General features: G+C 44.8%; 4 protein-coding genes across 6 annotated transcripts; 2 read left to right on the top strand and 2 right to left on the bottom strand.

The window, feature by feature from the left end:
- Positions 1 to 60486: 60486 nt before the first annotated feature.
- On the top strand, positions 60487 to 87789 carry LOC123407844. 3 transcript variants are annotated; one of them, XM_045101071.1, is made up of 12 exons: positions 60491 to 60875; positions 68129 to 68193; positions 68550 to 68628; positions 68783 to 68801; positions 68896 to 69015; positions 75775 to 75844; positions 75938 to 75981; positions 76575 to 76616; positions 76704 to 76763; positions 76873 to 76940; positions 87433 to 87490; positions 87575 to 87789. In XM_045101071.1, exons 1-12 carry the CDS (start codon positions 60586 to 60588, stop codon positions 87662 to 87664), a joined length of 1005 nt encoding a protein of 334 aa, XP_044957006.1. In that variant the 5' UTR covers positions 60491 to 60585; the 3' UTR covers positions 87665 to 87789. The 3 variants fall into 3 exon arrangements, with proteins under 3 accessions (XP_044957008.1, XP_044957006.1, XP_044957007.1); XM_045101072.1 differs by lacking the exon at positions 75938 to 75981 and adding an exon at positions 76316 to 76359 and having other exon boundaries at positions 60492 to 60875; XM_045101073.1 differs by lacking the exons at positions 75938 to 75981; positions 87433 to 87490; positions 87575 to 87789 and adding exons at positions 76316 to 76359; positions 77729 to 78015 and having other exon boundaries at positions 60487 to 60875.
- LOC123407845 lies at positions 60884 to 66686 on the bottom strand. The gene is made up of 2 exons (XM_045101074.1): positions 65694 to 66686; positions 60884 to 61710 (listed from the first exon to the last, which is right to left on the bottom strand). Exons 1-2 carry the CDS (start codon positions 66253 to 66255, stop codon positions 61562 to 61564), a joined length of 711 nt encoding a protein of 236 aa, XP_044957009.1. The 5' UTR covers positions 66256 to 66686; the 3' UTR covers positions 60884 to 61561.
- Positions 87790 to 87882: 93 nt separating the features above from the next.
- LOC123407846 lies at positions 87883 to 89355 on the top strand. Its single transcript, XM_045101075.1, has one exon. The coding sequence runs from the start codon at positions 88624 to 88626 to the stop codon at positions 89230 to 89232; it is 609 nt and encodes a 202-aa protein (XP_044957010.1). The 5' UTR covers positions 87883 to 88623; the 3' UTR covers positions 89233 to 89355.
- Positions 89356 to 89396: 41 nt separating this feature from the next.
- On the bottom strand, positions 89397 to 95324 carry LOC123407843 (kinesin-like protein KIN-5C). Its single transcript, XM_045101070.1, has 22 exons — positions 95102 to 95324; positions 94871 to 95000; positions 94398 to 94556; positions 93957 to 94306; positions 93738 to 93876; positions 93535 to 93632; positions 93303 to 93459; positions 93084 to 93153; positions 92930 to 93006; positions 92645 to 92698; positions 92481 to 92561; positions 92298 to 92409; positions 91950 to 92212; positions 91712 to 91873; positions 91499 to 91606; positions 91251 to 91409; positions 91092 to 91175; positions 90789 to 90994; positions 90591 to 90692; positions 90262 to 90371; positions 90019 to 90170; positions 89397 to 89912 (listed from the first exon to the last, which is right to left on the bottom strand). Exons 1-22 carry the CDS (start codon positions 95155 to 95157, stop codon positions 89721 to 89723), a joined length of 3021 nt encoding a protein of 1006 aa, XP_044957005.1. The 5' UTR covers positions 95158 to 95324; the 3' UTR covers positions 89397 to 89720.
- Positions 95325 to 116960: the final 21636 nt, after the last annotated feature.

Consider the following 116960-nt stretch of genomic DNA (forward strand, 5'->3'; position numbering starts at 1 on the left):
TTATGTGATATTCTTGGTTTTCATGAGATTGAAGAGTGTTCTCTTAATTTGCATCTTGCGGATTCTACTGTCAAGAAACCCATGGGAAGGATCTATGATGTTCTTATTGTTGCAAATAAGAACTATGTACCCGTGGATTTCATTGTACTTGACATAGATTGCAATCCTTCATGTCCCATTATTCTTGGTAGACCTTTCCTAAGGACTATTGGTGCTATCATCGATATGAAGGAAGGGAATATTAGATTTCAATTTCCTCTAAAAATGGCATGGAGCACTTTCCTAGAAAGAAAATAAGATTGCCTTATGAATCTATGATGAGGGCTACTTATGGTTTGAGCACCAAAGATGACTATACGTGATTCCATCACCTTTTGCCTAGCTAAGGGCGTTAAACAATAGCGCTTGTTGGGAGGCAACCCAACGAATCTATCCTTTTTCTTTCTGTTTTGTGTTTTCCACACTTTCATAATTCTGCTATGATTGTGTTTTTTGTGTTTCTTTTCGCGTTTGTGCCAAGCAAAACCGTTATGTTTAGTCTTGGGGATGATCGTTTGGTCATGCTGGAAAAGACAGAAACTTTCTGCTCACGGAACGAATTTTCATGTTTTTTCTGTAAGAGATTTTGAGTTGATTCGTTTTGATCCTGATTGCTACGCAAATTCTCCAGACTGTCGTAATTTTTCAGAATTTTTGAAGTACCAGAAGTCTACGAAGTATACAGATTGCTACAGACTGGTCTGCTGTTAACAGATTCTGTTTTTGTTGAGTTGGTTGCTTATTTTGATGAAACTATGGATAGTATCGGGGGGTATTAGCCATGGAAGATTGAAAATACAGTAACCCAACATCAACATAAGTAGAATTTAAGTTTGCTACAGTACCTACTGAAGTGGTGGTTTGCTTTCTTATACTAATGTTATCACGAGTTTCTGTTTAAGTTTCGTGTTGTGAAGTTTCCAAGTTTTGGGTGAAGTTATTATGGACAAAGAGATAAAGAGTGGCAAGAGCTCAAGCTTGGTGATTCCCAAGGAACCCCAAGATGATTCAAGGATGCCGTAAAAGCCTAAGCTTGGGGATGCCCCGGGAAGGCATCCCCTCTTTCGTCTTCAATCCATCGGTAACGTTACTTGGGGCTATATTTTTATTGACCACGTGTTATGTGTTTTGCTTGGAGCGTCTTCTATCGTAGGAGTCTTTTTTTTGTGTCACAATCATCCTTTCTGCACACCTAGATAGAGACACATGCACTCACCATGATTTTGTCGAGCTTCACTTATATCCTTTGGTAGACAATTCAGCTCATATGTGCTTCACTTATATCTTTTGAGCTAGTTGATTTTGCTCTATGTTCTTCACTTATATCTTTTAGAGCACGGCGGCGCGTGGCTTGGTATTTGATCTATGCTTTGAAATTAGTCTCAAAAAGGGGTAGTTATCCAAAGGGATATGAAAACTTCCACCTTCATGTGCATTGAATAGTTAGAGAAGTTTGATTCATCTCAATTAGTTTTGAGTTGTGGTTGTGGTAATATTGAAGTTATGCTAGTAAGGTGTTGTGGATCCAGAAATACTTGTGTTGAAGTTAGTGATGCACGTATGGTGAACCGCTATGCGATGAAGTCTGAGCATGATTAGTCTATTGATTGTCATCCTTTGTGTGGCGGTCGGGATCGCGCGATGGTTTATACCTACCAACCCTTCCCCTAGGAGTATGCGTTGAATGCTTTGTTTCGATTACTAATAAAACTTTTGCAACAATTATATGAGTTCTGCATGACTAATGTTGATTCCATGGTTTAGATGCACTTTCACCTTCCACCTTCACTATCTTCTTAGTGTCCTGCAACTTTCGCCGGTGCACAAAACCCACCATAAGCCTCCCTCAAAACAACCACCATACCTACCTACTATGGCTTTTTCAAAGTCATTCCGATATATATTGCCATGCAACTACCACCATGACATGTGCCACCGCTTCTACATTGACATTGCATGATATTTCCGTTAATGTCCATGCCATGCTAGATCATTGTCACGGTACACTACCGAAGGCATTTCCATATAGAGTCATCATTGTTCTAAGTTTTAAGGTGTAAGTGTGATGATCATCATTGATGGAGCATTGTCCCATGTGAGGAAATAAAAGAGGCCAGCAAAGCCCATATACAAAAAGAGGCCAAAGATGACCACCAAAAAAAAGAGGCCAAAGAGCCCACCAAAAAAATGAGAGAAAAATAGAGAAGGGACAATGCTACTATCCTTCGACACTTGTGCTTATTAAGCACCATGATCTTCATGATTGAGAGTCTCTCGTTTTGTCACCACCATATAGCTAGTGGGAAATTTTCATTATATAACTTGGCTTGTATATTCCAATGATAGGCTTCCTCAAATTTGCCTTAGGTCTTCGTGAGCAAGCAAGTTGGATGCACACCCACTAGTTTTCTTTAAGAGCTTTCACATACTCTTAACTCCAGTGCATCATTTGTATGGCAATCCCTACTCATTCACATTGATATCTATTGATGAGCATCTCCATAGCTCATTGATATGCCTTGTTTGTCTTGCAACCTCCACTACACTTCACACCACTTATAGTGCTAAAACCATGGCTCACGCTCATGTATTGCATGAGAGTTGAAAAGGTTTGAGAAAGTAAAGTTGTGAAAACAATTACTTGGCCAATACCGGGGTTGTGCATGATTTAAATTCGTTGTGCAATGATGATAGAGCATAGCCAGACTATATGCTTTTGTAGGGATAACTTTCTTATGGCCTTGTTATTTTGAAAGTTCGTGATTACCTTGTTAGTTTGCTTGAAGTATTATTGTTTCCACATCAATAGAAAACTATTGTTTTGAATCTACTGGATCTGAACATTCACATCACATAAGAGGAGTTACAAAGGACATCTATGCTAGGTAGCATGAAAGCATCAAAAATTCATTCTTTATCACTTCCCTACTCGAGGACGAGCAGGAGTTAAGCTTGGGGATGCTTGATACGTCTCAAACGTATCTATAATTTTTTATGGTTTCATGTTGTTATCTTGTCAACTTTGGATGTTTTATGTACCTTTTATATCTTTTTCGGACAAACTTATTAATTCAGTGCCAAGAGCCAGTTCCTGTTTTTTCTGTGTTTTTGACTCTTTTCAGATCTGATTTTGGAACGGAGTCCAAACGGAATAAAATCCCCGAAATAAATTTTTCCCGAACAGAAGAAGATCAGGGGACTTGAGGGCCAAGGCAGGAGAGCCACAGGGGGCCCACAAGCCCTGTAGCCACCACCAGGGGGCGGCGGCTACCAGGCTTGTGGCCTCCCTGGCGCCCCCCTGACCTAGCTCCTTCGCCTATATATTCCCTAAAATACAGGAAAAAAATAGGGGAATCCACGAAAACACTTTTCCGCCGCCGCAAGCTTCCGTTTCCGCGAGATCTCATCTGGAGACCCTTCCCGGTGCCCTGTCGGAGGGGACTTTGGAGTTGGAGGGCTTCTACATCAACATCATCGCCCCTCCAATGACTCGTGAGTAGTTCACTTCAGACCTACAGGTCCGTAGTTAGTAGCTAGATGGCTTCTTCTCTCTCTTGGATCTTCAATACAAAGTTCTCCATGATCTTCATGGAGATCTATCCGATGTAATACTCTTTGGCGGTGTGTTTGTCGAGATCTGCTGAATTGTGGATTTGTGATCAGATTATCTATGATATATATTTGAGTCTTTGCTGATTTCTTATATGCATGATTTGATATCCTTGTAAGTCTCTCCGAGTCTTGGGTTTTGTTTGGCCAACTAGATCTATGATTCTTGCAATGGGAGAAGTGCTTGGTTTTGGGTTCATACCGTGTGGTGACCTTTCCCAGTGACAAAAGGGGCAGCAAGGCACGCATCATGTTGTTGCCATCAAGGGTAACAAGATGGGATTTTATTGTAGATATGAGATTGTCCATCTACATCATGTCATCTTGCTTAAGGCGTTACTCTGTTCTCACGAACTTAATACACTAGATGCATGCTGGATAGCGGTCGACGTGTGGAGTAATAGTAGTAAATGCAGAAAGTATCGGTCTACTTGTTTTGGACGTGATGCCTATAGATATAATCATTGCCATAGATAACGTCACGACTTTGCGTGGTTCTATCAATTTCTCGACAGTAATTCGTTCACCCACCGTCTACTTGCTTTCATGAGAGAAGCCACTAGTGAATACTATGGCCCCCGGGTCTATTCACACCTATCGTTTCCACTTTTGCTTTTACTTTGCTTTGTTTCTTTTGCTTTCAGTTCTCACTTGGCAAACAATCTATAAGGGTTTGACAACCCCTTCATAGCGTTGGGTGCAAGCTCTTTGTGTTTGTGCAGGTACTTGTGATAATCCTTCACTGGATCAATACCTTGGTTCTCAAAACTGAGGGAAATACTTACCACCATTGTGCTACATCACCCTTTCCGCTTCGAGGGAACACCAATGCAAGGCTCCAAGGCCACGGGGGAATCCTTTGCATATTTGCCAAGGAAGTCCCTAAAGGCGTAGCCGTAGCAGAAGGATTCCTGGTGCCGTTGCTGAGGAGTAACAAGACAAGAATAGTCTCCCGTCAGCACGCTTGTTTCTGGCGCCGTTGGAAGGTCTTTTGTTGCAGTAGGAGGGTCCGGAAAGTCCCTATGCAATTTTATTAGGTTATTAGGCAAATGTAAAACCAAAGTTGGGCCTTGCCAGACCAGCTTTAAGCTAAAACGAATTATCAAGGGGGTCCCCATAACAACCCCGATCGTGTTAGGAGCGCTCAATTATGGAACATAACACCGGTAGCCGAAAACAAAGGGGGGCAAAGGTGGAACAAAACACCAGGCTAGAAAGGCCGAGCCTTCCACCTTTTACCAAGTATATAGGTGCATTAAATTAAATAGCATTAATATGGTGATATAACAAGAAACCCATGTATTTACATGGAAGCAACTGCACGAGGAACTAGCAATGCTAACACATGGTTAAGCAAGCGGTAACATAGCCAATCAGTGGTTTGCTAGGTTGTGAACAGGTTGAAGGTTTTCATGGCAATGTTGAGAGGCTGATATTTAACATGTGGTAGGCAACGAGACATAATTACAGAAACGATAATACTAGCATGGCAATGATAGTAATGGTATCCGAGGAAATGGTCATCTTGCCTGAGATCCCGCTTGGAAGAAGAACGACTCCGTGAAGCAGACGAACCGATGTAGTCGAACGGGTCCTCACTTTCCAACACGCTTGTGGAACTCTATCGAGACAAAGAAAACCGGAAACAAGCATCAACACACGATTCACCTCACGATACACAACATATGATGCATGATCTATTGAATATATGCAAGACATGACATGTCAATTCACAACAATCAAACACTACACATTAAGTGAAGTTCAATATGCAACGAGTTGCATATTGACGAAACTCCACATACGAATCATTTAGTTCTATCCCGATTAGGTACGCGGCAATATTTAATGTGGTTACACATGGCAAGAGGTGAAGCGTAATTAAGCTACTTATCTAGGCATTTTAAATGAGGTAGGAAATGACATATAGCATCTCCGAGACGACCTCACATGTTAATTTACGATTCTGTCCAGATCTGCACTAACACGTTTAAATGTCTTATAAACATAAAAATAAATAGGTTCACATGATTCTACATGTCATTTCAATCAATTTAACATAGAGAACATCTCCAACGGAGCTACGGTTCAAAAGATACGAAGACCGCAAGATATGATGGCATGAATGCAATATGTGTGCAACGATAGTCACAGGCCTTTCAAAACAGACAACCAACAAGATAAAATGAAACTACACGATATTCTAAGCAAGTTTCATATAGGACATGATCAAACGGAGCAACGGTTCAATAACTACGAGCTAAACAAGAAATAGACATAATCTGCCAAAATCTGCCACATAGCATTTTCTACACCCCACAACTACGAGCTACAACAATCTAAAATGCACAACCAAGGCATGAGACGATAGAGGGCAAGATGCACTATAACATACAACCAATAACATTTAGCATGGAAGCATGGATCACAAGGAAAAGAACTCACAAAATGGCATCTCACACACAGTTTCAGAGTTAGTGAAAATAACAGTTTATGACACTGCAGTTTTCGATCTGAAGGCATATTGACAGCAGCAAAACCATAAGCTACAGGACTCCAAATGGCATGACAATTCACAGCATGCTAGAGAATCTTAAAGTCTACAACTAACTACATTGCCCTAACCTCAAAAGAGATATTGATCACCAAATAAACTCATGACAAGACAGCAACAAAATATAACAGATTTCAGACTTCGAAATATTTCAGCATCTCTAAAACAACACTATTTTCTAGCAAGTTGAGATCAAGCAAACCACACCTAAACATGGATTTCTATTGCAACCAAAATTACCAGGGGCTAGCATACATATCCAAGGGCATATCTCTAGTTGACAACTTAATCATATCATGCACGGATTAAATCCCACAAAAATAAACAAAAGGGCAACATGGCAAAATATCACGCGCACTAACTTGCTCAAAAGCTAAAACTAAAAGCATAGTTAAATTCTACGGATTTTTCTACCCCGAAAACATAGATAACATGTGGGGTTGCAAAAACAAAAATAACGCCACACGAATATGCGAGAATATGTCCTAAACGTGGTATATCAAACTAGCGACGGAATCCTACATGCTAAAATACAAACAACTACTCTAAAATACATGGCAAAATGTCCCTAAAAACATGAGCATTTTATCTACGGAGTTTGAGCAATCCGGACGCGCACGGAAATAAATACGGGACAACTCCCTATTGGGACATCATGCAAAACTAGGCATACGGTGGGTCAAACTATTTCAAACATGCATGCTAGATGCAAATTACGGATCTACGCAAAAAACTACACAAGTTCCATATATAATTCGTTCTGATCCAATGCACGGTTAAATATCTATGGGCATTCTAAAATACGGCCTATTGCTGAAATAATTAAATCGCGGATAAAGTCCTAAATACTAAATGGTCCGAATCCTCCTGACTAAACGACGCACATGGCGGCAAACAGGGCGGTGGGGCAGCTCACCTAGTGGGCTCGGCCCAGAACTGGAGAAGTAGGGGCAACCTGGGCCGGCTGGAGCGGAGTGGGCCGACATGGTAGCTCGTGGGCCTGGGCGAGGCAGGCTGGCCTGCCGGGCCACGTGAGGGGGGCAAGGCAAGCCGGCCTGGCGGGATGCCGACTGGGCCTTGGCATGCTGGAGGCCCACGCGGGCGCGTGCGAGCGCGACCTCCTGATCCCGATCGGATCGAGGGAGCTCACCTGACAGCGCTCTCAAAGGCGACGGCGGCTGGCGGAGTAGCACGGGGGCCTTGGGCGGCGCGGATCTGGCCAGGGCCTCCAGATATGGGCGTGGAGGGTCCGTCCCCGGCGACGGGAGGCTCGATAGTGCCACCGGCGGAGCTCCTCATCACAGCGGCCATGGCCTCCCTACGAAGAAGAGAACGAGGGGAGGTTAGAGGGAATAGAGAAGGAGGAAAGATGGAGAGGGACGTCGGCGGTGGGGCTGGCCTCGTCGGGGTCCGGCGCGGCGAGATCCTCCGGCGACCGACCGACGAGGAGAAAGGGCACGGGAGCTGCGGGGCGATCCGAGGCGTGGCCCGGTTCGGGCCTGGGGCGGGCCTCAGATGGGCTTCGCGGCCGTGGCGCGGGAGGAGGGAGACAGGGGCTACAGCTGGGGATTGGGAGAGCTGGCGGCGACGCGGATTACGAGGAGGGATTAGGGGGAGCCATTTTAGGAAGGGCTAGCCTTCCTTTTATAGCCGGGGTAGCTAGGGTTAGGGGATTTGGGCGTTTTCGGACCCTCCGATTGCGATCGGACACTCCGGAAACGTCCTACGGTTAGGTGGGCTAGGTTTAGGCCGTGTAGATGGGTGTTGGCTAAGATGAGAGGGAAGTGGGCAGCCCGGCAACGCGATTTAAAACATCGAATAAAACGTCCAACGATAGACCGAATACGGTGCCGCTATGGTCGATCGTTCGAGTACTAGACGGACTCCGATTGCGACGAAAACTGGCACGCGGCCTAACTATATCTAAATAAGACCGCACGCCAAGTTTCAACCCAATCAGAGGAAGTTTTACACACACTTTTAAAAACAAGATTAAAACGCTGTCGCGGGCGCGTGCGAGTGTCGTCGGCTGAGAACGGGCAATGACTAACACGAAGAGAACCGACAACTAACAACGGATGCAAGTTTTGAAAACTGGCGGCAACGGGATGCCGATGCAATGCTGATGATGCGCATGATGCGATGATGATGCGACAAATAAAAATAGTCACACGACGAAAACGGAATAAAAGGGGAATCTTCTCGAACGTCGCTCTCAGGCTATCACAACTCTCCTACACTACAAGAAGATCTCGACCCGAGATCCAAGAATGAAAAGGGGAAGAGGAAGAGAAAGCAATAGGTAAAACTTAATTGCTTCTTTGACAAACGAGTGAAACCAACGATGCTTGAAGGTTGCAAAGAGATGAGGAATGATATGAGAAACAAGCAAGAATTCACGAAAAATTTCGGCAGCACTTCGGTAGGAAAAAGGGGACAAAATTCGATAAGATAGGAGAACTAGACAAGATTCACTACAAACAACTAAATTGAACAGGGGAACAACATGATCTTGATAGAACAACGTGATTGACCTAAATGGGCAACATCACAATGCCTCCGGAACAAGAGAATAAAACTAGATCATTGGGATCAAAGAATGAATAAGAGAATGACAACTACTATCACAAGAATCTTGAAGAACACCTTGAGACAAAGAATTGATATCATGAGCCACTTCAGAAGAAGAATTCAGATCACCATGAACAAGAATAAGAATTATGTTATGCTTATCCTTCAACAAGTTTAATTGATGACAAGCAACGGATTTAGCATACCACTTATTCTTCTCGAAAAGATTGAAGAGAGATAGATATAGCACAAACTAGAAGAAGTCTTGAAGGAGACACCGGTAAGAATTGGATTGAATGGGGATATGACAAGAATAAATGGAGACACATGAGAACAAAAAGATCATGAGCCACCTAATAGAAAACTTAAACGAGACACCAAAGTAATTGAGAGACGAACGAAGAGACAACAATTGAGAATGAAAGCTGAAAGCTGAGAACAAAGAAATCTTCTAAAATGATGCACCTTCGGAGGATCGAGAAATGAACACAACATTGAAATGCACCAGATAGATATGGAAGGAATACCCATGATTGACAACAATTCAAGATAATGCCACAAAGCTGAAGTGATGAATCTTCAAGAGAATGGACCAAGATTTAAGAGAAACACTCCTTCAATCTTCAATGGAGAGAATGATGAGAAGAACACCACCAAGAACTACTGAGACACTCCGGAATAATGAAGAATGAAAGGTTGAGCAAAAGACGAAAATAAATTTGAAGCGATCTTCAAGAAGGAATATGACTCATGAAATTCATACTTACGTCACAGTTGAAAAGAATTAGAGAACTCCAGAAAGATTACAAGAGCCAGATGAGATCCTGGGAAAGAACATGTGGGTTATGGGCCCACTCAAAGAAACCACCGTTGAAAAGATTGCTTAGAAAGAAAGATATTGCACCGGTACAAAGAAAACTAGATGAGGTTAGTGATGACCCACAAGTATAGGGGATCTATCGTAGTGCTTTCGATAAGTAAGAGTGTCGAACCCAACGAGGAGCATGAGGATCTGACAAGTGGTTTTCAGCAAGGAAATATCTGTAAGCACCGAAATTATCGGTAACAAGTGATTGTGTGGTGAGATGATTCGTAGCAAGCAACAAGTAACAAAAGTAGAAACGGTGCAGCAAAGTGGACCAATCCCTTTTTTATCAAGGGACAAGCTTGGACAAAGTCTTATAGGAGGAAAAACGCTCCTGAGGACACACGGGAATTTCTGTCATGCTAGTTTTCATCATGTTCATATGATTCGCGTTCGTTACTTTGATAGTTTGATATGGGTGGACCGGCGCTTGGGTACTGCCCTTACTTGGACAAGCATCCCACTTATGATTAACCCCTCTCGCAAGCATCCGCAACTACGAAAGAAGAATTAAGACAAAGTCTAACCATAGCATTAAACTAGTGGATCCAAATCAGCCCCTTACGAAGCAACGCATAAACTAGGGTTTAAGCTTCTGTCACTCTAGCAACCCATCATCTACTTACTACTTCCCAATGCCTTCCTCTAGGCCCAAATAATGGTGAAGTGTTATGTAGTCCACGTTCACATAACACCACTAGAGGAAAAACAAAATACAACACATCAAAATATCAAACGAATACCAAATTCACATGACTACTATTAGCATGACTTATCCCATGTCCTCGAGAACGAAAGTAACTACTCACAAAGCATAATCATATTCATGACCAGAGAGGTAATGAGTAGCATCAAGGATCTGAACATAAACTCTTCCACCAAGTAATCCAACTAGCATCAACTACAAGGAGTAATTAACACTACTAGCAACCTTACAAATACCAATCGGAGTCGCGAGACGGAGATTGGTTACAAGAGATGAACTAGGGTTTGGAGATGAGATGGTGCTAATGAAGATGTTGATGGTGATGAGTCCCCTCCGATGAGAGGAGTGTTGGTGATGACGATGGCGACGATTTCCCCCTCCGGGAGGGAAGTTTCCCCGGCAGGATCATCATGCCGGAGCTCTAAATTGGTTCTGCTCAAGTTCCGCCTTGTGGCGGCAGCGAATCCACGAAAAAGCCTCCTCCTGATTTTTTCCCGGACGAAACCCTTCATATAGCAAAAGAGGGGGGCCAGAGGGCCAGCTGGGTGCCCACAAGCCCCCTAGGCGCGGCCAGGGGGGTGGTCGCGCCTAGCAGGCTTGTGGCCACCTGCTGTCGCCCCTCTGGCACTTCTTTGGCCCAGTATTTTTTACAAATCCCGAAAAAATCATCGTTGATTTTTTCGGCGTTTGGAGTTGCGCAGAATAGGTATCTCAAACTTGCTCCATTTTCAGGCCAGAATTCCAGCTACCGGCATTCTCCCTCTTCAAGTAAACCTTGCAAAATAAGAGAGAAAAGGCATAAGTATTGTACCATGAAGTGAAATAACAGCCCAAGAAGCGATAAATATCAACATGAAAGCATGATGCAAAATGGACGTATCAACTCCCCCAAGCTTAGACCTCGCTTGTCCTCAAGCGAAAGCCGAGCTCAATAAATATGACCACATGTTTAGGGAGAGAGGTGTCGACAAAACAAAAGATGAACATGCATGCATCATGATCATGATTAGAACAGCAATACCAACATATAATCTCTCATGCTAAAGTGACAATTCCTTCACAAGTTAAAGCATGGATCAAGAACCTTACCGAGAAGTAACAACCGATAGCCTTTAGTCATTGAAGCAATTGCAATTTATCACAACATCAGAAAGAGTCAAATAAGAGCTTGTAAAGCAAATCCACATACTCAATCATCTTTTCGTTCTCTACAATTGCTACAACTCACGTAGTACTCATGAGATCAAAGTTTCAGCTGGACAGTGAGAAAGATAGGGGCTTATAGTTTTGCCTCCAACTGCTTACCTCAAGGGTAATGTCAACAATAATAATTCATGAATGCTTACCTCCAAGTTGACATATGAATATAGATCTTTCCCTAGCATATGACGTTAGCCAAGATAAAGGCGAAACAAGGAATTGGTGAAGATCACCATGACTCTTTCAAGGGCAAAAAGTAAAGGTACAAGATAGGCCCTTCGCAGAGGGAAGCAAAGGTTGTCATGCGCTTTTGAGGTTTGGATGTGTGTCCTCTTAGTGTGGAGGAACGTCACTTTATATTGCCTCCTGTGATAAAGAACTTTATTATGCAGTCTGTCGCTTTTATGTCTTCCTCATCACATGTTCGTACAAAGCTTATTTTCCATACACTAATAGATCATACATATTAGGGAGCAATTTTTATTGCTTGCACCGATGACAACTTACTTGAGGGATCTTATTCAATCCATAGGTAGGTATGGTGGACTCTCATGGCAAAACTGGGTTGAAGGTTTATGGATGCACAAGTAGTATCTCTACTTGGTGCGAGAGTTTTGGCTAATATGAGGTGGAAGCAATCGTCACATGCTAAGGGATCTCTAATCATATAACATTTTTCGGAACCAAGCAAACACAATTCATTATGTTGTCTTCCTTGTCCAACATCTACTTCTAGGCATGCAATAGTTTAGTGAGTGTTCACAATCATAGATGGTGTCAAAGATGATGTATTTATATGTGAACCTCTCCTTCCTTATCACTTCCTATTAATTGCAACAATGACCAAGGTCTACGTTTGTCTACCCTCAACAAGTTTCAATCAACATTCTTTTTATATGTGAAGCCATCACTTCCCATAAGATCATTACATGATCTTTCATGCTTTTGTTCTTCTCTCACTCTTTTGATCATGGCAAGAGGCAAAGCCCTTCAACTAAGACACTCTTTATTATATGGCTCACGAGCTCGAATACATCGGGGGTGACACAAAGCAAAACTAAAGACTAAAACACTAAGACTTTTAATCTACTAGAGAAAAAGAAAACTTAAAAGGAACAACTAAAACAAAGGTAAAGGCAAAAGATGTGATGGTGATATGATACCAGGGCAACTCCCCCAAGCTTGGCACAAGCCAAGGGGATTGCCCATACCCATGCTCAGTTGTCTTCCTTTGGTGGTGATGGTGATGGAGTTGTTGCAACATGAGTTTGATCCTCCGTCTTCCAAGGCATAGGTGCTCCATCATGGAAAGATGAACGAGTCTCCGGAATCCTCAAATCTGCAGCCAACCGTATTGATTTAAATCTATACTCATACTCACAGTTTTGGTTCTGCAGGTCATAGATCTGGGCCTGGAGTTGATCAATCCTATCATAGAGCCTGGAGAGGTGCTTCCCAATGTCATTGGCATCGATCCTGTGCTTGTTGGTGAACTCCGTGATCATCATGTGGTTAGCATTGAGTCCACGCTCCACCATCCCTTGGCACTTGAAGACATGTTGCTCCATTGCTTCGAGCCTCGTCTCCACGCTCCGGGTCTTCTTATGCCCCTCAACATCACGGATGTGCAACATCCCCTCACGCATCTCGATAGATTGAGGGTGTTGCAGCACTCCCGTGAGGTAGGGATTGATGACCTTCTCGAAGATCTTGTCCTTCAGAGCTTTTGGGGACGTCATAACGATCTAGATCTGCAACAGAAAGAGGCTCGAAACGAAAACAGAGGAAATTTGCGTGATACAAGGGTCGGACCTTTCAGGAGAATATATAATGATTTTTCCAGACCATAAGGAGTACTCCGCACGAAAACGGAGTCCGGGAGGCACATGAGGTGGCCACAAGCCCCCCAGGCACGGCCAAGGGGTGGGCCCGCACCTGGCAGGCTTGTCGCCTCCTCGCGCACTTTCTAGACTACTTCCATTTTTTCTATTTTTCCAAATATTCCAAAACGGAGAAAAATTCCTACTGGAAAAAGTTTTGGAATCTGTTTTCTTACTGAATCACATACCTCTTCATTTTCGGAGTCTGAAACAGGCTGATAAATATCCCTTAGGTATTCTTCCGGAGTTATGGAATTGATGATATTGCTTTCAACATTTATGGGAGTACCTGAGATATAATGCTTGATTCTCTGCCCATTTACAACTCTCGGACAATTACCTTCCGTGTTGTTGATCTTGATAGCACCGGAACGATATACTTCCTCAACAATATAGGGACCTTCCCATTTAGAGAGAAGCTTGCCTGCAAAGAATCTTAAACGAGAATTATATAGCAAGACATAATCACCTACATTGAACTCACGCTTTTGTATCCTCTTATCATGCCACCTCTTAACCTTCTCTTTGAACAACTTGGCATTTTCGTATGCCTGAGTTCTCCACTCATCAAGCGAGCTAATGTCAAATAACCTCTTGTCACCGGCAAGTTTGAAATCAAAGTTGAGCTCTTTGATTGCCCAATAAGATTTATGCTCTAGCTCAAGAGGTAAATAACATGCTTTACCGTACACCATTTTGTATAGAGACATGCCCATGGGATTCTTATAGGCAGTTCTATAAGCCCACAGTGCATCATCGAGCTTCTTAGACCAATTATTTCTAGACCTGTTGACAGTCTTTTGCAGAATTAGTTTAATCTCTCTATTGCTTAGCTCTACTTGACCACTGGACTGAGGGTGATAGGGAGACGCAATTCTATGGTTGACATCGTACTTAGCAAGCGTTTTACGGAAAGCACCATGAATGAAATGTGAACCACCGTCAGTCATTAGATATCTAGGGACTCCAAATCTAGGGAAGATAACTTCTTTAAGCATCATAATAGATGTGTTGTCATCAGCACTACTAGTGGGGATAGCTTCTACCCACTTAGTGACGTAGTCAAAAGAAACTAGGATGTGAGTATACCCGTTGGATTTTGGAAAAGGTCCCATATAATCAAAGCCCCAACCATCAAATGGTTCAATGACAAGTGAATAGTTCATAGGCATTTCCTGACGTTTACCGATATTACCTACTCTTTGACATTTGTCACAAGACAAGACAAACTTACGGGCATCCTTGAAGAGAGTGGGCCAATAGAAACCTGATTGCAATACCTTGTGTGCAGTTCTATCTCCCGCATGGTGTCGGGACCCCGATCCTGAGTCATAAGAACCTAGCCTGTAACACATCACATCACTTTGCGGCCTCACGCACGGTAAGTTCCACGGCTGCCACCTTACCTTGGCCGGGACCGTTTGCGTCTTTTGGCTCACGTATATGAATATGTTGCTAGCGTTCAAACGACAAAGAACCCGGGCCGACATGACTAGTTATAAACCCCAGCGGTACAACCGTACAGGGACAGGCATACATAACCCAGCAAAGCAGGTGTCGGTCATCAGCGTGTGTAGACGAGTCGTAGCAAGCTACAAGGACTCCATTACACCGCGTGACATTTCCCCGAGGGGACAGACACAACAGCAAAGAAGGATACATGCCGGTCAATCAATGTGTTCCGAGCAGTAGCAAACTACCAAGGCTCGATGGAATCACAAAGAGGCATTTCCCTGTAAAGAGTACTACTAAAGGCAAACAACTAGGTGTCGAATCCCACACATATAATGCATTTCAAACATACACACATTATGCACGATATGTGTAGATACAACATGGCATCACAACATAACTCTATGACTCAAGCATTTATTAAAGACTCATAAGAGTCAACATAGTATGATATTACAAACAGGGGTCTCGTGACCCGACACTCAAGTCATACAAGCAACAAGCGGAAGCAAATCATGTCTGGGTACAGACATCTACTAAAAGTGGCTGGAAGAACCTGAAAAGCTACTACGACCCTACCAAAGGAGCCAGACCTCTGTCTGGGATTCCCAAGCTATTCCGATCAACATCAAACACATCACGTAGAACCTTTAATGAGTCTAAGTCTTCTCTGCAAAAACATAAATAAAGCAACCGTGAGTACAAAGGTACTCAGCAAGTCTTACATCAGAACTATCTACATATGCATCATGTTTCAATGAAAGGATTGTGGGGTTTGATTGCAGCAAGCCAGCTTTGACTCTTGGCTAACCTGTACTACGACTACAAGTTCTTTCTTTGAGGTGGGATAGCGCACACGAGTCCACATATTCACCAATTCAATACACCACTATGGATCCACTCTCGTCTCCCTACGAGAAGTCCTTCCATAGCACTCACACTTATCTTGCATGTTTTAGAGTATCCATTTAAATTGTCTATGTACCACGTAATGTTTCCAAGTAGTCCATACCCGAGGACGTGGCTATTCGAACAGATTGAATCACCCTGCAGGGGTATACTTCTTCACACATGCTCCCACCACCTAGCACCATATGCACGTCATGCATCTCGGCAACCTTCAAGCGGAAGCACTGGCGTGGGTGTCGGCCACAACCGTTAACCACACAAGACCCTAGTCCAGGTTTATCGCCTATTTGAGACTGAACCCGCAAGGAAGTCCGGCCGAGGTTTCCTCTACGGCCCCAAACGATGCGCGCAGGGTTCCCAAGCCCACCATTCGGGTGCCACTTGGTACACCGTGCCACTGTGTATCTACCGTAGTGAAGCCTACCCCGTCAGGCAGAGCTAAACACGGCCGCCAACACTTTTCCTACAAACACCAGAAACTAATTGCAACTCCTGGACAGAGATCTAGGCGATTAATAAGACGAGAGGGTCAATTAAGTATCCCAATGTGTGGTAGTATCTTGTCTTGGATAACACACACAGAACTCAGTTCTTAAGGACGGTCCCAATGAGACAACCCACCATGTACTCCTACATGGCCTCTCATCGCTACCTTTACCAAATTAGATTCACACCTTTACTCTCACACTGTAGGACATGAACACAACCATTCCGATTCATCATCCACACGGATCAGACCCGACACGACTCTAAGCATAGCAGGCATTGTAAACAAGCATGGATGAGTAAGCACATCAAGGCTGAAGCAGTTGCTACTCATGCTAAGAGGTTTCAACTATTTACTGTGACAAAATCAGGTCATGTAGAGGAATGGGTTCAACTACCGATAACATGTACAGTTGAATCGTGTTTGTCCTAATGCAGTAAAGAGAGCAGGAGCGAGGGAGTGGGTTTATTTCAATATGCTCAAGGGGGTTTGCTTGCCTGACACGTCTGAAAATAGCAATGGGTCTTCATCAATGTCAACGATCACATCGTCGGAGACATCGTTTACCGAGGGGGAACAACACCGACAAACAAGGAAGAACAACATTACTTCACGGAAATGCAACACTATGATGCATGCTCAAGACATGAAATGAAAGGTGGCAGGGCTAATGTGGCTATCATTTCTTAAGTCGAAGTTGGTTTGAATTAGGATCCAAGCATCACTTCAGGCCGGGTATCTTTCCAAGTACCCATATAATTGATTCGACCTGATGCTCATAACAAATTGTTCCAACATGCATGGGGTTAGTATTTTGAGGTACTGATTTGCATTGACCAATGTTTGGTCATGACAATTGAAGTGGAATTCAAATAAATATCAAATTCCATCTCCAAACTAATTATGAAATTTATCCTATTCACCATTTTGCCTATTTGGTGATGTTAACTTTTTCAAAGATGCATGAAAATGCCATAATCAGATTCCTTGGATTTTTCTCATACTTTTTCATATATAAATTATTTTCATGCAAGTTATATTTTAATTTCTATGATTTTTACAAGTTTTAGGCATTTTCTGGAATTAATTAAAATCAGAAAGCTTTATTGCGTCACTGTAACGTCAGACTGGCGTCATCAGTCAGCAGCAGCCGTCCGGGGTCAAACCTGACCAGTGGGGTCCACTAGTCAGTGACCCAGGGCTTAATCCCGCGTTGACCCACCCTAATGGTGGTTTAACTCACCCGTGGGGCCCTATGTCAGCGTCTCTGGGGAGGGGGGTTAGTGGTGGCTAATGGCTGGCCACGTCAGGGCTACCGGAGCCTGGCCGGCGGCGACCACGGGCGCGGCGGAGGCTCGCCGGAGATGCTCTAAAACGGCCTATGGGGCTCGGTTAGAAGCGCTGAAGGCACTGGGGTGAAGCCCAGGCTCGACCGCATCGCACAGGGGGCTTGAAGGGGGGGCTAGGTCGCCGGAGTAGCCCCGGCGACGAGCCACGGCGGCTACTGAAGCTCGGCCACGGCGAGGCTAGTGCTAGGAGGCACGGGAGGAAAAGATTGGGACGGCTACGGCTTCAGAAGAGCTCACTGAGCACGCCGGGGTGCTCGGCTGTGGCTCTCGGGGTTGCTAACCACGATGACACCATGGCCGACGGCAGGGGCTTCGGCTCCGGCAGCTAGCATGGTGGGAGGATGGGGAGAACGACAAGGGGAGGGGGAATGCGTCCGGCGGCTCACAAGGATTCGGTTGGAGTAGACGGCGAGCTCGGGGACACCTTGGTTGGCGTGAATCGACGAGGAAGGTCCGGCGGCCGGAGGTGAAGGGGACGACGGCGATGGCGATGCTCCGTGGTTCGGGTGCTCGGGGAGGTTGACGGCGAGGAGCTTCTCGATGAGGCGGAGCTAATGAGCCGGTCAGGAAGGTGAGAGGAAGCTTGAGGCTACGGCTGCGACTGACGGCGGCGACGGCCTCGCTGGAATCCATGGGGGAGGGAGAAGCAGAGAGATAGGGGAGAAAGAAGATGAGGCAGAGGGGGCGGGGGCGGCTCAGCGGCGCGAAGATAAGGGAGAGGAGGCGAGGCAGGCACGCAGGGAGGAGGTGGAAGCAGGAGGTGGCGAGGCACGACGGCGAGCTCGCCACGGCTCTGCCCGTCCTCGTGACAGAGAAGGAAGATGACCTCCTCGCCCCTGGTGGATTGGCCTGGAGGGGCGACAGGTAAGCGTTTCCCTTTTTTTCTTCTATTCTTTTCTGTTTTGTTATTTCTAACATTTGTTTTATTTGTTTTGGCTCCAACTAATTCAAAGAAAATAGGTAAACAACTCTGGGGTGCTATTTGGAATATTTCCAACCCCATGTGAAGTTTTCAACATTTTATAAAACTAGGAAGTATTTGAAATCAATTAATTAATTGATTTCGGTGGCTTTTGAGTTTAAAATAAAATGCCAAAAGTATTTTGAAAATATATATCACCCCTGATATTTTCTTTCCAACATTTATCAAAAATGATGGACTTTTATGAAAACCATTTTGGTTCATTGATTTGTCACCACTTTTGAATTGTTTTGCATATAGAGTTGCTAGGGTTTTGTTTTGAATATAGAGTAGCTAGGATTTTTCTCTTGTTGAACCTACTTGGATGTTGTTTGGTGTTAGGGTTTGGTCATCCCCATTTGTAGATCATCCAAATTTGAATTAAATTGATTTGAATGCATTCATGAATGCTTACTGATGCAACTAACTACAAGATATAATCTAGGGTTGTGACACATGGTGTCCTTCGTAGGCCTCAGAGTGACACTTCTGTAGGATTTGTCCCTGTTCATGTTCAGGTACACAACATCTAATAGCACCATCTACTCCTTCCTTATAAAGGTGAGGATCATCCCATAAGTAATGTCTCAAGTCAAAGAAGAATTTCTTCTTTTGCTGGTATGTGAAACTAGGTGGTATACATTTGGCAACGATATAGTTTGCATAATCAGCATACCACAGTGCACTACGTGAAGTATTGATGACATTCAGTTGCTCATCGGGAAAGCTACCATCAATAGGTTGTGGGTCATCAAGAACGTTCTCTAACCTAGACAAGTTATCTGCTAAGGGGTTATCAGCACCCTTCGTGTCGACAACATGCAAATCAAATTCTTGTAGCAAGAGAACCCATCTGATAAGTCTAGGTTTAGCGTCTTTCTTCTCCATGAGGTACTTAATAGCAGCGTGATCAGTGTGAATAGTGACTTTGGAATCAACTATGTAAGACCTGAACTTTTCACATGCAAACACGACTGCTAAAAATTCCTTCTTCGTAGTAGCATAGTTTCTTTGGGCATTGTCTAGAGTTTTACTAGCATAGTGAATAACATTCAATTTCTTATCAACTATTTGCCCTAGAATAGCACCAACAGCATAATCACTAGCATCACACATGATTTCAAAAAGTAAGTTCCAATCAGGTGGTTGAACAATAGGTGTGGTTATCAAAGCCCTCTTAAGTATTTCGAAGGCTTCCTCACAATCATCGTCAAAGACAAAAGGAATATCCTTTTGGAAGATATTGGTAAGAGGCCTAGAAATCTTAGAGAAGTCTTTAATGAACCTTCTATAGAAACCAGCATGACCAAGGAAACTTCTTATACCTTTGATATCTGCGGTGTATGGCATTTTCTCATTGCATCAACCTTAGCCTTAACGACTTCAATACCTCTTTTAGAAATTTTATGTCCTAAGATGATGCCTTCATTAACCATAAAGTGGCACTTCTCCCAGTTCAAGACAAGATTGGTGTCTTTACATCTCTCCAACACTCGATCAAGGTTGCGGAGGCAATCATCAAAGGAAGACCCGTAAATGGAGAAGTCACACATGAAAACCTCAACAATCTTTTCACAAAAGTCAGAGAATATAGCCATCATACATCTTTGAAAGGTGGCAGGTGCATTACACAAGCCAAAAGGCATACGTCTATAAGCAAAGGTACCGAAAGGACAGCTGAAAGTGGTTTTCTCCTGATCAGCTTGTGTGTGACAGCCCGAGACCGACGCTCCAGAAGATTTCCCTTTAGTTCCATTGTCGCCGTGTGATTATTTGTTTGTCACATTCATCATGTCCAAGTTCTCAATGTATCCTCTTGGTGTTAGTATTTGTTCATATCTTGGTTCTCCCAATCAATCCTTGTTTCTTTTAGTGGTTGGTTGTCACCTCATAGATGTTGAGATGATTTTCATAAGCCCACTACTGTCTTGTTCTTTTCGTTGTTGTTTTTCCAACAACTTCGTTTAATTCTGCTCGCAAGGGTGCTTGTCAAGTTCATTGGAGTTAGTAGTTGTCATTCTCTTCTTCCGTATGAGCTAGTTCATATTCTCTTGTTCCGGAGGCTTTGTGATGTTGCTCTTTTGGGTCTATCATGCTGTTCTATCAAGATAATGGTGTTCCCTTGTTATATTTAGTTGTTGCTTGTGAATATTGTCTATTTCTTCCACCTTGTCGAATTTTTTGTCCCATTTTCCTACCGAAGTGCTGCCGAAATTTTCCATGAATTCTTGCTTCTTTCTCATATCATTCCTCATCTCTTTGCAACCTTCAAGGATCGTCGGTTTCACTCGTTTGTCAAAGAAGCGACTAAGTTCTACCTCTTGTTCTTTCTCATCCTCTCCCCCTTTCATTCTTGGATCTCGGGGCGAGACCCTCTTGTAGTGTAGGAGAGTTGTGACAGCCCGAGACCGACGCTCCAGAAGATTTCCCTTTTGTTCCATTGTCGCCCTGTGATTATTTGTTTGTCACATTCATCATGTCATCGTGCCATCATGTCATTAATTTGTTTCGGCACCCCAAATAAATAAATTGCATAGATCTTGGATCTATTTAAATCAAGGATTCACATGGTGATTTCTCTATATAACATATCCTCCCAATATTATTAGGGGGCTATAATGAAATATTCTAATCATAACACACTTGCAATTTAACTCCATTCTTTCCTATCTTAATTCTTGCCTTTAACTTTGCCCATAATTCTTTTGCTTTATCTCCAGCCACCCTCTCAAATTCACCCCATCCATAGTTCTCAAGTGTTCTATGCGCTTCTATCCCTGACGAGGCCTTCGTGCCATTTTTAGGGTAGGGTCGCATCTTGGGCGTGACAAGTTGGTATCAGAGGAGTACCGACCTAGGAGCCCCCTTGATTGATCGAACTTGGCCAAGTCGAGTCTAGTGAAAAATTGCTTTGAGTCTAGTTATATATCAGAGAGTAGGATTCTTTTTTCTCCTCTTCTATGCTCTCGTGAGGAATCTTGACGTAATAATTTAATTCTACTCCTCTTCTCACTCAAAAAAAATTTAGGATCACGCGGATATTTCTGGAATCTATATGATGCCGATGTGACGGAGTTCTGTCTTGGTGCCTCCTATCTGCTTTAAGTTTCAGGGGAGTTGAGCTCCAGGGGATTCTTGAGCACATCGTTATCATTCATATTTCTTAGTATCTCAGAATGAAGGATGTTCGTAATTGCTTCAATACTAGTAGTGGCGAGATAACCCCGATGTCCCCAGTACTGGTGCAGATTGTTCGGGAGTACTGCCATACTTTGTATTGTTGTGATCACGAGGGTCTGTTGTAGATGAAGGTCCGAGATTCTGGTCGTGTGTTGACGGATGTGATACAGGTGACGGGTTAGTATAGGAGTTGTGTGTTATTACTCCTTGTATCCGTGTACCAGATTGCATGACCATATATTTCGGGAATTCATAGGTGGGAATTCAAGTAGTTGCTTATAGGACAATCTTCCAACAAATACATGATGTTAGGTTGGGGTTCGACATCTAGTGAATTCCTGTCCACGAAAATATCGGACGAAATCTTTCTCATGAGTTTGTTCTGGCTTGTTTCATAAGCCTCATCCTTTGTTTTGTTGAATGTGGTAATTCGAGTTGCTTCGATGTCAGATGGTGATTTCATATCTTTCCAAGAGCGGTTCTCATATTTCTATGAGAGTGATAATCCTTTTGCTTAATCATTTGTCTTATCCATTCTTGTCAACCGGAGTCGTCATGTTAATTCTTTTCCAACCGGTGTGGTTCTCTCCAAGTGGATTCAATCCTCTTCAATTTTTGCAAGATCATTCTCTCATTTTATTCCGGAGTTCATCTCATCTGTACCAATTTGTCTTTGTTTTTCCCGCCCTCCCGCCCTTTTCTTCAATGTTTCAGTCATCATTCTAGTGCCTTCATATTCAGTGATGCTTCCGCTATCTCTTCTCCCTTTTGTACCCGGTGATCCATTGTGATGATTCTCAGGATCTTCATGTTCATCCTTATTCAGTCTTGTTATTTTTCCGGTGAATTCATTTTAGTTGTCCGTGTGATCTTATCCATTCATCCTTGTAATTCTTTCCTATGTTGGGAATTCTTATGAGCCTATCTTGTTATTCATTCTTGTCTTTTCTATCCGGAGCGTTGAAGCTATCTTAGAAGTTCTTGTTTCCAATCTTTTAATTATTTCGAGGTTCTCAACCTTATCTAGTTCTATTCATACCAGTGCAATATCTCTCTTCTAAGCAATATTTTTCTAACGGTGATTTCTTTGAGTGGGCCCATAACCCACAGGTTCTTTCCCAGGATCTTTCCTGGCTCTTTTAATCTTTTCCAGAGACCTCTAAATCTTTTCAACTATGACGTAAGTATGATTTTCATCAGTCATATCCCTTCTTCAAGATCTATTTCAATTAATTCATTCTTTGGCTCAACCTTTCATTCTTCATTATTCCGGAGTATCTCATTAATTCTTGGTGTGGCTCTCGTCATCATTCTCAGCTTGCAATTCGAAGGAGTGTTCCTCTCAAATCTTGGTCCGTTCTTTTGAAGATTCATCATTTCAGCTTTGTGCCATCATCTTATTTGTTTCCAATCATGAGTGATTCATTTCTTGCTATCCGGTGCATTTCTGAGTTGTTTTTATTTCTCGATCCTCCGAAGACCATCATTTCAGAAGACTCTTCGTTCTCAGCTTTCAGCTTTCATCCTCAATTCTTCTCCATTGTTGTCTCTTCGTTCGTCTCTCAATTATTTTGGTGCCTTGATTTAGTTTTCTCTCAGGTGGCTCATGTTCTCTTCTTTCTCATGTATCTCCATTAATTCATGGTGTTCCCATTCATTTGTGAATTCTCACCAGTGCTTCCTTCCATTATGCTTCAAGTGGTGATTATCTCTGTGTCTCTTCAAGATTCTTTCTACAAGAATAAGTGGTATGTTAAATCCGTTGCTTGTCATCAATTAAACTTGATGAAGGATAAGTATAACATAATTCTTATTCTTGTTCATAGCAATCTGAATTCTTCGTTCGGAGTGGCTCATGATATCAATTCTTTTCTCAAGTGTTCTTATCTTTTCTTTTCCAGAGTTCCAAGTTTTATCAAGTATCTCTTCGTGAGGCTTCATCTAAGTCTTCGCTAGGTCATAATCTTATTCTTTTCTGCCTTCATATATTTGCATCGTTCATTTGTATACGGAGGTCCTTCTTGGTGGTTCTTCAAGGATGTGATTCATTCTCAAGTGTTCTTCAACATTCCTGTTGGAGTATCTCAAGCATTCTTTCTCTGCATTTTCAATGCGTTTGTTCTTCCTTTATCCTTTGAGGTGGTATTATAGCATTCTTGTTAGTGTAGGAGCCTCGAAGAGTTTTCCTTTCAAGAATGAGATAATTAAACCCATGAATTCTATGATCTTGAGATATTTTCAACCCATGATTTCTTCATTGAGCTATCTTGGTTTGGATTTCACCTAAAGCTTTTCCTATGGTTTGTTTCTATCATGGTGCTTGTCATTAATCCAAGTTCTCAATGTATCCTCTTGGTGTTAGTATTTGTTCATATCTTGGTTCTCCCAATCAATCATTGTTTCTTTTAGTGGTTGGTTGTCACCTCATAGATGTTGAGATGATTTTCATAAGCCCACTACTGTCTTGTTCTTTTCGTTGTTGTTTTTCCAACAACTTCGTTTAATTCTGCTCGCAAGGGTGCTTGTCAAGTTCATTGGAGTTAGTAGTTGTCATTCTCTCTTCATTCTCTTCTTCCGTATGAGCTAGTTCATATTCTCTTGTTCCGGAGGCTTTGTGATGTTGCTCTTTTGGGTCTATCATGCTGTTCTATCAAGATAATGGTGTTCCCTTGTTATATTTAGTTGTTGCTTGTGAATATTGTCTATTTCTTCCACCTTGTCGAATTTTTTGTCCCATTTTCCTACCGAAGTGCTGCCGAAATTTTCCGTGAATTCTTGCTTCTTTCTCATAACATTCCTCATCTCTTTGCAACCTTCAAGGATCGTCGGTTTCACTCGTTTGTCAAAGAAGCGACTAAGTTTTACCTCTTGTTCTTTCTCATCCTCTCCCCCTTTCATTCTTGGATCTCGGGGCGAGATCCTCTTGTAGTGTAGGAGAGTTGTGACAGCCTCAGACCGACGCTCCAAAAGATTTCCCTTTTGTTCCATGTCGCCATGTGATTATTTGTTTGTCACATTCATCATGTCATTGTGCCATCATGTCATTAATTTGTTTCGGCACCCCAAATAAATAAATTGCATAGATCTTGGATCTATTTAAATCAAGGGATTCACATGGTGATTTCTCTATATAACATATCCTCCCAATATTATTAGGGGGCTATAATGAAATATTCTAATCATAACACACTTGCAATTTAACTCCATTCTTTCCTATCTTAATTCTTGCCTTCAACTTTGCCCATAATTCTTTTGCTTTATCTCCAGCCACCCTCTCAAATTCACCCCATCCATAGTTCGTTTAAAAGGGAGCTTGAATTCAAACATAACGAATTTAATTCATTATGTTTGGTATTTTTTTTACTTCCTTCTTAAATGATCATCTTATTCCCATAAATCATATTAATTATGTAGGGTGACCCTCCAAAATTTCTTCCCATTTGACATTGGTTTGGTTAGGTTTTAAATTCAGGCAAGCATGAGTTTAAATCAAACTTGTTTAAATTTGTTTCCTGTAAAAATCTCCAAACCGATTTTATGAAATAGAGTATATTTTTATGGTTCCACAAAAATATTTCTCTCTCTACCTCTCGTTTTCTTTTTCTCCAAATCTGTTTGTTGAATTTTGGCTAAGGAAGAATATAAACAGAGCAGGCCCAACTCTTACCTGTTTGACCTCAGCCCATCAAGCCCACCACACCTTCTTCTTCCTACGTAACCTCATGTATGAACCAGGGCATCACCCTTCATCGTGTGCAGCTTCGATCAGACGGCTCCACAGCGTTCCCTGGGTTCCATATGAGGGACGGTGCCCTAGCCCTAGCTCCCCTTGCTCCATTTTCTATTTCTCCCCCCCCCTTTCCGCCGCCAGGTGAGGCTTCTCCTCGTAACTCCGTCGCCGTGGCTGAGCTCGGGTAGATTCGCCTGTCGCCGTTCAACTTCTTCTGCTAGAAGCACCACCGCGTCGACATCAGTCTTCCTAGCCTACGCTCGCCGCCACTAGGACACGGGGAGCTTCCTCCGTGGCGCCCCCTCCTCGTGCGCCTGTGCCTGGCGTCTAGCTCTGCTCCGCCTCGTCCACCTCGCCTAGGTCCGGGCCGCCTCGCGTCATGACTGTGCGCAAGGAGAACGAGCGCTCCAGCGTCGTTGGCTGCGTCTGCTTGCACCTCCTCTAGCCTCGCCTCTTCTTCCTGCCCTCTCCATTCTTCCTTCTCTTCTCCATATCTATGTAATCTTCCTGCATCTCTTTGTATCTCAGCAGGGTGCCCGCCATGGATGCCTGAAGGAGCTCCACCGCCCATGGCCTCGTCCCCGGTCGGGAGCCAAAACTGACCGGACCCCACGTCAAGATCCATGCCTCCTCAAGCTCAGCTCGGTTCTCCTCTGCTTCTTCTCGCCATGGACACGACCTCTGATCCCCGATGTGAGCATCTTCCTCGTATCTGAAACTTGTCAAGTCCAAGATCCGTTCTGGGAAGTAAAGTTTGTTTAGTGTAGGCTCTGATTTTCTCCACAAGCACATCAGTAGCCGAGTCGGCTAGCACCGTTGGTTACTTCCCACAGGTCTGGGGTTCGAATCCCAGTTGTGCCAATATAATTTTGCACTTTTTGCGTTAAGCTGCACCAAGTGGAAGTGCTACTACATCTGCTTAGAATCCTCTGATATATCAAAACAGACTGGTAGCAGAGTTGGCTAGCGTAGCTGCTTGGTTTCAAGGGGTCCTGGGTTCAAATCCCAAACAGCCCTATTTTCCTTTTGTTTTATATTTTGGTTTAGATTAGCCCCTTACATAGGTTCTTAGTGAGGGTTTTGTCATAGTCTGTTTGTAGCCAGTTGGTCATTGTGCAGCGCTGGCACCAGGGAGGTCCTGGGTTCGAATCCAGGATGCTCCAATTTTTGCCTGTTTTTGTCCAGGCCACTTGTTGCACACTCAACCCCTCGGGTAATTCGATTCTTGCTTCATTGTATGAGTTGCGTTGTTGCCCGTTTCGTAGATGCCATTAGTTGCACGTACCCCCCCCCTTACTTATGCCCCCGACACATGGGAACCCGATAACCGAGATCACCCCATTCTTTATTTAGCATCCCCGCACACGCTTCCAGATCATGGCACCGATACCTCGTTGAGTATCGGGATAGGAACGTTGACGTGGCATCGTTTCCGTTTGCCGCCATGGTTCCCTTTCGTTCGTCATGGCGACACATGCTTCTTTCTCTTCTTGCCCGTGTTGTTATGAACTTGCATGCATGACGCATTCATGGCATATATGTTGTGTTGCATGTCTCTTGTGCCGTAGCTCCGTTCTACGTCCCGTGTGTTAAGCGACTAGGATGACATGTAGGATCATCGCTTCACCCCTTGCCATGTTAACAACAATTTGATATTGCATGTAAATAATCGGGAGTGAATTAAATAATTAATCGTGGAGTTTCATCGGTATGCAACTCGTTGCATATCGAGCTTCATTTAATGTGTAGTGTTTGCGTGAGGTGAATTTCCATGCCATCCCTTGCATCATTGAACTGATCATGCATCATATTAGGTTTGCATCATGTTGTGCATCGTGTGGTGAATATCTGTGTTGATGTTTGTTTCCGGTTTGCTCCGTCTCGATAGAGTTCCGCAAGCGTGTCGGAATGCGAGAACCCGTTCGACTACGTCGGTTCGACTGCTTCTTGGAGTTATTCTTCTTCCAAGCGGGATCTCAGGCAAGATGACCATTTCCCCAGATACCATTACTATCATTGACATGCTAGTTTTACCGCTGCTATCGATTATGTCTCGTTGCCTACCACATGTTAAATATCACCCTCTCAACAATGCCATGATTACCTTCAACCTGTTCGACCTAGCAAACCACTGATTGGCTATGTTACTGCTTGCTTGACCCTGTTGTTAGCGTTGCTAGTTGCAGGTGCAGATGCTTCCATGTCATAACATGGGTTCCTTGTCTTATCACCATATTTAAATGCTATTTAATTTAATGCACCTATATACTTGGTAAAAGGTGGAAGGCTCGGCCTTTCTAGCCTGGTGTTTTGTTCCACCTTTGCCCCCTTAGTTTTCGGCTACCGGTGTTATGTTCCATAAATGAGCGCTCCTAACACGATCGGGGTTGTTATGGGGACCCCCTTGATAATTCGTATTAGATTAAAGCTGGTCTGGAAAGGCCCAACATTGGTACTATTTGCCCAACATAATAATTTTGACAAACTGAAATGCATAGGGAGTTAGCGCTACCCGAGGAGTAATTCTACATAATACAGGGGGGCCAGTGCTGTTGGTGCTGGTCCAAAACTAGAGCCGTTTGTGGGGCCAACCCGGGGCAACTCGGGAGATTTCTATCATGCCACCGTACACTGTGCTTATCCGTCATGTCCTGAGAACGAGATACGCGGCTCCTATCTGGATCGTCGACACGTCGGGCGGCCTTGCTGGATTAGTTTTACCTCTGACGAGATATCTTGTGCATCGGGATTCCGGTGATGCTTTGGGTAATCTCAGAGTTGAGGTTTTCCACTAGGGAATCCGACGAGATCGTGAGCTTCGTGATTGAGGATTTCTATGCGGCTTGTGGTAATTTGTGATGGACTAGTTGGAGCACCCCTGCAGGGTTAAATCTTTTCGGAAAGCCGTGCCCGCGGTTATGTGGCAACGTGGAAGCTTTGTTTAACACTGGTACTAGATAACTTGAGGTTAACTTAAATAAAACAAGCCAACTGTGTGCGTAACCGTGACTGTCTCTTTCGTGAGTTCTTTCTCCGATCGAGGACACGGTGGGGTTATGTCTGACGTAGGTAGGTGTTCGGGATCATTCATTTGATCATACGTAGTTCACGTTCGCTATGCGTAGATCTCCCCCCCCCCTCTCTTATTTCTTGTACTCGTAAGTTAGCCACCAAATATATGCTTAGCCGCTGCTGCAACCTCACCACTTAACCATACCTCACCCGTTAAGCTTTGCTAGTCTTGATACCTTTGGAAATGAGATTGTTGAGTCCCCTGTGGCTCACAGATTACTACAGCACCAGTTGCAGGTACAGGTAAAGGTTACTTGACGCGAGCGCGTTGATTGTTCATTTGAAGTTGCTTCTTCTTCTTCTTCATCATCGATCTAGGATGGGTTCCAAGCCGGCAGCCTGGGATAGCAAGGATGGACATCGTTCTTCTTTTGTCGTTTGATTTCGTCCATAGTCGGACCCTGCTCTTACTCTTGATGATTATGTAATGTACTGATGTGACTCTGATGTAGCTTGTGGCGAGTGTAAGCCAACTCTATATATATCTCTTCTTTTCAGTACATGTACTTGTAACGACATCCATTCTTGTGACATGACGAGATGCGCTTCTATCCCTGACGAGGCCTTCGTGCCATTTTGAGGATAGGGTCGCATCTTGGGCGTGACATTGTGCAACTGGTATCTGAGAGAAACCAGAATAACCGTCTAGAAAGTAGAAGTGTGAGTGTTTAGACAGTCTTTCTAGCATTTGGTCGATAAAAGGCAAAGAGTAATGATCTTTCCTAGTGGCTTTATTCAATTTCCTAAAATCGATCACCATCCTATAGCCAGTAATAATCCTTTGTGGGATCAATTCATCCTTATCATTAGGGACAACGGTAATGCCTCCCTTCTTAGGGACGCAATGCACCAGACTCACCCAATCGCTATGAGCAACAGGATAGATAATACCCGCTTCCAGGAGCTTTAGTATTTCTTTTCTTACTACCTCTTTCATCTTAGGATTTAATCTCCTTTGATGATCAACAACTGGTTTAGAGTCAGGATCAGTTTTAATCTTGTGCTGGCATAGAGTGGGACTAATGCCCTTAAGATCATCAAGAGTATATCCAATAGCAGCACGGTGCTTTCTCAAAGTTTTTAGTAACTTCTTTTCTTCATGCTCTGAGAGGCTAGCACTAATTATAACAGGATATATCTCTTTTTCATCAAGATAAGCATACTTAAGAGTATCAGGCAACTGTTTAAGCTCGAACACAGGATCACCCTTTGGTGGGGGTGGATCCCCAAGCAGTTCAACAGGCAAGTTATTCTTAAGGATAGGATATTGTTCTAAGACAACCCTATCTATCTCATCCCTTTCATCCATATGCATATCATTTTCATGATCAAGCAAATATTGCTCTAAGCGATCAGTAGGAGACACGGCAATAGAAGCTAAGGCAATAGTTTCATCCTTACTAGGCAACTCCTTTTCATGAGGTTGTCTACCAAACTTGGAGAAACTGAACTCGTGTGACACACCTTCAAAGCCAACAGTGACAGTTTGCTTCTCACAGTCAATATGAGCATTGACGGTATTGAGAAAAGGTCTGCCAAATATGATGGGACAAAAGCTATCTTGTGCGGTAGAAAGAACGAGGAAATCAAGTAGGATACTTCGTTTTACCACATAAGACTTCAACATCCCTAACAATTCCCACAGGGCAGATAGTATCTCTATTGGCAAGCTGAATAGTGACATCAATAGGCTCTATCTCAACAGGTGCAATCTCATCTTTGATTTCATCATATAAGGATTGAGGTATTGCACTAACACTAGCACCCACGTCACATAAACCATGATAACAATAATCTCCTATGTTAACAGAAACAACAAGCGTGCCAACAACAGGCCTATGTTTGTCTCTAGCGTGAGGTTTAGCAATTCTAGCAGCATCTTCACAGAAGTGAATATTATGTCCCTCAACATCGTCGGACAGAAGATCTTTGATAATAGCAATGCTAGGTTTAACTCTAATTTGCTCAGGGGGTGTAGGTGTTTTAATGTAGCCTCTACGTATCATAGTTGAAGCTTTAGAATGATCCTTTATCCTAACAGGGAAAGGTGGTTTCTCAATGTAAGCACTGGGAACAATAGGATCATTATAGGCAATGACTTTCTCTTCAACTGGATTAGGTTTAACTACATTGACTTCTAAAGGAGGAGGATATTTAAACCACTTCTCTTTGGGGAGATCAATATGAGCAGCAAAAGATTCACACAATGAAGCTACTATCTCAGAGTCAAGTCCATACTTAGCGCTAAAATCACTGAAGGTATTTGTTTCAACAAAGGATTTAACGCAATCAAACTTGAAATTCATACCTGACTCCTTACCTTCTTCAATCTCCCAATCTTTAGAGTTGCGTTTAATTCTCTCCAATAAATTCCATTTGAAGTCAATATCTCTCTTCATAAAAGAACCGACACAAGAAGTGTCAAGCATGGTGCGATCATCATGAGAAAGCCGAGCATAGAAGTTCTGAATGATAATTTCTCTCGAGAGCTCATGGTTGGGGCATGAATATAACATTGATTTAAGCCTCCCCCAAGCTTGAGCGATGCTTTCTCTATCATGAGGCCAAAAATTATAAATATAATTCCGATCACGATGTACTAAATGCATTGGATAAAACTTTTGATGAAATTCCAATTTCAACCGATTGTAGTTCCATGATCCAGTATCATCACATAGCCTATACCATGTCAACGCCTTATCCATCAAAGATAAAGGAAATACCTTCTTATTGACCTCATCCTCGGGCAAACCTGCAAGCTTAAATAAACCACAAACTTCATCTACATAGATTAGATGCAAGTCTGGATGTGATGTTCCATCTCCTGTAAAAGGATTAGCTACCAGTTCCTCAAGCATACCCGAAGGAAATTCAAAGCAAATATTTTCAGTAGGTGCAGCAGGTTGAGGAGCAACTATTTGTGCTTCCGTTCGAGGTGAAGATACCCCGAACAAGCCCCTCAAAGGATTAGTATCCATAGTGACAAGTGACAATAAATTTCAGCACACTGTATGAATGTTTCCTTACCAAGTTCCACTTACCAAAGGCGCTTCACTCCACGGCAACGGCGCCAGAAAAGAGTCTTGATGACCCACAAGTATAGGGGATCTATCATAGTCCTTTCAATAAGTAAGAGTGTCGAACCCAACGAGGAGCAGAAGGATCTCACAAGTGGTTTTCAGCAAGGAAATATCTGCAAGCACTGAAATTATCGGTAACAAGTGATTGTGTGGTCAGATGATTCGTAGCAAGCAACAAGTAACAAAAGTAGCAACAGTGCAGCAAAGTGGCCCAATCCCTTTTGTATCAAGGGACAAGCGTGGACACAGTCTTATAGGAGGAAAAACGCTCCCGAGGACACACGGGAATTTCTGTCATGCTAGTTTTCATCATGTTCATATGATTCGCGTTCGTTACTTTGATAGTTTGATATGTGGGTGGACCGGCGCTTGGGTACTGCCCTTACTTGGACAAGCATCCCACTTATGATTAACCCCTCTCGCAAGCATCCGCAACTACGAAAGAAGAATTAGGACAAAGTCTAACCATAGCATTAAACTAGTGGATCCAAATCAGCCCCTTACGAAGCAACGCATAAACTAGGGTTTAAGCTTCTGTCACTCTAGCAACCCATCATCTACTTACTACTTGCCAATGCCTTCCTCTAGTCCCAAATAATGGTGAAGTGTTATGTAGTCGACGTTCACATAACACCACTAGAGGAAAAACAACATACAACACATCAAAATATCGAACGAATACCAAATTCACATGACTACTATTAACATGACTTATCCCATGTCCTCGGGAACAAAAGTAACTACTCACAAAGCATAATCATATTCATGACCAGAGAGGTAATGACTGGCATCAAGGATCTGAATATAAACTCTTCCACCAAGTAATCCAACTAGCATCAACTACAAGGAGTAATTAACACTACTAGCAACCTTACAAGTACCAATCGGAGTCGCGAGACGGAGATTGGTTAGAAGAGATGAACTAGGGTTTGGAGATAAGATGGTGCTGATGAAGATGTTGATGGTGATGAGTCCCCTCCGATGAGAGGACTGTTGGTGATGACGATGGCGACGATTTCCCCCTCCGAGAGGGAAGTTTCCCCGGCAGGACCGTCCTGCCGGAGCTCTAGATTGGTTCTGCTCAAGTTCTGCCTCGTGGCGGCGGTGAATCCACGAAAAAGCCTCCTCCTGATTTTTTCCCGGATGAAACCCTTCATCTAGCAGAAGAGGGGGGGCAGACGGCCAGATGGGTGCCCACAAGCCCCCTAGGCGCGGCTAGGGGGTGGCCGCGCCTAGCAGGCTTGTGGCCACCTGATGGCGCCCCTCTGGCACTTCTTTGGCCCAGTATTTTTTATAAATCCCGAAAAAAATCATCGTTGATTTTTACGGCGTTTGGAGTTGCGCAGAATAGGTATCTCAAACTTGCTCCATTTTCAGGCCAGAATTCCAGCTGCTGGCATTCTCCCTCTTCAAGTAAACCTTGAAAATAAGAGAGAAAAGGCATAAGTATTGTACCGTGAAGTGAAATAACAGCCCAAGAAGCGATAAATATCAACATGAAAGCATGATGCAAAATGGACGTATCAGTTAGCACCTAGAAAAAATTGAAAGGATTCACAACAAGAAACTTCTCGGATATCTTCTGCACTCCTGATAGAAAAGAAATTGATGAATGACAAGAGAGGCTTGAAGATAATTTCCAACACAGAAATCATATAGTATGAAAACGATATGATGAACACCGAGATCTTAAATTGAATCCACCAGGCAAAGGGAACAAGAATGAAAAAAATGATGAACACAAAAATCCTGAGAGTCTTCACAATGAATCACCGAATACGATACGGAAGAGAAGAGAGCGGAAGCATTGATGAAAAGAAAGGCATTGGATTATAAGGAATCATCGAAGAAAATGGCGGGAGGGCGGGAAAAACAAAGACAACTTGGGACAGATGAGATGAACTCCGGAAAGAAAAGAGAGATTGATTCTGCAAATGGAGAGGATAGAATAACTTGAAGAGAAGCACACCGGTTGAAAAGAATTGACACGATGACTCCGGTTGAAAAGGAATTGATATGACAACTTGATTGAGCAAAAGAATTTGCATTCTCATAAGAATATGATAACACGTCTTAGAAAAAGATATGAAATCACCATTTGACATCAAAGCAACTTGAATTACCATATTCCAACAAAACAAAAGGGTGAGGCTTATGAAACAAGCCAGAACAAATTCATGAGAGAAATTTTGTCCGATATTTTCGTGGACAGGATCGCACGGGCTCGATCCTTACAGTAGCCATCAAGTGCAAGGCAGTGCACATGACATACGAAGCGTCTTCGAGTCGTAGCAAGCTACAATGACTCTTTAAGACACAACGAGAACCGTTGTAAGTCGACCGTGAACAAACGAATCCACTAGATGTCGAACCCCAACCTAACATCATGCATTTGTTGGAAGATTGTCCTATAAGCATCTACTTGAATTCCCACCTAAGAACTCCCAAAATTTCTGGTCATGCAATCTGGTCCACGGATACAAGGAGTAATATATCACACAACTCCTATACTAACCCGTCCAGTGTATCACATCCGTCAACACATAACCAGAATCTCGGAACCTCATCTATTTCAGACACTCGTAATCACAATGATACAAAGTATAACGATACATCCGGAACTCTCAGCACCAGTACTGGGGAAGCCGGACTCTTCTCGCCACTACTAGTATTGAAGCAATTTTGAACATCCTCCGTCGTGAGATACTAAGAAATCTAAATGATAACGATGTGCTCAAGAATCCCCTGGAGCTCAACTCCCCGGAAGAAATCAAGTCAGACAGGAGGCACCAAGACAGAACTCCGTCACATCGACATCATATAGATTCCAAGAATATCCGCGTGATCCTAAAAAAATTTGAGTGAGAAGAGGAGTAGAATTAAAATTCCTAAGTCGTGAACCTCACAAGAGCATAGATGAGGAGAAAAAAGAAACCTACTCTCTGATATAACTAAGACTCAAAATAGTTTTTACTAGACTCGAATCGGCCAAGTTCGATCAATCAAGGGGGCTCCTAGGTCGGTACTGCTCTGATACCAACTTGGAACGCCCAAGATGCGATCTATCCTCAATTTGGCACGAGGGCCTCGTCAGGGATAGAAGCGCATCTCGTCGTTTCGCAAGAATGGATATCGTTACAAGTACATGTACTGAAAAGATGAGATATATAGAATTGGCTTACATTCGCCACAAGCTACATCAGAGTCACATCAGTACAATGCATAAATAACACGAAAAAGAGCAGGGTTCGACTACGGACGAAAACAAACAAGAAAAGAAGAACGACGTCCATCCTGGCTATCCCAGGCTGCCGGCATGGAACCCATCCTAGACCGATGAAGAAGAAGAAGAAGCAACTCCAAATGAACAATCAACGTGCTCGCGTCAAGTAACCTTTACCTGTACCTGCAACTGGTGTTGTGGTAATCTGTGAGCCACGGGGGGCTCAGCAATCTCATTTCCAAAGGTATCAATACTAGCAAAGCTTAATGGGTGAGGTATGGTTAAGTGGTGAGGCTGCAGCAAGCGACTAAGCAATATATTAGGTGGCTAACTTATGAGTACAAGGATAAAGAGGGGGATGATCTACGCATAACGGACGTGAACTACTGTTGATCAAAAGAATGATCCTGAACACCTACTTACGTCAAACATAACCCCACAGTGTCCTCGGTCGGAGAAGAACTCGCGAAAGAGACAGTCACAGTTACGCACTCAGTTGGCATATTTTAATTAAGTTAATTTCAAGTTATCTAGAACCAGTGTTAAACAAAGTTTCCACGTTGCCACATAACCGTGGGCACGACTTTCCAAAATATTTAACCCTGCAGGGGTGCTCCAACTAGTCCATCACAAATTACCACAAACCGCATAGAAATCCTCGATCACGAAGCTCGCGATCTCATCGGATTCCTTAGTGGAAATCCTCAACTCTGAGATTACCCAAAGCATCACCGGAATCCCATGCACAAGATATCTCGTAAAAGGTAAAACTAATCCAGCAAGGCCACCCGGTGTGTCGACGAACCCAATAGGAGCCGCGTATCTCGTTCTCAGGACACACCGTCTATGCATAGTGGACGGTAGCCAAACGCTCGAGTTGCCCCGAGGCGGCACCGCCGACTGCTAGGTGGCTGGACCAATACTCATGCGGAGCACTGGCCCGGGGGTTGCTTAATTATCCTCGGGGTCCGGAAAGTCCCTATGCAATTTTATTAGGTTATTAGGCAAATGTAAAACCAAAGTTGGGCCTTGCCAAACCAGGTTTAAGCTAAAATGAATTATCAAGGGGGTCCCCATAACAACCCTGATCGTGTTAGGAGAGCTCAATTATGGAACATAATAGCGGTAGCCGAAAACTAAGGGGAGCAAAGGTGGAACAAACACCAGGCTAGAAAGGCCGAGCCTTCCACCTTTTACCAAGTATATAGGTGCATTAAATTAAATAGCATTAATATGGTGATATAACAAGAAACCCATGTTATCACATGGAAGCAACTCCACGTGCAACTAGCAACTCTAACACATGGTTAAGCAAGCGGTAACATAGCCAATCAGTGGTTTGCTAGGTTGTGAACAGGTTGAAGGTTTTCATGGCAATGTTGAGAGGCTGATATTTAACATGTGGTAGGCAACGAGACATAACAGAAACGATAATACTAGCATGGCAATGATAGTAATGGTATCCGGGGAAATGGTCATCTTGCCTGAGATCCCGCTTGGAAGAAGAACGACCCCGTGAAGCACACGAACCGATGTAGTCGAACGGGTCCTCACTTTCCGACACGCTTGCGGAAATCTATCGAGATGAAGCAAACCGGAAACAAGCATCAACACACGATTCACCTCATGACGCACAACACATATGATGCATGATCAATTGAATATATGCAAGACATGACATGTCAATTCACAACAATCAAGCACTACACATTAAGTGAAGTTCAATATGCAACGAGTTGCATATTGATGAAACTCCACATACGAATCATTTAGTTCTATCCCGATTAGGTACACGGCAATACTTAATGTGGTTACACCTGGCAAGAGGTGAAGCGTAATTAAGCTAGTGATCTAGGCATTTTAAATGAGGTCGGAAATGACATATAGCATCTCCGAGACGACCTCACATGTTAATTTACGATTCTCTCCAGATCTGCACTAACATGTTTAAATGTTTGTTAAAAAGCAAAATAAATAGGTTCACATGATTCTACACGTCGTTTCAATCAATTTACACATAGAGTACATCTCCAACGGAGCTACGGTTCAAAAGATACGAACACCGCAAGATATGATGGCATGAATGCAATATGTGTGCAATGATAGTCACAAGCCTTTCAAAACACACAAAGAGCAAGATAAAATTAAACTACACGAGATTCTAAGCAAGTTTCATATAGGACACGATCAAAATGGAGCAACGGTTCAACAACTACGAGCTAAACAAGAAATAGACATAATCTGCCAAAATCAGCCACATAGCATTTTCTACACCCCACAACTACGAGCTACAAAAATCTAAAATGCGCAACCAAGGCATGAGACGATAGAGGGCAAGATGTGTTGGGGAACGTCGCATGGGAAACAAAAATTTTCCTACGCGCACGAAGACCTATCATGGTGATGTCCATCTACGAGAGGGGATATTCGATCTACGTACCCTTGTAGATCGCACAGCATAAGCGTTAGTGAACGCGGTTGATGTAGTGGAACGTCCTCACGTCCCTCGATCCGCCCCGCGAATCATCCCGCAATCAGTCTCATGATCTAGTGCCGAACGGACGGCACCTCCGCGTTCAGCACACGTACAGCTCGACGATGATCTCGGCCTTCTTGATCCAGCAAGAGAGACGGAGAGGTAGATGAGTTCTCCGGCAGCGTGATGGCGCTCCGGAGGTTGGTGGTGATCTAATTTCAGCAGGGCTCCGCCCGAGCTCCGCAGAAACGCGATCTAGAGGTAAAACCGTGGAGGTATGTGGTCGGGCTGCCGTGGCAAAGTTGTCTCAAATCAGCCCTAAAACCTCTGTATATATAGGGGGAAGAGGGGGAGCCTTGCCTTGGGGTCCAAGGACCCTCAAGGGGGTCGGCCGAGCCAAGGGAGGGAGTCCTCCCCTTCCAAACCGAATCCAACTAGGTTTGGAAGGAGGAGTCCTTCCCCCTTTTCCCACCTCCTCTTTTTTTTTCTTTTCTCTTTGATTTTCTTCCTATGGCGCATAGGGCCTTCTTGGGCTGTCCCACCAGCCCACTAAGGGCTGGTGCGCCAACCCAAGGCCTATGGGCTTCCCCGGGGTGGGTTGCCCCCCCCCCCCCGGTGAACACCCGGAACCCATTCGTCATTCCCGGTACATTCCCGGTAACTCCGAAAACCTTCCGGTAATCAAATGAGCTCATCCTATATATCAATCTTCGTTTCCGGACCATTCTGCAAACCCTCGTGACGTCCGTGATCTCATCCGGGACTCGGAACAACATTCGATAACCAACCATATAACTCAAATACGCATAAAACAATGACGAACCTGAAGTGTGCAGACCCTGCGGGTTCGAGAACTATGTAGACATGACCCGAGTGACTCCTCGGTCAATATCCGATAGCGGGACCTGGATGCCCATATTGGGTCCCACATATTCTACGAAGATCTTATCATTTGAACCTCAGTGCCAAGGATTCATATAATCCCGTATGTCATTCCCTTTGTCCTTCGGTATGTTACTTGCCCGAGATTCGATCGTCAGTATCCGCATACCTATTTCAATCTCGTTTACCGGCAAGTCTCTTTAATCGTTCCGTAATACAAGATCCCGCAACTTACACTAAGTCACATTGCTTGCAAGGCTTGTGTGTGATGTTGTATTACCGAGTGGGCCCCGAGATACCTCTCCGTCACACGGAGTGACAAATCCGAGTCTCGATCCATACTAACTCAACGAACACCTTCGGAAATACCTGTAGAGCATCTTTATAGTCACCCAGTTACGTTGCGACGTTTGATACACACAAAGCATTCCTCCGGTGTCAGTGAGTTATATGATCTCATGGTCATAGGAACAAATACTTGACACGCAGAAAACAGTAGCAACAAAATGACACGATCAGTATGCTGCGTCTATTAGTTTGGGTCTAGTCCATCACGTGATTCTCCTAATGACGTGATTCAGTTATCAAGCAACAACACCTTGTTCATAATCAGAAGACCCTGACTATCTTTGATCAACTGGCTAGCCAACTAGAGGCTTGCGAGTGACAGTGTTTTGTCTATGTATCCACACATGTATATAAGTCTTCATTCAATACAATTATAGCATGGATAATAAACGATTATCTTGATACAGGAATTATAATAATAACTATATTTATTATTGCCTCTAGGGCATAATTCCAACAGTCTCCCACTTGCACTAGAGTCAATAATCTAGCCCTCGCATCATCATGCGAATTACATTGTAATAAATCTAACACCCATACAGTTCTGGTGTTGATCATGCTTTGCCCGTGGAAGAGGTTTAGTCAGCGGGTCTGCTACATTCAGATCTGTGTGCACTTCGCATATATTTACCTCCTCCCCTTCGACGTAGTCGCGGATGAGGTTGAAGCGTCGTTTGATGTGTGTGGACTTCTTGTGAAACCGTGGTTCCTTTGCTAGGGCAATGGCACCCGTGTTGTCACAGAACAAGGTTATTGGATTCAGTGTGCTTGGCACTACTCCAAGATCCTTAATGAACTGCTTCATCCAGACACCCTCCTTAGCCGCCTCCGAGGCAGCCATGTACTCCGCTTCACATGTAGAATCTGCTACGACGCTTTGCTTGGAACTGCACCAGCTTACCGCACCCCCATTAAGAATAAATACGTATCTGGTCTATGACTTAGAGTCGTCCGGATCTGTGTCAAAGCTTGCATCGACGTAACCCTTTACGGCGAGCTCTTCGTCACCTCCATACACGAGAAACATCTCCTTAGTCCTTTTCAGGTACTTCAGGATATTCTTGACCGCCGTCCAGTGATCCACTCCTGGATTACTCTGGAACCTGCCTGCCATACTTATGGCCAAGCTAACGTCCGGTCTAGTGCACAGCATTGCATACATGATAGAACCTATGGCTGAAGCATAGGGGACGGTGCTCATATGCTCTCTATCCTCATCAGTTGCTGGGCACTGAGTCTTACTCAATCTCGTACCTTGTAAAACTGGCAAGAACCCTTTCTTGGACTGTTCCATTTTGAACCTCTTCAAAACTTTATCAAGGTATGTTCTTTGTGAAAGTCCTATCAGGCGTTTCGATCTATCCCTGTAGATCTTAATGCCTAAAATGTAAGCAGCTTCTCCTAGGTCCTTCATAGAGAAACTTTTATTCAAGTAATCCTTTATGCTCTCCAAAAACTCTACGCTGTTTCCAATCAGCAATATGTCATCCACATATAATATTAGAAACGCCACAGAGCTCCCACTCACTTTCTAGTAAATACAAGATTCTCCAACCACTTGTATAAACCCAAATGCTTTGATCACCTCATCAAAGCGTTTGTTCCAACTCCGAGATGCTTGCACGAGCCCATAAATGGATTGCTGGAGCTTGCACACCTTGTTAGCATTCTTAGGATCGACAAAACCTTCGGGTTGCATCATATACAACTCTTCCTTAAGGAAACCGTTAAGGAACGCCGTTTTGACATCATCTGCCAGATTTCATGATCGAAAAATGCAGCTATTGCTAACATGATTCTGACGCATTTGAGCATCGCCACGGGTGAGAATGTCTCATCGTAGTCAACTCCTTGAACTTGTGAAAAACCCTTTGCCACAAGTCGAGCTTTATAAACGGTCACATTGCCGTCAGCGTCCGTCTTCTTCTTGAAGATCCATTTGTTCTGAATAGCCTTGCGGCCCTCAGGTAGTACTTCCAAAGTCCATACTTTGTTCTCATACATGGATCCTATCTCGGACTTCATGGCCTCTAGCCATTTGTTGGAATCTGGGCCCACCATTGCTTCTTCATAATTTGCAGGTTCATTGTTGTCTAACAACATGATTGACATGACGGGATTACCGTACCACTCTGGAGCAGCACGTGGTCTCGTCGACCTGCGTGGTTCGACAGGAACTTGAACCGGAGTTTCATGATCATCATCATTAACTTCCTCCTCAACCGGCGTCGCAATGACAGAGGTTTCCCCTTGCCCTGCGCCACCATCTAGAGGGATGAGAGGTTCGACAACCTCATCAAGTTCTATCTTCCTCCCACTCAATTCTCTCGAGAGAAACTCCTTCTCGAGAAAAGCTCTGTTTTTAGCAACAAACACTTTGCCCTAGGATTTGAGATAGAAGGTGTACCCAACTGTCTCTTTTGGGTAACCTATGAAGATGCACTTTTCCGCTTTGGGTTCCAGCTTTTCAGGCTGAAGCTTTTTGACATAAGCATCACATCCCCAAACTTTAAGAAACGACAACTTTGGCCTTTTTCCATACCACAGTTCGTATGGTATCGTCTCAACGGATTTTGATGGTGCCCTATTTAAAGTGAATGCAGCTGTTTCTAATGCATAACCCCAAAACAATAACGACAAATCGGTAAGAGACATCATAGATCGCACCATCTCTAATAAAGTACGATTACGACGTTCGGACACACCATTACACTGTGGTGTTCCAGGCGATGTCAACTGTGAAACAATTCCACATTGTCTTACGTGAGCACCAAACTCGAAACTCAGATATTCACCCCCACGATCAGACCGTAGGAACTTGATCTTCTTGTTACGATGATTTTCAACTTCACTCTAAAATTGCTTGAAATTTTCAAATGTTTCAGACTTGTGCTTCATCAAGTAGACATAACCATATCTACTCAAATCGTCAGTGAAAGTGAGAAAATAACGATATCCGCCGCATGCCTCTACGCTCATCGGACCGCACACATCGGTATGTATGATTTCCAACAAGTCACCTGCACGCTCCATTGTTCCGGAGAACGGAGTTTTAGTCATCTTGCCCATGAGGCATGGTTCGCACGTGTCAAGTGAATCAAAGTCAAGTGACTCCAAAAGTCCATCGGCATGGAGTTTCTTCATGCGCTTTACACCAATATGACCTAAGCGGCAGTGCCACAAAAATATGGCGCTATCATTGTTAATTCTAACTCTTTTGGTCTCAATGTTATGTATGTGTGTATCACTATCAAGATTCAATATGAACAATCCTCTCACATTGGGTGCATGACCATAAAAGATGTTACTCATAGAAATAGAACAACCATTATTCTCTGACTTAAAAGAGTAACCGTCTCGCAACAAACAAGATCCAGATATAATGTTCATGCTCAACGCAGGCACTAAATAACAATGATTCAAGTTCATAACTAATCCTGATGGTAACTGAAGTGAAACTGTGCCGATGGCGATTGCATCAACCTTGGAACCATTTCCTACGCGCATCGTCACTTCATCTTTCGCCAGCCTTAGTCTATTCCGCAGTTCCTGTTTCGAGTTGCAAATATGAGCAACAGAACCGGTATCGAATACCCAGGCACTACTACGAGAGCCGGTTAAGTACACATCAATAACATGTATATCAAATATACCTGATTTTTCTTTGGCCGCCTTCTTATCAGCCAGATACTTGGGGCAGTTGCGCTTCCAGTGACCCATACCCTTGCAATAGTAACACTCTGTTTCAGGCTTAGGTCCAGCTTTGGGTTTCTTCGTCGGATTGGCAACAGGCTTGCCGCTCTTCTTTGAATTACCCTTCTTGCCTTTGCTGTTTCTCTTGAAACTAGTGGTCTTATTCACCATCAACACTTGATGCTCTTTACGGAGTTCAGACTCTGCGACTTTCAGCATCGCAAACAACTCGCCGGGTGACTTGTTCATCCCTTGCATGTTGTAGTTCAACACAAAGCCTTTATAGCTTGGCGGCAGTGATTGAAGGATTCTGTCAGTGATAGCCTCTTGCGGGAGTTCAATCCCCAGCTCAGCTAGACGGTTTGAGTACCCAGACATTTTGAGCACATGTTCACTGACAGACGAGTTCTCCTCCATCTTGCAAGCATAGAATTTATCGGAGGTCTCATACCTCTCGATCCGGGTGTTCGTTTGAAAGATGAACTTCAACTCCTGGAACATCTCAAATGCTCCATGACGCTCAAAGCGACGTTTAAGTCCCAGTTCTAAGCCATACAAGACTGCACATTGAACTACTGAGTAGTCCTCCTTACGTGTTAACCAAGCATTCTTAACATCCTGGTCAGCCGCAGCGGGTGGTTCATCTCCTAGCGCATCATTAAGGACATAATCCTTCTTCCCAGCTTGTAAGATTAGCTTAAGATTACGAGCCCAGTCTACAAAGTTGCTTCCATCATCTTTCAACTTAGCTTTCTCTAGGAACGTATTAAAATTCAGGGTGACTGTCGCGTGAGCCATGATCTACAACACAAATATATTCAAAGTGGACTTAGACTATGTTCAAGATAATTAGAGTTTAACTTAATCAAATTACTCGCTAAACTCCCACTCAAAAAGTACATCTCTCTAGTCATTTGAGTGGTTCATGATCCACTTGCACTAGCTCAAGTCCGATCATCACGTGAGTTGAGTATAGTTTCAGTGGTAAGCATCCCTATGCTAATCATATCATCTATATGATTCATGATCGACCTTTCGGTCTCATGTGTTCCGAGGCCATATCTGCACAAGCTAGGCTCGTCAAGCTTAACCCGAGTGTTTCGCGTGTGCAACTGTTTTGCACCCGTTGTATGTGAACGTTGAGTCTATCACACCCGATCATCACGTGGTGTCTCGAAACGACGAACTGTAGCAACGGTGCACAGTCGGGGAGAACACAATTTCGTCTTGAGATTTTAGTGAGAGATCACCTTATAATGCTACCGTCGTTCTAAGCAAAATAAGGTGCATAAAAGGATTAACATCACATGCAATTCATAAGTGACATGATATGGCCATCATCACGTGCTCCTTGACCTCCATCACCAAAGCACCAACACGATCTTCTTGTCACCGGCGCCACACCATGATCTCCATCAACGTGTCGCCATCGGGGTTGTCGTGCTACTCATGCTATTACTACTAAAGCTACATCCTAGCAAAATAGTAAACGCATCTGCAAGCACAAACGTTAGTTTAAAGACAACCCTATGGCTCCTGTCGGTTGCCGTACCATCGACGTGCAAGTCGATATTATCTATTACAACATGATCATCTCATACATCCAATATATCACATCACATCGTTGGCCATATCACATCACAAGCATACCCTGCAAAAACAAGTTAGACGTCCTCTAATTTTGTTGTTGCATGTTTTACGTGGTGACCATGGGTATCTAGTAGGATCGCATCATACTTACGCAAACACCACAATGGAGATATATGAATTGCTATTTAACCTTATACAAGGACCTCCTCGGTCAAATCCGATTCAACTAAAGTTGTAGAAACTAACACTTGCCAGTCATCTTTGAGCAACGGGGTTACTCGTAGCGATGAAACTAGTCTCTCGTAAGCGTACGAGTAATGTCGGTCCAAGCCGCTTCAATCCAACAATACCGCGGAATCAAGAAAAGACTAAGGAGGGCAGCAAAACGCACATCACCGCCCACAAAAACTTTTGTGTTCTTCTCAAGAAGACATCTACGCATGAACCTAGCTCATGATCCCACTGTTGGGGAACGTCGCATGGGAAACAAAATTTTCCTACGTGCATCAAGACCTATCATGGTGATGTCCATCTACGAGAGGGGATATTCGATCTACGTACCCTTGTAGATCGCACAGCACAAGCGTCTGCGTTAGTGAACGCGGTTGTTGTAGTGGAACGTCCTCACATCCCTCGATCTGCCCCGCGAACCGTCCTGCGATCAGTCCCACGATCTAGTGTCGAACGGACGACACCTCCGCGTTCAGCACACGTACAGCTCGACGATGATCACGGCCTTCTTGATCCAGCAAGAGAGACGGAGAGGTAGATGAGTTCTCCGGCAGCGTGATGGCGCTCCGGAGGTTGGTGGTGATCTAATCTCAGCACGGCTCCGCCCGAGCTCCGCAGAAACGCGATCTAGAGGTAAAACTGTGGAGGTATGTGGTCGGGCTGCCGTGGCAAATTGTCTCAAATCAGCCCTAAAACCTCCGTATATATAGGGGGGAGAGGGGGAGCCTTGCCTTGGGGTCCAAGGACCCTCAAGGGGGTCGGCCGAGCCAAGGGGGGAGTCCTCCCCTTCCAAACCGAATCCAACTAGGTTTGGAAGGAGGAGTCCTTCCCCCTTTTCCCACCTCCTCTTTTTTTTCTTTTCTCTTTGATTTTCTTCCTTTGGCGCATAGGGCCTTCTTGGGCTGTCCCACCAGCCCACTAAGGGCTGGTGCGCCACCCCCAAAGCCTATGGGCTTCCCCGCGGTGGGTTGCCCCCCCCCCCTGGTGAACACCCGGAACCCATTCGTCATTCCCGGTACATTCCCGGTAACTCCGAAAATCTTCCGGTAATCAAATGAGGTCATCCTATATATCAATCTTCGTTTCCGGACCATTCTGGAAACCCTCGTGACGTCTGTGATCTCATCCGGGACTCCGAACAACATTCTGTAACCAACCATATAACTCAAATACGCATAAAACAACGTCGAACCTTAAGTGTGCACACCCTGCGGGTTCGAGAACTATGTAGACATGACCCGAGTGACTCCTCGGTCAATATCCAATAGCGGGACCTGGATGCCCATATTGGATCCCACATATTCTACGAAGATCTTATTGTTTGAACCTCAGTGCCAAGGATTCATATAATCCCGTATGTCATTCCCTTTGTCCTTCGGTATGTTACTTGCCCGAGATTCGATCGTCAGTATCCGCATACCTATTTCAATCTCGTTTACCGGCAAGTCTCTTTACTCGTTCCGTAATACAAGATCCCGCAACTTACACTAAGTCACATTGCTTGCAAGGCTTGTGTGTGATGTTGTATTACCGAGTGGGCCCCGAGATGCCTCTCCGTCACACGGAGTGACAAATCCCAGTCTCGATCCATACTAACTCAACGAACACCTTCGGAAATACCTGTAGAGCATCTTTATAGTCACCCAGTTACGTTCCGACGTTTGATACACACAAAGCATTCCTCCGGTGTCAGTGAGTTATATGATCTCATGGTCATAGGAACAAATACTTGACACGCAGAAAACAGTAGCAACAAAATGACACGATCAATATGCTACGTCTATTAGTTTGGGTCTAGTCCATCACGTGATTCTCCTAATGACGTGATCCAGTTATCAAGCAACAACACCTTGTTCATAATCAGAAGACCCTGACTATCTTTGATCAACTGGCTAGCCAACTAGAGGCTTGCTAGGGACAGTGTTTTGTCTATGTATCCACACATGTATATAAGTCTTCATTCAATACAATTATAGCATGGATAATAAACGATTATTTTGATACAGGAATTATAATAATAACTATATTTATTATTGCCTCTAGGGCATAATTCCAACAAGATGCACTACAACATACAACCAATAACATTTAGCATGGAAGCAAGGATCACAAGGAAAGAACTCACAAAATGGCATCTCACACACAGTTTCAGACTTGGTGAAAATAATAGTTTATGACACTGCAGTTTTCGATCTGAAGGCATATTGATAGCAGCAAAACCATAAGCTACAGGACTCCAAATGGCATGACAATTCACAGCATGTTAGAGAATCTTAAAGTCTACAACTAACTACATTGCCCCAACCTCAAAAGAGCTATAGATCACCACATAAACTCATGACAAGACAGCAACAAAATATAACAGATTTCAGACTTCGAAATATTTCAGCATCTCTAAGACAGCACTATTTTCTAGCAAGTTGAGATCAAGCAAACCACACCTAAACATATCTCTAGTTGACAACTTAATCATATCATGCACGGATTAAATCCCACAAAAATAAACTAAAGGGCAACATGGAAAAATATCACGCGCACTAACTTGCTCAAAAGCTAAAACTAAAAGCACATTTAAATTCTATGGATTTTTCTACCCCGAAAACATATATAACATCTGGGGTTGCAAAAACGAAAATAACGCCACACGAATATGCGAGAATATGTCCTAAACGGGGTATATCAAACTAGCGACGGAATCCTACATGCTAAAATACAAAAAACTACTCTAAAATACATGGCAAAATGTCCCTAAAAACATGAGCATTTTATCTACGGAGTTTGAGCAATCCGGATACGCACGGAAATAAATACGGGCAACTCCCTATTGAGACAGCACGCAAAACTAGGCATACGGCGGGTCAAACTATTTCAAACATGCATGCTAGTTGCAAATTACGAATCTACACAAAAAACTACACAAGTTCCATAGATAATTCGTTCCGATCTGATGCATGGTTAAATATCTACGGGCATTCTAAAATACGGCCTATTGCTGAAATAATTAAATCGCGGATAAAGTCCTAAATACTAAATGGGCCGAATCCTCGTCACTAAACGACGCACATGGCGGGAAATAGGGCGGTGGGGCAGCTCACCTGGTGGGCTTGGCCCAGAACTGGAGAAGGAGGGGCAACCTCGGCCAGCTGGAGCGGAGTGGGCCGACGCGGTAGCTCCTTGGCCTCGGCGAGACAGGCCAGCCGGCTCGGCCGCGTGAGGGGGCGAGGCAAGCCGGCCTGGCGGGATGCCGACTGGGCCTTGGCGTGCTGGAGGCCCATGCGGGCGCGTGCGAGCGCGACCTCCCGATCCCGATCGGATCAAGGGAGCTCGCCTGACGGCGCGCTCAAAGGCGGATGCGGTCGGCGGAGCAGCACGAGGGCCTTGGGCGGCGCGGATCTAGCCAGGGCCTCCAGATCTGGGCGTGGAGGGTCCGTCCCCGGCGACGGGAGGCTCGATAGTGCTGCCGGCGGAGCTCCTCATCACAGCGGCCATGGCCTCCCTATGAAGAAGAGAACGAGGGGAGGTTAGAGGGAATAGAGAAGGAGGAAAGATGGAGAGGGACATCGGCGGCGGGGCTGGCCTGGTCAGGGTCTGGCGCGGCGAGATCGTCCGACGACCGGTCGACGAGGAGAAAGGGCACGGGAGCTGTAGGGCGATCCTATGCGTGGCCCGGTTCGGGCCCGGGGCAGGCCTCAGATGGGCTTCGCGGCCCTGGCGCAGGGGGAGGGAGACAGGGGCTGCGCTGGGAATTGCGAGAGCTGGCGACAGCACGGATTACGAGGAGGGATTAGGGGGAGCCATTTTAGGAAGGGCTAGCCTTCCTTTTATAGTCGGGGTAGCTAGGGTTAGGGGATTTGGGCATTTTCGGACCCTCCGATTGCGATCGGACACTCCGGAAACGCCCTAGGGTTAGGTGGGCTAGGTTTAGGCCGTGTAGAGGGGTGTTGGCTAAGATGAGAGGGAAGTGGGCAGCCCGACAACGCGATTTAAAACATCGAACAAAACGTTCGACAATAGACCGAATACGGTGCCGCTACGGTCGACCGTTCGAGTACCAGATGGACTCCGAGTGCGACGAAAATTGGCAGGCGGCCTAACTATATCTAAATAAGACTGCACGCCAAGTTTCAACCCAATCGGAGGAAGTTTTACACACACTTTTAAAAACAAGATTTAAACGCTGCCAAGGCCCGTGCGAGTGTGGTCGGCTCAGAACGGGCAACGACGAACACGGAGAGAACCGGCAACTAACAACAGATGCAAGTTTTGAAAACCGGCGGCAACGGGATGCCGATGCAATGCTCATGATGCGATGATGATGCAACAAATAAAATAGTCACACGACGAAAACAGAATAAAAGGGGAATCTTCTGGAACGTCGGTCTCGGGCTGTCACATCACCCTCAGGGAGCCTGATCTAATGGTACCGTGCTCGCAAATCAAATTTGGAGAACGAGGTTGCGCCGTGTAGTTCGTTCAACACCTCTTCGATGATAGGTACGTGAAATTTGCTGATAGAAGTCGTGGAATTGAAATGTATTTAGTCGATGCAAAGTCGCCAGGTACCATCTTTCTTCTTGACCAAAATGACAGGGAAGCAAAGTTGTTGTGGCTGCGTTGTATCACCCCGGACTGTAACAACTCTTCTACTTGTCTTTCAATCTCTAATTTGTGTTCCGACTTGTTTTGCTACGGACGAATGTTGACAGGTTAGGCACCCGACACAAGAGGAATGGTGTGGTCGCACGCACGACATGACGGTAGCCCGGATGGCTCACCGAACACATCTTGGTACTCAGTCAATAGGTGCTACAGCTCTGGTGGAGTGACGGAACTGGTGCTTTGATCTTCAATCAGCGGGTAAATAAGCACCATATCCAGGAGAGAGCCCTATCTACACATGTTCTATAGTTGAATGTTGTTGATAGATGGCAAGTAGTGGAGTTGGAGTCATGGCCGAACAGGTTGGCTGGTCCAAACACACTCGGTATTCGGATGACCTTGCTTTTCCAATCGGCTATCATAGGGCTATGTTGTTTGAGCCAATCCATCCCTAAGATAGCATCACAGGTTCCGAGAGGCAGAATCTTCATGTCGGTGACAAACTCGAGACCCTCAGATGACCATTGGCAAGTTGGTAAGGTCGTAGAACATGTGAGCTTACCATCATCCGAGATGCAAACGTGCCACTGCTGTCGAAGGGGAGTGACGCACGTCAGCTGATCGGCCAAAGTTACGAGGGGCTAACATGCATATCCAAGGGCATATCTCTAGTTCACAACTCATGCACATCACGCGCGGAATAAATCCCACAAAATAGACAAGAGTGCAACATGGCAAAATATCATGCACGCTAACTTACTCGAAAAACAAAACTAAATCCACAGTTAAATTCTATATATTTTTCTACCCCGAAAACTTATATAATATGTTGGGCTTGAAAAATAAACTAGCGTCACACATATATGCGAGAATATGGCCTAAATCCGACAAAGCAAAACTATTGACGACACCTACATGCAAAAATAGCGAGACACTATCTAAAATACATGGCAAAGGGTCCCGAACAACTTGAACATTTATCTATGGGATTTGATTATTTGAACAAACCGTGCACGCGCAAAAATAGCTACGGAATAATTCCCTATTAGGACAACACGCAAATCTAGGCATACGGCGGTTCAAACCACTTCAAATATGCATGAAAGTTGTAAAATAATGTTCTATGCGAAAAACCACACAAGTTACATATATTACTCGTTGCGAACCGATGCACGGTTTAATATTACGGACGTTTGAAATTATAGCATTCTTCTAGAAATTAATAAATCCTAAAATAAATACTACCGGGCCTAAACAGGGCAGCGGTGCATCTTAGCTATTTCTCGCCCGGGGCAAAAAATAGCGGGCTTGGGGGGAGCTGCTCACCATGGGCCGGCCCGACGGGGGAGGCAGGCCGGCTAGCCTTGACGTAGCAGGCGGGGCGAAGGGGCGTTGGCAGGCCGGCTTGGGGCATGCTCGGCTGGACGAGGCAGGAGGTGGCCCACGGGGCGCTGGCGCTGTCGTCCTCCTGTTCAATCCCGCCTGGATTGAGCGAGGCGGGGTGGAGGCCGGCGGCGGTGGTCTAGGCACGGGGGCCGGCGGGAGCTTCCTCGGGCGCGAGGGGCGACGGATCCGGGCGCAGCCAGCCCGAACTGGTCGGAGACGGGGCCGGCGGCGATCTCCCGCACAAGGAGCGATGCGGCGGGCGGCTGCAACGCACTCCAGTGGTCAGTAGAGCGCTCCGGTGAGGTCGGGTGAGAGGTGAGAGGCGAGGGGCGGGGCTGACGCGGCGGCAGGGACGCGGCAGCTGGCAGGGCAAGGCGGCGCGTGGCGACAGCTCGGGAGGCTCGGGCAGCTCGGGCAGCAGGGAGCTCATGCTCGCGGGAGGGAGCGGGGCGGCGCAACCGGACCCGGGGAGGGCCGACGATGGGCTTGGGCAGGCCCGCGGCGGTTGAGGAGAGAGAGGTGGGAGGTTGGCTGCGCTAGGGTTAGGGTTAACACGGGTTTCGAGGAGGAGTTGGGTTAGGTGAGATAGTGGTCTACATATAGCAAATGGGGCTAGGGTTATCCGAATCCGGCTCCGTTTTCGACCACGGAATCGCGATCCGGACCGCCAAGGATGCTGGAAGTGCTTAGGTGGGCTGTGTAGAGTGGCTAGCCGGAGACGAGAGGTAAAACGGGCAACCCGGCAACGAGTTTAAAACATCGAGAAACGTCCGACGATAACCAAATACGGTGCCGCTACGGTCGACCGTTCGGGTACGAGACGAACTCCGATTGCGACGAAAATTGGCAGACGGCCTACTTGTATTAAAATAAGACCGCATGCCAAGTTTCAGCCCAATCCAAGAATATTTTATACACACTTTTAAAAACAGGGTTTGACGATGCCGCGGGCACGTGCGTGTGTGGTTGGTCTCAAAACGGGTAACGACGAGAACGGAGAGAACCGACAACTTCTAACGGATGCAAGTTTGAAAACTGGCGGCAACGGAGTGCCGATGCAATGCAGATGATGCGCATGATGCGATGATGATGTGACAATTCAAATAATCACACGGCATCAAAGGAATAAAAGGGGAATCATCTGGAGCATCGGTCTCGGGCTGTCACAACTCTCCTACACTACAAGAGGATCTCGACCCGAGATCCAAGAATGAAAGGGGAAGACAAAGAGAAAGAGCAAGAGGTAAAACTTAGTTGCTTCTTGAGAAACGAGTGAAACCAATGACCCTTGGGGGTTGCAAAGAGATGAAGAATGATATAATAAACAGGAAAGAATTCACACAAAATTTCGACAGCACTTCGGTAGGAAAAGGGGGACAAAAATTTGATACAATGGAAAGATCTTGAAAAGATTCACAACAAACTAACTAAATTGAACAAGGGAACAATATGATCTTGAAAAGACAAAATGATAGGTTGAAGAGAGCAACATCACACGGCTTCCGTTACAGAATAGAAACTAGATCTTGGAAAGAAAAGAACGAAGAAGAAAATGAGAACTATTGCCACAAGAAATCTTGAACAACACCTTGAGAATGAAGAGATCTTGAGCCGCCTAATAGAAAACTGAACAAGGCACCGGAATAATTGAGAGACGAATGAAGAGACAACAATTGAGAAGAATTTGAGAACGAAAGCTGAAAGTTGAGAACAAAGAAATCTTCTGAAATTATGGCCTTCGAAGGATCAAGAAATGAACACAACACTGACATGCACCGGATAGATATGAACAGAAATTTCTCATGGTTGAAACCAATTGAAAGAGACACAAGCTGAGAATGAAGAGAAGGGACACCACCAAAATTACAGAGACACTCCAGAATGATTAGAAGAGCCAGGAAAGATCCTGGGAAAGAACCTGTGGGTTAGGTCCCACTCAAAAGAAACCACCATTGAAACAATTAATTAAAAGGATTGATTGCACCGGTACAAATGAAAACTTGATGAGGTTGAGAACCTCGAAATGATTGAAAGGGTTGAAAACAAGAAACTTCTGAGATAACTCAACACTCCGGATAGAACGGAGATGGATGAATCACAAGACAGGCTTGATGAGAATTACCAACACTGGAAAGCACTAGCGAATGAAAAGGATAAGATGAACACTGAGAGGTTGAATTGAATCCACCGGGTAAGAAAACAACATGAATAAATGATGAACACGAACTCCTGAGAATCTTCACAATGAATTACTGGATAGCATACGGAATAAAGATAGCAGAAGTATCAATGAAAACAAAGGAACTTGGATGATAATTGAATCGCTGAAGAAAAAGGGCGGGATGGCGGGGAAAAACAAAGACACCTTGGGACAGGTGATAGGAACTCTGGAAAGAAAAGAGAGATTGATCTTGCAAATTTGGGGGAAATAGAATTCACTTGAAGAGAAGCACTTCGGTTGGAAAAGAATTGACAAGACAGCTTCGGTTGAAAGAATTGATAAGATAATTGATTGAGCAAAAGAATTAGCGCACTCACAAAAATATGAGAAGACCTCTGGGAAAGATGTGAATTCACCACTTGACATCGAAGCAACTCGAATTACCATACTCCAACAAAACAAAGGGGTGAGGCTTATGAAACAAGCCAGAACAAATTCATGAGAGAGATTCCGTCCGATATTTTCCTGGATGAGGCTCGCACGGGCTCTATCCTACAGTAGCCATCATGTGCAAGGCAGTGCACACGATATACGAAGCGTCCCCGAGTCTCGTAGCAAGCTACAATGACTCTTTAAGACACAACGAGAACCGTTCTAAGACAACCGTGAACAAGCAAATCCACTAGATGTCGAACCCCAACCTCACATCATGCATCTATTGGAAGATTGTCCTATAAGTAACTACTTGAATTCCCACCTAAGAACTCCTGAAAATTCTGGTCATGCAATCCGGTCCACAAATACAAGGAGTAATATATCACTCAACTCCTATACTAACCCGTTCAGTGTACCACATCCGTCAACACATAACCAAAATCTCGAAAACTCATCTATCTCAGATCCTCATAATTACAACGATACTAAGTGTGGCGATACATCCGGATCTATCTGCACCAGTACTGGGGAAGCCGGACTCCTCTCGCCACTACTAGTATTGAAGAAATTTCGAACAACCTTCGTCTTGAGATACTAAGAAATCTGAATGATAACGATGTGCTCAAGAATCCCCTGGAGCTCAACTCCCCGGAAGAAATCAAGTCGGACAGGAGGCACCAAGACAGAACTCCGTCACATCGACATCATATAGATTCCAAAATATCCGCGTGATCTTAAAAAAAATGAGTGAGAAGAGGAGTAGAATTGAAATTTCCTAAGTCGTGAACCACACGAGAGCGTAGACGAGGAGAAAAAAGAAACCTGCTCTCCAATATAACTAAGACTCAAAATAGTTTTTCATTAGACTCGACTCGGCCACGTTCGATCAATCAAGGGGGCTCCTAGGTCGGTACTGCTCTGATACGAACTTGTAAAGCCCAAGATGCGACCCTATCCTTATTTTGGTGCGAGGGCCTCGACAGGGATAGAAGCGCATCTCGTCGTTTAGCAAGAATGGATATCGTTACAAGTACATGTACTGAAGAGAAGAGTATATGGAATTGGCTTACACTCGCCACAAGCTACATCAGAGTCACATCAGTACAATTCATAAACATCTCGAAGAAGAACAGGGTCCGACTACGGACGAAAACAAACGAGAAAAGAATGACGTCCATCCTTGCTATCCCAGGCTGCCGGCCTGGAACCCATCCTAGATCGACGAAGAGGAAGAAGAAGAAACTCCAAATGAACAATCATCGCGCTCACGTCTTAGTGTCCTTTACATGCACCTGCAGCTGGTGTTGTAGTAATCTTTGAGGCACAGGGGACTCAGCAATCTCATTTCCAAAGGTATCAAGACTAGCAAGCTTAATAGGTGAGGTATGGTTAAGTGGTGAGGCTGCAGCAAGCGGCTAAGCATTTATGTAAGGTAGCTAACTTACGAGTACAAGAATAAAGAGGGGTAATCTACGCATAGCGGACGTGAACTACTGATGATCAAATGAATGATCCTGAACACCTACTTACGTCAGACATAACCCCATCGTGTCCTCGATCGAAGAAGGAGCTCACGAAAGAGATAGTCACGGTTACGCACTCAGTTGGCAAGTTTTAATTAAGCTTACTTCGAGTTATCTAGAACCGGATGTTAAACAAAGTTTCCACGTTGCCACCTAACCATGGGCACGACTTTCTGAAAGATTTAACCCTGCAGGGGTGCTCCAACTAGTCCATCACAAACTACCACACGTTGCAACGGAATGACCTCGATCAAGGAAACCCGTGATCTCCTCGGGTTCCTATTGGAACCTCAACCTCGAGTTAGCTCAAAGTATCCTCGGAATCCCTCGCACAAGACGCTCGATAAAGGTAAAACAAGTCCAGCAAGGCCGCCCGACGTGTTGACGATCCCGATAGGAGCCACGTATCTCGTTCTCAGGACACGACGGATGAGCACTACGTACGGTGGCTGGATAGACATCCCCCGAGTTGCCCTGGGTGGCCCCGCAAGTGGCTTTGTTTTGGACCAACACCATGAGCACTAGCCCTCCCTGTATTATGTTGAACTACTCCTCGGGTAGCGCTAACTCCCTATGTTTTTCAGTATTAACAGAATTATTATGTTGAAAAAATATAGTACCAATGTTGGGCCTTGACAGACGAGCTTTATCCCAAAAGGAGAATCTAGGGGGTCCCCATAACAACCCCAATCATGTTAGGAGCGCTCATTATGAAACATAACACCGGTAGCCGAAACTACGGGGGCAAAGGTGGAACAAAACACCAGGCTAGAAAGGCCGAGACTTCCATCTTTTACCAAGTATATAGGTGCATTAATTTAATTAGCATTAATATGGTGATATAACAAGGAACCCATGTTATCACATGGAAGCAACTGCACCTGCAACTAGCAATGCTAACACATGGTTAAGCAAACGATAACATAGCCAATCAGTGGTTTTGCTAGGTGGTGAACAAGTTGAACGTTTTCATGGCAATATTGAGATGCTAACATTTAACAGGTGGTAGGCAATGAACATAGCGATAGAAACAAAAAACAACTAGCATGGCAATGATAGTAATGGTATCTAGGGAAATGGTCATCTTGCATGAGATCCCGCTTAGAAGAAGAATGACTCTGTAAGCAGACGAACCGACGTAGTCGAACGGATCCTCACACTCCAAAGCGGTCATAACTCTATCGAGACGAAGCAAACCGGAAACAAGAACCAACACACGATATTCACCACGCGATGCACAACACAAATGATGCATGAGCGGTTTCATTTATGCACGGTATGACAAGGCAATTCACACAATCAAACACTACACATTAAGTGAAGTTCAATATCCAACGAGTTGCATATCGACGAAACTTCACCTTTAATTATTTAGTTCACTTCCCATTATTTACACGACAATATTAAATGTTGGTTAAACATGGCAGGAGGTGAAGCGTAATTAAACTACCTATCTAGGCATTTTAAATGAGGTCGGAAACGACATATAGCATCCCCGAGATGAACCCACACGTTAAATTAGAATTATGTCCAGATCTGAACTAATATGTTTTAATACTTGTCAAACAGTAAACTAAAGTGGTTCACGTGATTCTACGCATCATTCCAATCAATTTACACATAGAGATCATCGTAAACGGAGCTACGGTTCAAAAGATATGATCACCGCAAGATATGATGTCATGAATGAAATATGCATGCGGATGTCAGTCACAAGCACCCCAAAACATACAAGCATCAAGATAAAATGAAACTACACAAGATTCTATGCAAGTTTCATATAGGTCACGATCAAAACGGAGCAACGGTTCAACAAATACAAGCTACACAAGAAATAGTCATAATCTGCCAGAAACAGCAACATGACATTTTCTACACCCCAAAACAACAAGCTACATAATTCTAAAATGCTCAAATGAGACATGAGGCAGTAGTGGTCAAGATGCAGAACGACACCCTACTAAATACAACTAGCATGGAAGCATGGATCACTAGGAAAAGAAATCACAAAATGGTATCTCACACACAGTTTCAGACTTAGTGAGAATAACACTGTTGACAGTGCAGTTTTTAATCTGAAGGCATATTGACGGCAGCAAAACTATATGCTACAGGGCACTGAATGGCATGAAAATCTACAACATGCTAGAGAATCTTAAGGGCTACAAATAACTCCATTGCACCAACCTCAAAGGAGATGTAGATCACTAGCACAACTGATGGCAAGACAGCAACAAAATATAACAGATTTCAGACTTAGAAATATTTTTGAGCATCTCCAAATCAGCACTATTTTCTAGCATGTTGACAACAAGCAAACAACACCTAAACATGGATTTCTATTGCAACCAAAATTACCTAGGGCTAACATGCATATCCAAGGGCATATCTCTAGTTCACAACTCATGCACATCACGCGCGGAATAAATCCAACAAAATAGACAAGAGGGCAACATGACAAAATATCATGCACGCTAACTTACTCGAAAGACAAAACTAAATGCACAGTTAAATTCTATTGATTTTTGTACACCAAAAACATATATAATATGTGGGGCTTGAAAAATAAACTTGCGCCACACATATATGCGAGAATATGGCCTAAACCTGACAAAACAAAACCATTGACAACACCTACATGCAAAAATAGCGAGACACTATCTAAAATACATGGCAAAGGGTCCCGAACAACTTGAACATTTATCTATGGGATTTGAACAAACCGGACACGCGCAAAAATAGCTACGGAATAATTCCCTATTAATACAACACACAAATCTAGGCATGCGGCGGTTCAAACCACTTCAAACATGCATGAAAGTTGCAAGATAATGTTCTATGCAAAAAGTTACACAAGTTACATATATTACTCGCTGCCAACAAATGCACGGTTTAATATCTACGGACGTTTGAAATTATAACATTTTTCTGGAAATTAATAAATCCAAAAATCCTAATATAAATACTACCAGGCCTAAACAGGGCAGCTGCGCATCTTAGCTATTTCCCGCCCGGGGCGAAGAATAGTGAGCTTGGGGGGAGCTGCTCACCATGGGTCGGCCCGACGGGGGAGGCAGGCCGGCTAGCCTTGGTGTAGCAGGCGGGGCGAAGGGGCGATGGCAGGCCGGCTCGGGGCATGCTCGGTCGGACGAGGCAGGAGGTGGCCCATGGGGCGCTGGCGCTGTCGTCCTCATGTTCGATCCCGCCTGGATCGAGCGAGGCGGGGTGCAGGCCGGCGGCGGCGGTCCAGGCACGGGGGCCGGCGGGAGCTTCCTGGGGCGCGAGGGGCGACGGATCCAGGCGCAGCCGACCTGGATCTGGCCGGAGATAGGGCCGGCGGCGATCTCCCGCACAAGGAGCGATGCGGCGGGCGGCTGCAGCGCACTCCGGTGGTCGGGCCACTGCCGCTCAACGTCGGTAGAGCGCTCCGGCGAGGTCGGGTGAGAGGCGAGGAGCGGGGCTGACGCGGCGGCCTCTGTTTTATTGTATTTTGGTCGGTTTATGCCTTGAGTTGTGTATTCTGTCTATGTTGGCTTTATTAATTTAAAGATGGATGTCTCTCACAACACATCTCCGTCTAAAAAATAATAAGGGCAACGCTTTGCGCCGGCGCAGCGGCGTGAACGATTCGGTCGGTCACACCCTGACCGTCAGATTTGGACGCCCTTGACCGTTGGATCTCCTCATCCCAAACCTTCAGCCAACGAACACGAGCACCTCGTCGGCCGTCCTCGTCCAACGCGCAGCCCCCCTCCCCGGCCGTCCTCGCCGTCGGTCGTCATCCTCGCCTGCAGTTGCAGCTCCCTCGTTGGATCCACGCATGCAGCAACTTTCGTGTGCGGTTGCAGCTCCCTCGCTGGCGGAGGCAGCTCCAATAGGACGCCCAAACCTCCAATAGCGCCGGTCGCAGCGCCCCGGCCGCCGTCACGGGTCGCAGCATAGTCGTGATGGATGTAGCAAAAATGTTATGCAGGTTGTAGCAAAATGAAACGTCGGTTGTAGCAAAAATCGCGACGCCATGTGCGATATAGCAAAATGCGACATCGGGGGTAGCAAAATACGGTGTCGGTTGTAGCAAATTTCGGTGCCGGTTGAAACATGTAGCAAAAATCAATGTTGGTTCCAACATCCGTGTGTCATGGTTGTGCCTCGCCATCGCAATTATGTAGCTCGTCCGCCGGAGCTGGGAAAAGAGGTGGTCGTGCTCGCGGGGATGGGGAAACAGCAACCTCGTCGGGGCTGGGCGTCGTTCACCACGAGCGGTGGCCGTTGCCGCTCGTTAGGTTTGTGCGTCCGTCGCAGCTCGCCGTCGATGCGGGATAGACGACGGCCTCGCCGGGGCCACGCATCGTCGCCGCTCGCTCGCCCGTACCGCTCTCCGCCGTAGTGATGGAATCGAAAGAAGCAGGAACGCGTTGTAGCTCAAGAGAGAGAGTCGAAAGCTTATTTGTACGACTAGCAAAAGGACTCGTGCGTTGCAACGGGAGAAAAACAATTATAATCTCCAATGGTGCTAATCATATTATGTCTTTAAAATTTTAGGACATTTCCTGAAAATGCATGAACATTTTTTGAATTAGCAAACATTTTTTTCAATTGCACTCAAAAAATAACACACAAACTTTTTTTCAAAATCATGGACTTTTATTGTTTTCACCAACATTGTTCTCAAAATTATGAACATTTTTCTGAATATGCGAATATTTTTACAAAAATCCTGAGCATTTTTTGAATTCACAAACATTTTATATTTTCTTCAAACTTTTATTTTAAAATTCCGAGTTTTATAAATTGCAAAAGTTTTTGAAAGTTCTAAATTATTTAAACTAAAAAATGGAACGAAAAAATAAAAATAAAAAATGAGACTAAAAACAGAGGCACGAACTGTTTTTAAGATTTTTATACGGACTTTTGTTTAAAATCGTTGACTTTTTTATTTTATGGACATTTTATCAAAGTTTAAACATTTTCTTATATGCAAACATTTTTCAAAACTCCTGAGTAGTTTTTGAATTCTCAAAAAAATGTATTTTTGAATATTTTATTTCAAAATTCTCAGTTTTTTAAAATTGAGAAAAGTTGTTTGAAGTTCTAAATTATTTAAAGTAGAAAAATAAAATGGAACTGAAAAGAAAAATAAAAACTAAACTAAAAAAACAGGCGCCCACGCATGGGCCGGCCCAAACAGGTGTGCTACATTTTTTTTCAATGCCCAGAGCGTAATATAGGAGGTGCCTACACGGGTCGGCCCAGTCCGAAGATTTTCCTGTTTGAAACGTTTTTTATGACTTATAGGTGGCATTGGTGGGTAATTTAAGTCAACTTTAAGGGTAATTTGGATGACGTACGGAAGAAGCACTATTTGATTTATTAGTAACTAGCAAAAGAACCCGTGCGTTGCAACGGAAGAGAAAATAACACACGCTCTGAACGTAATATATTTTCACATGACATCACATTTGTGTTGCCGACGATGACCTTAGTGCTCATACAACGAAAATGCGTTTAAATGTACAATCACTCGGAATAAGACGAAAAACATGTTGTTTCTCCCCATGAGGTTTTTCAAAGGTGTGCATGTGTGGTTAACGATGATTTTCTTTCCTTTCAATTTAATTTTAATTTAATGAATGTTTATTGCAATTCGTATCGTCGTTGGAAAGAGAGAGAAAAAATGATTATGCACTACAAATTAAGTTTGCATCAAAAATAATATTTAAGAAGTATTCAACAGCTAAAAATAACATCCTATTTAGATTCTGCATATTTTTCTAATCAAATTTCATATATAACATGTTAAAACCTTAAAAGATATGAATACTTTTGTTTTAGATAAAATGTATATTGATTAACTGAAAAGTCGGGTTAAAACAAAAAACGTTTTGACTGACTTAAAAATAGAGGGCGGGTTAATTACCTGAAACATCCGGGGGTTTTCTGAGAAAAGCAAAAAAGCGATTCGTTTTCTGACTTAAATCCGGACTGCGGTTGATTACCTGAAATATCAGGGGGTTTCTGAAACATTAAAAAAACGATTCGTTTTTCTGACTTAAAATAGAACTGCGGGTTGATTTCAGCAAATATCAGGGATCTTTCTGTAAAATAGTCACTACTGACGACAAAAGCCTTAGACGCTTTATTATTATTAGGGAGAGAGCAGGGATGGGATAAGAATGCGAAAAGAGATGCTAGCGGCTTGATCGAGTCGCATCACACGACGCGAGATTGACTGGCCCACGGCCGGCGCGCTCGAAACGATTTCCAAGTAATAAACACACAAACGAACTGAAATTTTCTGATATTTTCTCTCCGTGCGGACAACTTCTGCTCCACTCCACTCGTCCACTGACTCCTACTACCAGCTTCCCACTCCCACTCCCGCAGCGGGTGATCCATGGCCACGGCTTTCCGCCTCCCGCCTCTCCTCTCCTCGCGCGCCGCCCCTACCACCGCCGCCCGCGCTACCACCTGGAGGAATCGGACAGGATCGTTCACTCACAGGGTCGCCGCGCAGCCTGACGACACTACCGCCACCACCTCCACCAGCACCACGCCGGCGCCGCCTACCGGGTTCACGCCTCCGGTTCCCAAGCGGTTCGAGGTCAAGCCCGGCCAGTCAAACAACATCGCCGGCGCCGCTCTCGCCTTGCCCTTCCGCCTCGGCACCGGCGTCTTCGTCCTAGGGTAATTGGGTCCTTTCAATCCCCGTCCAAATTGGAATATACTGTGCCAATCTAGTTAGCCAAGCAGACCAAATTAACTGAACACCTCAACTGAATTTGAATTTTAAATTAACCGTTTCCCTCCAATTCGAACGGAATTGGAAAACGTTCATGTGCTAGCCAATTATGTACTCCGTCCTAAAATAAGTGTCAATTTTATACCAGATCAACGACACTTATTTTGGGACGGAGGGAGTATGTTTCAGCTGTGTTGCTTCAAATTCATTGACTAGCTCACAGTTTTTTGTTACTTCTGTCGCCCAACAAAACATGATTTTACTTTCGGGGCTACTACTTTTTTTCGAACCGGGCTTTCTCCCCTTTCCATTACTTTCATAACGGAAATACAATGTCTTAGGGCCAGAAAAAGAGAGGGAAAGGGAAAAAAAGCGAGTTCGGAGCAATATCAGGAAACCCGCCATTCACGCCTGTCATCAGGAACATGAATTTGCGGGACAAAAACCTGATATCACCCAAAACCACACTACAGGAGATACAAGTATCATTACCACCACACCTATCATCATCAGACCAGGCTCACCAAAAGAGCACAAAAATACCAAACTAAAAACAAGTTTTACGCCCAGCAGATCATAAGAACCTCGAGTACCACCACGGACAACAGATCGCCATCATCGCAAAACAACATCACCATTCATCCCAGACTCCTTCACCCTCAGCCCGCTCGGTTGCTTCTGCCCTCGGCGGTTCGCACAGATGTAGCATCTGAGCTGCACTTCTCTTCAGCAGTTGGGCTCCCTTCTTGATATTATCTGCCATCTCTGGTTTCTGCATACCTGCCCAGTAATCCAAAAATGCACTTGTTGTGAAAGCAATTTCAAAAGGAGTATTGATAAATTTCTTCTCAAAGGTAGCCCTATTCCGGGCCAACCAAATGGACCAACAAACAGCAGCTAAGCCAACAGTGTATATTTCGTAAAGGCCTGGCAAAAAAGCATATAACCACGAAAAGACCTGCCAGATTGTTCTCGGAACATAACTAGTACCAACAACAGCACCTACTGTTCTCCATACAATCTTGGCCACAGAACATCCAAAGAAAAGGTGCTGTGCCGATTCAAATTCACTACAAAAAGAACATTTTATATCTCCCTGCCACTGTCTTTTTTTCATATTATCTCTAGTAAGAATAGAATTTTGAAACAGTTGCCACAGGAAAATTTGTATTTTCAGAGGAATTTTAGCCCCCCAAATCCATTTATAATGAGCCCCTGCAAGATTTCTCTCCAGCCATCTGTACTAGACTTAGTGGAATAAACTCTGGAGTTATCCAACTTCCAGTAAACCTCATCATTTTGATCTGCACAAATTTTGTCCAACACCCATTGCTTCATATTTTCCCAATTCTGAAGCATAGCTGGAGACAACCTCCTCCTAAAGGAGGTAAGATGATTCATACTTTCTAATTTATCCACAGTACAATCTTTATCTAAACAAATTTCAAAAAGATCAGGATATTTATCTTTCAACAGAAAATTCTCACCCAGATCATCCAGCCAGAGACTAGCAATGTTACCTTTCTTAAGCACCACCCCTCTACCAGCCATATAGTATTCTTTAACTTTCATAATATTTTTCCAACAAGGAGAATCAGAAACTTTCTGTTTAACTTTAGCTACAGATGTCCTTTTGAGGTACTTAGCTTTCACAATATCTTGCCATAATCCTTCCTTCTTTTCCAATTTCCACCACCATTTGGTTAACAGGCTAATATTCTGCTTCCTCAGATCTTTAACCCCCAGGCCCCCTTTTGTTTTAGATCTACAAACACGGGACCATTTCACCATATTATAACCTCTTCTCCCTTTGCGATGCCAAAAGAATTTTCTTCTCGGCTTGTCCCATTTTTCCAGCGTTGATTTCTTAAGCAACGCCATGGACATATAGTACGAGGGGATATGAGACAGTACCGCATTAACCTTAATAAGTCTATCCCCACTAGATAAAGACTCACTAATCCAGGATTCCCCATGCCCGATGAACTTGTCATCAACAAAAAACCAGTCACTGCATTTAAGCCCAGCATAACTGACCGGCATACCTAAGTATTTAATAGGAAAAGTCCCAATCTCACAGTTGAACATATCAGCATATTTTCTCATAATATCATCATCAGCACCAACCGAGAAAATCTCACTTTTCACAAAATTAATCTTCAGACCAGACATGATCTCAAATAGATAAAGCAGCAGTTTAATATTCAAGGCATTCTTAATATTGTCTTCAAAACACAAGATAGTATCATCTGCATACTGGAGGATAGCCACTCCATTTTCAACCAAGTCTGCTGCTAGCCCAGTGAATAGGCCATTATCTTGTGCTTTCAAGACTATCTTAGTAAGGCAGTCAGCAGCAAGGTTAAAAAGGAAAGGTGATAAGGGATCCCCCTGTCTCACTCCCTTAGCACTCTGGAAATATTCTCCCACCTCATCGTTTAGTTTCACACTGACAGTACCACCCACTAGAATTCTTCTGATCCATTCAATCCAGCGTGGGTTAAAATTTCTTTTATTATGACATTCCAATAAGAAGTCCCAGTTGACTTTATCATATGCTTTCTCAAAATCAAGTTTAAGGACAATCCCTATTTTTTTTCTGAGCATAAGTATGATGCAAGATCTCATGTAATGACATGATCCCGTCCATAATATCTCTATTTTTAATAAAGGCATTCTGGTGTCGACTAAACAAGATGTCCACATGGGGTTCTAATCTGATAGTTAACACCTTAGTAATCAGCTTGTAGATACATCTAAGTAAGCAGATGGGTCTGAACTGCTGCATTTTATCAGCTCCAGCAACTTTAGGTAACAGCGTTATTATACCATAATTGAGTCTCTCCACATCAAGCTTATTTTCATGGAACCAATGAAAAAGGGGCATCACATCACCCTTGACAATGTCCCAGCAAGATTGAAAGAATTCTATAGGTATATTATCAGGCCCAGGGGCTTTGTTATGTTTCATAGAAAACAGAGCATTTTTCACTTCTGTATCAGAAAAGGGCCTAATTAAGAGAAAGTTTTCCACATCACCCAATTTCTCTTTATCACACCACATATCTTCATCAATCTTGCACAAGTTTCCAGGGGCAGGACCAAAGAGTTCTTTATAAAAATCAGTAGCATGTTTAAGCATGTTCTTATTCCCTTCTATAATCATATTTCCACAGCTAAAAGACACAATAGTGTTTCTTCTCCTCCTTCCATTCACAATCCTATGAAAATACTCAGTATTACTATCCCCTTTTAGCAACCAGTTGTCATGTGATTTCTGCATCCAAGCTACCTCCTCTTCCAGTAGCAAACCATTTAACCCAACCTGCATTTCCACTTTCTTGCAATATAGCCCAGGATTCAAAACACCATTTTCTTGCAACTCCTCAATACGACCTAATTCATCTCTTAGCCACTTTCTTCTTTTCCTGGCATGACCAAAATTACTTGAACCCCACCCTTTAAAATATTTCTTGAATCTCTTTAGTTTGATATTCAAAATGTCAATAGGATTATCAGAATAGACAGGCTGCATCCAGATTTTAGCAACCACAGTATGAAAATCAGGTTAGTTTAACCAATTCAGGTCAAATCTAAACTCCCTCTTACCAAAATTAATGGGAACATTATCATCAGTATTAAGGATCAGGGGACAGTGATCCGACATCTCTCTAACAATCTTCCTAACAAAAGTGAAAGGAAACAGATGTTCCCAGGATTTGGACATGAATACTCTGTCCAGTTTCTCCAATGTGGGATTATGTTGATTATTAGACCAAGTAAACATGCCGCCAGCCATATCCACCTCTCGCAAGGAAAGAGCATTAATAATGGAATTTAAAAGATCTGAAGAGTGTCCTAATTTCACTTTCTTATTCTTCGCCCCCACAAATCTAAGAATATTAAAATCTCCTCCCACAATGTAAGGACAGGTAATGTGACTACACGTAGCCGCCAACTCTGTCAGGAAATCAGTTTTAAATTCTTCATGAGCTGATCCATACACCACCATAATACAACATTTCATCTTAAGAATCTTGTTCCATAATTCGAAATTCATAAGGTATTTGCCCTCCACACATCACAAGATCAAAAACATTGTTTCTAAAGCCTCCTAATATCCCACCTGACTTTCCTTCCGAAGGGATCCACCTCCAACTAAAAATTTCTCCAGGATCAATCTTTCTCAAGAATTTAGGTGAAAAATCCTTCTTCATAGTTTCCTGAATCCCAATAAATTCAAGCTTAAAATCCCTGACCAAGTCAGAGATATATGTCTCCATACCTCTTTTACCAATCCCTCTACAATTCCAAAAGCCACTAATCATTTTTTCTAATTCTGGTATTGTGTTTTCTGGTGCTAGGTTTGCCAGGAGCCATAGCCTTACCTGCACCATCTCCCATTTTCTGTTTTTGACTTCTAGTCACAGGTTTAGATATAGTAACATTAACTTTTTTCCTCTCTTTTTTCCTGGATCTAACCACAGTAAAGTCATCAATATCTAAATCCTCATCCCCTCCCCACTCAGTATCTAATAGAGATGTTTCCCCAGCAGCATTAGTAAGCAACAAAACCGCATCCTGTCGAATATCGTTTTCATCAACTTTTTTAGCAATGTTAGCTCTAGAGATCTCAAGTTCTCTAATGATATCTATGGAATCAAAATCATCATCAGGAATATTAACACCCATTTTAACAGCAGCAGATATAATCTCAAGATTTGATAAAACTTCAAAAGAGTTCACATGAGATATGCTATTACCTTGCAGGTCTCTTTTTTGTGCCAGTCTCTCAGCTGTGAGTCCCATATGCTCCATATTGCCTCCAACATTCCTCTTGCTATATCTGGTTTGCATTTCCTCCCTCACAGGGGGAGTAGGGATCACTTCCACTTGCTCACTAGAGTTATCAGGGGATTGCACCAGATAGGATTGATTTTTTTGATCATCATAAATGTCAGTAGGATCCATCTCAGTCACCACAGGTTCCCCCACACATGCATCAAGATAAGATAAGAATTTTTTGCTAGGAAAAGATATAGAGCTTGGCATAATCTGCAAAGAATTCACAGTAATTTCATCATAGAATACCCTTCCAGAATCCACATTTCCCCCTTCATCATCCCTCTGATTTTTCTCAGCCTCTTTCACCATAGTATCAATAAATAGCTCATTTCCCATTTCATCACTCTCTTCTTCAGACAACATGTCCTCACTCTCATTATGCTTTTTTTCCTCTTCCATACATTCTTCCACAGGTTTCATCACCACATTTTTTCCATAATATCCACCAGTTGTTCCCAGGGGAGCTGAAGACTCCCCCATATTAGATGATGATGCAATATTCTTTTCCCCAGGGGTCTCAGTAGTGAATCTAGCTTTTTTAGCAGCATTACCTTCCTCATTCTCCTGCTGTATTCCAATTCTTTCCTTTGGAGGATTTTTAATCAGGATTTTATCAACAGAATAAAAGAAATCATAAAAGTGTCCCCCAACACCCTTTCTGCTGAAGCAGGGATATCCTCAGCATCTCTACAGCCCAACTTGATTCTAACAGATTCAGGTCTATTAATAGTAGCTTTATCAATCTCCAGGGTTACTCCCACAAGAGATCCCACATAAGCAATGTTCTTCTCATGTCTCTTATCCAGAGGAATATTACTCACATTAACCCAAGCAACATTCAGCACCCCTTTAGCCCCCACAGATTCAGACCATTTTCTCAAATTAATAACAGCACCACAACTCTTAACATTCATACTTTCAGCAAAGCAGGCTTTATCCACATCCCTAGGAGATGGGAACCTCATAACAAAGGTATTAGGGCCAATAGATCTGGCCGAGCACCTCCAGTTAGTATTGATGTAAGAATTAAAGAATTCCTCCAGCTGCCTACCAGATGCATGAACTTCTAACACAGATATCACAATAAATCTGTTTCTATCAGTAGTTTGGCTAGGAGTACTATAATCATGGACATAGAAAAAGCCTTTTCCCTCTGCCTGGAACCCACACATGGGTGCTACACACTCCCAAGGAAGAACAATATTGCAAACCGGAGCCAAATGCCCATGAATCCCACATCTACCACAAACAGCACGCGGACAATAGGCAGGTAGGTGTCCAGGATCTCTGCAAGTAACGCAAACCTCGGCGCCTCCCACTAGTGGAGAGGCGTTCCTCTTGCCGGGGGTGGGATGTCGACGATCAGCAGGGCGTTGTTGCGGACGCGTCTCTTGAAGGCGCCCTCCCGCAGATCCGCCCGCAGCAACCTGGGTGCTGTTGTCGCCCCACTTCTCCCCGCGGGTTCCTCCTTGCACCTCCATGGCCGCCGCCTCCCATCTGCTCTTGTCAGAGCCGCCGTGGCGCGGATCCACGTTGGAGGAGATTTGTCCGCCATCCTCGGCTTCGCGCATCCACACCATGTTACGGCCGCCTCCGCCTCCGCCACGGCCGCGACCTCCTCCAGGCCCGATCCGACCACCACCTCCGCCGTGCCCGAAACGACCCTCGCCACCTCCATCTCCGCGGAACCCGCGACCACCCATCTCTCGGCCGGCCATGGGTGGATTCCGCGGTGGCGATGCTGTCACCTCAGCGAACGATCTGCTGTCTCCACCCACCTTCCCCTCCCACCAGCCGAACGAAGGTGAAACCCTAGGTGGCGAAACCCTAGTTTTCCCCCAAAAGTGGCCGAGGAGGGAGGAGAGATCGGGAATGGGCGACACTGCAGGTGCAGGTGGGGATAACGAAGCCCTACCGCCGCATCATGTACTACGCGGGCCTTCTCCTGGCGGGGCCGTGGCCTCACTTGACACGGGCCTAGGCCCGAGAATGCCCGACTCGCGTGTAGCTTGCGGCACACGGTCGCTCAGGCGTACATGGACGCTGCCCACGGTCACGCTCTCCTGCGTGCCGGCCCGAGCCGCCGGCGACGATGAGCGCCGTCGTGGGTGCGTCGGTGGTGAGGGAGACGAGAGGGATGTGAGGAAAGCCATCGCCAGCCTCCACCTCAGCAAAGCTGTTACTCTGCACACATGGCCATCATTCACAAATCTTTCTCGAATCTGATACCGCCACCCTTCAGGGCTACTACTTGTAGTACACAAATCCGGATGTGTGAATTTCATTGCCCTGTACATATGCCTAGCAATTTCAGGTGGGTTTTATTTGATTTGTATGTGCCTGCAATGTGCAGATATGGAGTGACACTTCTTGACGCTAACGAGATATCACCAGATCAGTATGCTTTGGATTTCCAAGGTGAACTCCTTCTCTGATTCCCACAGTTTTGTTCGGTACAAGACAACCGCAGCACGTGAATATCAAGAGTGGAACAATGAAGCGTACTTAGCAAAATATAATTATTAGATGTAAGCAACCATTGTGTGTATCTGTCCAAGGTGAAGTCCTTCTCTAGTTCCCACTGCTTGGTTAGATACAACGCAGCATGGAAATATTAAGAGTGAAATAATAAGCTGTACTTAGCAAAATATAATTATTTCAAGTAAACAACCATTGTGTGTACCTGACCAGTACCAGTTTAGAACTTGTTTCAGACTAGTTTAGAACTTTAGTTTCAAAGTACTATTATGTAACTAAATGTGTTTATTATTTAGGTCGGAAGGTGAAAGAAACGTCGAAGGTGGGGCAGTGCCCTCGACCTGCTAAGCCTATTGAAATATACGAGTTTGAAGGGTATGTCATTTCTTTCCACGGAGGTTCAAACTGGTTGTCCTTCATGTTTCTAATTGCACCTAGTTTTTGTATGAAGCACTAATGTTTTCTGCTGACTAGTCAAGCTGATCTATTTATTCCTTCAATTGTTTGTGCATCATGGCTAAAACCTCAGATGCCCATTTTGTCGAAAGGTGAATAATCTTTGGTTCACTATATCTGTGTTATGTAGTTTCCTTCTTCATTTATTCAACACTGGTATTTATAGTCATCATGTAAATCTTACAGGTCAGAGAGATGGTATCCGTCCTGGACCTTGATGTGTTATATTACCCTTGTCCTAAAGGCGGCCCAACCTTCCGTCCAAAGGTTCTAGAGATGGGCGGGAAGAAACAGTTTCCTTACATGGTATGCGAGACATCATTGATAGTTGTGGTTTCCAATTCTACATATCTTTGAAATGTTATTGTAGAGATTTGATGGACATTTACCATTAACTATACACTTCTGCTTGTTAGACTGTATATACGTAGCCCTGTATACATATACTGTACATTGTATTCTACCCCTTGGGTACCCTTATATAATGAGATAGCCACACCCCGTTTAGGATGTCGAGCACTTCCCAAACATTACGTTTTACATGGTATCAGATTAGGTTACGATGTCTTCTGGCGCCGCGCCAGCCTCTGGCGCCGGCCCTCGCCCCCGCGTCGCCGTTCCTCGCCTCCCGGCCTCTGGCGACGGCCTATGGGGCCCCGACGTCGCCCCGCCATCCGATTGGATCGGATCCCAACGCCCAGCCTGGGGCTGCTGCCTCCTCTGGCGCGCCTCAACCCGTCCATGGCGCCCCGCCGCCATCGTCGCCCTGGCCGCTCCCCTACGGCCCGCCATCTGGGCCGCAGCACTACGCTGCGCCCCCTCCGCCCTACTATGGCGCGTCTCCGCCGTACCAGTCCGTGCCGCCGCCGCCGACGATCTGCGCGCCGTCTACACTGCACCACTACCCGCCGCCGACGGTCTACCCTGCGCCGTTTCAGCCGTCCCAGGGAGCTGCGGCTGCGTTGCCCTACAGGGCTCCTGCCGTGGAACCCTACGGTGCCGCCACGATTGGTTCCTCTGGAGCCCCGCCCTACTCGGTGGTGCTGGTCATCCCGGGGCGGCCCCGTCGATGGGCTTCTATGCCCCGCCACCGGTGCATGCTGACCCGGCTGCGCTGCTGTCACCGTTCTACTTCTCGCATCTCCTGCTGGTGAAGCTTGCGCCGGACAACTACTTGTCCTGGCGTGCCCAGGTGCTGCCCCTTCTGCGGAGTCGCTACCTCGAGGGCTACGTCGACGGCTCTATCCCGTGTCCGCCGCCTCATCATCCGGCGTATCACACATGGGTGGCTCAGGATCAAGCCATCCTCTCCGCCATCCAATCCTCGCTCACCCCGAGCGTCTCATCGATGGTCATCTTCGCCGCTACGTCCCGGGAGGCGTGGGCGGCGCTTCACACAAGCTTTGCCTCCCAGTCTCAGGCGCGTGCTCATTCTATACGCACCGAGCTGGGTGAGACCAAGCTTGGTGACCTCAGCATTACGGACTACTTCAACAAGATGCGGGGTCTAGCTGACACGTTGGCCTCCGTTGGTCAGCCGCTGCAGGATGAGGAGTTCACCACCTTTGTGCTTAACGGGCTTGATGATGATTATGACAATCTCATTGAGAATGTCCACGGCCGTGATGATCCGCTACCATCTCGTGAGCTCTATGCACGGCTCCTTGGCCGTGAACAGCGCATCAAGGCGCGCCGCGTCTCCCCTGGCTTCGCCTCTGCCAATGCCGCGACTCGTGGCAAGCCCCCGCGGTCATCCTCTTCCAACAACAGATCGGCGTCGTCCCCACAACCGGCTTCACGGGGCAACGCTCCGACCATCACGGGCGGCAATCGGTCGGTGGTGTGCTCCTCCTCTTGTGGCGCCCCGCGGGCCTGCCAGCTCTGTGGAATTGAGCGGCACATTGCCTCTCGCTGCCATCGACGCTACAAGCAAGACTTCCTTGGCCTCGGCAACAATGGCAAAGGGAATGACAAGCAGGCTGCTGCTGCGGTGACGAGTCATGATTCTGGACGCACGCCATCTTACTCCATTGATCCTGCTTGGTACATGGACACTGGCGCCACCAACCACCTCACCAGCGAGATGAGCAAGCTCTCTACTCAGGAGCCATATCGCGGTCATGATCGGGTTCACACCGCAAACGGAGCAGGTATGCGCATCTCACATGTTGGTCAGGCCTCTCTCCTTGCACATAATTTTCGCCCATTGCATCTCTCCAATGTCCTTCGAGTTCCCTCCGCTACGCGCAGTTTCTTGTCCATTCCTCAACTTACTCGTGATAATAATGTCCTTGCCGAGTTTCACCCTTTTCGTTTCTTTATCAAGGACCGGGACACGAGGGCCATTCTGCTTAGCGGTCGCCTTCGGCATGGCCTATATGCTCTTGATGCGCCGCCACCATCTTCCACGCCGTCTTCTCCCCAGGTGTTCACTAGTGTACGTGTGCCGTCTACACACTGGCATGCACGCCTTGGTCACCCGGCGGCCCCCATAGTTCGACATATATTGCATCGTCATGATCTACCAGTTGCGTCCAATAAAAATGCTGAAACTATCTATGATGCCTGTCAGCAGGGCAAGAGTCATCAACTTCCGTTTTTAGATTCTAGTCGTGTTGTGAAACATCCTCTTGAGCTTGTGTTTTCCGATGTATGGGGTCATGCCCAGACGTCCGTGAGTGGTCACAATTATTATGTCAGTTTTATTGATGCTTACAGCCGGTTTACTTGGCTATATCTTATTAAGCGCAAGTCTGATGTATTTGATGTCTTTGTTCAGTTTCAAGCCCACGTTGAGCGTCTCCTTAAGCACAAAATCATTCATGTGCAATCCGACTGGGGGGGGGGGGGGGGGGGGTGAATACCACCACCTCAACTTGTTCTTTAACAAGCTTGGGATCTCACATCGTGTGTCATGTCCTCATACACATCAGCAAAATGGAACTGCCGAACGTAAGCATCATCATCTTGTTGAAACAGGACTAACCCTACTAGCTCATGCTTCTGTCCCATTTCGTTTTTGGAGTGATGCCTTCTCCACAGCCTGTTTTCTTATAAATAGGCTTCCCTCGAGACTTCTAAAAATGAAAACCCCACTTGATCTCCTACTTAATGAAATTCCAGATTACACCTTTTTCAAAGTGTTCGGGTGTGCATGTTGGCCTCACCTCCGTCCGTATAACAAGCATAAGCTCGAGTTTCGGTCCAAGAAGTGAAGTGTGTTTTTCTAGGGTATAGTTCTCTTCACAAAGGGTACAAATGCTTACATGTCCCTACCAATCGCGTCTACATCTCTCGTGACGTTGTGTTTGATGAAAACGTGTTCCCCTTTCGCACACTTCCGACTCACCCTACCTTTCCTACATCACAAGTGCCCATGCCTATACCTGCGCCTGACCAATTTGTTGATGTTGCATATACCCCTGCGTTGCTTCCTAATCATGATGCAGGTATTGGACGTGGCGCTCGCCTGGAACTACTTGAGGAGAGGATTCCAGACGAGCCTCCTGCTCAGGACGTGCATGGGCCATGCATAGCGGGTGGAGTCCGCCCCGCTTGCCCGCCCGTTCCTGCCTCGCCCGTGGTGGCTCCCCTGCGTGACGTGCATGGGCCATGCATCGCGGGTGGCGTTCGCCCCGCCCGCCAGCCCGACTGCGCCTCGCCCGTGGCCTCCGTCCTGCGCGACGTGCCTGCGCCATGCACAGCGGGTGGAGCCCGCTGGCCCGTCACCCCGACGCGTGGCTCCACGCTGCTGGTCTCGCCGGCGCCAGCCGAGTCTGCCTCGCCCGGCTCTCAGCCGGCCTCCCCTGTGTCGGCCGCTGCCACGCCCGGCTCCCAGCCGGCCTCACCTGGGTTGGCTGCTGTTTCGACGGATCCCGGGCTGTCGACCAGCTCTGCATCGGCAGTCTCGGCTCCATCATCTCCTGCACCAACACCGTCTGTGCTGCCTGCTGTCACGCATCGTCCTCGCACACGTAGCCAATCCGGTATTCTTTGTCCAAAGGAACGCACGGATGGTACGGTTGCGTGGCTGGCTGCGTGTATGGCTCATACTGCTGCTGATCCCACTGCCGAGCCTCGTCATTTTCAGGCTGCACTCAGTATTCCACACTGGCGTGTGGCAATCGAACAGGAAGTTCAGGCTCTCCACAAGAATAACACTTGGCGTCTTGTTCCTCCAGTTTCTGGTGTCAACGTTATTGATTCCAAGTGGGTTTTTAAAGTCAAACGACATGCTGATGGCTCCATTGAACGCTACAAGGCACGGCTGGTTGCCAAGGGCTTCAAACAGAGGTATGGTCTTGATTATGAAGATACAGTCCAGTCATCAAGCCCACTACCATTTGATTGCTACTGTCTCTTGCTGTCACTAGAGGATGGTTCCTTCGTCAGCTTGATGTACATAATGCTTTTCTCCATGGGGTTCTGGAGGAGGTTTATATGCGTCAGCCACCTGGTTTTGTTGATCCGGCTCGCCCTCATCATCTCTGTCGTCTGGTTAAGGCATTGTATGGACTCAAGCAGGCTCCTCGTGCGTGGCATGCTCGCCTTGGATCTGTTCTTCGGGCTCTTGGGTTTACTCCCTCCACTGCTGATACGTCGCTCTTTCTACTCCAGCGTCCTGAGGTTACGATGTATCTTTTGGTATATGTTGATGACATCATTCTCATCAGTTCCTCTGACTCTGCTGCTGATCGTCTTGTGACTGCCCTCAGTGCTGATTTTGCTGTCAAGGATTTAGGTGCTCTGCATTTTTTCCTTGGTCTGGAGGTTTCACGTTCTTCTGCTGGGTTGACTCTTACTCAGAAGAAGTACTCCTTGGACTTGTTGCGCCGTGCTGGTATGCTCAAATGCAAACACGCTATCACCCCGATGTCTGCCACTGATCGGTTGTCTGCTCTTGATGGTGATTCTCTATCCTCTGATGATGCTACTGAGTATCGTAGCCTTGTTGGTGGTTTACAATACCTCACCATTACTCGACCTGATATCTCCTACGCAGTCAACCGTGTGTGTCAATTTCTGCATGCGCCCAGGACATCTCATTGGTCAGCAGTGAAACGTATTTTGCGCTATGTCAGCCTTACTGCTTCCTATGGCTTGCTTCTTCAGCCGGCACCTTCGTTGGAGTTGTCTGCTTTCTCTGATGCGGACTGGGCTGGTAGTCCTGACGACAGGCGATCCACGGGGGGATATGCGGTATTTCTGGGTTCTAACTTGATCGCCTGGAATGCTCGTAAGCAAGCAACAGTGTCTCACAGTAGTACTGAAGCTGAGTACAAAGCTGTTGCTGACGCGACTGCTGAGATTATATGGGTACAGTCTCTATTGAGAGAGTTGCATGTTACTCAAGCTCATCCTCCGGTTCTGTGGTGTGACAACATCGGTGCTACCTATCTTTCATCCAACCTGGTGTTTCATGCTAGGACTAAACATATTGAAGTGGACTATCACTTTGTTCGGGAACGCGTTGCACAGAAGCTACTTTCTATCAAGTTCATCTCATCAAAGGATCAACTTGCTGACATCTTCACGAAGCCTCTTCCACAACCACAGTTTGTAGGCTGTAGGCGCAATCTTAACTTGCTTTCTACTTCAGGCCATAGTTAAGATTGAGGGAGGGTGTTAGACTATATATACCTAGCCCTGTATACATATACTGTACATTGTATTCTACCCCTTGGGTACCCTTATATAATGAGATAGCCACACCCCGTTTAGGGTGTCGAGCACTTCCCAAACATTACGTTTTACACTGCTTCGGCACAACCCCCTAAACACATCAACGGTTGAGATCTATCCAAGGTATCGAACATGAGACCTCCCACTGACAGGAGGGAACTGATAGCCACTAGGATTAACAAGCACATCTGGTTATTTAGTCAGCACAACGTTTTAAAAGAAGATAATAACACTGCCGGTTCCTGAAAATAAAAAGCGAAACATTTTTCTGAAAAATGAATATTTCTTAAAAAGCAATTTGCAAAAGTTGTGAAAAAAATTAAACTCAAACATTTTGAAACTCTCAAACTTATTTTTGAATTTTAAACACGTACGTTTTTTAAAACACAAAGAAGTTTTCAAGAATAGGGGGCACCGTACACATCTTTACAAAACTGTATGCGAATTAAAAAAATATTCAGCACATAAATTTGAAAAAACGTTCAAGTTTTCAAAAAAAATGTTCTAAATTGTTAAAATAAATTGTTTTCATATTTTTTACATAAATTACAAAAATGTATGGGAATTAAAGAAAATATACTTGTTTCCCAAAAACTGTTCAGAATTTTAAAATTGTTCCTGTTTTTATTTATTTTTCTCAAAAACAAAACATGTTTGGGAATTTTAAAAAATGTTCGTGCTTCCGAATAATTGTGAAGAATTTCGAAAATGTAACCATTAATAAGTTTTGTTGTCTAAATAAAGAATGTTTGTGTTCTTAAGAAAATGTTTGGGATTTTCATAAAATATTTCTGTCAAAGAGGCAAGTTTAGAAAAAATGAATTTTCAAAGTTCGTTTTTTTTAGAGAATTGTCGGATTTTCTAACATAACTGGTTTTTAAAATATCTTCAAATTTCTAAAAATTGTTTGGATTCTGCGTTGTACCTAGTTCTTAAAAAGACGCGCTCAATATTAATCACCAACAGTTCTTTGGTTAGGTGGTTAGTAGCTGTTCTTTTTGAGCTACACGGCTCGAGTTCGAAACCTTTTGAGGTTAGTATTTTCTCTTTTTTTCTAGAAATTAGACAGCAGGCAGTACCGGTGTGATTGCTACTGCAGCCATCTCCATGGGCCGGCCCAAACACCCAGTCGAGGTATATACGGTGTATATATACAAATATGGGTAAAGTCCATATTACCTTTTATACGTATTGTGAGGGGGGTTGTACCGAAGCGGGACTCTTAACTATACTCATGTTGCTAAACTTTTTGTTCCTGGGCAAGATTGAATTTTGTCATATTGGCATGATTTGTTCTTCATTACTAAACTAAATCAGGGATTTTTCCTCCCTTCTTTGAAATGAACTATGCAAGATGCAGATAACATCACTCTTACGTTGCAGGTGGATCCAAACACAGGAGTCGCTATGTATGAATCAGATGACATCATAAATTACCTGGCAAAAACTTACGGTTTGTATTCCCATTGTTTTTGTTTTTTACCGTCCATACCTTCCCTAGCCTTACAAGCTTGTTCTAGGCCCATTACTTACACTTGTTTTTCAGGTGATGGAAGCGTTCCGACTATGCTAAAACTTGGTCTATTGACAGTAAGTAACTAAGTAATTGATAATTGAAGAGAGTAGGATTGGTTATTACTCCCTCCATGCGGAAATACTTGTCATAGGAATGGATGTATCTAGATGTATTTTAGTTCTAGATACATCCATTTGTATCCATTTGGGCGACAAGTATTCGGACCAAGGGAGTATTAATTAACATGCAGTTGTGCCTTTTGTGTAACATTGTATGAATCAGATGACATCATAAATTACCTGGCAAAAACTTACGGTTTGTATTCCCATTGTTTTTGTTTTTTACCGTCCATACCTTCCCTAGCCTTACAAGCTTGTTCTAGGCCCATTACTTACACTTGTTTTTCAGGTGATGGAAGCGTTCCGACTATGCTAAAACTTGGTCTATTGACAGTAAGTAACTAAGTAATTGATAATTGAAGAGAGTAGGATTGGTTATTACTCCCTCCATGCGGAAATACTTGTCATAGGAATGGATGTATCTAGATGTATTTTAGTTCTAGATACATCCATTTGTATCCATTTGGGCGACAAGTATTCGGACCAAGGGAGTATTAATTAACATGCAGTTGTGCCTTTTGTGTAACATTGTTTAATTTAATTTGTAGACAATAACGGCAGGGCTTGCATTGAGTGGGCGTAGCGGGAAGGTAAATTGCCAACAAGCCATGTACACTTGTTTATTCCATGTAATCATCTGAAAGTTTTGCTTGAACCATTTCCATTACTGATTACAGGGATCTTCCTACAGTCCTGCAAAGCTTCCATCCCAGCCAATAGAGATATGGGCATACGAGGTTTAATCCTCACTACTTGTCATTATTCACAGCATTAAGGTTATTATTTGCTGTTTGTCGTAGTGTATTACCATTTCCAGGATCTGATCGTTGCAACCTTTATTAACAGGGATCTCCTTTTTGTAAAATAGCCCGTGAGACCCTTGTCGAATTGGAGTTGCCACACTTGCTACACAGGTATTTGAATGCTTGAAACTTTGGATTACATCTGTAAACAAGTAGCTGAATATTCAACCATCAGAGTGTTTATAGCAGTGCATAACACTTATATAAATGACCAGTATCATTAGTATAGCATTACGTTCGTGAACAAATCAATGAATATTCTGCCATTCAACAATATGCTTGTCAGCATTGACAAGTTCTTCTGCAATTTGGATTGGGAGGCCCTCTTCTCCATGCACACCCTGATGGCGGCATCGACGGCTTGCTCGGATCAAAACCAAGATTCCCCCATTTCCATCAAACTGTGGCCAGAGCTTAGCAGCGGCCGGTGAATCACGACTGCCCTTTTGTGTGGATCAAAACCAAGATGCTCCGAATTGCAACCGATCTTTCTTTTTTTTTGAAAGATCCAGCAGCTGGCTGGCATATATTAAACAAAGCTGGTAGAAAGGCGAGCTACAACAAAGTGGGTTCGATCCAAAGGATCAAGGATAAAAGAAGAAGAGGAAAAGAAGAACGGTGCCCCACAACTTACGTAAATTCTCCCGTTGATTCCCCAAAGGGGTGCTCCAGACAGACCGCTCCCGCCTGCCTCCAGAACTCGAGGGTTGCTGTGATTGAGTTGTTTATGTTATTGACACCCGAGGTCTTTCTTCTGAAAGTGCATTCGTTTCGCTCCTTCCAAATCTCAGACGTGATAATTACTATCATGGTCCTGATGCCCTTCATGTGCTCTGGTCTGGCCTTGCTAATCATTTGTACTATGATGTCTTCTGACTTGGCCCTGTCATTCCATGCGGATGGGTGAAGCGAAGCACAACCCTTTCGTGCCGCCGAATGCGTCCATACTGCCGACGCCATCGAGCATTGCCAAAACAAATGCACTGCCGATTCCAGGTTCCGGAGACATAGTTGGCAAAAGTATCCGTTTGGCCATTTTCTTCTTTACGGACGATCATTGCACCAAAGCCTGTTTCTCAGGAGCGGCCAGGTGAAGATTTTTAATCTAGCTGGCGCCCAAGTAGCCCAAATGAGCTTCCTAAATGATGATTTTGTTAAGCCCTGGAACTGGGCCTTATATGCTGAACTGGCGGAGTATACTCCTGACGCCTCATGTGTCCATCTGATGGTGTCCCTAGTGTTTTCCTGAAGGTGTAACTCTCTGGTCTGCAACCATCTGTGCAGTCTGATTGCCTCAGCCCACACATGTGTTGTGTCTCCATGGGCGAGGTCTACTATCCAGGTCTCATTCTGCAGTGCCTCTCTTACGGATCGGTTCTTTTTCCTTGAGTGTTTGTGTAGCATTGGGAATTGGGTTTTGAGGTTTCCCGCTCCCGTCCAGGAGCAATACCAGAAAGATGCCGTCGCCCCATCTCCTAATGTGACTATCGTAGAGGCGCTAAAGAGAGCTCTATCGCCGTCGTCGCATGGCAGCTGCATGCCGATCCATGGCCTGTATGGACTAGTCCAGGATAGCCATAGCCACCGAAGTCTAAGGGCTCTGCAGAAGCGTTGCAGCTCTAGTATACCGAGGCCTCCATTGTCGACTGGTGAGCAAACCACAGGCCAGCTGACTTTGCATTTTCCTCCTGAAATATGTTCCTCTTGGGCCCAAAGGAAGCGCCGTCTAGCTTTGTCTATCTCGTCTAAGAACTTTTTCGGTGCTCGCGGCACAGAAAGGGCGAAAGTTGGCAAGGCGGTTAGCACGCTACGAACAAGAACCCGTCTGCCCGCGATGTTCATAAGCTTGCCCTTCCATCCTGCCAGCCTGGATCTAATCCTATCGAGGATGTACTGGATGTGCACCAAGCGCAGTCTAGATAGAGTTAAAGGTAGGCCTAGGTACTTCACCGGGAAGCCCACCGTCTGTCCACCGAAGTTAGCTAGGACGTCATGGAGGTTGATCTCGTCGCAGCGGATAGCAGAGACGGTTGACTTAGCCGGGTTTACGTGAAGGCCCGTGGCTTGCCCAAAATCCCGAAGGATTTTCAACAGGGCGTCAACCTCTCCCTTGTCGGGGTTGGCGAAGATGACCGCGTCGTCCGCATAAAGACTAACTCGAAGCTTGAGATCTCTACCCGGCAGTGGTGCAAGCATTTGAAGCTCAGTTGCTTTTTGCAATAGCCGGTGCAGAGTGTCGATGGCGATGACGAAGAGGAGGGGCAATAGTGGATCCCCTTGCCTTAGCCCTCTTCTATGTCTAATCTGGTGTCCGACAGTACCATTTAGCATTACGGAGGATGAAGCGGTGCTGAGAAGTAGAGACATCCAGTCTCACCATCGCGCCGGGAAACCTAGGTGTTGAAGTAGTTCGAGCAAGTATTCCCAGGATACGTTGTCAAAAGCTCTAGCGATGTCGAGTTTAAACATCAGCGCGGGGTTCTTTTTTCGCTGCAGCGAACGGACTGCATTTTGCACGTACAAGAAGCTATCTTGTGTTGACTTGGAGCTGAAGAAAGCTGACTGCGCCGGCGAGATGATGTTGCTAATCACCCTTGAAAGTCGTCGTGCTAGAACCTTGGCGACGATCTTAGCTACCGAGTGTATCAGGCTAATTGGCCGGAAGTCTTGCACCTTTGTGGCACCCTCTTTCTTTGGCAGCAGGACCACCATGGCTGTGTTAAGCTTGCCGAAATCACCCCCGGCCAGGCGGTAGAAGCTACTGAAAACTGTCATCACGTCCTCTTTGATGGTAGGCCAACAGGTTTTGAAGAAAGTCCCTGAGAAGCCGTCCGGTCCCAGTGCCTTTTCCGACGGAGATGCCTTTATCGCCTCCCATACTTCCTCCTCCGTGAAAGGGTTGTCGAGGCCTCTACCGTGGACCGATGGCATCTCTAGGCTATCCCAGTTGATGCCCCTGTGGCGATCGACCGTAGCCCCTAAATGGTCATTGAAGTGCTGGTATATGGCGTCTTCCTTGTGCTCATGTGCCGTGGCTATCTCTGATCCCACTTGCAGAGTGTGAATGAAGTTTTTTCGCCTTCTCGCTCTCACCTTGGCATGGAAAAACTTGGTGCCCGCATCTCCCAGCCGTAGCCACGTGAGGCGGGACGCTTGGCGCCGGCGGGCACGCTCCACTGCCGCGAGGCCTAGGAGCCAAAGCTTGAGAAGCTTCCTAAGATTAAACTCCGCGTCAGAGAGCCTACGGTTTTCCTGTGCTACCTCTAGCCGTAATACTATCTCCGCCGCCATATGGAACTGTAGTTTTGCATCGCTAAAAAAGGCTTTGCTCCAGATTTTGAGGTCCCTAGCGGTGCGCATCAACTTCGTATGCATCCTCTGAAAAGCACATGTTGCCTGTACCGGTCTATTCCAGGCCCTATCCACCGTGTCGTGGAATCGAGGGAAGATTGGCCAGAAGCTCTCAAACCTAAAAACCGTCGGACGGGGAGCTGCACTGGTGTCGGCTAGGACCAGGGGGCAGTGGTCGGATGTGGCCGAGGCTGCCACATGAAACGAGGCCGATGGGAAGCGGCATTCCCATGGTTGGTTGCATAAGAATTTATCGATGCTCATCAGCGTGGGGTTCCGACGCTCGTTGCTCCATGTGTATCATCGGTTGTTGCATCTAATCTCCTTTAGGCCCGCGGTGTCGATCGCTGCTCTAAACCTACCAATGAGCCTACGGTTTAGGTTGAGGTTATTCTTGTCTCTCGCCTCGTAGATGAGGTTGAAATCCCCGTTGATTAGCCAAGGCTCTGATGCGGGTGGTGCAGACCGAGAAATCTCTAAGAGGAACCTCTCCTTTCTGGCGTCGTCCGTCGGTCCGTAGACAGTGGAGAGCCAGAAACCCTCATGTTGGCCGAGCAAACAGACCCTAGCCGTTATCGCGAACTCGCCTATAGCGTGGGAGACGGCGTTTGCGAGATCCTTGTTCCAGAGGATCGCCGCCCCCCACTGGTGCCGATCGCCGGGAGCGCTATACAATCGGTGAGGTGAGCCCCCCTATCTCTCTAACTAGTTCCGGAGACCATTCCGAGATCTTTGTCTCCTGGAGGCAAAGGATGGCAGCACGGTGAGAGGCAGCCATCTCGCCGACGGTAGCTCGCTTGGCAGGATTGTTTAGGCCGCGAACATTCCAGCACATGATCGGGGTGAGTGTGTCACTCATGGGGGAAACGGTCATTTCTTCGGCGGCTAAAACTAATCGGCCTCTGGCCCAAAACATACACCTCCAACAAAGCATGGGGTCGCCGGCACCCACCCTTAGACCCCAAGATGTGCCAGCGATGAACTACAGACCGTCTATCCTTACAACTTGGAAATAAACCTAACTTAAGCCGACCTAACATCGGCCGCCACCGGACCTTGGAACTAATGTCAACTAACATGATCACACTGCTGCCTCCTCGGCGGCTCCCTCTGTGCCGGCCATGCGAGCCATGACCCGCAGCGCCTCTCCGTCAAGACGAGTGAGCTTGGCGATGACTGAGATGTCGCTGTCCGTCAAGGGCTCCTCGAAACGGTGTAGAAGGGCCTTTGCCACTTCTGCCGTCATCTTCTCCCTTGGCCCGAGCAGCCCCAGCTCCTTTACTATGCGGAGGGAGGCCCGCTGTGCCACTGGCACCGTCGAAGCGACGACCGCCTGCCTAGCGCTATGGCGTGTAGGAGCAGAGATGGCTCGGCTCTTTGGTGGAGCGGCCGAGCGCCGCGCCGCCGAGGGTGGGCGGCTGATCAGTGGCGGCTTGGTGGCACGGAAGAGGCTGCGCTCCTCAGCGTCTTCCTCCGCCCCTGCGATCTCCAGCTGACAGACCCTGCTGGTGACTGCGCCCAGCTGCACCTCCAGCATACGAGCCGTCGTGGGGGTGGCCCGGCTGTACTGCCCGAACTCTGATGCCGAAGCAGAGAGGGTGGGGCTGAACGCATCAAGCTGCAGAGCCTCTCCCGGTGTCTTGTCCAGCGCGTCGGCATCGAACTCCAGCGGTGCAGCGACCACGGCCTCGGCGGCCGCCTGCACGCCTGTCGCTAGGCCATCCACTGCGATGGAGGTGAGCGACGGCTTCTTTGCCGTCCTGAAGAAGTCATCGACGGGTCTTTCCCTTGCTGCTGATTTCGTCGACCCCAGGGGCCGCAGCTTCGGGCGCCGCGCGGGCCGGAGGAGGCGGGAGAGGCCTCGACCGCCCACGCTGCGTAGGGTGACGCGACGTCCCCGAGCTCCTCCTGTCGCTGTGCCGACGACCCGATGCGTCCCTCTGTCTACGTCGTGCCGGTGGAGACCGGCTACGCTGGCGAGGTGCCGCGGTATGCGCAGGCAGAGCCGTAGAACGCCCACGACAAAGGAGGACATCCTTCCATGATCGGTGGCCTCCAGTGGCGGAGCCAGGAATTTTGTTTAGCCTGGGCAAACTTGAGCCTACGTGTCTGATCTCAAAATCATAACGGTAATGGTAGTTAGCCATCTTTGCTGACAATTTTAGTTGCAAAACGAGAACAAACGACGACAGTTTTTAGAAGAAAATTGCCTTCTCGGAGAAAAACGGCCATGTCGCCTGAAGAAACTGACATCTCTTCCCTCTTCCTCTCAACTAAAACTGCTAGGTGAATGCTCGCAAATGCAACCCTCCCTGATAAACGTTCACCTGTTATGGGCGTCAAATTATAATAGGGTGTTTGGATATATAACATATAAAATAGTCTCAAACTTTTGAACCACAATTATATATTAATAATGAAGTAAAAAATATAAATACAAACATAATTTAAAGTGAACTAACATATTGTTTTCGCCCCGAATTACTTGTTACGGAAATGGAGCATTCATTACCGCGACAAGTAATTCGGGATGGAAGGACTATATAACATATTAATATATTGGAACCTTCAATACATATGCTCGCCTCACTTGGTTTTGAATATCAGGACGATACTCAGGAATTTGTTTTTTATTTTTCATATCACACTCAATATCATTTGGATTAAATTCATCGGCATTTTTATGTGGTTGCACCGTTGCAGTGGCTCTACTTCTATTTCTGTTGTTCATCATTCACATTTTCGTTGGTTGCTCTATAGACAAAAGAAAAACACCTGTAAAATTTAGTGATTCAAGTTACCATTCAGCTATCAAGAGGAAAATGTCTAAATCATCGACTAGGTTCGCAAAGTTGTCGTCATTCAAATGGATAATTCCCACGTACTCCATTCCTAAATATAAGACCTTTTAGATATTTCAATATAGAATACATACGACGCAAAATGAGTGAATGTACACTCTAAAATAAGACTATATACATCCGTATGTAGTTCATATTGAAATATCTAAAATGTCTTATATTTACGAACGGAGGGAGTACATACATCAAAATTGAAGTCCTAAACCTATGCATCGGATGGCCAGATCAATTTGTAATTTTACCTACCCAGTAAAGAGAGCATGAGTAGTAGAGGATGCTGATAATCAATTTGTAATTTTACCGCCAGTCCTTCTCCACGATTTGCAATCGTGAGGTGAACAGCCACAGAACAGGCTGGCAGGTACGGTGGAGAGGCTGGAGCGATTGTTATCGAGTAAAACATGCGTTCCTCGCTTTTTAGGCCTAGGCCTGTTGCTAATTCTCATCAAGGAGAGCCTCCACCCCTGGAGCCGCCGTCGCCGTCCTGGTCCCTCCCTTGGCTTCCCCGCGGCATGCCACGGCAGCCCAGGTCCGCACAGGGGCCCGCAACCGATCTGAAGACCTAGGTAAAATCGCTCTTCAGCGACGCCAAGATGCGGTTCCACTTGGCAAATGAGACCATTCTGCAGCTTGATGTAGCCCAAGAGAAGAGGACACTCACTCCTTCAGAATTCCGTCTGCGAAAGTTGCTCAAGCTGCGGATCGTGGGCCTGGCGGTGCTGGACCGAGCGAGGAAGCGGCAAGCTTCACGCATTACCTGGCTGAAAGTAGGGGACGCGAAGACGGCGTTCTTCTAGGCCAAAATCTGCTCCAGGCGAAGAAAGAATTTCGTGCGACGTCTCCAGAAAGGAGGCAGAGTGGCCACCACTCATGAGGAGAAGGCAGCTATGGTGCACGAGCACTTCCAGGAACTCCTCGGCGAGAGCAAATCGCGCCCATGCTCACTCAACTGGGAGGCGAACGGCCTCCCGACACTGGACGGGCGCGGGCTGGACAATCCCTTCTGTGAAGTCGAAGTATGGGCGGCCGTGTGTGCTTCTCCCGCTCAAAAAGCACCGGGGCCGGACGGCTTCTCCGGCACTTTCTTCAGGACATGCTGGCAAATCATCAAGAATGACGTGATGGCGGTTTTCCACATGTTCTACAGTCTGAGCTGCGGGGGATTTTGCGACACTCAACAATGCCCTGATTGTGTTGTTGCCAAAGAAAAACGGAGCACAGCAAGTTGGTGACTTCCGCCCCATCAGCCTAATTCACTCCATGGCCAAGCTGATCGCCAAGGTGCTATCCATCAGGCTAGCGAGCGTCATCGATCAGATAATCTCGCCGGCGCAAAGTGCGTTCCAGAAGAAGAAGGGCATCCACGACAGTTACCTCTACGTGCACAACACAGTTAAGCAGCTTCACCGGAGGAAGAAACCGGCTATTTTGTTCAAACTAGACATAGCCAAGGCTTTTGATAGCGTGTCCTGGGAATACATCTTAGAGCTGATGCAGCGCCTCGGTTTTCCGGCAAGATGGCGGGACTGGATTGCGTTGCTGTTGTCAACATCTTCTTCCTGTCTCCTTAATGGAGAAGTGGGCGCGAGCTTTTGCCACGGGAGGGGCCTGCGCCAGGCCGATCCGCTCTCCCCTCTGCTCTTCATCATGGCGATCGACCCCCTCCAGAGGCTGTTCGACGCGGCCGCATCTGCTGGCGTGCTCTCGCCCCTCCCCATCGGCGCCGCTCGCCTGCGGGTCAGCCTATACGCGGACGACGCAGTCGTCTTCGCCAACCCACAACGAGAGGAGGTGGACGCGATCCTAGAGCTGCTGCGGGGTTCTGGCGACGCCTCCGGTCTCCTGCTCAACCCCGCAAAGTCTTCAGTGGCGGCCATCCGGTGCGACAACATCGACCTGCAGCACGCCCTGCATAATTTTGGTGGGCAGACAGTTAGCTTCCCCATCCGCTACGTCGGCATTCCAATCACGCTTGGTACAATCAGGCTCGTGCATCTCCAATTCATTTTAGATAGGATCAGAGCTAGGCTAGTTGGCTGGAAGGGACGCCTCCTGCCAATATCGGGGAGACGGGTGCTTGTCAGGTACGTGCTCTCGGCGCTACCTGCTTTCGCGCTCGCCGTGCTACGCGCCCCACGAAAATTCTTCAAGGAGGTCGACAAGGCGCATAGAAAGTTCTTATGGGCGCAGGACGATGAGCTCTCGGGAGGCAAGTGAAAGTCAGCTGGCAGGTCGTCGCGTCGCCGGTGAGCCGCGGTGGGCTCGGCATCCCCGATCTTGAGCGCTCCGGCTGCGCTGGCTTTGGCTTGCCTGGAAGCACCCGGACAGGCCCTGGGTTGGGCTAGGCACGCCATGCAATGACAAGGATCGTACGCTCTTCACCTCGGCCACGACGGTCACCATTCACAACGGCGAGTCGGCACTTTTCTGGCAATGCCGCTGGCTGGGCAAGCGACCTCTTTGCCTGGAGGCTGGAGTACCCGGACCTGTTCAACCAGTGGCGGAACCAGTACCAGATTACGCCTAGGGCTAAACAAGTTTAAATGATGCATTCTAGTGATTCTATATATTTCGTAAGAAGGAATTACAAAGGTTATTGTTTCTAGACCTAGGGCTATAGCCTCAACTGCCCTAGGCCTGTCTCCGCCACTGTGTTCAACCACTCATCGCGGAAGAACAGGACAGTCAAAGCTGCGCTGCATGTTGACATGTGGATCCAAGACCTATGGCATGTCAGCCTCAACGACATCCTGCCGCAGTTCATCCTCTTGCTGCGTGCGATCCGGGCGGCGCACATCGTTTTCGAGGAGGGAACACCCGATGAGATCAAATGGACTGCTGGAGGGGGGCGGACTACTCGGCGCGCTCGGCTTACAACATGCAATTCGCCAACCGACCCACACCAGACTCTCATCTGGAGGGCCTGGGCACCAGGGAAGATGAAGATGTTCTGTTGGCTGCTACATCACAATCGACTTTGGTGCAATGACAGACTGCAACGGCAGGGATGGGAGAACCGGTACTTCTGCGCGCTCTGCAATAGAAATCTTGAGTCCTCCTTTCACCTCTTTTGGGAATGCCTTTCGCCAAGGCAATCTGGTCCCAGGCGGCGACATGGAAGGGGTGTAGCGCTTTGCGGCCTGACGAGGGCGTGCCGGGGCGCACGACCACGCAGATCATCAAGGGCAAGCTGGTTGGAGCAGCGCCGGGGACATATAAGGGGCTGCGGTCCATTCTGATCGTGGTGGCTTGGCACATTTGGTTAGAAAGAAATGGGTGCACATACCATGCGCTCGGCGAGTGATCGATCTGAGTTCGTAGCGATCTGGAGCAATGGCGTCCGGCCGGAGCAAAATGCATAGCGACCCCTTTGGAGATCCAATGTGAGAAGTTAGTTCGTCGGCCCTGTTTTGGTGGGAGCACCAGTCTGTTGGTGAATCCGCGGCCCTATCCTGATCACTTGATCAGGTCATTTCTTGTATTCTTCTTCTGCTAAATCAATGAAAAGCCAGCTGCAAACTGGATCTTTCAAAAAAAAAATATGCTAGCAGCCAGAACTCATGTATTCCTATGTAAACTAATATAAGAGTGTTTAGATAACTAAAATAGTGATCTAAACATTCTTATATTACTTTACGGAGGGAGTACAAGTGATTAGCGTAGCATCTAGGCTGTGTTTGACAATGAAGTATTGTAAAACTTAAGGCCTGCTTGATAACAACGTACTACTTTCTAAGTATTCTGATAATACCGCAGTATTTTTAATTACCATGGTTTTAATTACTGTGGGCTGTTTGGCTACCCTAAAAAAAACATGGTATTTTCTCTGTCTAAAAAAGAAGAACTCGTGACTTCTCTTTTTTTAAACCGAGCAACTGAAAAGAAAGCGAGTCCGTCGTCTGTCCAGATCTTCTTCACTAATTATTCGCAAAGGCCCTGATCCTTGTGCGCGGTCGTCATATCTTCTTCTTTGCTAATTATTCGCAACAGCCCTCATCCTTGTGCATGGTCGTTCAGTTTATACATGGCCGTTCTTTCTTTTTGAAACAAGATGGCCGTTCTTTCTTCGTTCAAGCGGCTAGCGAGCTTAGTTTGCATGGTCGTTCATTTTATGTATGTATGACGCTTCTTATACTAATATTCACGCTTTCACACCTGTTGTCTACACACCCTAAGAACAGCATCTCTTTGATACTATTCATATACTCTCTCTATTCCTAAATGTAAGTCTTTTTGGAGGATTTGTATATAAACATATTTTAAAGTGTAGATTCACTCATTTTGATCCGTATGCAATTTCTAATAAAATTTCTAAAAAGACTTGTATTTAAGAACGGAGAGAGTATGTAGCATGACACAACAATGTAAGTAACAAAAAGAAATTGCTTCAGCTGTGCGCGTGGCAGTCCCAAGCGACAGGATTTTTTCAAGAAATATGGTCTTTTTCAGGTTTGCATCCTTGCGATTTTATGCTTTTGCTGCTAACCTTTCTCCACATAACCTCTGTATGATTTAATCTTACCATCTTGACAGGCGCCTTATATCGAGGATCCTAACACGGGGGTGAAGATGTTCGAGAGCGCCGACATCGTAGAGTATTTGAGGGCAACATATGCTGCTTGAGAATCACTGACACTTTCTTTCTCAGTAACATTTGAGCTCATAGCCTGCCATGTCTCTTCTCATGTAATCTCATGGTTGTAGATCACATTCTTTATTACATAGGAAAAATGATGAATCCTCGATTATGTGAGGTGTGAATTCACCGTAGCTGAGACAACACCTTTGCTATCTAAGAGCATCTACACCGGACCTAGCTAATCTGGCCCTCTAAACTTCCACGGCGAGTCCCTAAACTTCCACTAACAGGGACCACCTCTCAAATGTCCACATCCACAACCGGATACCTCGTTAGCAAATCTTCAAATCAATACTGTACATGCTAACATAATAAACATAACTCACGTAATACATCTCGGTCCCACACAAAGCGTCCGGCTACTTAATCATGCATGTCATCGGGGTATAAAAATTGACACGCTCTACTATCAAAAGTTGGCATTTTTTCTATACTAGAACTATGATGAAAGTTCATCCACGGCTGCCCTTGCCATTATCATCTTTTTCGTGGAATTAGCGGTTGAAGACACAAACTCGATCGAGAGCTAAGTAGCGGTTGAAAACACAAACTCGATCGAGGCAGATCTGATTGTTACCCGGAGTTTTCTGGCCCGTCACAAATCTCAAAGTCAAACTCGCCGCTTGCCATGTTGGAGATCACCGGAACATAGCTTAGGGATAGAGCGGAGCGGAGCGGATGGGGTTTCATCCGGGATACAGATAGCAGATTTGGGTAAGCCAGCGTGGGTCGGACCTGACATGACGGCCGTGTCCAGGCACATCTGGTTTTCATCATATCTGTATCTATATCAGGTATTGAATGGATGTGAAAGGGGTGGATCGAACGGATACAAAGAATGCGGCTAGGTTGTTAATTTTGTGATCGGTTAGTGACAAAAGTGAGCACGCCAAGAGCCTGATTCATTACTGCTCGGGAGTAAAAAAAAAACAGCGCAGGGCTCATGGAGATGGAAGGAAACCAAATCCAGATCTCACCCATGGGGTCCGCGCCGTCGAGGTCGTCCCCCCGGCAGTGGAGCTGGGGCTCGGCACTCGCCGGCGCCGTCACCACGGCGGCGGCGGCGGGCGTGCTGGTCTGTAGGCCGAGGGACCCGAGCTTCGAGCTCATCTCCATGAACCTGTCCACCTTCCACTTCCGGCCGCCGGCGGCGCTGGACATCGGCCTCACCCTCACCGTCCACGCCACCAACCCCAACGTGGTGCCCGTGCGCTACGGCGCCTCCAACGTCTCCATCCTCTACGGGGGCACGCTCCTCGGCACCGCGCGCCTCGACGCCGGCCAGCAGCCCGCCACGTCGTGCCGCCTGCTCCACCTCCCGGCCCGGCTCAACGCCATGGAGCTCGCCCACCACGCCGGCGCTATCCTCGCGGACGCCACGCGCCGGCACATGGAGCTGGACGCCGTCGTGGAGATCGCGGGCGAAGCGGCCGTGCTGCTCTGGTCGCGCCGCTTCTCCGTCCGCATCGACAGCCACATCGTCGTCGACCCCGTCTTCCTCGAGGTCGTGGAGCAGGACAACCGCTCCGAGATGCAGCTCTACCTGACCTGAGTTAGCTGCTATGTGTATCACCACCTGAACCCTCACTCAAAACCTTATTCGCCTGTTTGTGCGATGAGATGCAATGCAACTCTCCCAAATTCCAAGCAATGAAATGCAATGCAGTCTACCAAACTCCGATGAAATGTCCCGTCATAGAATTTTTGACAAGAATATTCGGCGGCTCCACAACAAATTGATACATTCTAGCAGGAATGCAAAAGACACTCGTCATAGAATTTTTTACAAGAATATTCGGCGGCTCCACAACAAATTGATACATTCTAGCAGGAATGCAAAAGACACTCGTCATAGAATTTTTTACAAGAATATTCGGCGGCTCCACAACAAATTGATACATTCTAGCAAGAATGCAAAAGACACTGGATGAGGGCTAGCATCCCATAAAACCTGGCACAACAAGGACATCAAAGCCAGCAGCGATTTGATGTCCTAATCAGATTACACTGCACACAGAAAAGAAGTATTATCATTGTTTCTCAGTTGAGTGTCGCAAGTGGCGAGCGAGGGATGAGCGACGGCTTGGGTTCCTTGCTCGATTCATAGGGATGGTTCTCACGGAACTCATCCATCAGGGACTCGATTGGCATCGCTCGCAACGACTCGATCGTGCCTTTGCTCGGGACTTCCGGCTCACACCTCACCGGAGTTTCACCAGTCGGCTCATAGTCCTGCAAAAAACAGCATGGTAGGGGAGTTCAGACAAGATAACAATGCACACTGAACTTGGGGCACTGGGGAAAGATGACAATGTTCTTCACAGCATTCTCATCTCACCCTGTAGCTGCTTTGGAAAGCCTTCTCGGCATGTGTGTTGACGCCTGAAGTCTGTCCAGAGTGGTTGTCCTGCAAATGCTGTATCTCTACCGAATGTGCTTCCACTGTCGTCACAACTCTTGATGATGAATTACGTGCCTCTTCCAGTAGATCTGGGGCAAAGGGACACACAAGCAAAGTCGAGATTAGATGGGAAACTCTATCTTATTGAATAAGCAGTCATGTTGAGCGCTTAGAAATTACCGTCGATGTCCTGCAGTATTTCTTTGCTACTGTTGGATGCTTGTTCTTCAGCCAAGGCACGAGATGATGCAATCTCTGCTTCATGCTGCTCGTTGTTTTCGATTGCAGCCCTGAAATATCCAGACAGCAAAGCTAATTAGACTCCCATGTTGAAAATATGGGATTAACACAAGACGTGATTTTGAGAAATTCAGAGGTGTGCTCTTTCGATCCAAAATTATGCACTGGCATGTGAAATTGGCCCCCAAATTGCCTTAATTCAGGCTAACTGAACAAAACAGGCTTGACATGTAAGCAAAAACTAAAGTAACGAGAACAAATCTACTTGCCTGACAAATACTTCAACTTCAGCCACTTGTTTTGTGCACAAATCATTAACTGCAGCATGGGATTTTTTCCATTGTTGAGCAGCAGAGTCGACAGTGCATGCACTGGACAAGTCCAATAAAGATCAAGTTAGAAAATTACAATCAAATTAAAATGAATCAGTGAATGTTGAGACATTTCATGAAACTGCTCAGGCATACCACTCCTGCATAATTGTTTCCATGCGGCAATGCTTAGCTGAAGAGAAGCTGGAGCCAACTTTGCAGTCATTCTCTGCTTGCTCTGCAAACATTTCCCACTTTCTCTTGGCATCCTTTGTGACACCCTCCATAGCAGATGTGTGCTCGTCCAGAAATGTCTTGTTACCACGAGCAGCATCGCCAAGAGAGTTTAATCTAACATCCACCTGCAGGAAACAAACATCAATTTTATTCTGATTTCCATAGTTTGATTGGTCATTTGCAAACAAATTGCCCAAGTGGTACATGCAAGTACAGACGCACCAGCTCTCTTTGTCGAACAATGTGTTTGGACACCAAACTGGTGATATCTGCCAGAAGCCTCTGTTCCTCAGACTTGGATTGTTCCTGCACGAAGTTATGGTATTAGATACACCAACATTTATTTTGCCAAGAGTAGTGAACAAAAGGGGAATGGGTCACCTCATAAGCCTTTTGAAACTCTTCAAGGCTTTTGACCTGTGCTTCATGGGTGTGGTTTGAGTGGTTCTGCAACTTGGATGTTTCCTCCATGTACTTCTGAAAGAGCCCAAGAATGAAGCTGGACATATCCTTCGTCCTATCCAAGCTAATGCAGAAACTCTGTTGACAACAGGAGCAAAGTTTAAGTTGCAGCTAGTTATAGCTAGGTTATGCTGAAAATATGTTGACAGTCAGATCAAGTAACTGACATCACGCAATTCCTTAGTGAAGTGCGCCAGTTCGCTTCGATGGTCGGCTAACAAACTCTGAATATCAGTAAATATCTTCAGTGCCTCTCCCTCAACACATGCTAGAAGCTGTCAGCAAGAATATCCCCATGAGAATGAATATGAATAGAAGCAAAGGATAAGCATGTGAGACAAACAAAAAAGAGTTCAATGAAAAAGCAGGTCACAACATACCTGGTCAAGGCTGCAACAGCTTGCTGCAGACAGAGATGATACATCCTCCAATGTAGAATTCGTGTTTGCTTTATGTAGGAGCACAATATTTTGAAAAGCTTCCATGTGCGACATATATAACGACTTCGAAGCTAAGACCTTCTTCTTTATCTCCAATGTAGCCTTCAAAGGTTAAACCAAGAATAAATAGCATGCAACTATCGAGTATGAGCCAGACAAATATTGTGTAAATGTGTACCGTGTCATGGGAATCAACGCATGATTGGCACAGATCTTCCACAGCCTTTAGGTGTTTGTTTTGTTGATCTATGGATGCAGTGAGGGTACTGGAGAGAATATCCAACTTTGAAGCAAGGTCAGCTTGGAATGAGTTCACCACCGACCTATTTGCAGCACTTAGTTTATCTCCTCTAGCTATTTTTGAATGCAGTGAAGCATTATCACGGCTAGATTTTTCAAGTTCTGATCTCAGAACACAGGCTTGGTGTGCTAGAGCATTTTCTGATGTGCAAAGGCGCATTAAAATACAGTTAGAACTAAGAAAAGGTGTGTTTGCAAGAATGAAAAATGGGAAATAAAACCGAACCTGCTTTTTTCTGCTCGGATATAATGAATTCTTTCTCCTTGAGATTGTAATGGGCCTGTTTCAAATCCTCTTTTGTTGTTGAGAGTAGGTTGCTTGTGTGGTCCAGACATTTCTGTTGATCAAGATATTAACCTTACAGTACAAAAAATCATCAGGTGATTATAACTAAGAAGTATAATTTACCTCTGTGGCTTCAAGCTTTTTGCTCAAATCAGCAGAATGTTGGAGCTCAAAATTGTACTTTTCTTGCAGATCATTGATTTGCTGAAACCAAAGCAAAGTATTGATTTAAGAAGAAAAGATGAACAGAGACATGGAACTTTCCAGCAACTGAGTAGTTTCTGTACCTTCTGATTTATTTCTAAAGAGGCGGTCATTTGCTCAATTTGATCAGCCATGGCCTTCAAAAGAAATACAGGAAATGTTAGTTGGTATAAAAGATATAAGGAAGCTACCATGTTTCCGTAAAGAAAAGAAAATGTGAAGATACATGTTTAATATCTGGTTAAATTTACTGGTTAGGGTCTAGTTTCAATGATTAAGGTTTGTAAACAATTTTGGTTTTCAAGAATGGAAAAGGAATGTGTCTACTTCGGATTCAAATAGATACGAGAAATCGTGCCAAATGGTACCTTCCTCTCATTCTCCTCCATCTGGTATCTATCTTTTGGAATGTATACCCCAACCTTTTCACGTGCAGCATAGACCTCTGGGGAGGAGTCAATATTGTGAGGCCATTCTGCAACTATCTGAACTACAAAAGTTGAGTGTGGGTTCACTAAATACCTGCTTTCAGTCGGTCGATTTCTCCATAGAGATCCTTGATTAACGTTGATTTCATCATTTTTTGGTTAACCTGTGATATAGATAATATCAGAAATTGATCAGATATGACAAAGTGAAACTAAATGGCACTGGCATACACAAAAAACGATATGGTTTTCAATCTTTAGGGGAACTCATGAAACAGACTGAAAATGGAGGGAAAAAACAGTGTCAGTTTACCTCGGGCCTGTTTTTTATGCTCTTTGCCCGGTGTGCATAATCCAGTGTGCTTAATGTCTCCTCAAGACAATGTACAGAAGGCGAAACAGTAGCAATAATGCAAGTTTTTGTTCTCCCTCCAAGTGAATCACGAAGCAACCTTGTGAGCTTACTGTCTCTGAAAGGCAAAGAGAATTCACAGTAAGGTAAGAAAGGCTACTGCATGCAAGGATCCTTGATCACTGATACATACCTGTAAGGAACATGTCCAAGGTGCTCAACCAATGCCGTAATGACACGGCCTAAAGTAAGCAAACTTTTGTTTATTTCACCAGCCTCTCTTGCTCGGCCCTGCAATAAAAAGAGAATGTCTAACTCATGATTACCATAGAACTGACATAAGATTTATGCTAAATGAAACAGTAAGACCCAAGTTAACTATACTGTACGATGTACCTCCCTAGCTCCAGAACGACAGATGTTCTCAGACCCAGCCAGATCAACCAGGTTTAATTTCCCACATTTTATCAGTTCTTCTCCTTCAGGGGTTGCCTCTTTTATGTGAATTGTGATTGAGAAAAGCGAGTGCGAACGGCTGAAATATTGCAGATGGAATGAGATATTCAGTTTATGTAAGGGCTAGAGATCAATAGAGGAAAATGAGTAAAACTAAACCTTGATTGCTTGTTCAAAAGAGTCTCTGCTGTGCGGCGCTTTGCAGATCCTCTTTCCAAAAGAGAGAATATTTCGCTACAATTAGTGACTATTTCTTCCTCCAAACCTCTCACAAGCACCCCACCTTTCCCATCCTCCATGAGTGGCAATGGCTTTTTCTGCCGTTCTTCCAGAGCAACCTTAGATATCTCCTCTGGTGCAAGAAGATCTGTTATTTCCTCATTGTACAGTTCCAAAAATGTGACCTTAACACTGTACTCAGTATTCTGCCTCTCCAATGTATCAAATATCTGCTTAACGGCCCTAGGTATGACCCCTGCGTCTGAAGGTAACTGTCCCTCCGGTCCACTCTGCAAGCATTTCAACACAAGATACCAAACAGCTGAGTAACCCCAACATGGACACATACACAACAATACACGAAAAGAAGATAGGCTTTGCCTTGGCTCTCCGACATTCTCCTTCCATGGTATAAGTCTTCCCAGTGCCCGTCTGGCCATAGGCGAAGATGGTGCAATTAAACCCTTCCAGCACCTCGTTCACGATAGGAATGATGGCTTGATCATACAAGTCTCTCTGCCTAGCTGTTGGGCCAAAAACCTGCAAACGAAGATGGGAGCTTTATGTTACATCACAGCACTACGCAAGCAACCCCGAAATGGGATGCAAGTTCCCAGCCACTCCCAGAAGCATCAGCAGTTAGCTAAGATTAACTCAACATGCTGGAGCTATTGAAAATAGTGACAGGAACTGCGCAGCATGGTGTCAACTGCAATGCAGCTGCTTTAATTCGCAGACAACGCGACCCCCAGCTAGTTAAGATGCGAACGCGCTGGTCGGAGCTAACCCTAGGCACCGAATTTCCTACGAGGTACCAAAGCTTTTAATCGCCGCGAGAGAAACCCCATCCAGACCTTGTCGAACGTGAAGACCCTGTCGATCTGCTTCCCGGCGATGGTCTGCGTGACGGCGACCTCCCGCTGGTAGTCGTTGCAGGTGACCACCTGCGGCGCGTTGCTCCGGAGTTCGTCGTCGCTGAACGGCCTGGGAGCAGGAAGCGCACGAGGAGGCGGTTAGGGCTGTGGATCTGGGGAGAGGAGACCCGCGGGGGGCGGCGACCGGTCGGCATGGCGCGGCGGGCGTACCTGCAGCGGAGAAGGACCTGGACGTTCACCGACTTCTCCTTGTCCAGCCGCGACATGGCGGCGGCGGCGGCGGCGGCCTGGGAGATTTCGAAATCCCTCCCGTTCCGCGGTGCGGCGTGGGGGATTCGGAAACTTTCGGAGTGGAGCGGGGCGGTGGCTTGGGGTTTGGGAGAGGATGTGGGGAATTCAAAATTTTGGGGAAGTGGCCGCCGAGTGTGAGATGGGGAGGGAGCGTGGTTGGCCACTGGCTTTATGCAGGGGCCGGGGGCGCGGCTCGCCCCACCCAGCCGCATGGTTCGGGGCAGCCCTGCTGGCCTTTGGGTGCAAAGCCCACGGCCCGCTAGTCTAAAAAAAAATATTTTTCTTAGGGGCTGTAGTTCTTCAAAATGAGAACCATAAGTTGGTAATCATAAAAAAAATTGCCACACTTTTTAAGTGTATGTAATGTGGGATTCTAATGAGGCTTGACTCAAACACTCATCTAAGTTGATCAAACTTGTCTAACCTTAGATGTGACAAACTTAGTCTCAAACCAAACAATCTTTTAATTTCCTAATTGAAGATAAAGATGGTGGTAATCCAAGTCTTTACCATAAGATATGTGATTGTTTAACAGAGTGTGATCTTGATGGTTTAGGATATGAGGGAGACCGACTTACATGGAGAGGTGACATTCGAGAGAGGTTGGACATGGTCGTAAGCAACATGGATGGAGTTTGAAATTCCCTTTGGCTGCTCTTATTCATGAAAAACATATAGATTCAGATCATCGACCCTTCCTATTGGATACATATTACCATGACTAGGGACATGTCAGAGGGAAACTTTGAGGGCCGATAGTTTGAAGGGCAATGGCTACAAGAATAAACTATCTCTGTGTCGTTACCTCTGTATGGAACAAAGCAAAGTTCATAGGGCTAGGTCCCACTCTAGCTAAGCGGACTAAAGCAATTCTTGTGGACATGCATAGATGAGACCGGGACATGCTGAAGGCACCCAAGAAATGTATAAATAAATTGAATAAGGAGGTAGAGAAGCTAAAAAAGGTTCAAACAGTCCAGACTCAAAAGCTAGGCAGAAAGAGATCCAAGGTTTACTAGATAATATGCTAGACCGGGGGGAGAACCATCGGATACAAACAGGGACGAAGCTCTAGTGTAGACACTCGTGTCAAGTGACATTGTAGATTTTTTGAAATCATTCACTAAATTTAGTTTAATCACCATTGATTCTTTAAAAATGACACCGTTGCTATAGAGATGACACCATAGGATATCTTTTCTAACTTCGTCCCTGGATACAAAGGGGCATAGCAAACTGGCTTTTACATGGTGATCGCAACACATCATATTTTCATAATGCAGCTATGGCAAGGAAGAAACTGAATTACATCAAAAAACTTCTCAATATTGATGGGGTCATGCTTAAAGGAATGAAGGTACGGATGAACTAAAAGGCCATATTATTGTTCTATAATCTATTTTCTTCAGAAGTTCCACACAGGTATCATATTGTGCTATCACAGATGAAGCATGTGTGACACATAACATGAACGATGGTTTGTTGTCTCTTTTCACCGGAGAAGATGTTAAGAAGGTGTTATTTGACATTGCAGATCTCAAAGCTCTGCCCCGGATGGCTTGCATGTGGTTTTCTATAAAAGGCTTTGGCCAATGCTAAGGGATAATCTGATTGACAAAGTCTTACAGGGGTGAATACACGTAGGATTTCGGATGGTTGGAATATCACTTCTTGTATGATCCCAAAGGTAAATTCCCGAGATAAAGTTACTTAATTTATGTCGATTAGCTTATGCAATGTGGTATGTAAGGTAGTCTCTGATAGAGCATAATATATCTCCATATGTGGTTTTGGTAATTGATGACAATCCCTATGGACTAATGGTTGCCTTAAGTTATATTTATAGGATTTGTCCATAGGCACTTCTTGAAGTCCATCTGTTGGGTTCAACGAGTTTATATGATGACCAAGATGTTATTCAAGGTATTATCCAAAGAATGGTCATAGAAACACTAGGTTGATCAAGATCTCAGACAAAGAGTAAATCAAGATGATCAACACACAAAGCGTATAAGATGTACCGAGAGGGATCAAGTGATCCCATGGTATGGTGTGCATTCATTGGGCTTGCGTCAAAAGGAAGATCTCATACAACCCATGAAGGATGACGTCAAGTGGTGATCGTCATCAAGATTGTGGTGTGCAAGTTCAAGTGGATCAGCACGAATATATCATTGGAACTATTGTCAATGATCATGTGCTAACAAGGACAAGATCAAGATAAGCATTCTTGAGCACTACATGCTTGATTCTTGTGGATGTTCACATGGTGGATAGGACAAGATCAAGATAAGCATTCTTGAGCACTACATGCTTGATTCTTGTGGATGTTCACACATGGTGGACAAATGAAGATAAATACATAAGCTAGGCTTTCCGCATTGTGTATGGGAAAGCTACTTGAAGACTTCATCATGTCTTGCTTTCAACTTGAGCCAAGAAGGAACAACATCATCAAGCTCGGGTGAAAGGGCTGACTCAAAGGTATCAGTTCCTTTGACGTTAGTTGTGCGGAGTGATGATCAGCGAATAAAAGTATACACTCAAGTATGGATCATCAGTACTCTTTTATGATTCTCTTAGGGATCCCGCACTATTAAGAGGGGATCACAGGTTTTGCGATGAACTTGCTCAAACTACATCATCACTCTCTGCTCAGACCACATCTCCACTGTTTTGTTGTTATCTGAAAACAGAACCAGTGCCTCGGACATCCGGCTTTCTCCGGACGTCCGAGGACCGGACGACTGACTAGTTCGGAAATCCGGAATCCTACACCAGAGAAATCAGAGCCATAGAACTCGGACTTCCGGCTACCTCCGGACGTCCGAGGCCCGGATGTCCGGCCAAGTCTCGGAAATCCGGAAGCCTGCACCAGTAGAAGTTGAGTTCTATATCTCGGAAATCCGGCTCCCTCCGGACGACCGAGCGTCGGACGTCCGACACCCGTCGGAATTCCGGAACTATGCACCAGAGAAACTTGAGCCATATAACTCGGACTTCCGGCTCCCTCTGGACGTTCGAGGGCCGGTCAAGGCTCGGACGACCGACGGGCTTCGGAAATCCGGAGCCCTGCACCAGAAGAACATGTGCTCTATAACTCGGATTTCCGGCTCCCTCCGAACGTCCGAGCGCCAGACGTCCGACACCCGTCGGAAATCCGGAACCTACCACCAGTAGAAGTTGAGTTGTATAACACGGACTTCCGGGCCACTCCGGACGTCCGTATGCTGATGAATTCAAATATGTTCAGGCACATCTACATGCCTCGGACGACCGACCCCTGTCGGACGTCCGGCCGCTGATGAATTCAGAAGAGTTCCAGTCATGCCTAAAAGTCTCGGACGTCCGGCCCCTCACGGACGCCCGGACTTCCGACAACTGTCGGACGTCCGGACCCTGTGTGACTTAAAGTGTCCCCAACGGCTCTTTTTCTCTCCACACTATAAATACCCCCTCCCACTTCGTGAGAGGGTTGCCTAACACAGCCTTATCCTCATAAGAACACATTTCCACCTCACACACATTTGCTCACTCCAAATCTTAGATCCCAAGAGCATTTGTGAACCCCTTTGAGAGTTGTTCCAATCAAAAGATATATCTTCTCCCTCTCCTTCTCTCAACCCAAGCTATTTGTGATTTGAGCAAGTTTTGAGCATTCCCCGTGATCTTGTTACTCTTGGAGGTTGGAGACTCCTAGGCGGTAGGAGTTCTTCGGAGAGGAATCAATCCGTGTGATTTCCCCCGGAAAAGTTTGTGAGGGTTTGGAAGCCACCTCAAAGGCTTACCAATAGTGGTTGAGAAACGCCTTCGTGGTGTTATCTCAAAGGGAGAATAGGGTGAGCCTTCGCGGCGTTGGTGTGCCTTCGTGGTAACATCCACCTCTCTAACGGTGACTAGCTTCCCTCCAAGGAAATGAACATCGGGATACATCTTCGTCTCAGTGACCTTGGTTATCCTTAACCCTAACTCCTTACTTGTGGTTTACTTGTGTTATTTGAGCATACATACATTGCATATTGATTGTGCTCATTATATTGTGTTGGCTATTTCTTGTACAAGATTAATCATTCAAGCATACCCTCTATATCCACACGTTCATACTTGCATCCCTTGATACATCGTGTTGATATAGTGTGATCTAGTATCTTGTGTTGTTCACCTACTTGTCGTGTGATATAGCTCAAGTAAGTTTGTGTAACTTACTTGTGCTTGTTAGTAACTATATTGTGTCCATCTTGGTAGATCGTGTTGTTGATACACGTTGCAGTGCCTAGTGCATTTAGGATTTGTGCTTGACAAGTACCCTCTTAGTTTATTTCCGCATTAGGTTCAAGCTAAATCCGAAGAAGTTTTTAAATAGCCTATTCACCCCCCCCCCCTCTAGGCGTCATCGAGGTCTTTTCAATTGGTATCAGAGCTAGGTCTCTCTTTAATTAGGTTTCACGACCTAGAGAGTATCGATGTCGACTATTGGATTAGTGCACAATGGCATCGTTGACTTTGATGGCACAAATTATACCCTATGGAGAATTCGTATGCTTCATCACTTTCGGGCCATGGGCCCAAATACTTTATGAATTGTTCTTGTAGGGATTGCCGACAAAAAGGATGATGCATCTTCATCTACTAATGAAATGTATCTTGATTGTGAGGCCTTTCTTGCCATTCATCGGACCATAAGTCTTGAAGTGTTCAAGTCTATCTCGACTTGCAAGTCAGCTCATGAAGTTTGGACTAAACTTGAAGATATGTATGGTGGGTCCAATCTTTATGAAGACGGTATTATGATGAAGGAGTTGGTGCATGAGCTCTTCACTCTTTTCGATCTTAAAGAGTCCACCACTACTCCCATATCCGATTGCTTGCACACCTCAGCATCTTCAATCTCACAAGGTAATGACATGGTGAGTGAAGAAATATATATTGATGAAAATGGCATAGACTCTATGGACACGAGCATATCTAGCACCACACATAGTGTAAATTATTGTGCTGATAGGTCAGGCATTTCACCTAAAGATTCCTTGACAAATGTCGGTGGTGATATGATTGCTTCCTCGTGTCCTCTTGATCAAAATATCTTGTTTCTCCCTAGTTGCTCTATGACTAACCATTTAGGGGAAATCAAGAAATATGAAGTACTTTTGGCTAATGAAGAATCTGATTCACCAAAAGAATCATCATCAACTCCTCCAGTTCACATGTGCCTCATGGCAAGAGGTAATAATGAGGTATCATCTTCCCTGTGCAATAACGATGATATTTGCGATGAGGATGATGATGATGACTTGACTGAAAATATCTATGTGATCAGTAAAATTCTTCATAAAGCTAAAAATAACTCTCTTCAAAGGTTCCAAGATGTTCTTGCTTACTTTGAAAACTGTAATGATTCACTTAATCATGAACAAGCTAAAAGTGAACAACTTGAACATGAACTTGAGAAGAGTCATCAAGCATGTAGAGACTTAAGATCTTCAAAAGGAGAGATTGAAGTTGCTCATGATAAACTTAAAAGGGATTTTGAGGTCCTTCTCCTTGAATGCAATAATGTCAAGGGAGAGCTCATCAAAACCTCTAAGATCCACGAGGAGCTTCAATCTACTCATGAGAAGTCTCTTTTTGCTACTTACTCCTCTCATATTGTTGATGATACTTGTACATCTAACTCTACCTCTTTTGAAGTATCAACATTGAAGGAGAATGTTGAGCTACGTGCTCAACTTGATTTACTAACTAGCAATTAAGGGAAGTTGGAAGAAAACCATGTAATGCTCACAAGCTCTCATGCCGATCTTCTAACATCCTATAATGTGCAAAAGTTAGCTCATGAGGCTATCATCACCAAGGTAACATCAAGCGAGCCTCATGTGGACAATGGCACTACTTCTGGTCAAAGTACTATATTTCCATGTGCTAGTCCTCGTAATTCGTCTACTCATAATGTTGCTACCTCATGTGATGAATTACTTTCCTTGCCTTGTTGCTCTAACATTGAAGCCTACACTTCCTCTAGTACTTGTATTGATACTAACCGTGCAGAGGAAATCAAAGAGCTCAAGGCCCAAGTCACTTCTTTGAAGAAAGACTTGGAACAGTGTCATGAAGGGATGCCCACACTCAACAACGTCCTGTGTGAGCAAACATCTCCGAATGACAAAAATGAGTTTGGAGTAAACTCAAACAAGAACAAGAGGGGCCTAGAACAAGTCAAGAATTTGGCCAAAATCATTTTCTTCAAGTGCAAAGTTAAAGGGCACCATGTTAGATCTTGCCCTCTAAAGACGAAGTCTCAAAGTCACAAGCAACAAGGGAAGCGGCCACAAACTCAATCACATATTCAACTACAAGTTGAAGGAAGGCCTCTTCCCAATAAGACCCAAGCCAACACTCCCCAAGGTGAGAAATCAACTAGGAAGAAAACAAAGGGTAGATGTTGCTACTTATGTCGTGAGAAGGGTCACGTCGCTTCGTCTTGCACGGAAGGTAACTTATCCAACCCAATCACTATTGATGATACATATTCCCTTGGGAAGGATAAGGTTGGCAATGTGTTTGCCAAGTTTGTTGGTACTCAAAATGGTGTCAAGAAAAGAACCATTTGGGTTGCCAAGCCTATTGTGATTAACCTCTTAGGACCCAACGTAGTTGGGGACCAACAAGCTCAAACTTGATCAATAGGTGACCTTGGAGGACATTAGAGACTTGGATACATAATGAAGAATTAAGGGGTCTTCATCATTCATATTATCTCAAGCCAAGTCATTTGGATTATTGAGTTCCTATCTTATGTCCAATGTGCCTCCTTACGGTAACTTATACTTAAACTGTTTACATTGTTAGGTGCTTGCCCCCTTTTGCATGTTGTGGTTTTGTACCTTGCATGCGTTTGTATATGTTGTGCTTCCAACTTGCTTATCTTGAGTAATCAAGTATGTGTTGCTTTGCACATCATGTACATGTGAGTCTTGTATTGAGCCTATTTGCATCTTGTCTGTATTTTTGTTGGCTCTTGTGAGAGATTAATGGATTATCCCATTGTGGGGGAGTGATGTGCTTTGCACACCTCTCAGTCCTATAAATGTGTATACATGGGGAATACCACTTAGTTTTGATATTTCAAGATTATCTAGTTTCTATGTGGCATGTCTTACTCATGAGAAATTCAAATTCTATATCGTCCATTAATTATCTCTTGTTGGTTTCAATTTGCCACTTGTTAATATTGTTGGTTTATCACATTATGGGGGAGTAATATGCTATGTGCATATTACAAACCTAGAAAATGTGTACATTTGAGGTGTTGCCACTTAGTGTTGATATTGTAAATTATCTTGTTCCTAGGTGGCATGTTATCTCTACAAGTGTCATTTTCTTGCGTTTTATGGGTAAAGATGATCTTAGATATATTTGTGATCTACCAATGAGTATCATTTCGAAAATACTTCTTGTCCTTGACAATTGGTATTCCCATCATGTGATTGGAATTGCTAATCATCTTTACATTGGATTTTGTGTTTCATTTGTCTTCCTTGCCTCTTATGGATCTATTTTAACCTATCTAGTGCTTTTATAGATATAGAGAAAGTGATGATCCCATCGTGTGCATTTTGTATTTAAATGCAAATTCTATATAATGCACGTCCCTTGGGGGAGCTATCCTATTTTCTTTAGAACACTCTCTTTATTCACTCATTATAAAATCTTTTGATCCCCATCAAGTGTGTGTTGATGGGAGGCAAGTCTTGCTCTTTATGATGCTTTGTGCCATCATGAAAATTTGTCGAGGGCTTGGTTTGTTGGAACCTAGCTCTCTTTTGGAAACTAGAAACCTCGTGTTTGTTTTCCTTCAATTGGTTTCTTGTTGCCTTCTATTTGGCATGTGTCAATGGATATCTCATTCCTTGAGGTATCTTTTAATTGATACCCTTCAAGTGATAGTTCTTTTTGTTTTAGGATCTTATTATCACTTGATACCTTGTCTTTTGGTGACTTATCAACTTTGTGTTGAGTTGATTCTTAAGAGTCTTGAGCATGCGTATCATATCTACTATATACAACTTATTTTGCTTGCTCTCCTTCTTTGACCCAGTATATAGGGGAAATTCCACCTTGTCATAAATTGGCTAAAGTGTGCATGAAATTCAAATTCATATCTATATGCACATATGTATGTGGAGTTTGTCCTATGTATTGCTGGTTTTCTAACTCTTTGGTCCCAATGAGTTTGGGCACCATTTTGTTTGTTTTGTTGTTCCAGGAACAACTGGAGATGCATTGGATGCTCGGCTCACCTATAAGGAAGATGTTGAGACCATGTGATTATTGGAGCCAAGTTAGGATGATCAAAGAACAACCATCTACTACATCAATCCAATGTTGTCTCGGTAACAAGTATCCACTTCATGCATTCTTTTCTTGCAAAGGACCCAACCTGTCTTTTCTTTTCCAGTTTGCATCATGGCATGAATCTCTTGATTCGTTCTTGTAGTACTTGTTTGCTTTCTCAAAGCATCCGAACGATGATGTCTTACTACTAGTTGGGATGTCTTTGATGTTCGTATGTTGGAAGTTCATATTATACAATAAGAAAATATTAGGCCATGTGCTATGCTTCCAAGCAAAAGATCTCATTGATATATTTATGACTTCCCTTTTTGGATATCTAGTGTTCTTCCTTCTTGTAACCATTTCGTGTGTACATCCTTCTTTGTGGATATATATATCATCATGGTTGTCTTCTACTTAGAATCTTGGTCACATGAGAGAAGTTACATTTCTAATTGATATCCTCTTTTCTTTCACGTCCATCGCTGCATTTCCTTTTTCGGTTTTGGTGGCAACGTGAAAGGATTTGTTTTGAGTGCGTATCTTAATTCCTACATCCTGGTGCACTCTTTGGCCGTGAAGATTATTTTTCCTCATGCTTGTCTTGATGAGGGTTTTGCCATTTTCAATTAGTATCCCTCCTCTTGACAAGATTCTTACTTCCTATCTTCACAATGGGTTGTCACAAGCGTTGGTTCCTATTTTGTTTATTAGTAAGCTTGTGAACCCATTTTCTAGTATGTGTGTGTGGGAATGATATGTCTTGCACTTTATATCTCATATTCATCAAGGCTATGTTGATGAGTAATGCTCATCCTTATCTTAAGTCTTCTCAAGTGCTATGCCATGACTCACACACATTACTTTGGTTGAGCTTATTCTTAAGTTGCTTCCTTTACATGTTGCTCAACCATTAGTTTTGTGCAATTGATATGCCTATTGTCTCATCTATCTTCTTGCACTCGTTGTGTGTTTCTATTAATTCTGGGGGAGCAACGATCCTATTTCGTGCATCTGTGTCAAATACAAAAATCTCATATTAGTGCACAAATCATGGGGAGCTTCGCTAGTTTTTGATAAAGCACTATGTTGCCTTTATCATAATATCTTTTATTCATGTGGTTCGAAGGACCATATGATTGTTTGTTCCATCTGGGATCTTTTGGTTGCTTGCCTCTATCTTTGTATGTCTTTGTGGCATACAATTCTTTTTGCAATCTTTGGGTCCTTAATATAGTTTGTTTTCCTCCAACTACTTATCATTGTATTCGTGTATTTTTCTGCACTCATTTGCTGAGAAGTACACACTTGTTGGAGGACCACCTACTATATTTGCTTTCTAAACTTTTCGTCCATTTTGGCAATCGATGCCAATGGGGGAGAAGTTTAGAGAGTTTACTTTGGATACGTTTAGAGGGTTTTGCTTTTATTGCGTAAGCATTTACATCTTGCTCACATGCACTAGTACCTTGTATATGTGCGCTTGGTTATGCTTATTTCCTTATATAAACTCTCTTGAAGTGGTTGTCTTCAATTACCAAAATGGGGGAGATTAATAGAGCATAATATATCTCCATATGTGGTTTTGGTAATTGATGACAATCCCTATGGACTAATGGTTGCCTTAAGTTATATTTATAGGATTTGTCCATAGGCACTTCTTGAAGTCCATCTGTTGGGTTCAAGGAGTTTATATGATGACCAAGATGTTATTCAAGGTATTATCCAAAGAATGGTCATAGAAACACTAGGTTGATCAAGATCTCAGACAAAGAGTAAATCAAGATGATCAACACACAAAGCATATAAGATGTACCGAGAGGGATCAAGTGATCCCATGGTATGGTGTGCTTTCATTGGGCTTGCATCAAAAGGAAGATCTCATACAACCCATGAAGGATGACGTCAAGTGGTGATCGTCATCAAGATTGTGGTGTGCAAGTTCAAGTGGATCAACACGAATATATCATTGAAACTATTGTCAATGATCATGTGCTAACAAGGACAAGATCAAGATAAGCATTCCTGAGCACTACATGCTTGATTCTTGTGGATGTTCACATGGTGGATAGGACAAGATCAAGATAAGCATTCTTGAGCACTACATGCTTGATTCTTGTGGATGTTCACACATGGTGGACAAATGAAGATAAATACATAAGCTAGGCTTTCCGCATTGTGTATGGGAAAGCTACTTGAAGACTTCATCATGCCTTGCTTTCAACTTGAGCCAAGAAGGAACAACAACATCAAGCGCAGGTGAAAGGGCTAACTCAAAGGTATCAGTTCCTTTGACGTTAGTTGTGCGGAGTGATGATCAACGAATAAAAGTATACACTCAAGTATGGATCATCAGTACTCTTTTATGATTCTCTTAGGGATCCCGCACTATTAAGAGGGGATCACAGGTTTTGCGATGAACTTGCTCAAACTACATCATCACTCTCTGCTCAGACCACATCTCCACTGTTTTGTTGTTATCTGAAAACAGAACCAGTGCCTCGGACATCCGGCTTTCTCCGGACGTCCGAGGACCGGACGACTGACTAGTTCGGAAATCCGGAATCCTATACCAGAGAAATCAGAGCCATAGAACTCGGACTTCCGGCTACCTCCGGACGTCCGAGGCCCGGATGTCCGGCCAAGTCTCGGAAATCCGGAAGCCTGCACCAGTAGAAGTTGAGTTCTATATCTCGGAAATCCGGCTCCCTCCGGACGACCGAGCGTCGGACGTCCGACACCCGTCGGAATTCCGGAACTATGCACCAGAGAAACTTGAGCCATATAACTCGGACTTCCGGCTCCCTCTGGACGTCCAAGGGCCGGTCAAGGCTCGGACGACCGACGGGCTTCGGAAATCCGGAGCCCTGCACCAGAAGAACATGTGCTCTATAACTCGGATTTCCGGCTCCCTCCGGACGTCCGAGCGCCGGACGTCCGACACCCGTCGGAAATCCGGAACCTACCACCAGTAGAAGTTGAGTTGTATAACACGGACTTCCGGGCCACTCCGGACGTCCGTATGCTGATGAATTCAAATATGTTCAGGCACATCTACAGGCCTCGGACGACCGACCCCTGTCGGACGTCCGGCCGCTGATTAATTCAGAAGAGTTCCAGTCATGCCTAAAAGTCTCGGACGTCCGACCCCAGTCGGACGTCCGGCCCCTCACGGACGCCCGGACTTCCGACAACTGTCGGACGTCCGGACCCTGTGTGACTTAAAGTGTCCCCAACGGCTCTTTTTCTCTCCACACTATAAATACCCCCCTCCCACTTCATGAGAGGGTTGCCTAACACAACCTTATCCTCATAAGAACCATTTCCACCTCACACACATTTGCTCACTCCAAATCTTAGATCCCAAGAGCATTTGTGAGCCCCTTTGAGAGTTGTTCCAATCAAAAGATAGATCTTCTCCCTCTCCTTCTCTCAACCCAAGCTATTTGTGATTTGAGCAAGTTTTGAGCATTCCCCGTGATCTTGTTACTCTTGGAGGTTGGAGACTCCTAGGCGGTAGGAGTTCTTCGGAGAGGAATCAATCCGTGTGATTTCCCCCGGAAAAGTTTGTGAGGGTTTGAAAGCCACCTCAAAGGCTTACCACTAGTGGTTGAGAAACGCCTTCGCGGTGTTATCTCAAAGGGAGAATAGGGTGAGCCTTCGTGGCGTTGGTGTGCCTTCGTGGTAACATCCACCTCTCTAACGGTGACTAGCTTCCCTCCAAGGAAGTGAACATCAGGATACATCTTCGTCTCAGTGACCTTGGTTATCCTTAACCCTAACTCCTTACTTGTGGTTTACTTGTGTTATTTGAGCATACATACATTGCATATTTCTTGTGCTCATTATATTGTGTTGGCCATTTCTTGTACAAGATTAATCATTCAAGCATACCCTCTATATCCACACGTTCATACTTGCATCCCTTGATACATCGTGTTGATATAGTGTGATCTAGTATCTTGTGTTGTTCACCTACTTGTCGTGTGATATAGCTCAAGTAAGTTTGTGTAACTTACTTGTGCTTGTTAGTAACTGTATTGTGTCCATCTTGGTAGATCGTGTTGTTGATACACGTTGCAGTGCCTAGTGCATTTAGGATTTGTGCTTGACAAGTACCCTCTTAGTTTATTTCCGCATTAGGTTCAAGCCAAATCCGAAGAAGTTTTTAAATAGCCCATTCACCCCCCCTCTAGGCGTCATCGAGGTCTTTTCAGTCTCCAAAATGCTGGAATCTATTTTGAACATTTTTATTCTTAAAATTGTTAGTCACACAGAACGTGTGTTTGCCCCTGGACGCCTTATCACAGATAATGTGTTGGTTGTTTATGAGAGTTTCCACATAATTAAAAATAAAAGGGTGGCAGGGTTGGTTTGTGTGTGAGGAAACTAATAACGCATAAGGCTTATCAGCATGTTGAATGTTTTTTCCTGAAATGGATCATGCTAAAGTTGGGTTTTCATGAGGATTGAGTCAACTTGGTGATGCAATGTATGACTACGATCGAGTACTATGTTTGTTTTAACTCTACTGAAACTGATGCTTTCAAACCCACTAGAGGTTTATGTTGGAAATATGCCCTGGAGGCAATGATAAAATAGTTATTATTATATTTTCTGTTTCAAGATAATCGTTTATTATCCATGCTATAATTTTATTGAATGAAAACAAAAATGCATGTGTGGATATATAGACAAAACTATGTCCCTAGTAAGCCTCTAGTTGACTAGCCAGTTGATCAAGGATGGTTAAGGTTTTCTGACCATATGCAAGTGTTGTCACTTGATGACTCGATCACATCATTGGGAGAATGATGTGATGGACAAGACCCAAACTATAAACGTAGCATGTGATTGTGTCATTTTGTTGCTATTGTTTTCTGTGTGTCAAGTATTCATTCATATGACCATGAGATCATGTAACTCACTGACACCGGAGGAATACCTTGTGTGTATCAAACGTCGCAACGTTACTGGGTGACTATAAAGGTGCTCTACAGGTATCTCCGAAGGTGTCCGTTGAGTTAGCATGGATCAAGACTGGGATTTGTCACTCCGTGTGACGGAGAGGTATCGAGGGGCCCACTCGGTAATACAACATCACGTAGAAGCCTTGCAAGCAATGTGACTAAAGTGTTAGTCATGGGATCTTGTATTACAGAACGAGTAAAGAGACTTCCCGGTAACGAGATTGAAATAGGTATAGGGATACCGACGATCAAATCTCGGGCAAGTAACATATCGAAGGACAAAGGGAATGGTATACGAGATTATATGAATCCTTGGCATAGAGGTTCAACTGATAAGATCTTCGTAGAATATGTAGGATCCAATATGGACATCCAGGTCCCGCTATTGGATATTGACCGAGGAGTGTCTCAGGTCATGTCTGCATAGTTCTTGAACCTGCAGGGTCTGCACACTTAAGGTTCGGTGACGTTTCAGTATAGTTGAGTTATAGGTGTTGGTGACTGAAGTTTTGTTCAGAGTCCCGGATGAGGTCACGGACATCACGAGGGTTTCGGGAATGGTCCAGAAACAAAGATTGATATATAGGATTGTTTCATTTGGCTTCCGAAAAGATTTCGGGCATTACCGAAAGTGTACCGGGAGTGACAAATGGGTTCCGGGTTTTTACCGGGAGGGGCCACCCACCCGCGAGAGAACCTAATAGGCCCATGGGTGGCGCACCAGCCCTTGGTGGGCTGGTGAGGCCAGACCAATAGGACTATTTAGGCCAAGGGAAAAAATCAAAGGGAAAAGAAAAAAAGAGGAGGTGGGAAGGAAGGAAGGGACTCAACCTTCCAAACCGAATTGGAGTAGGAGTCCCTCCTCCTCCCTTCGGCCGACGCCCTTGGGGATCCCTTGAGACTCAAGGCTAGCTGCTCCCCTCCTCCTATATATACTAGAGGTTTTAGGGTTTTTAAGACACAACTTTGCCACGTGCAAACCTAAACCTCTACTTCGTAGTTCTTCCTCTAGATCGGATTTCTGCGGACCTCGGGCGGAGCCCTGTAGGAATAGATCATTGATACGTCTCAAACGTATCTATAATTTTTTATGGTTTCATGTTGTTATCTTGTCATCTTTGGATGTTTTATGTACCTTTTATATCTTTTTGGGGACTAACTTATTAATTCAGTGCCAAGTGTCAGTTCCTGTTTTTTCTGTGTTTTTGGCTCTTTTCAAATCTGATTTTGGAATAGAGTCCAAACGGAATAAAATCCGCGAAATAATTTTTTCCCGACCGGAAGAAGATTAGGGGGCTTGAGGGCCAAGCCAGGAGAGCTACATGGGGCCCACAAGCCCTGTAGCCGCCACCAGGGAGGGGGCGGCGGCTAGCAGGCTTGTGGCCTCCCTGGCGCCCCCCTAACCTAGCTCCTTCGCCTATATATTCCGAAAATACAGAAAAAATCACGGAATCCATGAAAACACTTTTCCGCCGCTGCAAGCTTCCGTTTCCGCGAGATCTCATCTGGAGACCCTTCCCGGTGCCCTGCCGGAGGGGACTTTGGAGTTGGAGGGCTTCTACATCAACATCATCGCCCCTCCAATGACTCGTGAGTAGTTCACTTCAGACCTACGGGTCCGTAGTTAGTAGCTAGATGGCTTCTTCTCTCTCTTGGATCTTCAATACAAAGTTCTCCATGGTCTTCATGGGAATCTATCCGATGTAATCCTCTTTGGCGGTGTGTTTGTCGAGATCCGATGAATTGTGGATTTGTGATCAGATTATCTATGATATATATTTGAGTCTTTGCTGATTTCTTATATGCATGATTTGATATCCTTGTAAGTCTCTCCGAGTCTTGGGTTTTGTTTGGCCAACTAGATCTATGATTCTTGCAATGGGAGAAGTGCTTGCTTTTGGGTTCATACCGTGTGGTGACCTTTCCTAGTGACAGTAGGGGCAGCAAGGCACACATCGTGTAGTTGCCATCAAGGGTAACAAGATGGGATTTGTCGTAGATATGAGATTGTCCATCTACATCATGTCATCTTGCTTAAGGCGTTACTCTGTTCTTTTGGACTTAATACACTAGATGCATGCTGGATAGCGGTCGACGTGTGGAGTAATAGTAGTAGATGCAGAAAGTATCGGTCTACTTGTTTTGGACGTGATGCATATAGATATAATCATTGCCATAGATGACGTCACGACTTTGCGCGGTTCTATCAATTGCTCGACAGTAATTTGTTCACCCACCGTCTACTTGCTTTCACGAGAGAAGCCACTAGTGAACACTACGGCCCCCGGGTCTATTCACACCTATCGTTTCCACTTTCGCTTTTACTTTGCTTTGTTACTTTGTTGCTTTCAGTTCTCACTTGGCAAACAATCTATAAGGGATTGACAACCCCTTCATAGCGTTGGGAGCAAGCTTTTTGTGTTTGTGTAGGTACTTGTGATACTCCTTCACTGGATCGATACCTTGGTTCTCAAAACTGAGGGAAATACTTACCACCGCTGCGCTACATCACCCTTTCCGCTTCGAGGGAACACCAACGCAAGGCTCCAAGGCCACGGGGAAATCCATTGCATATTTGCCTAGGAAGTCCCTAAAGGCGTAGCCGTAGCAGAAGGATTCCTCGTGCCGTTGCTGAGGAGTATCAAGACAAGAACAGTCTCCCGTCAGCACGTGTTTCTGGCGCTGTTGGAAGGTCTTTTGTTGCAGTAGCAGAAGTATTTCTGGCGCCGTTGCCGGGGAAGGAGAGATCTATCGAAGTAGGTCTCACAAACTCATCTCTTGCATTTACTTTTTTGCCAGTTGCCTCTCGTTTTCCTGTCCCCCACTTCACATTTGCCGTTTTCATTTGCCTTTCTCCTTTGCCGTTTTCTTTTGCCTTTTGCATTTTTGCCGTTTTCCTTCGCCGGTTTTCTTGCTTGCTTGTGTGCTTGTTTGTTTGTTTAAGTCATCATGGCTGAAAACACCAAACTTTGCGACTTCTCGAGTACCAATAATAATGATTTTATTAGTACTCTGATTGCTCCCGCCACTAGTGCGGAATCGTATGAAATCAACGCAACTTTGCTGAATCTTGTTATGAAAGAGCAATTCTCTGGCCTTCCTAGTGAAGATGCCGCATCCCATCTCAATACCTTCATTGAGCTTTGTGGTATGCAAAAGAAAAGAGATGTGGATAATGACGTGATTAAGTTGAAGCTTTTTCCTTTCTCGTTGCGAGATCGCGCAAAAACTTGGTTTTCTTCTTTGCCTAAAAATAGTATCGATTCTTGGGATAAGTGCAAAGATGCTTACATATCCAAGTATTTTCCGCAGGCTAAGATCATCTCCTTACGTAACGATATCATGAATTTCAAGCAACTTGATCATGAACACGTTGCACAATCTTGGGAGAGGATGAAGCTTATGATTAGAAATTGTCCTGCTCATGGCTTGAGTTTGTGGATGATTATACAAATCTTTTACGCTGGCTTGAATTTTGCCTCTGGCAATATCTTGGACTCCGCCTCAGGTGGAACATTCATGGAAATCACGTTAGGAGACGCTACAAAACTCCTAGACAATATCATGACCAACTACTCTCAGTGGCATACTGAAAGGTCGCATGCTAGCAAAAAGGTACACGCTGTAGAAGAAATTAACCCGCTTGGTGCTAAGATGGACGAGTTGATGAATTTGGTTGCTAGTAGAAACTCTCCTTTAGATCCTAATGACATGCCACTATCTTCCTTGATTGAGAGTAGCAACGCTAGTTTGGACGTGAATTTTGTTGGTAGGAACAATTTTGGCAACAACAATGCTTTTAGAGGAAACTATGTTCCTAGGCCTTTCCCTAGTAACTCCTCTAACAATTATGGCAATTCCTACAACAACACTTATGGAAATCACAACAAATTACCCTCTGATTTAGAGAGTAATATCAATGAGTTCATCAACTCTCAAAAGATTTTCAATGCATCCATAGAGGAAAAACTACTCAAAATAGACGATTTGGCTAAGAGCGTTGATAGGATGTCTTGTGATATTGATGCTTTGAAAGTTACATGTGCTCCTCCGAAGGTAAACTTGGATGAAACTTTGAAAGCTATGCGTGTCTCCATGAATGAGATCAAAGAAAGAACCGCCCAAATTCGTGCTAGGCATGAATGGTTTAAAAGGGTGCGTTCTAGTGATGCAAATCACAAAGATCTTAAAGTGCTTGGTGTGACTCCTCTTGAATCTTTGTTTTCGCGTGTCAAACCTATTGATGAAGGGGCTGGATATGAATCCACTTTGGTTGAAAAACGCCCCAATGATTTGGAGTCTACCCATCTTGATGATAAAGGTGTGGAGAGTGGAGTAGAAGAAATCAAAATTTTGGGTAGTAATGAAACTCCCACTTTGGATTTCAAGGAATTCAATTATGATAATTGCTCCTTGTTTGAATGCATTTCTTTGATGCAACCCATTGCAAACTCTCCACATGCTTATAGCCAAAGCAAAGCCTTTACCGCGCATATCGTAGATGCTAGGATGAGATCTCTTGAAGAGAAGCTCGAACTAGAAGTCTCTATACCTAGAAAACTTCATGATGACTAGGAACATACTATCAAAATCAAGATCAAAAACTATGAGTGCAATGTTTTGTGTGATTTGGGTGCTAGTGTTTCTGCAATTCCAAAGTCTTTATGTGATATTCTTGGTTTTCATGAGATTGAAGAGTGTTCTCTTAATTTGCATCTTGCGGATTCTACTGTCAAGAAACCCATGGGAAGGATCGATGATGTTCTTATTGTTGCAAATAAGAACTATGTACCCGTGGATTTTATTGTACTTGACATAGATTGCAATCCTTCATGTCCCATTATTCTTGGTAGACCTTTCCTAAGGACTATTGGTGCTATCATCAATATGAAGGAAGGGAATATTAGATTTCAATTTCCTTTAAATAAGGGCATGGAGCACTTTCCTAGAAAGAAAATAAGATTGCCTTATGAATCTATGATGAGGGCTACTTATGGTTTGAGCACCAAAGATGACTATACGTGATTGCATCACCTTTTGCCTAGCTAAGGGCGTTAAACAATAGCGCTTGTTGGGAGGCAACCCAACGAATCTATCCTTTTTCTTTCTGTTTTGTGTTTTCCACACTTTCATAATTCTGTTATGATTGTGTTTTTTGTGTTTCTTTTTGCGTTTGTGCCAAGCAAAACCGTTATGATTAGTCTTGGGGATGATCGTTTGGTCATGCTGGAAAAGACAGAAACTTTCTGCTCACGAAAAGAATTTTCATTTTTTTGTAAGAGATTTTGAGTTGATTCTTTTTGCTGATGATTGCTACGCAAATTTTTCAGACTGTCGTAATTTTTCAGAATTTGTGAAGTACCAGAAGTATACGAAGTATACAGATTGCTACAGACTGGTTTGCTGTTAACAGATTCTGTTTTTGTTGTGTTGGTTGCTTATTTTGATGAAAGTATGGATAGTATCGGGGGGTATTAGCCATGGAAGATTGAAAATAGAGTAACCCAACATCAACATAAGTAGAATTTAAGTTTGCTACAGTACTTAAGGAAGTGGTGGTTTGCTTTCTTATACTAATGTTATCACGAGTTTCTGTTTAAGTTTCGTGTTGTGAAGTTTTCAAGTTTTGGGTGAAGTTCTTATGGACAAAGAGATAAAGAGTGGAAAGAGCTCAAGCTTGGGGATTCCCAAGGCGCCCCAAGAGATTCAAGTATGTCGTAAAAGCCTAAGCTTGGGGATGCCCCGGGAAGGCATCCCCTCTCTCGTCTTCAATCCATTGGTAACGTTACTTGGGGCTATATTTTTATTCACCACATGTTATGTGTCTTGCTTGGAGCGTCTTGTATCATTGGAGTCTTTTATTTTTGTTGTGTCACAACCATCCTTGCTGCACACCTAGAGAGAGACATGCACTCACCGTGATTTTGTCGAGCTTCACTTATATCCTTTGGTAGACAATTCAGCTCACATGTTCTTCACTTATATCTTTTGAGCTAGATGCTTTTGCTCTATGTGCTTCATTTATATCTTTTAGAGCACAGTGGTGCGTGGATTGGTAGTTGATCTATGCTTTGAAAGTAGTCTCAAAAGGGGTAGTTATCCAAAGGGATACGAAAACTTCCACCTTCATGTGCATTGAATAGTTAGAGAAGTTTGATTCATCTCAATTAGTTTTGAGTTGTGGTTGTGGTAATATTGAAGTTATGCTAGTAAGGTGTTGTGGATCTAGAAATACTTGTGTTGATGTTAGTGATTCCCGTAGCATGCACGTATGGTGAACCGCTATGTGATGAAGTCTGAGCATGATTAGTCTATTGATTGTCATCCTTTGTGTGGCGGTCGGGATCGCGCGATGGTTTATACCTACCAACCCTTCCCCTAGGAGTATGCGTTGAATGCTTTGTTTCGATTACTAATAAAACTTTTGCAACAAGTATATGAGTTCTTCATGACTAATGTTGAGTCCATGGTTTAGATGCACTTTCACCTTCCACCATCACTATCTTCTTAGTGCCGTGCAACTTTCGCCGGTGCACAAAACCCACCATTAGCCTCCCTCAAAACAGCCACCATACCTACCTACTATGGCCTTTTCAAAGTCATTTCGAGATATATTGCCATGCAACTACCACAATGACATGTACCACCACTTCTACATTGCCATTGCATGATCGTAAGATAGCTAGCATGATGTTTCCATTAATGTCTATGCCATGCTAGATCATTGTCACGGTACACTACCGAAGGCATTCCATATAGAGTCATCGTTGCTCTAAGTTTTGAGTTGAAAGTGTGATGATGATCATTGATGGAGCATTGTCCCATGTGAGGAAATAAAAGAGGCCAAAGATGCCCACCAAAATAAATAAAAAATAAAAAAAGAGGGCAAAGAGCCCATTCAAAAAAAATGAGAGAAAAAGAGAGAAGGGACAATGCTACCACCTTTCCACACTTGTGCATATTAAGCACCATGATCTTCATGATTGAGAGTATCTCGTTTTGTCACCACCATACAGCTAGTGGGAAATTTTCATTATATAACTTGGCTTGTATATTCCAATGATAGGCTTCCTCAAATTTGCCTTAGGTCTTCGTGAGCAAGCAAGTGGGATGCACACCCACTAGTTTTCTTTAAGAGCTTTCACATACTCTTAGCTCTAGTGCATTATTTGTATGGCAATCCCTACTCGTTCACATTGATATCTATTGATGAGCATCTCCACAGCTCATTGATATGCCTAGTTAATGTGACCATCTTCTCCTTGTTTGTCTTGCAACTTCCACCACACTCCACACCACTTATAGTGCTAAAACCATGGCTCACGCTCATGTATTGCGCGAGAGTTGAAAAGGTTTGAGAAAGTAAAGGTGTGAAAACAATTACTTGGCCAATACCGGGGTTGTGCATGATTTAAATTCGTTGTGCAATGATGATAGAGCATAGCTAGACTATATGCTTTTGTAGGGATAACTTTCTTTTGGCCTTGTTATTTTGAAAGTTCATGATTACCTTGCTAGTTTGCTTGAATTATTATTGTTTCCACGTCAATAGCAAACTATTGTTGTGAATCTATTGGATCTGAACGTTCACGTCACATAAGAGGAGTTACAAAGGACATCTATGCTAGGTAGCATGAAAGCATCAAAAATTCATTCTTTATCACTTCCCTACTCGAGGACGAACAGGAGTTAAGCTTGGGGATGCTTGATACGTCTCAAACGTATCTATAATTTTTTATGGTTTCATGCTATTATCTTGTCATCTTTGGATGTTTTATGTACCTTTTATATCTTTTTGGGACTAACTTATTAATTCAGTGCCAAGTGCCAGTTCCTGTTTTTTCTGTTTTTTTGGCTCTTTTCAGATCTGATTTTGGAACGGAGTCCAAACGGAATAAAATCCCCGAAATAAATTTTTCGCGAACGAAAGAAGATCAGGGGGCTTGAGGGCCAAGCCAGGAGAGCTACAGGGGGCCCACAAGCCTTGTAGCCGCCACCAGGGGGCGGCGGCTAGCAGGCTTGTGGCCTCCCTGGCGCCCCCTGACCTAGCTCCTTCGCCTATATATTCCCTAAAATACAGAAAAATCAGGGAATCCACGAAAACACTTTTCCGCCGCCGCAAGCTTCCGTTTCCGCGAGATCTCATCTGGAGAGCCTTCCCGGTGCCCTGTCGGAGGGGACTTTGGAGTTGGTGGGCTTCTACATCAACATCATCGCTTCTCCAATGACTCGTGAGTAGTTCACTTCAGACCTACGGGGTCCGTAGTTAGTAGCTAAATGGCTTCTTCTCTCTCTTGGATCTTCAATACAAAGTTATCCATGATCTTCATGGGGATCTATCCGATGTAATCCTCTTTGGCGGTGTGTTTGTCGAGATTCGATGAATTGTGGATTTGTGATCAGACTATCTATGATATATATTTGAGTCTTTGCTGATTTCTTATATGCATGATTTGATATCCGTGTAAGTCTCTCCG

Source organism: Hordeum vulgare, chromosome 7H (assembly GCF_904849725.1).
Source record: "Hordeum vulgare subsp. vulgare chromosome 7H, MorexV3_pseudomolecules_assembly, whole genome shotgun sequence".
Classification (NCBI taxonomy): Eukaryota; Viridiplantae; Streptophyta; class Magnoliopsida; order Poales; family Poaceae; genus Hordeum; species Hordeum vulgare.

What these genes read in the sequence shown, in the direction of transcription:
- LOC123407844 (XM_045101071.1), top strand. Translation starts at nt 60,586, where the DNA reads ATGGCCACGGCTTTCCGCCTCCCGCCTCTCCTCTCCTCGCGCGCCGCC. An exon ending in TTACCTGGCAAAAACTTACG is followed by an intron (nt 75,845 to 75,937) that starts GTTTGTATTCCC and finishes CTTGTTTTTCAG; the next exon opens with GTGATGGAAGCGTTCCGACT. An exon ending in TAAAACTTGGTCTATTGACA is followed by an intron (nt 75,982 to 76,574) that starts GTAAGTAACTAA and finishes TTTAATTTGTAG; the next exon opens with ACAATAACGGCAGGGCTTGC.
- LOC123407845 (XM_045101074.1), bottom strand. Translation starts at nt 66,255, where the DNA reads ATGGGGGAGTCTTCAGCTCCCCTGGGAACAACTGGTGGATATTATGGA. An exon ending in ACAAAAAAGAGACCTGCAAG is followed by an intron (nt 61,711 to 65,693) that starts GTAATAGCATAT and finishes ATTACTGGGCAG; the next exon opens with GTATGCAGAAACCAGAGATG.
- LOC123407846 (XM_045101075.1), top strand. Translation starts at nt 88,624, where the DNA reads ATGGAGATGGAAGGAAACCAAATCCAGATCTCACCCATGGGGTCCGCG.
- LOC123407843 (XM_045101070.1), bottom strand. Translation starts at nt 95,157, where the DNA reads ATGTCGCGGCTGGACAAGGAGAAGTCGGTGAACGTCCAGGTCCTTCTC. An exon ending in CTTTAGAAATAAATCAGAAG is followed by an intron (nt 92,562 to 92,644) that starts GTACAGAAACTA and finishes CTTTGGTTTCAG; the next exon opens with CAAATCAATGATCTGCAAGA. An exon ending in GCGTTGATTCCCATGACACG is followed by an intron (nt 91,874 to 91,949) that starts GTACACATTTAC and finishes TAACCTTTGAAG; the next exon opens with GCTACATTGGAGATAAAGAA.